Below are 144179 nucleotides of genomic sequence, written 5' to 3' on the forward strand. Positions count from 1 at the left end.
AGTTATTGCTATATTTGGAGTCGGTGTCAGCTAATAAAACCCTACAGAATATCTATCAAAAAACAATACGAGAATTATCAAAATCGGTCCACCCAGTGAAAAGTTACGAGGTAACAAACATAAAAAAAAAAATAAAAAAAAATAAAAAAAAAATACAGACGAATTGATAACCTCCTCCTTTTGGAAGTCGGTTGAAAAGATATTCATGTTTAAATTTAAAATCGAATCTGAGTTATTTTGATTTGCAGACGATTAGCTAAATCTAGCTTAAGGGAGGTTAAATACAAATATTTTCTCACCTTTAAATTTGCAGTGTTCTTTCTGTATATTTTAATCTTATAATATCAAAAAATGTTAATATTCATGAGCCATATTCTTAATAAGATGATCTTGGTTTGATTTAATCATTACAACATTAACGAATGTACTTATGGATATAAAAACTAAGATGAGGGTAGTTGCACAGACAGTAGTTTCCGACTTTCTTGTTGGGCCATCTTGATATAATCTACATTACCAATCGTTAAGGTTCGTTACCAGACGGTTCGTTCGAGTGAATATTCTTTTGAGTGAATGATTAATTTTTCTTTCATTCTATGTTCACACGGCTCAGCTGGTATGACGTAAAAAGAACACTCATCCGTAGTTTCTTTCAAATATGGCATTTGGTAATATTAAAACAGCTATGTATTTTGATCGTTCCACATGAACAACATTTTGCCGCGACGGTTGACGTAACGACCGTCTTCTGCAGCGTTTGAGACAAAATGGCCAAATCCGAGTGAACGTTCACTCTGTGTCCAGACTGTTCATTTTTCGTTTATTCTGAGATGGAATGAAAGATGCCGAATGAACCGATCAAACGTTTGATCAGTTCACTAATGAATTCATTCGGCACTTTTGTTTCACTTTGTGTTTAGGGTGTCACTTTGAGTGAAAGATGCAAAATGAAACACGAAAATGAACAAAAAATGAACCGTCTGATTCCACTTTTAGTCCTTGCTTCGAAAAATAAATTTGGTGTACATTGCATTCAAAACTGATTATAAGAAGTCCTAACAAAAAGTTTACTTTGCTTTGACACTTTTTATATTAAAGAAGGTCTAAGAATCAAACTACAATGTGGTACTTCAAGCCACTTGCTAGTAGCTAGTGAGGTTATTATCTGTCTCAAGATTTAAATAAAACGCAAGGTTTTTTTCAACAAAATTCAGTGTGTCCAGGAGATAGGACTTTCTAAGACTATATTTATTTTCATCAAAGTCAAGTAACTATAAGTCGATTTATTGGAATCAATAGACAAAATTATTTTTTTGCGAGTTGAGTTGACTTCTCCCATCTCTTTTGCATACACTGTACCATTATAACAAAGTAGGTAGTTATAAAGCTTATCGTCTGTAACAAACGATATGAAATTAGAAAACAATTATATATCAAAGTCCTTTACTGAGAAAGGGTTCACTCGGCTCAGACAAATCAATAATGAAATATGCCATTTATAATATTATCATAGGCTCCCGTTATTAATGCTTTAAATAAACAAGCAATTCCATTATAACAACCTTTGTGAGAAGTGATCTCTGAATGGTGACAAGGCCCAGCGGAGACATCGTCGGCTGGTTGAGAAGAAGCTGTTTGAACATCAGGTCCAGTTCTAACGGGATCGACATTCCAACTGGCGTCATATTCAATTTCAACTTAATCAAAAGTATTCGCATCGCTTTGACCTTCAAAAAAATACTTTTTAAGTTATGTGTAACATTCGTCTTTTGGTCATGCAGCCTTTCTGGGCAGGTATGACGAGAGTGCCGATGTAACTACAGGTACGAGGAATGACATCTAACTTTCTAAGATTGTTGGTGGCGAATTGGCAATGTAAGGTTGAACAGTTTACAGTTGCCAATTTCTATGGGCAGTGGTGACCACATACCATCAGGTGGCACATTTGCCCCTCCGTCTAAATACGCCATTAAAAAAATCTTCAAAGAAATTGAAGAAAGTCATTACTCGTACCTTTTGCACGATGTTTTAAAATTCAACGGGGATTATGGAAAATAAAACTTTTTAAAATCAATTTACCTCCGCACTTATTTTATGCCACGGTTCAATGAATATAACAGCCGTAGACAAATGCACAACACACCAGAACACCTGAACAAATACAGCCAAAGCGTGATACTTTGCTCCTGCTTCGGAAATGAGAGAACGAAAAAAAAAATTATTCCAAAAATTCTTAATGCCACTCTACAAATTAAGAGTAATAAAATGAGTCCCAGGTGTAATACATATAAGTATAATATGAGTAGTCAATTAAATTGAAGAAAGACATCGTCGTAAACAGAGAGTTCGCTGAAAATAAAATAAATATGATTCCCCCTCGGGTCTCGCTCAGTCCCTTCACTGCTTCGCAAACAGACACATAAGCCCTCGTTACGTCCCGGAAACGTGTCAGTGACAAACGGCACGCCGCCCCTGAAATATTATTTAAGACAGTATTACGATATTAATATTTATTTATTGAATTTATATCGGCTTTCAAAATTGAGAACGTATCGAAAAAATCAGTGGCAAACAGTTTGAAGAAACTAAGTATAATGAGGACATCATCGTTACATATTTACCAGAATTTGACTTGTCTACCCATTCCCTTAGCTTCAGACTCACCGTCTTCAGTATGCAATATACATCAAAATTTATAAGCATATTCTCCATAAAGAGTAGATATATTCTGCTGAACTCCAAATAAATCATAATGTCGAAACTTAGCACTAAAAAAAGTCTCGTATAAATTGTTGACCTGATAAAAAATCACTATAGGTATTAATTACGAGGCAAAGACGCAGAGACCGGTGAATGCGGAATGATTAGGATTTCCAAATCCATCCGAAATATTTCCACATGATAATTTAGTCCTTTTAGCTTGGCAGACAGTTGATAAACAGTTCCACAGTGCTATGATCTTGTTATATATTATGCTAGGTTGTCTATTTATAATGACTCATCGTACACCACCGCACTTCCTTCCAAACATAACACAACCACATTAAGTGTTGCTGCTTAACTGTAGAACCCCTAAGCACACAACTGATCATCAGTTTTGCTTGTCCGGATTTAAACCATGACACGTATATTAATTGCAGTCATATTACTGGGCAACGACTCTCCGGAAATTGAAAACACCAATTCAAAGAACTTACGTCCATTTTTTCCGAAGGCCATATAATTAGAAATTGCAGGTAACCCGATCATTAAAATTAAAAGTATTGCATTAATAAAAAGTAAAGCAAATAGACTTTTGTTTCGTTTTATGTCCGATTTGCCATTTAAATCGTAATTTATCTGAAATATAATGGTTACTAAAAAAATGTCATACTAATTTCAGCCACATAAAAATGCCTAACCATGTTAATTTAAAAACTATGGTTTAATTTCAAAATTACGAACATACAAAAAACTACATTCTGTACACTATAAAACAAATATATTGAATTTTATCATTGCGGAATATTATAATATTACTTTATAGAGTAAATTTAAATGCTTCGCTATATTTTTGATGCGGTAGACGCTCCCATAAGATCCCACTCCGGTTACAAACATTATTGCTGACACAGTGATAAAGTTTCCAACAGGAATTGATGAAAACCTCATGTTAAACTTAACAGTGCTTTGATACATCCATACTGCTCCACAAATATCTAAAATGAGGAAAAAATAAATTTCAGCGAAGTGGTAAGTTTATCGTAATTAAACTACGTTCCATGTAATGAGTAGAAAATCACTGGATAATAGCAGAAAGACTTATTTCTCGAATAATCTTACGCAATCCGCGTGTAAGAATGCAACTTACGAGTGCAGACCGATAGGATGTAACCGTATATAGCGACTCGTCGGGATACTGTAACTATGTAGCCTCCACGGTCGTGAGCGAAGCGTAGCGGAGCAAGCCCCAGGGCTCGCGACAGGCGCAACACGACTGCCAACGCACCCTGAACTTCACACGCTTCGTCCTGCATCTTCACCCTCGTTACAATGAATTGATGTTAGGTACAAATAATTATAATAAACTAAAGCCTTTATGACTATGATTACCTGATTGAAATTTAAATTACCCGATTGAAATTTGCTAATTTTATTTTTAATCTAGCTGAACCTGAAATTTAACCCGGCCGTAATTTATAAAACTCGACCTTTAGCTCACAAATCGTCACCACAAATTTTACCTTCTCGAGTGGTGATTTAAACGCCTTCAAACTAAGGCAGGTTTTTGATCAGCGTATGACTCGTGTGTTCCGTTGCTTACTGATGTCTGTTGTATTGTCATTACAAACTGACTCGCTTCCAAAAGGTGATAAGAATCAAAACGATTGTAGTAGAATTAATCTTTAGTTACAATATGTATACAAGTCATATTTAAGTTATATTTCAACAAAAGGGTTCTGCACATTTAAAAAATTACAATTATTAATTTTGATGTAGTAAGAATATGTAATTGTGCCAGGAGTACGGAATGCAACAGAGTTAGGTCCTTGGCCCGTAAACCACGAAATATTCTTATCTACGAAACAGTAACACCAAGCAACATTTGTACGTTTCCTATAGATATTTCAAGAGTCCATTTATAGATATGAGAAAACAATGATATTTAAGTATAGTAATAACATGAGGTAACTGCTAATTTTTGATTTCAAGTTTTTTTTACTATTATGTATCACATATCACATGAGCCGAGATGGCCCAGTGGTTAGAACGCGTGCATCTTAACCGATTATTGCGGGTTCAAACCCAGGAAAGCACCGCTGTTTCATGTGCTTAATTTGTCTTTATAATTCATCTCGTGCTCAGCGGTGAGGAAACCTGCATGTGACAAATTTCATAGCAATTCTGCCACATGTGCATTCCACCAACCCGCATTGGAACAGGGTGGTGGAATATGTTCTCAAAGGGAGAGGAAGCCTTTAGCCTAGCAGTGGGAAATTACAGGCTGTTGTTGTTGTTGTATGTATGTCGAAGATGACCCCGAACCAAACAAATAAACTAATAAATTATAGTTAGTACTAAGGTCTAATAGAGCCCCCACGTTGCATCTTAGACCAAATTAGTGGTTACAGTCAAGTTTGATTGTGATCAATCGAATACCTATTGACAATAAATAATATGGGTAGATCTACCATTTATATTTTTAGTAAATGTATTATTATAAAAGCAGTTACATTATTTTAATTAAAAGTTATTTGAAATAGTCACTGCTATTAAATACATACTACGTTAATAATATATTCAGATACCAATAATAATTTTAAAACAAGTTACTCTGAATATTAATGCTTTTAGCCGTGGCGCGATTAGATAAATATTATAAAGAGGTTACTTTTTGTTTGTATTCAACAGTCACACAAAACTACTAAAGCGATTCATATGAAAGTTTGATGTAATTTTAGTTTGTAAGTTTAAATTAACACAATACACACATATAACTATCTACACTAACGTTATAAATGCGAAAGTAAATATATCTGTCTGTCTGTTGACATAAAAACAATGTCCCTCGTTGCAGCTCAAACTTGCTTCATAACAAATTTCATCAAATTCAGTTCATTGGTTTGACCGTGAAAGCGCAACAGACAGACAGACAGAGTTACTTTCGCAATCATGGAGCATATATGTTGATGTATCATATATGTTAAATAAACAATGGATAGATTGTGTGAAAGATGATTTGGCTGGAAATAATGTGTTACTTGTGATATGAATAGGGAAGTATCGAAGAAGAAGACATGCTGCGCCGCCGAGGATGTTAATATTTGATCAATTATGTCAACGTAGTCAAAACTGTCTACCGGAAACTCTCAAAGCCACCGTTTTGCATATACAATGCTATTTTCGATCTTTTTCCTTATATTTCCAATTTATTTTATAAATAACATAGAAAATCTTAACAAGCAACAATCAAAAAAGATAATCGCTTGAAAGACAAAGAAAAAGTATTGAACTGTTTTGTCATTGTCTAGTCATACAAAGATATTCCATTAGTAATAAAATATTGAGTGTATGGAGTAATTATATTTGCCTATGAGTGATGTCATTAGGTATAACGCTGACGATATTTACTTTAGATAATGATGTACATCTCGTTTATTTTATTATGACTTTAAAGGAGAGAACTACATTAGTTTGTTGCGCGAAAGCTGTCCAGTACTGCAGCAATGGACCGCGGCGCGATGGGGTTGTTGCTGAAGATCTCGCGCCTGGTAGGCATCGCTCCCGTCAAGTATGCGCCGGAATTCCAAGTCTCGCGCCCTTTGGTAATATTTGGAAGAGTTATTATGATAATTAACGGTATTGGCCTTTCTTTTACAAAAAATAATTGGTTCAGAGTAATCGAGTCCTTAATTTTATTATGAATGTTTTTATTATTTTTATTAGGATTTTTGAGTTTGACATGTATTGCCGAATTTTTTATGAAGATTTATTCTAAGAGAGTAACAGATAACTTCGTTAAATCATGTGCGATAGCTGTACTAGCTGTACTGACTACAGTAGGAGTATTCACTGCTCCGGCGAGGTTGACTAGTGTGGATAATTACTTCAAAAGGCTCGAACAGGTAATTTCATATAATAATACTACCAGAGGAAGCCATTCCTCGCTGTGTTAACGTTTTACGTCAAACCAAAGTCAAATATGGACTATGAATATTTAGCCAAAAACTTTCTCTAAAGTATGCTTAATAGAATGCTACTAACGCCATGTCAAAAAATTTCAAGTGCTTTGCAGGATATGCATAAAACAGCTATATAATTATTCAATTTATATACTAGCGACCCGCTCTGGCTTCGCACGGGTGCAATACTGATACTAAATATAGGATCAGCATTGAAGGGCTGCGGCGTGTTGGCTGTCACGTGCGTTGTGTGGCTGCACTTACCTTGCCCTGAACCATTCCCATTTTGTCTTAATGGGAACCTTGGGGATGTCTTAGCCCAACAATATATAAAAATTAAAAGCGTTTTAATAGTATTTTATATTATTTGCAGATCGATGCAAAATTACAAAATATTTTGAAGAAGAAAATATTAATAAAATCGAATTACATAATTTTTATTTTAATACATGGCTATTTTTTCTTACGATTGATAGATGCCTTGAGCAGCTTGTCGCAATCACGGATGACCCTCAGCACAGGTATTGATCCACAATGTTTATAAAATGTATAAAACAGAAACATAATCCTTTTAATTAAAAAAATATATCTGTACTATATTTTTAAACACAGAACCATCACACTTATCATATTTTTTTAAATAATTATTACTTTATTCTAGCAATAATAACGAAGGAAACGATATACATGTTTCTGAATATTTATATTCTGATATTGCTACAACTGCAGATAAGTTTTTTGGCGCAACGAGTGAATATTACTCTGATCGCAATAAATGATAGTTTGAAGACTCTGCTTTTTGACGACGCCTGGACCGATAAAAGGAATCACGTAGAAAAAAGAAAAAATACTAATAGTACTATTAGCTTAATTTTCTGTTAATAATTTAACTGTTGGTTTTCATTAATAACAAGGCTCATTTGTAATTTTCGAAATTGCAACTTACTGCACAGGAAAGTAATACAATACAGTTGATATAAAAATTAGAGATGAAACGGATAGCAGTTTGACCGGATACCGGATATTCGCCAGACTATGTGGCTAGATAGCCATATATCTGACCGTCGGATATCTAGCTATCCGCTAAAAACGAAACGGAAATTATTTAAGTTAAGCGATACTATGACTAACTAAATATAGCAAATTATTGCTTAATATATAATAATTATTTTTCTTAAAATAGGCAAAGAAGAAAGTAAGCCACATATAATTCGCGAATTAGCAACATCTTATGTATTTATATGCGAAGTAGTTACACAGACCACAAGAGCTGATGGCGTTATCATGATGCTGGTAATCCTATTCATAGCAATTCATTTAGAAATACAACTTTATCAGATTATTACTACGCTAATTTCAAGTAAGCATACAACTACACTTATTTTATCTATCGTTTATGTGTTTTCCAAAACATATGCTCTGCATATTCATAACAGTAAACCCACTGAGACTGCATTACTTTGGATATCACGTTTCTCATTATTACTCTTCGTATTGGTTTCTTCTTTGCTTCCGTCGTCGTGGTTTCTCGTGTTTTTTTTATAATTCTTGATTTTTAACTTTAAATTATCTGAATAATATGACAGTGGCTTCAGTAACGCGTACAGCTTACGTTGCAATCCCATAGATTGCTCTCGGCGCTTACACTCTTGTTTTTCTTCTTAATTCCGAATATTCATTCGTTTTTTTTTGTTAGTGTGGTTTTATTCCACTATCAAATATCTAGCCAATCATACCTTTTCCTTTTGACTTCTTTTAGAAAAATTGTTTATTAAATTTATGTTAAAAATCTCAGTACGATAATATGTACTAAGTATCTTAAGAATAATATTTAATAAAAACACACGTTTAATTACAGCCTCCACAGAAAAACTTTTTTTTAAATTATACTACTGTTGTATTTAGTCTTTGGTGTATCTGTTGTATATCTTTTGTCATATACTATGTTGAACAATTTCATCGGACACATTATGAGGTAAGTAAATGTTTGTTTTAATAAATGATATTTTCAAATAATGAAATCTTAGTTAATATTAATATACATTAATACAATATCCATTATGTCTAATCCACACCGAATTATTTACTATTGTACAAATTCGTTTTATCACGAGATAAAAACTTTGCGGAGAAAAACATATAATAAAATATCATTTATAGGACGTGGATGATGATATTCTCAAACAAGCATATATCGCTTATCTGTATGTCGGTGTGGCTAAATAAAATACGATTCTTTTTCACAAGTGGAGTACAGACCCTAGATAAGCTGTGAGTTGTGACATGTTGACAGATGCAACTAACTAACAACTTGATCATCCGAGGAAAATCAGTGGAAAACGAAAGAGAGGTGGAACATGAGCTGGAGCTGTTCTCTCGGATCCTAATACTGAGCAACGTGAGCTACTCGCCGCTCAGCATGTTCACTATTGACAGACCGCTTATGGTGAAGGTAAATTCAACATCAAATACAACAATCAATTCATTTATAAATTACATCACACTTTAAATCATACCAACGCGTATGGCGACGTCTAGTTTATGACGGGTGTTATTTTTTTACAATATCTTATAAATGTATGAAAATAGTGTCGGGTTTGTATAAAATAAACAAAATTATTATCCGTATTTTTGGAAATCAGTCACCGCTTTCAAAATGAAAAAGGGAAATCGGAGAACAGTTCATAAATTTCGAAGTCAAAATTCTGGTAACTCTGTGTCTGTTTAGTCTATATTTATGTTTTAAATATAATTATATTATTGTTGTATAGTATCACCGCAAGCGAGAAAGAAGAGACAGAAAATTTACGTAATACCCTTACCCCGCCTTTACATACATAGAGATTTTTCAAAAAACTTATGACTTTTGAGAATAGCCAGATGGTTTCTATAATAATGTTGTTGGCATTTTTTTCTTTTTTCAGTTGTTTGGTGGTTTGATAACATACTTGGTTATAATTTTGGAGTATGGAGACCAAAACGAAAATTCATCTCAACTTTACAATAACGCGACGGGTCAAATGTGAAGCTTTAATAAAATGTTGTATTTTGAGTTTAATCACACACGAAACTTTTTAGAATACAGAAAATTTAAACAAATAATTATAAAACGATGTGCACAATTTACTTTTTTCGTTTTCTGTTTAGATTCCACGAGTGTGTGCGTTGCGGCGTACTTCGAGATAATCTACCATTTTCATCTATATTATTTACATTGGAGAAAGCTTGACTTACAGCTATACTGATGTGTTCTGGTTTCGTGAATGAGAAAGTTTAACTAGAAACAAGGCACAAGGGAAGTAACATCTGAGTTCGAAATTTCGGTGGTGGCCAGGCATTGTAAGAAATGGTTAATATTACACACAGCGACAGACCATCAGATGATCGATTGACCCGTCCACCAAAATAATATAATAATGAAAAAAACAAAAAGTGTTTCTTTGATTAGATAAATAAACAGTAAAACAAGATATTTGATTAATTAACCCTTATTTACTCGAAACTGACAAGACATTACCGTTAATACAATTGTATTCACTACACAGAATAACTCTTTGTACTGTTTTGTCAAGAGTTTGATTAATACTGAATTATTAATGATTGTAACAATGTTTATAAAAGCATTCACTTGATTATAGCCTTATGTGTTGCGCCTGACACATTTAGTATCGAAAGTGTACTCAGACTGGAGGATTTTCAATTTCAGAATGCTTGGTCGGAAATGTAATAAAATTAATAAGATCGATCATAATGTAATAACGTTCATTATGACGACTCGTCTAATTTTAGGATGTTACTCAAAACTTCACAACCGCTTAGCATTCGCTGTTGTTGCTAAGGTTTATTGTGTAGTGTTTTCAATAGTTATGATGTACTTCAGTATCATTGAATTAATGTTAGCGAAACAAAACGGAGCGTTCATTATAATTATCCTCAAGATAGTGAGTCTGATTTTATCGCTTGTCGTGTCCGTGGTGAGTGACGGAGAAAATTTCTTCAATTACTTGGAAGAATCGGACAAGGTCGATCCGTCGGGACTCGTTACGATAGAAAGATCTAAAGTACGATTCTGTGTTTCTATATTCATCGGTGTTGTTTCATTAAATTTATATCGAATTATGATAACATGGCCACTTGTTTTCAATCAGTTTAGAATAATACTATATGTAACAAATACCTTAACGTTGTTGTCATTACATTTAAACCCCATGAACAGAATACTGATGTTCGAAATAATAATATTTTCTGATTTCTGATTTCAAACGAACCCATAAGGGTTCGTTTGAAATCTCTTAGAATAGCGATGAATAACTTTGCTAGCACTTCAAATCCTGAAAGCGAAACACAGATCGAATGGTCAAGTAAGAAATTAGTTGAATATTTGATAATTTATAGCAGAATACTCCAAAGTATCAAGAATATTGGTAACGCGCCAAAGTTGATGGTAAGTATTTGCAAACAGATTTGAAAAGATAACATTTAACGACTTTCATGCAGAATATCAGTGAACTTATGTTCATAGACAATCTTGAATTTTCAAATGACTAATGACGTGTCAATAACGCTATTTCAGATGGTGACAGCCTTACCGACTTGTTTCATTGCTTTGCTAAGTACTGTTGACGTTGTATGTCGGAACATTAGATCTAAAGTAAGTGCAATCGATTCATTCTTTATTTATTTGCTGATACTTAATATACTACAGAATGTACAACATTCACAGTTGTTCAGTCGTTAAATCTGGAATATCTTCGCAAATATTCATTCAAATTACATTCTCCAAAGAGCCTTATTAATCTATTTTAAATGCACAATGCGTTTCAGATACTTAATCGAATAAGCATTAATACTGTTTAACTTAAAGTCGCTTCAAAAATAAGCCATTATTATGGATTATCCTTAAGAGATAAACATACCATTATTCACTTTTTGAAGACCTTTTTATGTAAAGTAAATGTAAAAATCCGTTGTGCAATTTGAAACATACATAGAGACTGACAACGGTAAGCCACTTTGTTTTATGCAAAACTAGCGTCCAGCCCCTGCTTCGCACGGCAATACTTTTCGATTTCGCGCGCTTTTGTTTTTCGTCATATTTGAATATTATAATCAACTAGCGACCCGCCCCGGCTTAGCTGGGGTGCAATACCGATACTAAATATACTACATAATTTGTTTATTTACGACATAATATTGCAAACTTCTAAAATTATCAGTGTTTCTTTACTATATTGTTCATGTATTAACAAACCTTCCCCTTGAATCACACTATCTATTAAAAAAAAACCAAGCTCCAAATATAACAATAACTATAACTACGTTATATAATCGTAAATCGACTTTTAACTAGTCTAATATTTTTCATTTCATTTCACCTAGGAGGACTCTAAAAAATTAGTTAAATATGCAAGTATTTTTATTACTTTTCAGTGCATTTTTATTTGTTTTAAAATAGTGTTTTGTTTGAAGTTGGTTTTTCTTTTTGTTAAAATTTTTATGTTTTTTTAATTGTTTCAGTTATATGGATAAAGGAATCGCCTAAAAAAACACATAGTAAAATTCAATTGAATATTTATATTAATAAATTTATGATTTTAAATTATTGTAAAATTGACATATGTGTAGAAATGTTATTTTTCTTTACAGTTCATTGGTACGTTTACTGTTGAAGTATTTCTCAATATCGTTCTGCCATGTGTTCCGGTTGTTTTTGGGGAATTGGGAAACACTGAAGCGGATAAGATTAAAGCTAATATGATCAAACGATATAGAGTTTGTAATAGTAAGACCAATGCTTTCATATTGAGTTAGTCACACATCCTTATTCCTGAACTTGCACAATGAACCCATCGATCTTAAAAAGTAGTCTAGCTTCTTTTCATTTTCTTACTTTTGCCATAACTTTTATGATTTTATGTAACGTACCCGATGAAAGTTTCACTGTTTTCGTATGTGTTCTCGGTTTAAGGCACATTAAATGTAGGCACAGTAAATTTTCGTTATTCTGTGGCGTAAACTTGATTTCCGCCACACTTTAGCGTTACCCTTCCTAATCAAAGTACACATTTCCTTCTCATATATTTTGTATGTTTGATATTAATAAATCTTTTTTTTTTGTATTCAACCTTTTTACCGGATAACCTAGCCGGGCTTAAGTTGAACTATCTGTTAGTTTGGTTTAAATACATAGATATCTAGACAAGCTGATTTTTATGTATTAATTATATGTATCGATTTGTGTAAGTGAAGTTCAAAGGTACATGAGAAAAAAAAGTGTTGTTTTACATTATGATATTCATTTCAAAATAGGTTCGTAGACTTGCAAATGGTTCATAAACACAGGTAAAATAAAAACTTTTCCTTACATTGTCAATAAGCTAATAATATCGGGTAAGATGTAGGTTTTTTGCCTTTAGATACACTTCGAACCGTCGCTCAATAATACTACACATTGCTGTTTCGCGGTAGAATGTGGTATCAACACGAGGGATTTGCACAAAGGCGTGTATGTGATTGTACATTATTTCCAGATGACGCGCTGCGCAATAAAATTTTGGACGGAATCAAATTCCTCGAAATCTGTCCGATGAACTTCACCGTCTGGCGCATCTTCGCCGTCAACTTGTCGCTGGTGCTGTCTCTCATCGGCGTGTACACCACGTACACGATTGTGTTGTTGCAATTTCATCATTTAAAAACTTAAACGAGGTGCAGAACACGCGTTCTCAGCCTTGTTGTGTGTACTATACAAGATATTTACCAGTGTAAGATTGATTTGAATCAAGTCATTACTTATTAGATGAGACAATAAAAAAGAAGTTTAGCAAAAAAATAATGACCTAGACTTTCGTTTTTTATTTACAACCTCCCCCCCCCCCCTGATATGATATGCTATAGAATATTGTTGTTCTTTAATGATGATTAAACATGACTAAATTACAGCAATATTAATATCATTTTCTTCAAGATAGTCACATATATACATACAGCCTTTACGGGCTGGAATAGGTGTGGTATATATACTTGGTTGGTTATTTAATTGGTGTCAGGTAGGCATGAAAAATACCACATTTTCTTTGTTCCATAGTTCTATAAGTGGTATTTCGAAGAGCAACCTCTTAATTAGTGCTAATTTGTTCTTAAATTCAATTATGAAAAGTTTATATTTAAAATCGAATCTAAGTTATTTTCATCAGGAGAATAACTAGCTGGATCCGTCATATAAATTTTCAAATTTAAATTTGCAGTGTTATTTCTGTATATCTTAATCTCATAATATCAAGAAGTGTTAATATTCATAAGTCATATTCTATATACGTGATACGATGTTGATTTGATTTAATTATTACAAAATCAAAGAATGTACTTATGGATATAGAATCGAAGATGAGGGTAGTTGCACAAACAGTAGTTTCCGACTTTCTTGTTGGGCCATCTTGATATCATCTATATTACTAATCGTTAGTCGTTGCTTCGAAAAATAAATTTGTTGTACATTGTGTTCAAACAGATTACAAAAAAACTCCCTAAATACAAAAACAACCGCTGAGTTTCTTTCGCCTGTCCTTCTCAGGTCAGGGTATTTTCTTATCCGAACCGGTGGTACTGTTTCAATTGACCATCAATAGGAAAGGGTAATACTTCTTTATTGAATATAGTAATTTGAGTTTGAGTTTACAGTTTACTTTGCTCAGACACTTTTCCTATTAAAAAAAATATCCAAGAATCACACTACAATGCGGTTTTTAAGTGTTTCAAGACTTAAATGAAACGCCAGGTTGTTTTTCAGATAGGACTTTCTAAGACTATATTTATTTTCATCAAAGTCTACAAGTCTATTTATCGGAATCAAAATACAATATTATTTTTTTGCGAGTGGTTTCACTTCTCCCATCTGTTTTGCACATACTGTACCATTATAACAAAGTATGTAGTTATGAAGCTTATCGTCTGTAACAAACGTTATCAAAATAGAAAACAATTATATATCATAGTCCTTCACTGAGAGTGGGTTCGCTCGGCTCAGACAAATCAAGAAAGCAACATTGCCATTTATAATATTATCTTAGGCTGCCGTTATTACAGCTGTAAATAAACAAGCTATTCAATTATAACAACCGCAGTGAGAAGTGATCTCTGAAAGGTGACCAGGCCCAGCGGAGACATCGTTGGCTGGTTGAGATGAAGTTGTTTGAACATCAGGTCAAGTTCTAACGGGATCGACATTCCAACTGGCGTCATATTAAAAGTCAGCTTAGTCAAAAGTATTCGGATCTCTTTGACCTACAAAAAATAATAATTTAAAATGATATCACTTAACAGTAATATACTGGCTCACTCATAGTGCTAGACTGTAACATATAATAAATAATTTATATCTTAACATTTTTTGTGTATTTTATTTTTAATAATATTATTTGTATTTAGTTTATTTATACACATCTAAAACACACAACACATACACGGAACAAAGTATAATATATTTATTTACATATTATAAAATTATTTGTCACACCGTTTTATCTATCATAATTAATATTTATTTATTATATTATATTCGACGCGACGGTGTGATCGGAGGTTTCGTGTTGTCACGACACACGCGCGCCTATTGTTCTCGGTGCCTGCGTCCGCGCCGAGGAACGCTTCGACTGTGCAATCAGTCGACTCGCATTGCTTAGACGTGACACCCGTATCGCTTGATCTCTGCCTCTAGCCTTTCGATATTACGCGTAGTTTATGCCTATCTGTTTTCCTGCTATAATATCATCTTTTCACTCCTTCTGTATCTCTTCTGTGCTTATACTATACTGTACTATCTTTATGTGTTATAGTGTTGTGAATGTCCACAACTTCGTGACTTAACTAATATATATACTTCGTGAATAAACTTTGCAAACTTTTTATTTCCCTGCAACACCCACTTATTCGCTAAACAAGCTCCCACTACCTCCCACTCATATATTCTATTGTCACGCTTTGTGTTGTTTAACCTGTTTAACCTGTTTAACCTTACCAATATAAATACGCCATTAAAAGTCTTCAAAGAAATTGACGAAAGTGAGTACTCATAACTTTTGTACAATGTTTTTAAAGTCATATAAAACTTTTAAAGTCATATTACCTCCGCACTTATTTGATGCCACGGTTCAATGAATAAAACAGCCGTAGACAAATGATAAACACACCAGAACACCTGAACGAATACAGCCAAAGCGTGATACTTTCCTCCAGCTTTAGAAATGAGAGAACAAAAAAAAAACGATTATACTAAAAACCCTCAATTCGACTGAAAAATTAAGAGTAGTAAAATGAGTTCCAGGTGTAATGCATACAAATCAAATTTGAGTAGTCTATGATATTGAAGAAAGCCATCGTCATAAGCAGAGAGTTTGCTGAAAATGAAATAAGCGTGATGCCCCCCCGGGTATCGCTCAGTCCCTTCACCGCTTCGCAAACAGACACATAAGCCCTCGTTAGGTCCCGGAAATGTGTCAGTGACAAATGGCGCGCCGCCCCTGAAATATTATTTAAAGCAGAATTAGATATTAACATTTATTCATCTAATTTAATTTTTGAAGTTACTTTTTTTCTTTGTATATTATATCTAGATCGAATATCATAATTGAGAACGCATCTAAAAATAATAGTGGCCAACACTTGGAAGACATTAAGTATAATAGATACATAATCGTTACATACCAAAATTTGACTTGTCTACCCATTCTCTGAGCTTCAGACTCACTGTCTGCAGTATATAATATACGTCAAAATTTATAAACATATCCTCCATTAACAGTAGATAAATTCTGCAGTACTCAATATAAATCATAATGTCGAAAGCTCGCACTAAAAAAGTCTCGTATGAATTATTAGACCTAACAAAAAAACAATATAATAATGAAGAATGTTACTAGGTATGCCAAATAGCTTGATTTCTCAGCAAAGCCTGTATGTATATTAATACACTAGTTTTTGTTGTAGTCAAAAATACTTAGTAGTTTTGATTTTATAGGCATTCAAATTTTCGAAAATATCGAGCCCCGCTAACAGCCGCGCGAGCGCTGTGACGTCATTACACAACGTTCCGCGCGGGAAGCGCACCGCTTAGTATCAAGTCACCAGCTCTTTTGATTATAACTCAGTTTCTTTTTTTATTTTTAATTTTCGAGAGAAGTACGACCTCTAGCGCGCCGCAAAGTAAGTAAGATTGCCCGGTTTCGATTTAGCCACCACGTTGCATCCACACGTAAAAATGGATGAATGGTTGTTCAGAGAATTATTGTTTTACAAAATAAATGAATAAACTAGCCAATTTATAGATCAAACACATAAAATGTATTAATCAAATAATTTCTATGCACCAAAATTAATAATCACACGTGGTCATTTTTGTCACACGTTTTTCGTTGTTTTTACGAATTATTGCAACACCTTCGCGTAAACTTCACTACTACACTTCGTTTTCGCCAACATTTATTTTCTCGGCCATATTCTACGACGAATGAAAAGCCGATCATAACTCTTTCCATAGCACGCTAAGCAACTTTAAACTGGTGGACCAGCCTTGTCGTGAATATCCATGTTTTGACTGCGTATGTCATGGTGGAAGGACGAGCTAGTTGAAGATTTTTATCTTAAAGCACTGCGAGATCGTCAATGTAAATATTCAACGTAACTTCCCAAACGCTGCCCCGCCTAGTCGAAATCTTCTATTCACCTCGTCTTCAAGGTTGTTTCTTCATAATCGCAAAGTCTGCCCGAGGTAGACATATTGTTGAACAACTTCGAGGACGGTACCGTGTATCGCTATCGGTTCCGGTAGAACATGTTCATTGAACATAGCCGGATTTTATCCCTAGGCCGATGGGCATAGAAAAATCAGCCACCACGTTCAACATTTGTTGCAGGTCCTGCAGCGTTTCTGCCATGATGATGATGTCGTCTGCGAATCTCAAGTGAGAGATGTATTTGCAGTTCAGCATCTTGAATATTTCCTGCATTGCATTAGTGAACAATTTAGGGGAAATAACGTTCTCTTGTGTCACTGCTCGATGCTAAGGGATTTATTTGCTACATTTGCATCGACGGACATGGTGACGGCTTCGTAGAGACATCTCATCACTTGGATCAAATCAAAATCAAAATAAACTTTATTCAAGTAGGCTTTTATAAGCACTTTTGAATCGTCATTTTACATGTATCCTGCTTGGAAGTCAACAGGTATTAACTCCACGGTTTTTATTATCTATAAAATCTTGTATCGAATAATATGCTTTTTCTATCAATGTATTTTTTACAAACGATTTGAATTTACTAAACGGCAAATTTAAAAATTTCTGCGGAATTTTAGTATAGAAACGGATACCTTGCCCCAAGAAGGATTTATTGACTTTGCGGAGTCGGAAAGTTGGCGTTATAAGCTTATCCTTACTCCTAGTGCACATACAATGATTATCACTGATTTTACCAAAGTAATCAATGTTACTGTGAAAAAACATAATATTGTTGTAAATATATTGCGACGCTACAGTGAGTATTCCCACTTTGTTAAAAACATCCCGAAGAGAGTCTCTAGCTCCAAGATTATAAATAAACCGGATGGCTCTCTTTTGTAAAATAAAGACAGATTCAATATCTGCAGCGTCACCTCAAAGTAATATGCCATGTATCGCTAACCAACTTGGCAACGCTGCAGAGACTCCAGAACAGTCCAGATTTCAACCGAGTCAAATGTCTTCTCATAGCCTACGAATGCAAGACACAGGTTCGATTATTCTCATGGAAATTCTGTATAATCTATCGCACCATTGATGCCATAGACCATATGGCACTGTATCAGATATATCGTATCTGATCGGAAACACAGCCTTTCCCCGGCATTCGTCGTCGAATCTTATCGCAAAACGGTTCGTGAACCCTCTTGAAAACAGCTTATAGACGTGGGTCAGTAATAATATGATACGATAGTTCTTCAGCAGGGTTTTGTCTCCCTATTAGAAGAACAGGATGACCACAGTCCTACTCTACGCCTCTGGAGTTCTTCCTTCGAAAAGGACAGAGTTAAAAAGCTTCTGAAATTGAACCGATAAATCGGTACTCAGGAAATTCCAGAAGTTATGAATGAAATGACTTTATTTACTCTGAAGTAACGCCGTCTTCTCCAGGGACTTTTCTATTTTTAAGCTATTTAAGAGTATGCTCGATTTCACCGACTGACTTCTGGCAGGTCTTCAGACAAATAGCATGTTAATTTAGCTCTAGAATTCTCATTTTCATTCATAACCGGCCGTAGAAGACCTATATTATTCTGAAAGTACAGCCGGGAACGGCTTGGAAGAAACTACTTCTCCTCTTGCTGTGGTCAACTTCGTCAGGTGGTTTCTTCCAAGAGGTTGTACGAACACCTTAGACCCACGATTCTGCTCGATTGATCTTTCAAGAGCGTGATGATCTCTTGCTAGCCTTTAGTTACAGTTTCTTTGATATCGTATTTTCATCGGCCCTAAAGTCTCTTCCGACTCTTTGGACTTCCTGCCCTTACGCTGCATGCCAAAACATATCGTGCCTTCTAGCCTGAGAAATCGAACTACATTTTTGAGATTCTCGTTTACGTCTGTTGTTGTTTGACTGGAACGTTTGAGATCCCACGAGTGCTTAGAGCTGCGCTAATAGGAGCGTGGACTTCATCAGAGAAACACACTCGGCTTTAAAATTGAAATTCAGAGAGACTTGGACAAATCGGTGATTACTACCGGTATTTAACCCGTTGAGCACTGAGACGTCTCTGAATATGTGCCTCATGTCCGTCATAATGAAGTCGATCTCCTTTTTGGTCATAGTGTCAGCGCTTTGCCACGTCCATTTTCTTTTTGAGGGAGGAGTTCATTCAACAAGACCCCTCCCGTTCGAGTAAGTTGACAAGGATTTGTTCCCTATGATCCCTTCCAAACTTCCATGGGGTCCTACTACATTTCCTCCACTTCAACGTCCGATTCGGTGCGTACTTTTGCAACAACTTGGAGCTGTACCTTTCAGTGAGCTTTATAATAAGGTACGCTACCCTTTTCGACACACTGGAGATTTCCACAACGTTGTTAGCTAGGTACTTATTAACCACAAAAACCCAATGCCACCTTGGGTCTGTATCTCGGAAGTACATTAGGTGGCCCGATTCGAGGGATACGGATGTCCTCTCCCTCTGTACGGACTAATTTTCCCAAGTTCCAACTCAAGTTTGGCTAGATGCGAGTCAAACCGTAGCGTGTGTCCGTTGTATTTCACCAGGGTCAGTCGGTTGTGACTTGCGTGCGTTGTTGTGGCTTGCGTGTATTATGCATAAGGAGGAATTTGCCGTAATCGCCACGCTGAGCAGGACGCAACTTCTCGCACCGGTGACGGTGCTGCTCGCCGGCCTGGGGTATTTCGCTACGCCTATTATCATTATTTATTGTTTTATGGTTACACCGCCATCAGTCGGTTACCAGCCTCGTTTGCTGATCGGCAGGATTCATCACGGGCAGGTGAAGTTGGCTTGGCTAACTTATAGATGGGCCTGGTGATATCATCAGTTTTGCTTGTCCGAATTTGAACCGTGACATATATTTTAAATGCAGTTACAATACCGGTAAAGAACTCACATTCATACTTTTCGAAGGCGATATATTTACAAATTGCAGGTAACCCGATGATTGAAATTAAAGTTATTGCATTTATTATAGCAAATACACTTTTGTTTCGTTTTATGTCCGATTGGCCATTTAAATCGTAATTAATCTGAAATATAATGGTTACTACAAAACTATTAATTTTAATATTACTAACATATAAAATACTACATTCACAGTTATTATACTAAAAAACAAATGTATTGAATTTTATCATTGCGGGAAATTATAATATTAAATACTTTATAGAGTAAATTTGAATGTTTCGCTATATTTTTCATGCGGTAGACGCTCCCATAAGATCCCACTCCGGTTACAAACATTATTGCTGACACAGTGATAAAGTTTCCAACAGGAAACGATGAAAACACCATGTAAAACTTAACAATGCTTTGATACATCCATACTGCTTCACAGATATCTAAAATGAGGAAAAAGGCAAAAATAAAAAAAAGTGTTAAAATAAATTTATAATAATTAAACTACGTCCCACGTAATTAGTAGAAAATCACTAGACAATTGCAGTATAACTAATTTCTTGAATAATCTTACGCAATCCGCATGTGGATACAACTTACGAGTGCAGACCGATAGGATGTAACCGTATATAGCGACTCGTCGGGATACAGTGACTATGTAGCCTCCACGGTCGTGAGCGAAGCGTAGCGGAGCAAGCCCCAGGGCTCGCGACAGGCGCAACACGACGGCCAACGCACCCTGAACTTTACATGCTTCATCCTGCATCTTCACACCTCTTACCAAGTGGTCAAGTTCTTTATTCTTCTTTATTGCAACTAAAATCTTTCAAATTACAATTCAAACATATTGACTTCTTCTGTTAACAAATTGTGTTTATAATTGGTCTAGTTAAATCTATTTTTTGTGTATATTTAGTTATAATTTTCACGACGAGGACGCGTTAGTGGACTGCGCATACTCTCTGAACAGATGTCGCTACTAATACAATGTTGACGTTAAATAAAAAAAAATAATGATGATGATGAAACGGAAGCTGGTAGATTATGATAACCTAACAGAGACTGTTACATAAGTCCATTAAGATGACACCTCAATTATTGAATTTCTATTAAAAAAACAGTGTGCTAAAATGTGCCCAGTGTGTGCTACGATGTGCCGCTTGAAAAAAAAAAAACTCAAAAAATATCATTTTATATGAGGAGGTCTTTTTTTCAAGTCCTGTTAGCACCGCTACTTTACTTTATCGAATTTATTAAAATTGTGCCGTTATGTGCTCGAAATGTGCTGTCATGTGCAGATGTAAATAAATAAAAAAATTATTTTCGAAAATCAAATTTTTTTTTAAAAAGAATAGATGTGCTGAAATGTGCGCAGCGTGTAGTAAGATGTACCGCTTGAAGAAGAAGAATTTACTTAAAAAAATACAAATTTTATGAGGAGGTCCTTTTCTATGTCCGGTTGGCTCCGCTACTTTACTTTATCGAACTTATTAAAACTGTGCCGTAATTGGCTCGCTATTTTTTACAATATCTCAAAGAAAAAACAAAATTGACTGTTATTTTTTTTAAGTCAACATTTTCGAAAGATAATAGCTGTGCCAAAATTTGCCAGGATGGGCTATTACGTGCAGATGGAAAAAATGAAATTGCTCGAAAATAGTATATTACACACCACGGGGCGCTAGCTCAGCTTTATCGTACCACGTATAAAATTTTAAACCGAACCGAAGGCGAGACTTTGGTTTTTACTTGTAAAATTGTATTTTTTTTATTTACTCTGCACATGACAGCACAGGTCGAGCACATTACGGCACAATTTTAATAAGTTCGATAAAGTAAAGTAGTGGAGCCAACCGGACATAAAAACGACCTCCTCATAAAAATAATTTTTTGACTAATTCTTTTTTTCAAGCGGCACATCATAGCACATATTGGGCACATTTCAGCACACTTCTTTTTTAATAGAAGTCCAAAAATTGCGGTGTCATCATAATGGACATCTGTTACATCCTATTTAGTTTTATAAACTAGCTGAACTGGTTTTACCTCGCTTAATTTATAAATTTTATCTATAACTTACAAGCCGTCTATCCACATTTTACCCCCTCGAGGAATGACTTAAAAAAAACTAAGCGATGTCCTTTCCTGGGACTCAAACTATTTCCACTTATAATTTACTACTACTTACTACTAGATACTTTCATATTTATAATTTTAGTATCGATAAAACATATATTCTTGTTCAGCGTATGACTCGTGTATTCCGTTGCTGACTGATGTCTGTTATTTTGTCATTATAAACTGACTCGCTTCGTAAAGGTGATAAGAATCGAAACGATTGTATCAGAGTTAATGTTTCATTAAAATCAATACACAAGTTATATTTTTACGTTATAATCAAACAAAAAAGTTTATAGTAACACCTATAAATTTCCCCTGCTGGGCTATGACCTCCGCTCCCTTAGAGGAGCAGGTAAGGAGCATATTCCACCACGCTACTCCAATGTAGGTTGGTAGATACTAATGCAGGATTCCTCACGATGTTTTCCTTCACCATCCAGCTCCACATGAATTATAAACACAAATTAAGCACATGAAAATTCAGTGGTTCAATACAAAGGACTCTGTGTTAATGAAAATTGCAATGACTAATTTCAAGATAATTCTAATTCTTCCTTCCGATTTCCTATTTTTTATTTTATTATAAACTATGTAAAAAATACTTACGTTTATTTTACTTCCTTCTCTCATCTACCTTAAAGTTGCCTGGACGATCTCTCATTATTTTAGCGATAAAGATGCCTCCATAGATAAGCCAGAACGAAGAGACAGACAGACCAACAGACAAAAATTGATAAAATATATTATATATTTTTGTTTAAATTTACAATATTCTGCTGCCCTTTTTCGTATTAAACATTCCAGTAAACGGACCACCTGATGGTCACCATCGCCAATAGACATCGCACCGTTAACAATTTTATCACTCCTTGCAAACCCAATGCGTCACCATCCTTGAAAACTAAGTTGTTATGTCGCTTGTGCCTTTATTAACGCTTACTCTTAAAACTGGAAAGCAATAAAATAAAGTAAAGCTTTACCACTCATCATATTATAATCAGTGGGTGGGTGGGTCATTTTGATACTTTTTGCACAAAATAGAACAAATATACCTAATACTCACGCTTTGTATCTGCTTATCATGATAGCTGCGTCAGTAGCTCTAGTTCTTTTCCGGATGACGTAACTTACTCCTCCTCCATACTTACCTTCGAGCTCAAGCCTGGGTTTGCGGTGGAGGCTTCTGCAATATTACACTTTCGCGGAATGAGCCAGCTCTTTATTGCAACACAATATCTTTGCATAATTGGAAAGAACCACTACACCAAATATTAACTAGACTTCGCTCTCAGCTTCACTCGCGTTTTAAAATCCGATGTCTATCCTTATTTTATATACTCTTATTCCAGCATATATAAGTAGCTAAAGCACTACAAAAACCAAGAGCCAAGACAACATAGAAAACTACTTAGCTTTTTCTTCATCGATTCACTTCACGTTAATGCTTGCGTGCGCCGTTGGTCTGGCATGATAGTGCCTTCTTCCCTGAAAATTCGAAATACATTTTCGAGGCTCTGGTTTACGTCAGTTGTGGTTTCCACAGCAGCGAATCGGTTCTCTATGATTGACTGGAATGTTTCAGATCCCGCAATAGTTTGGAGCAGCTTTGGTCGGAGCTTCGACTTCATCAGACAGACGCGCTTGGCCTTAAAATTGATATTCAGAGAGCCTCGGAGAAGTCGGTTATCACTACCGGTATTTAACCTGTTTTTCTCTGAGACGTCTCTGAATATGTGCCTCTTGTCCCTCATTATAAAGTCGATCTCATTTATTGTCATAGTGTCGGGGCTTTGCCACTTCCACTTCCATTGTGGCTGCTTCTTGAAGAAGGAATTCATCAAGAAGAGCCCTTCCCTTGAAGATGTACTGTCTCGGTGAGCTTTATTATGAGATACGCAACCCTGTTCGACACACTAGAGATTTCCACAACGTTGTCAGCTAGGGACTTATTTACTAGAAACCCAACGCCACCTTGGGATTGTTGGTCTCCCTCTCGGAAGTACATTAGGTGGCCCGATTCGAGGGTTACAGTGTCCTTTCCCTCCCTACGGACTTCACATAGCCCTAATATGTGCCACCTAATTTTCCCAAGTTCTACCTCAAGTTGCGCTAGATGCGAGTCAAGCCGTAGCATGCGTTCGTTATACGTCGCCAGGGCCAGTCGGTTGTGGTGGCCTCCCGTAGCCCGGTGATCCTTAGCACCCCTATACCGCCGTTAGCATCGTCGCCACCGTGACGAGGATTAACGGGGCTGCCGGGAACTGGGGGCCGTGGCTTGCGTGAGTGCTGCATATGGAGATATTGCCCATAATCGCTACGCTGGGCAGGCGGGTTGGCGATCGCAGGACGTAGCTTCTCGCACCGGTGACGCTGCTGCCCATCATCGGCCTGTGGTATTTAGCTACGCCTATTTTGTTGATGATTATATCGCCATTATGTTCAAATACTTACAAATTTATAAATTATAATACTTTACAAATGTGTAAATTATTTGACCTAGGTAATCTGGTCGGTACATTAAAAGTAAGCTTTTGTTATAGGTCTGAATTAATAATCGACCCAGTAACGATTTCACTTAGTAATTTTAAGTGAAACAGACGTCTACGTTTCGACAACGGAGTAAGTTTAAAATATTCATGTTCATCGTAAGATAAGATTTATAGATAGACTCAAGTACATATCGATGTGGTTCTTATATTTAGAAGACCAAACTACTGTATTCTAAATTACTCCTAACCAATGCATTGTACCTAACAGTTTTTGTAGCTGATTGCTTGAATTTATTAGATTATCTTATTAAAAAGCCTAGTATTTTTGATGCCTCCAGGACTAAGACTTTGATATGTTTATCGAATTTAAGTTTTTGGTCAAAATTTATACCCAAAACCGGCTTATTTTTTTACCTCTTTGAATACCCGTTTGTATTATATATTGTCGGTTTTTTATATTAGTTTTTGTGAATTTAATATGTTTACATTTTGTTACAGTCCAGGCAAGCACCGCTGATTCACGTGCTTAATTTGTCTTTATAATTCATCTCGTGCTCGGCGGTGAAGAAAAACATCGTGAGGAAACCTGCATGTGACAAATTTCTCAGAAATTCTGCCACATGTGTATTCCACCAACCCGCATTGGAACAGCGTAGTGGAATATGTTCCAAACCTTCTCCTCAAAGGGAGAGGAGGCCTTTAGCCCAGCAGTGGGAATTTACAGACCGTTATTGTTGTTACATTTAAAGTCATTCGTGCTACATGTTTTTTTTTTTGCACCACTCTGCTAATCTACCGAAATCATTTTGAAACAAAATAGAGGAGTATTCTTAATCCTAGCCGTAGCTTGTAAGTCATCTGCGAATAGACATTTGTGAGTTTTTAAAGCATTCACCAATATCGTTTATAAAAACTGGAAACAATTGTGGTCCTAGATGCGAACCCTGTGCGATACCAGACTAAACCTTAAAGGAATTGGAAGTATAACTATTTAAAACTACTTCGGCATTGCGATTGTTCAGATAAGAATCAAACAACTAAATAAAGGGTTCATTATCCCGTGAGATTGTCTAATAGAATAACTTGATTTATGGTATCGAAGGCCTCACTGAAGTTGGTGTGCACCGCCTCTACCGGAATTCGTCTATTGCAGCGCATTAATTACTTGCAGTTGATCGCTTCTTGTAAAAACGTGCAGGGCCTCAATTTTTAACCGAGGTACAGTTAGATTAATACTTATAGAAGAAATTAATCTAAAAAAGACGAGCTCCATTTCTTTCGGCGGTTCTTTTCAGGTCAGGGGATTTCTTTTTCGGAACCGGTGGTAGTGATTAATTTGACAAACAAGTAAGCGTCATGTATATTGAAGAAAATAATTTGATTTGGTTTTATTTAATTTGGAGGCACTTTGATATGAAGTCTCACAAACTTATTACTGAACCAAATAGAAAATATAATAAGTATACTCGTATGATATATGAATGATTGAAAAACAAATATTAAAACACATTTTTTTATTCAGAAAAAGCAATATTTCTTACTTCATAAAGAAATGACGTTTCTCCACCTTTTGAAGATCAAACTTATGGTTATTTAGTGTTAAGTCTAATTTTGTAATTTAACCCTGTCTATAACGTGGAACTGTAGAACAATTGCTAAAAAGGTTACAATGCCACCGATTATCTGAAAGGATTATTTATTTTCATTAATTGTTGTTTATATAGGAAGTATTTTATGTTAATAACTTTTCTTCATCATTCATATATACATTCATTGTTTGTCTTTTATCTGACTACCGGACTGTAAAACAATAAGAGAAATATATTTTTATTGAATGAATAATTTACCCCAACTAAGAGCTGCCTCGTTAAAACACATATCCCGAGTGGTGAGAATGCAGGCGTGTCATCAACAACTTGGTCGTAGAAGCGCGACAGTTCATGTTTAAATTCCCTGTCTGATGATGCGCACATCAAGTGACTTACGTGGTTTTGTGTTGTTTGAAACTGCATAAGAAAAAATGCATAAATATCACAAACGACATCAATGTGTCTTTCGGCTAAGAGAGGCTGGAATAGCAGAGCCGCATGTGATAACTCCATCGCCTCGATGCGAACTGTGCAAAATAATATTATTTACAATAAGTTTAGAAAGTATCTAAACTAATTTTATAAATATTATAGTAACTCGGTCTGTCTTTCGCTCTTTCACTACCAAATCACTAAACCGAATTTGAAAAAAAAATCGTATGAAGCAAATTTCATGGCATATTACATGGCAATCAAAACGCGAGCAAAGTCGAGGGCGAAAACTAGTATTTTGTTGATATGGTTGAGTATACAGATATTAAACTTTCTATGGATTGTTTGTTACACAAGTTTTCATTTATATATTATTAAAATCGTTAGCCTATTTTTTTATCTGTATGTGGTACTTAATTTAAATAAATATTAAAAACAATATTCATATATGTAGTGTGATGAATACTTCTTCTTGCGTCTTATGACAGTGTTCCACCATTAGAACTATCAAAACTCCCTTAATGGAGGCCCAAATTAAAGACACCCCTAAATTTACAAATTTTCTATTCGTCCAGTCACCTGCAACAAATAAAATGTGTTAATGGACTTGAAACTAGTTTAACTTCATATAAGTTCAGATAACATTTACATATTATACATTAAAATTTTATATTAATAATCGCCTACCTAGGAACGCATAAGATATTGACATGAAATTATAAAAATTGTCCGTGCATTCCAATATCTTGGAGAGCAGTAAGATCGCCACCAAGGTCCCCTCGCCCTCGTCGATACTCCTCACCACCTCGCATATGGACACGTGCGCGCGATACAGACGACGGATCGTTGTGTGGGCGTTTGCTATATTCTTTGTTTTCATCGCATCTGCTCAAAAGTAATTATATTTACAATTTCATAATTAATATTTACAATAGTACCTACATATGTATGTGTTTAGTATGTACAGTCAGGGTAAAAAAAGGTTCGTCACCTTAAGATCTATTTTCGTGTGCTCAGTTTGAGCGATAATCTGCTTTACCGGTTGAGAACGACATATTGCGTCGCAATGTCATTGTAAGTCACGTCTAGCAAAGAGTACTTACTGTAAGTTTAATTTTATATGCAGCTGTCTGTTTAGTGTTTTAGTTTCAAAAGGTACTAAGAGTTTATGACTTGACAAAGGAATGAATTTGAAAACTAACGAAGGTTTTCTTACTCTGGCTGTACAATGTTACACTTAATATATATATATTTAAATAAATCAATTATCCGATGTTACTGGAGGTTTGGGTCTCGATTTCGTCGGCACGTTTCAAATATTCGATTTACCTAAACTCAAGAAATAAAAATGCCGGAGACTTTTAATCTACACTACTTTCGACTTTTAATCTTCAATATTCCTTAAAAGAGTATTTTTTAGGAAAAACTCATGAAGTTAGGCTCGGGTTCCATCATAGGACACCAATTACTGTAAGTAATTGTAAATAAACAGCATTGTAAATTTGTTTATTTGAAAATAAAATTTTAACAAAAAGAAAAACCGACTTCAAACAAAACACTATTTTAAAACAAATGAATATGCACGAAAAAGTAATAAAAATAATTGCGTATTCAACATATTTTTTAGAGTCTTCCTAAGTTAAATGAAATGAAAAATATTAGACTACTTAAAAGTCGATTAACGATTATATCATGTAGTTATAGTTATTGGTATATTTGAAGCCGGTGTCAGCCACGGTGCCCTTGCCCCAACAATCAAAAGAAAGAAGCGATACGAGCCCCTTGATTGATTCAGTATATTATTGAGTAAAAGGTAATTTGTAAAAAACATTTTTTTTAAAGTATTCTCGTATTGTTTTTTGATAGATATACTGTAGTGTTTTATTGGCTGACACCGACTCCAAATATAACAATAATTATAACTACATGATATAATCGTTAATCGACTTTTAAGTAGTCTAATATTTTTCATTTCATTTAACTTAGGAAGACTCTAAAAAATATGTTGAATACGCAATTATTTTTATTACTTTTTCGTGCATATTCATTTGTTTTAAAATAGTGTTTTGTTTGAAGTCGGTTTTTCTTTTTGTTAAAATTTTATTTATTTTTTGATTTTAAGTGAAGCTGATGTTGACTAACTAATTTTTTTAATATGGATAGATTAAGCGTTCCGTTTATATGAGTCAGAAACTACTTCGAGGACAATTTCAAAGGAAACTTGCGAATAAAGCAAAAATAGACTTTCGAAAATGCGGATTTAATACGTCACGCGGCGTAAACTACAAGGATCCCTCGAAAGAGCTGTAATCGAACTCAGCAAAAAAACTTTGAAAAAGACCAACTATATTCCGTACATCATATGACATCACATCACATACACAAAATTTGATTAAAGATAGTAAGAAATTCTGCCCCATATCGCACCCTAACTGCGAGCCGTATAGGAGTTCCATCACTACATAGTATAAAACAAAGTCGCTTTCTCTGTCCCTATATCTTTAAATCTATGCAACGGATTTTGATGCAGTTTTTTTTAAAAGATAGTGTGATTCAAGGGGAAGGTTTGTGTATATAATACATGAACAATATAGTAAAGAAACACTGATAATTTTAGAAGTTTGCGATGTGATGTCGTATATAAACAAATTCTGTAGTATATTTAGTATCAGTATTGCACCCGTGCGAAGCCGGGGTGCGTAGCTAGTTGATTATAATATTCGACTATGATAATTACATAAACATAACCACATTACGGAAGGTGACTCAAATATCCAAATAACAAATAAATAAAAGATTCGACCGAGTATCGCTAACGTGCTCCTCAGAATTGTTCTGTTCCCTTCCGTTCCGTTACTTTGTCATGGATCCTGTGCTCAGAACCTTACCAAACTTTCACCAAATTACCCTTGAAGTATATATTTTATAATAAAAAAAGAATTATCAAAATTGGTTAACGTGATTTTCAGTTATTCACCTATTTGTCGCGCATATACGTAATGCAAATTTAAGACTTATGTCGTTTTCACATGGATACCATCATCGGAAAAAAAAATAAAAAAAATGGGACCCCACGGGAAGCACTACCTTTCAAACAAAAAAAAAATTATCAAAATCGGTCCACCCAGTGAAAAGTTATGAGGTAACAAACATAAAAAAAAAAAAAAAAAAAAAAAAAAAAAAAAAAAAAAAAAATACAGACGAATTGATAACCTCCTCCTTTTGGAAGTCGGTTGAAAAGAGAAACTATGAGAGTTTCTTGCCGTTTCTTCTGGCTAGAAGCTGCTTTCCGAAATGGTGGTAATAATAGTGATAATAGTGATAATAGTGGTTAACTATAGACGATTCAAAAACGCTTCATTTTGAAGTTTACTTGAATAAAATTGATTTGATTTAAAAATTAGTAAAAACTATTTACAAAAAATAAATAATTCTAAAAATACGACCGTAAAGTTTTAGTTTGAAGATCAGACTGCGTAGTCGCTTATTCAGCGCTCGAAGTGTATCGTTCACCGAGCACACGATGAATACAAATTGCAAACACAGCAGCACGTTGAAGAGGTGTTTGAAGAAAAATCCGAGCGAAATAGCTAATGATGTTACTAAAACAACGATCTGTATTCAATAAAAACCAAGCTCGGCTGTGCTATCTATTATATCCACACTAATAACAATAAACTGATTCCAAATATAACAATATTTGTACCTAAATTATATAATCATAAAGCGACTTTTAAGTAGTCTAATATTTTTCATTTCATTTTTGGCTGACACCAGCTCTATATAACAATAACTATAACTACGTTATATAATCACAAATCGACTTTTAAGTAGTCTAATATTTTTCATTTCATTTACAAGAAGTACAACTATAAAAATATATTGAATACGCAATCATTTTTATTACTTCTTAATGCATATTACATTTGTTTTAAAATAGTGTTTTGTTTTATGTCGGTTTTTCTTTTCTGTAGTATTTTCAATATCAACTAGACGTGGGTTTCTACGTCGTCTCGAAATGTCATTATTATTATAATTGTGGAATAAACAATGTTTACTTACACTTATGAATTGCATAATCATTATCTTTCAAATCAAAATCCATTTTAAAAAATACATGACAGCCAAAAAAGAACACAAATATTGACAAGTATCCCCACGTTATAATACCGGAGTACCTTATGTTAATATCTAAGTGGCTGCTCTCCAATTCTTGATTAATCTGGAAGGAAATAATGTTTAATATGTTATTTTCATTGAATCAATTTTTATACATGTTTACCTCAAGTTTTTTTTAATTATATATTGTAACGAAAAAGAGATGGTGTGTTGACTAGAGAGGGGAGTTGTTGTCGAGGAGAGGCGAGGACGGGAGGTGCGTTGTGGAGAGGAGAGGAGAGTTGTATAAAAGAGGCGGCAGTGTGTGATTCGGATTACTTTTTGTTACATACATTATCATATACAGTTGTGAAAGAGTGATTAAATAAGTTTAATATCAAAGGCAGTGTTTATTTTTATCTACCGGCGTTATATATCAGAAGAGGGATTACCGCAAAATGAAGAGAACCCGTGAGACCCCAGGATATTCTTTACGAATAAAAAGGCACCGCGACTCACAAGTAAGTGAATCCAGTAAGAAATCTATGCCTGTTAAAGAATTGATAAAAAAGAGGGTAGATAAAGCAGTAAATCAATGTTTCAATAGTGAGTTAAATATTAGATCTACAAAATTACAAAATACAGAAAAATTAGTTCCTGATTACGATCCTGATAATCGTGATTTAAATATAAAAAGTTGGATTAAGAAAATTGAGCAATTAGGCGTAATTTATCATTGGAATGACGAAACTAAATCATTTATTTTGCAATCAAAGCTACAAGGACAGGCTAGACAATGGTTTAATAGATTGGATTCGTATGATTATTCGTGGGAAGAATGGAAATCTATGATTATAAGGGCTTTTCCACGTCATCATGATTACGCATCTTTGTTAGATGAGCTTATGTCTAGAAAGAAACTCCCAACTGAATCTATGACTAAGTACTTTCAGGAAAAGTTAGCCATGTGCTACAGGTGCCAATTGAGCGATCAAGCCGCTGTATCCTGCATTGTGCGTGGGCTGCCTCAAGAACTTCGAGCAAATGCACAAGCATTTCAGTGTCATACTCCAGACGAGCTGTATGAAGGTTTTCTATGTGCCTTTGATTCTTATCAAAACAATTCACAGAGAACGCAAAACTTTCCTGTCAAAGCGGTTGGGCTTTCGAAAGCTTTGAACGCTGAAGGGTCTACCAGCCAGTTGGAAAATACCAATACGAGAAAAACACCGGTCTGCTATCGCTGCAATGAGATAGGACACGTTGCGACAACCTGTAAGTTGCCTGATAAACGTAGATGTTTTAGATGTGGTAAACTAGGTCATGTGGCGAGCACGTGCACTGCTGATGGTGAACAGGTAACTTATAAAAAGGTACAGCTATTATCAAATTTAAACGACGTATATAAGAAAAATGTTCGTGTAAATGATGTACACATGAAAGCTTACATCGATACAGGGAGCGAGCTAAATGTTATCAACAAGAAGGCATCAGACGCACTTAAACTGAAGGTAAAGCCAACAAACACTGTTTTAAAGGGTTTTAATAATTGCTCTGTTCGTGCTATTGGAGAAGTTGAGTTTGATCTTTTAGTAGACAACGAGATAATTAAAACTTCTGCCGTAGTCACCGATGTTGATTTGGGAAATTTTGTTTTAATAATTGGACAAACTATTATAAATAGGGAAGATGTTATGTTAAGCGTTTCCAAGTACGGGGTCACCTTATCTAAAGTTCCAAATATACCTAACGACTTAATGAATATCGATATGTGTGATGAAGCGAGCTGTTTCAGAGTTGAATTAATAGAAGATACAGTTGTACCCATTGGCGACAACCTGGTGAGGGTAAAAGTGAATGGAGCCGATTTAGGAAACTATTGCACGAAGCCGAGACGATATAGCATGGGCAAAGTTGTGTACGCCATAGCGAGCACAGTACTGAAGGACGGTGACGGCTATGTGAGGGTCTGCAATATTGGATCGGACTCCATTATTTGGAAAAAAGGGATGACGATTGCCAGAGCCGAGAAGTGTACAACGAATTTAGAGGTGAGTTCAAGTCATTTAATTTTGAGGAGAGGTGAGATGAGTATTAAATTTAATCAGGAATTGGCAAATATTGATGTGGGAGATGTTGACGAAAATTATAAAGTTGAGTTAATTGAACTATTAAAATCGTACAGAAATTGTTTTGCTAGTACAAATGAAGAGATAGGTTGTACAAATTTAGGTGAAATGAGGATTGAACTTAATACTAGTAAACCAATAGTTCGAAAACCCTATAGATTAGCTCATTCAGAGAGACAAGTAGTATCTAAATTAGTTGACGACTTAGTTAGTGGTGGTATAGTTAGGGAGTCAAATTCAGAGTATGCATCTCCAATTATACTTGTGCGTAAGAAAAACGGTGATTATAGACTATGTGTGGATTATAGGGATCTAAATGCAATTACAATAAAGGATCGGTTTCCTATGCCGCACATTGATGACCAATTGTCTAAATTATCGGGTAAAAATTGTTTTACGAGTTTAGACTTGTTTTCTGGCTATCATCATATAAAAGTTCATTCGGACTCTATCAATAAGACGGCTTTCGTTACACCAGACGGACTATATGAATATCTGAGAGTACCATTTGGATTAGCCAACGCACCGTCAGTATTTATGCGCGTTATTCAAAAATTAGTTAAACTTCTGGGTAGTCATGAAATTATTACTTTTATGGATGATATGTTGTTATCCACTTCTAATGTGTCAGACGGTCTAAAATTACTGGAAAGAGTTCTTATTCAATTAAAAAAAGCTGATTTAAAGCTAAATATAAAAAAGTGCGCATTTCTTAAATCTAGTGTATCATTTCTCGGTCATGAAATTAGTGCGGATGGTATAAGGCCGGGTAACCAAAAAATTAACGCGGTATTTAATTTTCCTAAACCTACCAATTTACATCAGTTGCGTCAGTTCTTAGGGTTATGTAGTTATTTTAGAAAATATATAAATAAATTCGCGATAATTGCAAAACCATTAACCGATTTGACAAAGAAGTCATCGGAATGGGTATGGGATGAAAGACAAAACGAATGTTTCAATGAATTAAAACAAAAACTATGTTTACGACCGGTTCTTGCCTTATATGATCCCTCCTTGCCTTGTGAAATTCATACTGACGCGAGTAAAAACGGTATAGCCGGTATTTTATTTCAGTACCAAAACGAAAAAGAATTAAAGCCTGTATTCTATTTTAGCAGAGTAACTTCGCGCGAAGAATCAATGTATCATAGTTACGAATTAGAGACTCTAGCGGTTGTGGATTCATTGAAACATTTTCGAGTTTATGTACTAGGACATTCAGTTAAAGTAGTTACAGATTGTTCCGCTGTGAGATACACTTTATTGAAAAAAGATTTAGTGCCTCGTATAGCACGTTGGTGGCTCACGATTCAGGAATTTGATATTTTAATTGAATATAGACCTGGAGATCGTATGAAGCATGTCGATGCCTTGAGCCGTAATCCATCAACTGAGGCAGCAATGCAAGATAATATTGATCAATTAAAATGCTTTGTGAATATTGTCAATGTTAATATGATATCCAGCGATGATTGGTATTTAACAATACAATTACAAGATGACAAGTTACAAAATATTATAAAGCAGTTATCTGAAGGAAATCCATGTAGTGATATCAAAAATAATTACAAAATTAAAAATGACCGATTATATAGAATAACTTTAAATGGGGATAGGTTAGTCGTTCCGACATTCGCTAGGTGGAAGTTCATGCAAAAGTTTCACGACCAAATAGGTCATGTAGGTTTTAAACGGTGCGAAGAATTAATTAAATCTGATTATTGGTTTCCCAAAATGACCCGTTTTATTAAAAAGTATATAAATCATTGTTTAGAGTGCGCTTATGCTAAAGGTAATTACGGAAAGCCAAGCGGTGAATTACACCCTATCCCTAAGCCTAGTGTTCCGATGGAACTCGTTCATATTGATCATCTTGGCCCCTTTTGTAAGACAAAAAAAGGCTATCAATACATTTTAATGATCGTTGACTCATTTTCAAAATTTCTATTAGCTCGTCCCACTAGAACGATTAATTCTGTAGAGACTGTTACAGTCCTCAAGGACATGTTTAGTTTATTTGGTTTTCCTAAGAAAGTAATATCCGATAGAAATTTAGCCTTTACTAGTAGAGTTTTTAAGGAGTTTTCAATGAAACATCAATTTCACCACACATTGAACGCAATAGCTTGTCCCAGGGCCAATGGCCAAGTCGAGCGGTACAATCGTACACTTTTAGATGCCTTACGTACTCGCAATGTCGATCCTAATATGTGGACAGAATGTCTGCCAGACATTGTATGGGGGATGAATAATACAATTAATGAAAGTCTGGGTTATCATCCGTACGAAATTATGTTTAGTCATAAAGGTAGACTTATGCCGAATTTAATTGGTAATGAAGAGTCAACATCTGTAGGAGTAAAACGTAAAAATGCATCAAAACGTTTAGAGCGTCAAGCTGAAAATATGAAGCGAAATTATGACAAATGCCATAAGCCTGAGAAAATTTTCAAAAAGGGGGGTTTAGTACTCTGGAAACAAGCACCTTCAGGGGGTGAAGTTAAGAACGTGAATAATAAATTGCAAGTGCTTTATTCTGGGCCTTACATTGTACAAAAAGTCTTGGATAATGCCCGTTACGAAATTAGAAGTGTAAAAGGCATGCGTGGTTACAAAAAGTTCTCTGGTATTGTGGCAGCCGATTCTCTTCGTACCTATCGAAGTGCCCCTGAGTGTAGTGAGACTAGTAGCGATGACGAAATAATTACTAGGGATGATTTAATTGATTTATTAGAGAGCTAAAATTTTGTGTTTGCACCAATTGCGGTGCAATTGTTTCAGGATGGCCGACTGTAACGAAAAAGAGATGGTGTGTTGACTAGAGAGGGGAGTTGTTGTCGAGGAGAGGCGAGGACGGGAGGTGCGTTGTGGAGAGGAGAGGAGAGTTGTATAAAAGAGGCGGCAGTGTGTGATTCGGATTACTTTTTGTTACATACATTATCATATACAGTTGTGAAAGAGTGATTAAATAAGTTTAATATCAAAGGCAGTGTTTATTTTTATCTACCGGCGTTATAATATTAATGAAACGTCATATGATTACGACACGATACTGTATACCGGATCGCATCTGCATTGTTCTGATAGCAGAGTAGGAAAACTTATTTGAGCTGATCATTTGTTATGTTACTTTTTGACTGTGGTGAAGTGACAATTTATTAAAAGATTTATTATAGTCCTGTTCACAATGAAATGTAAACAACGCGCTGTGCAATTTTGAAAAGTAATAATAAAGTCCCGCTGCCTTTCTCTCGCAGGTTCTTCTCAGGTCTGAGATATTAGTACCTGAACCAGTTTTCTACGATCAATAAGTAATTATAAAGCATCTATATTTATTTATTAATTTGACCTGTCAAGTTTAATTATGACTTATATCTTGACGACAACAAATTTAGTCTCGTCGCAAAGGAACATTTAATTTTTTAACACAACGTTTTTCCTTAAATATGTTCTCTTAAACGCTAACAATTGAAGAACGCTCTGGGCCTCGCGTACCTCTTCAAGTTTATTTACATATGACATATATCGGTTCATATTATTAACGCCATCGAAGCCCGTTACGAGTATTGATGTCAATAATAATATCATTATTAAGATGGCAAATACTGTTGACAATCCTGTGCGTATACGAGTTGCTGAATCTTTTTCAAATATGAATTGATTGAATATAGTAATCATTTGCAGTAGAACTGAAAAAAAATATATTTTATTGCAATTATACATACATACGTATATCGTCTGTGGACATCTGTAACAAAACGGTGGCTAAAGCGTTGCCGGCCTCGTAGGCACAGGTATCGTTGAGTTTTGAAAACTTCCATTTTTAATTCCTAGAAAACTTAAGGAGGAAGAACAAGTAAGAATGATTTCACTCGCATACATTATCGAGGTGACAAGCGTAGTGTAGATGAAATTAGATCTAGTGATGAAAGGAATAAAGATGAAAATGTATCGATATCACTGTCGAGCCCTCGGAACAGTCCCCGTACGGACGATACACCACAATAGACGACAGACCTTTGCAAGGCTTACACGGTCTACACCATTAACCCTTATGTGAGTGACGAGGTACCCGGGTACCTTTGGCATTTTCAAATTAAAAAAAAAAGTATGATTTACGCGCTTTACGCAACTGCGGCTTTGTGACAGCTTCTATTTGTAAATTAAAATTTTTTTAATGTTTTGGCAAAGTCTACTATTTACAATACTTTTTGGACAGCAAAACATATTTTACACTCACTATCGAGTGACGAGGTACCCGGATACCTCTTTGTGTTGTGAGGTAGATGTGAGATCTAATACAGTACATTCTCCAACATTAATTTGCCGTATGCCATCACTTGACTTGCCTGTATATATTTGTCCATTTAGGGGGTACGAATTAATTGAATTACAAGCCCAAGAAATATTTTTATGCCATACTTTTCAGGTTGATGGCATGTATTGAGTAAAGCGTATCCGCCCACGATATCCATATAGTTATTCGTCAATAGTAATACATTCACGATTCTTATAGATTTTTTCAAATTTGAAATGAACATGTCCAAATATCTTGTATAGCAGGTTTATCAAATAACAAATATTTAGGATGCGTTACGTCATAATGAAATCATACGAAACGTACCCTAAAGCTAAGCTGCATATTGAATCTATCATTGAACATCGCAGCCCGAAAAAATGGTAAGCTCTTTATTACAAATGCTCTTTATTAGATCTATGGAGCCGCCCTATTGACCAAATATATTTCTATTACCAGTTTGTATTTTTGGAAGTGGTTCAGAGTACCACCTCGAATCATCATTGAATCAGAATATTTTCAAGAGATTCCCCTTCAAAACTCGCATTGGAATTGTAGGAATCATTTTCGATTTCATTTTTTGGTTTCACGTCTGAAATTTCAAGTCTACCCACTTCAACCTAAGGTATATAATCATGTTTATTATCATACATATATACTCGTCACTAGAAGATTCTGCTAATAATGCTAGCAATTCATTGGAATTCTATCTTTGAACATGTGATCTTTATCGAGAGGTGATAACTTGTGAGTACCTATAAACTCAGCAAGAGCTCCATTATTTATAATGATATATTATAAACTCACAAATTATAAATACACTCGTACAATAGAAACAAAAGTATAGAGTCAAATTTCAAGTACGATGCATTGAATGGATTCAGTGTTTCTTGTTCGCCGATAACCATGAACCGCACTCCACCTCACCTCCGCTTTGATCGCCACAAATTGTCAATTGTTTAGATTAACTAAAATAATAATATTTAAAATTTGTGTGACACAAAAGCCGATCTTGATCATTTACATTACGTATAAACTGTATGTAGGTACCCGGGTACCTCGTCACTCTGTTAAAGGTGTTTTATTTGTCACTCACATAAGGGTTAACTCGAATCGACAGCGTTGACATTGAAATAAAGATGTCATTCCAGTGGCGACATCCTCTTCATCGTAGCTCATAAAACCGCTGATGTTTCTAGATCACATTGAGTATTTTGAATCAATTAGTTTAAACAAGAGAAATAGATTATGATCTAACGGTAATTACATTGCGTCTGAACTATGAGGTGAAGGTGTTAGATCTACCTTAAATAGTAGACTTGAACCTGCTTTTGGAATTTGCTAAGGACATTTAATATTTATTAAAGTTATTAATTTCGGGATATTTACCATGTTTTTTATTTTTGTTCGGTGGAGCTCGATATTTCGACATTGTCTACGAATGTCTTGTTCACGAGACTGAAGTGTGCGGGTAGATGCTGATAATGTTAGAGGTGTCTCAAATAAAAAAACATGGTAAATATCCCGAAATTAATAACTTTAATAATAAAAATAACCATGTTAGTTTAAAATCATTTAATATTTGTTTATTCCATTCAATTAACACTTACCTATTGCAAATATCACGAAATAGCCTCCAATTTGACGTTTGCGCGATATTGAGGCGATGTAGCTGAGGCGCGCTGATTTGACTTTCCGTGCGCCGCTAATTGAAACGCGTTGAGGCTCGTTGCGAAGCGGCGTCAACTGAAGCGGTACGACACAGAGCAGGCTGGAGATGCGAAGCACTCTTGCTAGTGGACCGCTGATCTGGCATCGCTCAGTATGGTCCATGTTTGAGCTGTTGTAATAAATATAATACAAGTTAAATATTCATAGATATTGTACTTGATGAAACGCACTCATTACATTTTCTACCTACAGCGGTTCGATGATGGGGAGTGAATCAGTGTAACTACAGAAACAAAAACATAACACCTAAGTAGCCAAGGTTGGTGGCGTTTCATTGTCGCCGTAAGGGAAGGTTGATTTTTCTTAAGGTTTCTATACCGTTATGCGGTAGTGATGAGCTTCAGATTTACAGTTGCTTAGTTAGACTTTTGATAAATATTTTTAATTTTTCTTTTTATTTAATATATTACAAATAAAAAGAAAAACCGAGTTCCAACCAAACACTATTTTAAAACAAGTGAATATGCATTAAAAAGGATTAAGAATAATTGTGTATTCAACATATTTTTTAGAGTCCTAAGTAAAATGAAATGAAAAATATTAGACTACTTAAAAGTCGATTTACGATATAGGCACATGTACCGCGTTTTACAAATTTCCTGAAGATATATTTGCATTTGCTTCTGGCAATCAGTATTTTGTGCTGCTGCACTGATGATGGAAGGTGTAAGTCCTCAATTACTAGGAGTTAGGAAATTCATTCTTTCAACATATGGATAATAACAATAATGTATGGATTTATACCCGTCTTCGCAGCTTTTATGAAAAGAAGTACAGGTTCACTAAATATTTACTTTGTATACTATGTAGTGAAGGAACTCCTAAACGGCTCACAGATAGGGTACGATATGAGGCAGAATTTCTTACTATATTTAAACAAATTTTGTGCATGTGCTCTTTTGCAAAGTTTTTTTACTGAGGTCGATTACAGCTCTTTCGATGGTGGTACCTTGTAGTTAATGCCGCATGTATTAAAGTCACATTTTCAACAGTCAATTTTTGCTTCATTCGCAAGTTTCTTTTGAAATCCTCGAAGTTTCTGACTCATATAAACGACACGCTTTATCTATCCATGTTTAGAAAAATTAGTTAGTCTACATCACCTTCACTCAAAATAAAAATTAAAAAAAAACTTTAACAAAAAGAAAAACCGACTTCAGACAAAACATTATATTGCAGCAAATAAATATGCACTAAAAAGTAATAAAATAATTGTGTATTTAACATTTTTTTATAGTCCTCTAAGTAAAATGAAATGAAAAATATTAGACTAGTCGGTGTCAGCCGAGAAAACCCTACAGTATATCTATTAAAAACAATACGAGAATACTTTAACAAATATGTTTTTTACAAATTACCTTTTATTAAAATAAAATACTAGGTCAATCATGGGGCTCGTATCGCTTGTTTCTTTTGTTTGTAGAGGCGCGTGTCCGCAGCTGACACCGGCTCCAAATATAACAATAACTATATCTACTCACTTACTTATGTAATCGTAAATCGACTTTTAAGTAGTATATTTTTAATTTCATTTTGTTTAGGAGGACTCTAAAAATATGTTGAATACGCAACTATTTTATTACTTTTCAGTGCATATTTATTTGTTTTAAAAATTTTAGTTTTGTTTGAAGTCGCTTTTTCATTTTGATAAAATTTTTATTTTTAATATTATAGTTGCAAACCTATAGCGTTCTCTCTCTTCAGTTGAGTCTGCTTTCTTGAATCGTGCAACATGCCACACTACGTGCGGCAAAAAACGAACAAACTCCTTCGAAAGGAGACGGATCTGAAGACCGAGGTTACAGAAAAATTACAGGTTATTAAAATCACTGAAAAACTATTTTTATTAACAACATTTATAAGAACACAATATATGTATAAACTACAACTAACCTTCATAAATATAATTTGAAGTAGTAGATATATTGAGTATTGCTATACTATTATCTCGTATCTGTAACGTAAGTAACAATAAGACTATGAAATAGTAATGCTCATTTCGGCCTCAAACAATGTCCAAATTTGTTTATTGAGTTATTACCGTTTGATTTATGATAAATACATTTTACGTTGAGCCAACATCGCCTACTAATCTTACTTATAAATGTATATATCAATCTTTTTATGTATATCCTGCCTGGAAGTCAACAAGTCAAATTAAAATAACATAAAGTCGGTACAAATAATAAAAAAGCGCTGATTTTACCTTTAAACAAGCAAAGTGACATGGAGTGCTAGTTCGAAAACCTTTAATTATTATATTTATCTTTATGTCTTTGAGTCCCCAATATTTTTTTCCAGGCTAAAGTTTGATGTATTCTTTCTTGTCTACATTATTTTTAAATAAAATTAACTGTTCTACATATACATATTCGTTGACATATTCAATATTTACATTTTCTATTGTAATTTTGCGTCTCAATTGGATAGAATTTTGGTTTACATCTTATTCATTGACAATCCTACTTTTTGACCTTCTATCGCAAGTTCACTGACTACCGTTGAGAATATCTTTGGAGAGAGTAGATCTCCTGTCTTACCTCTCAATGGGATATCGATATATGAATACATGGCTTCAGTTGAGTCTGTTGAATATTAGGCCTTACTCTAGACGGCACGGTTCCCGTATATTATGATATTAGACTGACGTCTGCGGCGTTTGCGGTCGAAAATAAATATTCACCGACGCCGATACCACTCGCTTAATACATTTCAGTTACTTTCATAGAATAATATCTTTCGTTGTTATACTTTTAGGTAACGCAGACGCCATCCATACGTCATTTTTACTGCAGAAAGGACTATTAGGGCTATTCGGGTAATATAGTATCGAAGCGTCAGGCATAAATTTAAACAAAGCTTGTAATTAACAATTGACTTATACCGGAAAATATTACTAATTTTACGTAAAAATGACATGATACTCGTAGCGTTGGTATAAAGAACAAACACAAACTTGTTACTCCTGTTACTAGACTACATAAGAGTCAGTAACTCTTTGTGGGCCAATGTACACGTTTTTACAACGGGATCCCAGAAAGCTTTCAATAATACTTCTGTTGCCATATTAAAAAAAAAAAATGTTAAAGAATGCTTGTGTGCGAAGGGTTATTATTTATTTATTTATTTATTTTTATATTATATATTACACAATTCTTAAGTTTATGGTTGGTAGCGCACCTTAGGAATGAAATAATCACTGCTAGGCTATATCTTATAAAAAAAAACTTAAGGCGTTTCTTTTCAGGTCAGGGCATTTCCTGTTCGGAACCGATGGTAATGATTAATTTGACAAACAAGAAGTGTAATGTGTATTAAATAAAATTATTTTATTTAATTTAGAGGCACTTTGATATGAAGACTCGCAAACTAATTACTGAACCAAAAAGGAAATATATTAAGAATATGACATAAGAAAAACAAATTTTTAAAACACATGTTTTTATTCACGAAAAGCAATATTCATTATTTCATAAAGAAATGACATTTCTCCGCCTTTTGAAGATTAAAGTAATTTAACTCTGTCTATAACGTGGAATTGTAGAACAATTGCTAAAAAGGTTGCAATGCCACCGATTATCTGAAAGGATTATTTATTTTAATTAATGCTTGTTTATAAATGAAGTATTTTATATAAATAATCTCTTCTTCAACATTCATAAATACATACATTCTTTATCTTTTATCTGACTACCGGACTATATTACAACAATAAGAGAAATATATTTTTATTGAATGAATCATTTACCCCAACTAAGAGCTGCCTCGTTAAAACACATATCCCCAGTGGTGAGAATGCAGGCGTGTCGTCAACAACTTGGTCGTAGAAGCGCGACAGTTCATGTTTAAATTCCCTGTCTGCTGATGCGCACATCAAGTGACTTACGTGGTTTTGTGTTTTTTGAAACTGCGTAAGAAAAAATGCATAAATATCACAAACGACATCAATGTGTCTTTCCGCTAAGCGAGACTGGGATAGCAGAGCCGCATGTGATAACTCCATCGCCTCGATGCGAACTGCGCAAAATAATGTTATTTACAATAAGTTTAGAAACAATCTAAATTAATTTTATAAATATGATAGTACCCTGTCTGTCTTTCGCTCTTTCACCACCAAACCACTGAACCGAATTTGAAAAAAAATTGTATGAAGCAAATTTCAACTCCAAGGAAGGCTGGGCTGGCTCCATAGGCTACATTTTTTGCCTAACACATGCCTATCAAAACGCGAGCAAAGCCGCGGGCGCGAAGTTAATTACATTCTATGGACTGTTTGTACACGAGGTTTCATTTATGTGTTATTAAAATCGTTAGGCTTTTTTTTTATCTGTATGTGGTACTTAATTTAAATAAATATTCATATATATAGTGAGATAAATACTTCTTCTTGTGTCTTATGACAGTGTTCCACCATTAGAACTATCAAAACTCCCTTAATAAAGGCCCAAATTAAAGTCACTCCTAAATTTTCAAATTTTCCGTACGTCCAGTCACCTGCAACAAATAAAATGTATTAATACACTTGAAACTAGTTTAACTTGATATAAGCTCGGATAACATTTACATATTATACATGAAAATTTTATTTACATAGTCGCCTACCTGAGAACGAATAAGACATTGACGTGAAATGATAAAAAGTGTCCGTGCATTCCAATATCTTGGAGAGCAGTAAGATCGCCACCAAGGCCCCCTCGCCCTCGTCGATACTCCTCACCAACTCGCATATGGACGCGTGCGCGCGATACAGACGACGGATCGTTGTGTGGGCGTTTGCTATATTCTTTGTTTTCATTGCATCTGTTCAAAAGTAATTATATTTACAATCTCATTATTAATATTTACAATAGTACCTATGCATGTATGTGTTTAGTATGGACAGTCAGGGTAAAAAAGGTTCGTCACCTTAAGATCTATTTTCGTGTGCTCAGTTTGAGCGATAATCTGCTTTACCGATTGAGAATGACATATTGCGTCGCAATGCCATTGTAAGTCACGTCTAGCAATGAGTACCTACTGTACCTACTGTTTAATTTTATAAGCAGCTGTCTGTTTAGTGTTTTAGTTTCAAAAGGTACTAGAAGTTTACGAAATGACAAAGGAATGAATTTGAAAACTGACGAAGGTTTTCGAACTCTAGCTGTACAATGTTACACCTAATTATATATATCTTTTTAATTAAATCTATTATCCGATGTTACTAGAGGTTTGGGTCTCGATTTCGTCGGCACATTTCAAAGATTCGATTTAACTAAACTCAAGAAATAATTTCTAAATAAAATGCTGGAGACTTTTAATCTACACTATTCATTATTCCTTAAAGAGTACTTTTTAGGAAGAAACGCCTGGAGTTAGGCTCGGGTTCCATCATAGGACACCAATTACTGTAAATACCAGCATTGTAAATTAGTTTATTTGAAAAGAGCAACTATGCGAGTTTCTTGCCGTTTCATCTAGCTAGAAGCTACTTTCCGAAACGGTGTTAGTATTTAATTATTGACGATTAAATAATGCTTCATTGTGAAGTTTGCTTGATTAAAATTGATTTGAAATTGATTTGATTTGAATATTAGTAAAAACTACATATTTACAAAAAATAATAATACTAAAAATACGACCGTAAAGCTGTAGTTTGAAGATCAAACTGCGTAGTCGCTTATTCAGCGTTCGAAGTGTATCGTTCACCGAGCACACGATGAATACAAATTGCAAACACAGCAGCACGTTGAAGAGGTGTTTGAAGAAAAATCCGAGCGCAATAGCTACTGATGTTACTAAAACAACGATCGGAATGCAATAAAAACCAAGCTCGGCTGAGCTATCTATTATGTCAAATATAACAATAATTGTAACTAAATTATATAATCGTTAATCGAATTTTAAGTAGTCTTCTATTTTTCATTTAATTTACAAGAAGTACAACTTAGAAGGACTCTAAAAATATATTGAATACGCAATCATTTTTATTACTTCTGAATGTATATTACATTTGTTTTAAAATAGTGTTTTTTTTGAAGTCGGTTTTTCTTTTTGTTATTTTTTTTACTTTTTAATTATGATATTAATTACGTGAGCTAGCGATAGAAACATTTAAAACAAGTGAATTTAACTGGCGATTATATTTATCATTGTGATTAATCTCATAAAGCAGTGGAAAATGAAATGGTTTTAAAAAGATTTATTTTGGGAGAAATTTTGTTTAATGTTCATTTTAAACGAGGAGTAGCTATTTTCAATATCAACTAGACGAGGGTTTCTACGTCGTCTCGAAATGTCATTATTATTATACTTGTAACATAAACAATGTTTACTTACGCTTATGAATTGCATAATAATTATCTCCCAAATCAAAATCCATTCTAAAAAATACATGACAGCCAAAAAAGAACACAAATATTACCAAGTATCCCCACGTTATAATACCGGAGTACCTTATGTTAATATCTAAGTGGCTGCTCTCCAATTCTTGATTAATCTGGAAGGAAATAATGTTTAGTATGTTATTTTCATTGAAACAATTTTTATACATCTTTACCTCAAAATTTTCTTATTTATATCTTAATGAAACGTCATATGATTATACACGACACGATATTTTATACCGGATCGCATCTGAATTGTTCTGATAGCAGATTAGGAAAACTGATTCGAGCTGATCATTTGCTATGTATTTGACTGCGGTGAAGTAACAATTTATTACTAGATTTATTAGTGTCCTCTTCACATTGAATAATAAACAATTGCGCACTGTACAATTCAAAAAACAAATACTAAAGGCCCGCCTTTCTCTCGCAGGTTCTTCTCGGGTCTGAGATATTAGTACCTGAATCAGTTTTCTACGATTAATAAGTAATTATAAAGCTTCTATATTTATTTAATATTTTGACCTGTCAACTTGAATAAGGACTCGTCGGCGCATTGGCCTCTCGTCACGTGATCTGCCAAATAGCAACATCCATAACGAACACCGAGAACTGAACGGGCGGCCATCGGGTGCAAAGAGACAGTCAGTTTTGTATCGTCGTAAAGTGCGCACGCGTTCACGTGCTCGGTGGACGTTGCGTTCTAGTTTTATTTTAGCTATAATTATCATATGATCGTAGAAATTAAACTATGTAAAAGACTATTGCCTGACATCCAAAAGCACTATTGTAAATCAATTGTGAATTATAAGGTGAAGTGAATATTGTAATAGACATTTTTATTGTACTACCGTCTCCTTACCCGATAATCTACGCCTACCCGAAAATGATTGATAAATAATTATGTCAATGGTGAAAAGCCTTAAGACTTATATTTTGACTTCAACAGATTTTGTCTTGTTGCAAAGGAATATTTAATTTATAAACACAACGTTTTTCCTTAAAAATGTTCTATTAAACGCTAACAATTGAAGAAAGCTCTACGCCTCGCTTACCTCTTCAAGTTTATTTACATGTGACATATATCGGTTCATATTATTAACGCCATCGAACCCTGCTACGAGTATTGATGACAATAATAATATCATGATTACGATGGCAAATACTGTTGACAGTCCTGTGCGTATACGAGGTGACGAATCTATTTGAAATATGAATTCATTGAGAAGTGTAATTATTTGCATTACAACTGAAACAAAAAGTATATTTTTATTGCAATTATACATACATACGTATAATGTCTGTGGACATCTGTAACAAATCGGTTGCTAAAGCGTTGCCAGCCTCGTAGTTTTGTAAACTTCCATTTTTAATTAACTATGAGGTGAACATGTTAGATCTACCTTAAATATTAGACTTGAACCTTTGTTTGGAATTTGCTAAGGAAGTTCAATATTTGTTCATTCCATTCAATTAATACTTACGTATTAGAAATATCACGACATATCCACCAATTTGACGTTTGCGCGATATTGAGGCGATGTAGCTGAGGCGCGCTGATTTGACTTTCCGTGCGCCGCTAATTGAAACGCGTTGAGGCTCGTTGCGAAGCGGCGTCAACTGAAGCGGTACGACACAGAGCAGGCTGGAGATGCGAAGCACTCTTGCTAGTGGACCGCTGATCTGGCATCGCTCAGTACGATCCATGTTTTAGCTAATGTAATACAGGTTACACGGTCTTAGATTTTGTACTTGATGAAAAGCACTCATCGCATTTTCTACCTACAACAGTTCGATGGGTGAGTGAATCAGTTTAACTACAGAAACAAGAACATAACATCTTAAAAAACGGAGAATTGCAAGTCGAATTTCCGCACTGAACTTTCCGGATTACCGCACAATACTGTCAGTTACACTGATGTAACAAAAATTTTACGGTTTTCGTATTTTTTCCTTCATTCTTTTCGTCCGTCAATATAGGCAGATAGGCAAAGAGGCGGACTGACGACCAGGCAAAAAATGAATTGGTCTTATATGTGTTCCTTGTTTCCCTTCGAGCTACGGAACTCTAACGACAAGCTTCAAACTCTTTTTATTTCAAGAGACGCGTTCATTTTTATATGATAGTTGCAAACCTACAGGGTCTGGTTTTTGCAACTGCTATAGTGGAGGTTTCGTTCGCGCTTTTGAATCGTGCCTCGAGCCACACAACAATCGGCAGTTGTGTTGAACACAGTGTATTTGATAACGTGTGTATATATTTAATATACGCACGTCATATAGAATATTTCCGACGATTTATCTATAATCTACTCAATGGACGGATCGGATATGCTTAATTCACCATTAATTCCGATGTTTTTAAATACAGCGATGGGATATCCGTATGGGAATCATACAACACTAGTATATATTAAGATCAATATAGATTCGAGCGAATTATTAGATATTAAAATGAATTAGGCTCCATAACCCGATATCTTCAAATGATTAGGCGTCAACCTGAACCGATGATAGCATATTCATATCATCATAAGCATCACTAAATTTTTATGTGCTTAATTTGTTCTACAACACTTCATCTCCTGAAACACAGGGAAAGTAAACCACATGCTAGAGATCAAAATCTCCCATACGTGCATCCATGAACCCTTATTGAATGGCAGAACAAACTCTTTCAATAGGGATCCGAAGCCCAAGGTTTCAGTAAAATCACTGTTTACTTTATATATAGTCCTTATTATAATCAGCAAGTTCAAAATGCAAAAACTATTTTTTACAAATTTATCAGAACACAATATCAATGGGAGCCAAAGGCTATCCATACTACACAACTAACCCTACATAAATAGAAAAGAGGGTTAAAGTCGTAGATACATGTGTTATATCTCATATCTGTACCTTAAGTAACAATAAGACCTAAAATGGTAACGCTCATATCTACTTCAAACAATATCTAATTATGTTTATTGAGTTATTACCGTTTGATTTATGACAACTACATTTTACGTTGAGCTAACATCGCCTACTAATTTTACTTATAATGATTTCTTATGTCGCCTGTATTATATATGTCATTGCTTAACTTGCGCAATAAAACATTATAAATTTATTTAAAAATATAGAACCTTAAAATTATAATTTCAATTGAATGAGTTTTTTCTACTATCATGTGGTACTAGAATGTGTTGAAAATGTAAAACGTCACATTTTCAGAGCGGTGCTCATGGTCATTGAATTGTATCAGTATGAACAAAGCACGTGGCCAGGAATGCTTCTTACGGTTGACTTTAAAGGCGTGAGCCTGGCTCACTTCGCGAAAACCGATTTGTTCAGCTTACAATATTTTCTGTACAACCTTCAGGGAAGAAAATTATAAAGATTATATTCGGAGAATGTTTTTGTATCAATATATAAAAAAGTAGGCTTTTAAACACTGAACATAAAAAAATGTGCTGTATATTATGATAATACTTAAAAGATACTCAGGTTTTCCATCTAGATTACACCCTTTGCTAGACAATTTTTGGCCAAGATTCACTCCTTCGAATTCCTGTGCTATACTAACTCCTTGGTATATAATATGAATAAAAGATGTTCATAAATTTATTTCTATTTTCCATGATTAGGAAACAATACTTCTGAGGCTTAAAGGAATGCATTTTTTCAACGCACCGCCTTTTATCGACAAGTTGCTGGTGAAGATGAAACCATTTATGAAGAAAGAGCTGATGGACATGTTACACGTCCATACAGCTGATTCTAAGAACCTAAAAGATTACCTTCCTGTCGAGGCACTGCCAAACGATTCTGGTGGCAACGCCGAAAGTAATGATAAACTATTGAACTAATTAAAATCAAATCAGCATTTGTATTTTTATATTTAGATACGCGAAGGAGCAAATGGACTACATGGTGGTAAGCGTTCACCTTATAGACAATGGCGCTGAAAGAAACTTTAACCATCCCTTACGACGCCGCCAACTTTGAAAATTATGATGTCATATCTCATGTGCCTTTGGTTACATTGGCTCACTCATCATATTGTATTTAATTTCCTTATAGGGTGTAAATACCTTACAAAATTCTACCCTTCTGCCAGTGAAGCCTATTAACTAGTATTCAACTAGTAATACTATAATTCCAAATATTCCTAATTTACTAATTACAGATATGGTTTTGGCGAAATTAAGAAATTACAAGCCATATTTTGAGGAAGAGAGTCACAAGAGGGTAACGGAATCTCTAAGGCCGGGAAAACAGAAGACAATATCAGATATATTTGGAGGGGTCGAAGGGTCTTTCAAAAAGTTAGAAATTAATTAACATTTACGAAAGATTTCTGGAAGTGAGACCAACCAATTAAATTTCTATATTCGAATTTTTTTTGACTGTGTTTTTTTTTTTTTGTTACTACAAATTAGTAGAAAAAAAGTCCCATTACAGCACAAGATCTCCTCTTCTACTTACGGAAAGGTCTGAATCGCAAAATTATTATGGATATTATATCTGGATTAGTGGATATAGCGTGGCAAATATTCACTTGACACGCAAATGTTTGGTTGCGATGATGATGATATTATATTGAGGATATTTACTTCATCGTGAAGAATAAAACGAATCTTAGAAAGACCTCGCGAGCCTTCGCTTCTGATTAAGGTTTACCTACTGGACCATTTTGATAGTTTTAATGGAAATATAAAAATCATAGCTGTTTTTTTACAATTAAGTTGATCGCGTCTAGATTAACGGGCAATATTGTTCTGCTATTCCATTATGTACATTAAATACAAAACGACTCTTATCTAACGCAATCTATACAAACATCACTTAAGTTATACTCAACTATATTCAAATTACAACTGTGTTGATATAATTTTATATATTATTGTGGTTAGTTTTCGTACGCGTCTATCGTAGACCTGCATGAAATTATTAATGAAGGTAAAATAATAAAAGCAAAGAGGTTAAATATCGCTAGATATACCTACATTATGCTATATGCTTGATGTATTATAAATGTGCTTTACTAGAAGACTATTTATTTAGATTGTATCTACAAAATTGATGGACATTTTATTTAAAAAAATAAAGTAATTGTGTATTGCCACGAGCCATTACCTATGTGAGCTTAATAAAAATATCAGGTCTGAAATAAAAAATGACTTCAATATGGAATAGAATAAATCGAATAGAACAAGAAAACGTTCACGGACTCATTCGCCTGTTATAAATGCACTAGACTAGAGTAGTGATAAGTCAGCGATCTATACTTTCCACAATATATTTCTCATCGAAATTTCACATTTAAGAATTCTCGTAACACCTTACTCGAACATTCTGCTGAATACAACACAAAGACCACCAAAGCGATTGCCGTGAACTCAATAATTTTTCTTAACTTGTAACGTGGGAATCGTACGATTTGCAAGACCACCAATGAATTGTCGCCAACCATCGGTACTGATTACGAAGGTGTTCTCACTTCTGGCTCACGCTTAGAGCAGTAGACAAGGCTTGTTGATAGGATGAAAGTAATTCCTTTAATTCTTGTTCTTAAGAAATAGGTACAAAAATAGATCGTTTTGTTTGCGCCTCTCGGGTTCGCGCATTATACCTCGCAAAACAACAATGCTTTATATTTTTGTGTTCCGAATTGACGTGTGAGCCAACGTAACGTTGTGGACAATGGAGGATGTAACATCTTAGACGGGCAGCGATGAAAGGTGGTGACGATTTACTATCAAATGAATCATTTTACCTGCCGCTTTCACATAAAAATAAAAATATAATTTAAGTGTAACAGCATGGATTCAATCGTTTCTGAATATTTTTAGAGCTCCATGACACTGAATCCCTGTGTTGTAAAGTAAGCGGTCCGCTAGCAGCTGTTCTGCAAATATCAAGATTAGTTGGTGTAGCTGCTTTACGCTTCACGCCATATCGAAATGCCTACCGAATTTGCTCATGGCCCTATTTCAGAATTTACTCTTATATATTTTACGCTGTATTAAGTAAGTTCTCAATATTACTCTGCGAAGTACATTATTGTATCATTAAAATTTTATTTTAAGAGTTCTCTAATATTTGCACAGTCTATATATGTTTCACTTTTTGGCTAAGGCAACTTCTCTCTTTGAGGAGAATGTGTTTTTAGAGTTTATACGACTATACTGCTCCAATGCGGATTGGTGTTTGCAAAAACAGGTTTACTCATGATGTTAGCATTCATCACCTTCAGTACGATATGAATTTAAAATTCAAATTAAATACATAAAGGAACTCGAAATCATTGGTTAAGAATTAACTCTTTATTTCTGATACTTGCCATTATTTTCAGTACTGGTATCAGTATTAGGATACAGACATGAATATTATATAGCTGAACCATCACGGAAGATCCGCATACTAGTGGGCTTGTCCGATTTATTCTTCATATTCGAATTTTTTATGTCAAATTTGATAGTGATAACTGCAGCCTTCGATTTGTTGAATAGAATGAAGAGGCTAATAAAATGGATAAACAACATAGAAATGGTGATTTTTAATCATATATTTTTTATGATGTCCGAGGTAAACATTCTCAAGGGAGACTAGACTACGCAAGGTTATCCTGCCTAGTCTAGTCTCCCTATTAAAGTGCCCAAGTGTGAACACAGACACAAATGCTGTCTCTGTTCCCTCACTCTGACAATCTGGTGGGACGGCAAATCCAACACGACCGAAAAGAGTTTAGGCGCGGGACTTGGAAGTGTGCACTCTTCTAAATTCCAGCCTTTGGGTTGCTATTTAGACGTTTTCAACAGAAAAAGCCGATATGTTTTATCTTAAATCCAATCCAATCCAATTACAGCTTAAATCCAAGGGCTCAGGATCTGTAGCTTTTATATCTAGTCACTAGAACAACGCGGTAGACAACGAAGCAAAAAGTCTTCCAAGTGTGTAAATACACTTATTGAATATAGCAAGAAGTAACCTATGAAAATTCTATAGCTAACATAATGCTACATTGAAGAAAAGCCAGTTTTTTAACATACTCCACCACGTAGCTCCAATTGCCCTCATGAGGCAGATTTATCTGAGACGAGCATGACATGACATTCCTCACAATGTTTATGTTCACCACCGATCATGAGCCATACAAACAAAAACTTATTAGAAAAAGTACAATAACATACAAGTCATATCAATATGGAAACGACTGGTGTAATCCTCGAGTGATCTTTTCTCCATTTATCGACAATATAACAGACAAATAAGGCTTATACATATAATTTATTTTAAAGATTGTCTAACTTCAAGGCTATTAATTTTGCAGGTAAACAAGGATTTGTCAAACAACTATCCAAATTTTAATGTAAGGAAAAATAAAATAATTATGTGGACTTACTTTGCGGTATTAGCAGTATTTGCTGTTATTGATATTGGAATCGTTGCCCATCGTTATTTAAACGAAAATCTGTATCGTAAGTATTTAATATTAAGTGTAAAAATGTTATGGAGCTCTTTACAAAGCTGCATACAAGAGAACGTAGTAAAATGTTTCAAAAGTATTTATTATCTTGAAACTGAATACGAAGTCATTATTTTGATGGCTTATTAAGTCTTATTTGAATGTCTGGTTATACTAAACTGTATATAGTTCTATCGGTACATCAATAAATGGAGATCCATCATATAATTGATAAGCCTTATCTGTGTCTAAAATGTCTTATCATATGTTCTTTCATTCATCGGTAACTAGTATTTATTAATTAATATTTAAGTATTTGCGAAATCATTTGTAAAGATTATGATGCAATCAGCGATGACTACTATTCAACTGATACGAAACTGAATCTTATCAATGTCGTCATGATGTGTCATTTTTATTAATCTATATTTCCTCTGCAAGAATTTCTTTTCTCAATGATTTTTGCAGAAGAAATTTCCGTCTTTCTGGTGTTTCCTCGTCATTACAAAACGAAGTTACTTAAGGCAGAACGTTAACAAGAATTACGATATTAGCTTTCAAATAATGTTTATTATGTAGATTTTTCTTTAATTGTAGCAGCGATAGTTCTAGGATTTATTGTATGCTACTACTTAAAGTGTACCATTCGACTCGTGATACAAATGCAATTTATTTTAATCATCAGCTTATTGAACGACTCGCTTGGACTGATTAATGAACATTTGACTGATTTGAATTTGCAGCTTAATATATTCAGTAAGTACATTCAGATTAATTACCTCTATTAACATCTACATATTAATTACTAATTGATAGAACGCCATCAGTAGGTGTTTGATTAAAGCCAGTTTTTTCACGCTCTGGCACAATTTGTAACTAGTTTTCACCAGCGGCTTCGCTCGTGATTTAGAGGTTGCTTATCATGTGTTAGGTTAATAAATAAAATTTTAACAAAAAGAAAAACCGACTTCAAACAAATCACTATTTTAAAACAAATATAAATGCACTAAAAAGTAATAAAAATAATAGCATATTTAACATATTTTTTAGAGTCCTCCTAGGTAAAATGAAATGAAAAATATTAGACTACTTAGAAGTCGATTTACGATGATATAACGTAGTTATAGTTATTGTTATATTTGGAGCCGGTGCCAGTGAAAAGGTATGAGGTAACAAACATAAAAAAAAAATACAGACGAATTGATAACCTCCTCCTTTTTGAAGTCGGTTGAAAAGTAGCCTTCCTTCCTGGGAGTTCAAGATTGCTTCACATCTCATTTCGTCAAATTCGGTTCATAGATTTATGAACCGAAGCAGTGTTATGACTTATTAACAATCTGCTATAATTTCGTGCCAGATATAGCTGAACCAATGACTACCACATCAGCACAAGCTTTGACTCACCGTCTCTTTAACGTATACCTCTCGATATGTACTACTATAGTAGAGTTTAACAAAGAAGAAGGGATGATCGTGCTGCTCATGTATACTTACACCGTTTTTGATATCATGAATTCATTATTTATTATGGCATCAGCTTTACCAGGTACGCTGTAAAAATCTGAACTAAATCAAACAAGAAGTTATGAATCGTCATTTAACAAACTATTTTGAGTGAAGCTACCAACGATTCGGAATGCAGATTCCACCGAGAAGAAAGCGCAAACTTAGTAGTTACTACAACATTTAAAAATAAAGAGTTATGTTCGTTAAATTTAACTAAACATAATGCATCCTGCCTGGAAGTCAAGTATTTTAGCACGAAGCTTTTTTATCATCTATATAATATTGTATTGAGTAATATATGCTTAATTTGTGTTTTAATTCATCTCGTGCTCGGTGGAGTAGGAAAACATCGTGAGGAAACCTGCATGTGGAATTTATGAATAGGTAAAGTTAAAAGTCCCGTCCCGTCAAGTAAACTCAAGTAATAATAGATTTTTTACTTTTTTGAAGAAAAATGTATATTATTATCAATGTAGCTACATTTATATGTATATACATAGCTTTACTGAAGATAATATGTTTTTGTTATGTGATCTTTAATGTCTTCGTGGGCTGATGTCCTCAGCTGATCTGGATGTCATTCGGCCAGTGTATTCATAATCGGTTTATTTATATGGATCTCCATTTTTAAATTCAAATACGGAATCTTAAGAATATTTAAAACACGTTCGATTTTCTAATATTTGTTAATTGATAATAATCGTTATTATTACAGTTCAATCCATTTATATGTTTTTACGTAGTGAGTATATAACAATGATATGGCTTATATATCAAATAGCTGTTGTTATTCTTTGGGTGGAATCTTGTCATCGCACGCAAGAAGAGGTACAGAATAATGTTATCCATATACATTTAGCTTATGATGATGTCAATATTTACTGGGTTATAGAGTTTTGTACGAGCTCGTTTGGGTAGGTTACCAAAGCCCCCCACCTCTCATCATATATTTTACCCTAAAGCAGCATCCGTGTACATGGTGTTATGTTCCGGTTTATAGGGTGACTGAGCTAGTATAACTACATGCACAGGGGACATAACAAATTAGTTCCCAAGATTTGATATTGTTAAAATTTCTGACGACGTCCAGTGTGTATAGATGACCCATTTGCTGGCAATCAAAGTATATAATATAAAGTTAAACTTTTATATAATATTAATAATGTATTCAAACATTTTTAGTATATGAGGGCTTTATTAGTTTCAGACAATTTTGAATACCGTAAGCAGACTAATGTGCACGCCGACTCGGATGAAACTGCCCGCGCTGTTTGATTTCTATGAATTCCAAATGCCAAAGTTTTGTCCTCTCGGTGTGTTCGACTTCACGAGATCGATTACAATTGCGGTTGCTTTAGTTTATAATGGAGTCACTGGGTCGGACTATTCCAAGTGTGTTATTGTATAAGGTAAGGAGGAGCTCCTAAAACTTTACTTCAATACAAAAAGACATTGTCAAAGTAGTTATCTGTGCACCGCACGAGCTATGGGGTGACCGTGTGAGCCGGAATCTGGAATGCGTACGACGACGCATTCAAAATTTATTCAATTTTTAAGTCCGTGTCGTCGTTTCGTCGAAGATTGGTAATCTAGGGTTAAAGGTAATTAATCTTTTAGTTATAACCAGGGTAAGGTGACCTCCGTGATTTGTTTTAATCGTCGATGTAATTTAAGGATTCATACACTTAAATGGGATCCAGTGCTCTTGTAAAAAAGGGGTCTTTTTCAGGCATTTGGTGTCATGACAACTTTTTTGGTCATCATTAAACAATTTAACATAAAAGATAAAATATATTCAAAAGATTACAAAGATTAAGAGATGATTTTGGAAACAAAAATTCCGCTGAGTTTATTTCGCCGGTTCTCCTCAGTAGTGAAGTGTGTTATCCCGAACCACTACTATACCATACTACTGTGGAAGAGCTTAACGGAGAAGAAGGAACTATCGTGTTGATCATGTATATATATATATATATATATATATATATATATATATATATATATATATATATATATATATATATATATAATTATTTCTCTACTGTAATATTGCTTTTGTCAGATATTTTTTTGAATTTTGAATTTTATGAAGAATATATTTTTGGCTTTTATATTGTTATCATTATACCTTTTTACATAAATACTGTGCGTGCTATTGTTTCGTTTCATTAGTGATTTTATTTGTGTTATTTATTAAAATAATAGCCAGGCATTAACTTTATTAAAGTTGTTGGATGTTTTTTTTTGATAGTTTAATTGTTACATTTACTTTCAGACGTACACACAAAAATTTTAAAAGGGTTTTTTAAAAATCAAATTCCGAATAGTACTGTTGCTATTTTACTTATTCATCATTATATCATACTCATTATCACATTTACGCATTATCAACAATCCAACTAGTATAAGAAGGTACGTTAACATAGACACCGGGATGCTTCGGATGGGCACATTGATGTCCCCAAGAGGTAACTCCAATTATGACGCCTTGGTGGAGAAGAGGCCCTCCTGAGTCACCTTGGCAGGCGTCTTTGCCACCAACGCCCAAAATGCCAGCGCATACCATTTCTGATGTTACATTGGGAACTTCAAGTTCGCCAAGCAAAGACTGCAGTTCGGCGTAATTTTCTCTGCAGATATCATGGTTCACTTTTTTTATATCGACTTGTTGAAGGATGTCTGATGGTTCACCACCGTACTGCGAAAGAAATATTGTGTGGTGTATTAATATATTTTAGGATCCAATAAATGTTCAGACCGAATAAATCTGCCATCGATTTAATATTACGAGTATATCATCATTAAATAGCTTTAAAATTATATAAAAACATAGTACGTTTATATTGTTCAAACTGATGACGAATACGCTGTAAGAAATTACTTAACAATTCTATAATAGTATAATCGTATAAGGTATAAGTATGCGGTGATCTAACTTGGCCAGTGTATATGAGTGATAGTGACTTTTACGATCGTACTACCATTTATTTGAATTATTTCCGCCAATTTTAAGGGTATGTTACAATGAACACAACTTAGTGGTCTGTACACATAAAAAAATAATAGGAATTTTATGTTTTAAAAACTACTTGTGTATAAAAATAAATAGGTTACGTGTATACCTCAAGTACCCCCCATCCGGTAGCGGTGACGGTAGAGTTATCTGGGACGATGTAGTTGGGTCCAGCAATTGGGGCAAGAGCAACGCGGTTGGAATACAGCGGGGGTGGCGAGTTTCAGTATAGCAATGTCGTGGTATAGATCAGGCCACGCGTAACCAGGATGCTTAACCCAATTTTCGACTCTGTATCGTTGACCGCCAAACCGACTGAGTGATGAGCCAAGTCGCACTCGGAAATGATTTGTAGAAAGAACGTTGTTGCTGTAAAATAAAAGATTTGTTGTAACAAAATCTTATAACATTTGACTACCCACTCGATTAAATATTTTTGGATTTCAATCATATCAATATATTTAGGACAACCAAACCGTTATTTTTTATGACGATCGTTACCACAGCTACAATATACGCCAATTTTGTCAGTCGCGTTTAAAAGTTTTCCAACGAGAGTTTATAGTTAGCAAGGATTTTTAATTGGAGAAATAAGTCTGAATGTTATGTTGTCTTAAATTTTCGCGATTAATATATGCGATTCAAATCCGTTATAACTAGTTTTATTATTACACCTTATTACGTTATAACGTAGAGTAGGAAATAATGGGATTCAAGAAGGACTATCTTAATCAAACAAGACTAATCTTTTGCTCATAAGGTACTTTTCATAATAAATTAATGAAATGTATGTATATTCCCAGCATAATTGTTCATAATTGCGTTTACTAGTTAATTAAAACAGCTATATGTCATACGACTTACAGGAAACAGTGGGCTGCGGTAAGGACAGCTCTGGTAGTTATTAAAGATCCACCGCAGAAGGGTTGAAAACGAATTTGAATGTAGTCTTCGTTAGATACTAAAATAACAGCCATAAAAGGGTAATCTTCTATGTTAGCATCAGATCCTCCAACAATGCGCGGTTCGAGTGTGCCTGTTGCTGATTCATCGACGATACTTGGAGCTAGTGCGTTTGGTGCCGCTGTAAAACAAAACATGAGTAGATGGTGATAGTAATGTGATATCAATAATTTACTAAAATAGTATTCCACTAGTTAGATTTTCTGATTGTACTGATATCATAAAGCACTTTTATGAAATATATTCTATTACAATTATTATTTTAATAATATTAATATAGACGATTGTTGAAGAATTTTAAGCAGCCAATAATGTTTTTAATTTTACCTTACCTTTTTGTAAATTACCTTAAACATCCTTACGGGAAAAACGAAAGAAAATATTAATAATACGAACGTTTTAATCTATTAAAATTACTAGTAATTAATATTCATTTCCTACTAGTATATAGGGTAAGATCTTATGCTTTTAACTGTACATAAGCTTTTATATGCTTAACATTTGGAGTAATAATTTTATACATTTATAGATCTTATGTTCTACTATTGAAAATCAATTTGAAAAGAAAACAATGATTAGGGTAACAATACTTACCGATGGCGGCTGTAACGAGAGCTAACAGTGTTATTACGTACATTGTTTAATACTTAATTGTTGAATTTTTATTCGGCGACTTTTTATATCGTCTATAATCTTCGTCATTATCATTGTCTGCGAACGATAATCTTATTATTGAATTAAATTTTATTTTTATTTAGCTTCCTTTCTTTTTCAAACTCTTCCGTGCTGTGGAAACCTTTAAAAAGGTTCCTGGGCTCTTAGAGGCCATGTCGGGTTATATAGGATCCCTTGCCTGCCTCTATGAGTCAAATAGAGGTAACTACGTAACTGACCGATTGGTTGAATACATTAAACTTATTGCAAATTCTGTACTGCAGATGATCCAATTCGTAGGTATTACATTTCATGGCGATTTTAATGTCCACCATGATGAGTGGCTTGACCGCTAACCATGATAGTCACAGAAATACCCCTATCTTGATCACTTTAGGCTAAAGGGTACATCTTACTTAAGGAGTCCTCTCGCCAACGCGAGTCCTGAAAGTTGAAAATCATACCTTTTTCTGTTGGAACTTCCACTGACTCTCATCCAGACGTTTACTAGGATGTGATCCTATCTTGGGCTCGTTGGTTATTTCTGTCGTGTCGGGATTATGGTGCCAGTCGTGTGTTCCATATGGCTACGGATTAGGATGGAATGCAGCTCTTCTTTGCATCTAATGAATATACACTAAAAAGTAAAAAAATAACTGCGTTTTCTTCTACAACTTAATAATCAATTTACTTTTTCTACTCATGAATACATTCGGTACGATCTATGAATTAACCACGCAAGAAGATACATAGGCATCTACCTACTTCAAATCTATCTCTACACATACCGATGAAATAACAATGATCAAAATATTTTTTAGAGTTCTCCTAAGTAAAATGAAATGAGAAACATTAGACTACTTAAAAGTCGATTTACAATTTTATACTGCAGTTACAAATGATAATTAAATTTTAAACGAATCTTATATAATACAAGTAAAGCAACAGCACTCTTCGGATAATTTATATTTGAAAACCATTTTAAAATGTTTTAAGAGTGGTTTAAAGGAAGAACATCTGATATTAAATATAATGCTAATAAATCTTCGGACATCTTCTAAAATCTTGGGAAACTTTAAGACAATTAATGTTTTACATAACAATTAGTCATCGACTGTTGTTGGTTGGCTCTCCCGGTAATAATCTTAAATAACGTTAGTAGTTTGTAAAAAATGATCTCATGATATCATGAGGTATTACAATCATAATTATTGTCTGTAGTTATCTTTAATCTTCTTGTAGTTATCTTAACGATAAAGCATTTGATGAAAAAACATTGATGATAATTAAACATTGATATGTAATTAATTTTGATTATACATTAATTTAAAAAAAAACACAGTTTTTAAGTATAATCTGGGCTTTTATATCGGATGTAATGTCTCGAAGAAATTTTGATGTGTGAAGATCTCTGATTTGAAATCATTTTTAATGTCACTTTGAGAGTTAGTTAGTTGTATGCTGAGACGGTGAAGGGCATCTTATGTTGTATTGTTTCCTCTCTGACACCGCTTTCGATTAAAAAACAAAAGTAAACATTAATGTATGTACAGAGAAGAAGGAACTATCTAATTATATAGTAGGGGTTTTTAATTACTAATACATGTTCAATGACAACATAATTATTTTAGTAGAAGATTAATTGATAATAAAGATATAAACAATATATCAAATGATGCGCATGATATCTTGTAGTTCGTTTTAAAACAAGATAAACAAAATGTACCTTAATTATAATCGATGTTTAATTTTTCCTATTTACTGAGCTGATATGGCCCAATGGTTAGAACGCGTGCCTTTTAACCGATGATTTCGGGTTCAAGCCCAGGCAAGCGCCACTATGTATATGTGCTTAATTTGTGTTTATAATTCATCTCGTGCTCGGCGGTGAAGCAAAACATCGTGAGGAAACCTTCATGTGTCTAATTTCATCGAAATTCTGCCCCAAATCAACTTTTAAGTCGTCCAATATTTTTCATTTCACTTTATTTAGGAGGACTCTAAAAAAATGTTGAATACGCAATTATTTTTATTACTTTTTAGTGCATATTTTTTTAAGTCGATTTTTTTTGTTATATATATATATATATTTTTTTTTGATTTTAAGTGAAGCTTATGTAGACCAACTATTTTTTCTTAATATGGATAGATTAAGCGTGCCATTTATATGAGTCAGAAACTACTTCGAAGGCAATTTCAAAAGAAACTTGCGAATAAAGCAAAAATATACTTTCGTAAATGCGGCTTTAGTACATGCGGTATAAACTACAAGGTACCACCCTCGAAAGAGCTGTATCGACCTCATTAAAAAAACTTCGCCAAAGAACTAGTATATGTCGTACGTCATATGACATAACACCATATACACAAAATTTGATTAAAGACAGTACGAAATTCTGCCCCATATCGCTTCTAACTGTGAGCCTTTCAGGAGTTCCATCACTACGTAGTATAAAACAAAGTCGCTTTCTCCGTCCCTATATCTTTAAAACTACGCAACGGATTTTGATGCGGTTTTTAGAAGTTTTCAATGTGATGTCGTTAATAAACAAATTCTGTACTTGCAGCCGTGCGAAGCCGGTTCGGGTCGCTAGTTTATTGTATTATTCGAATATGACAATTACAGTAACATAAACACGTTATGGAAGGTGACTCAAATATCTATGTAACCTATAAATAAAAGATTCGGCCGAGTATCGCTAACGTGCTACTCAGAATTGTTCCGTTCCCTTCCGTTCCGTTACTTTGTACTAGATCCTATGATCAGAAGCTTACCAAACTTTCACCAAACTACCTTTGAAGTATATTCTTTATAATAAAAACAGAATCAACAAAATTGGTTGGCGCAATTTTGAGTTTTTCACCTATTTTTTTATCGCGCACATACATAATGTAAATTTAAGACTTATATCGTTTTCATAGGAATATCATCATCGAAACAGGATAAAATTAAAATAGGACCTCACGGGAAGCACTACCTATTAAACAAAAAAAAAAAAACAAAATTGGTCCTCCCAGTAAAAAGTTATGAAGTAAACATAAAAAAAAATACAGACGAATTGTTACCTCCTTTTTGAAGTCGGTTGAAAATAAAGCAATTGTGTTTTCATAAACAATAAGATTTTTATAATTGAAGTAATTCGATTTTTTGGTGTATCATTTGATGACATACAAAGATAAAATATGAAATTATATATTGTTATCAACATAGTTTGAATAAAATCCAAAATCTTAAGGATTATACTGACTCAATCATAATCGATATAAATATGATACTATGTCCGAAGATAAAGATAATATTTACTTTACTGACAGGATTTTGATGAGACAGTTCTAAGATTCTCATAAGTCTATAATTACAACTCGCAGAGGTATTTATTAATATTAACGTATTGACAATTTTTAGATTCATTTCTATTTTCGGAGGCATTATTTTTATTGTTCGGTTCGTATATGGTTTACTCATCGTACAATTACATCACAGAATTGTTTGGTGTAGTGTTTTTGTACAATTAATAAATGGCCATTAAATTTTAAGCGAGAGTTTTGACTTTCAAATATAAAAAGAAGTCTTAATTCTCGAAAAAAAAAAATCGTCATTTTTTGGCAAACATTGAAATTGTAACGATCGATATCAATAGTCGAACAAATAAAAAATTTATATAAAAAAAAATCATAGACGTCACATAATAATTTGTTACAATAATAAAATCAATCAATTTCGAATACATTGTTAAGTAACTGTGATTAAAATCTCGACACGGCCTTACTTGTAGTCGTTGTTTAAGTAAACAATGATTTCTCTCTGTCTTTTATCATTGATTTGACATTTAAACGAACAGGACGCAGCAGAACAGGTGTAGTGATAAAATCGTAAAATAAATAATAATAATTTATTAATGAACATTACGAATTTCAGTTTGTTATAATTGGTTTTAATATTTTGTAATAAATTTATTTTGAAGATTTGGTGTATTTTTGTTTTGTTTAGAGGAGCTTTTCTAAAATATTATATACTAATTTCCGCTAGACAACTTCGTTGCTTTGTAAGTAGGGGTTTTTGGATGGTACCCTATATCGTTTTATGTAGTCTAGGCACCGTGTATGCAAAGTTTCAAGATAGTCGGTTAAATAGAACGTGATAGTTAAAAAGTAAGAATAAAACCACTCACGTCAACATATACATACGTAATTAGTTCGTGTATTACGTTATGTCGTTTAACAGTAATACGAGTATGACGCATGTTATAAATGTGTTCAGCTCGAAATACATAGAAATTAAATAACTTAGGTATACATTAGTCGATCGCCCTCTGCTAGTCGGCCATGTTGATAATATTGAACCTTTAGTGAATTTAACATTTAAGTCACTCAGAACTATGGCACGGGGATACACACCTGTTATTAATTCTTAAACTTTAAATCTGAATCTAAAATCTTAAATTTGAAATCTAGAATCTTAAAAGTAAGTGAGCAAATTTCAAAATGTTTGAACTTAATATTAATCATAGACGTATATTTATATCTGCTATATTATAAAGTTGGAATTATGTTGCTTTACCTTTAGCTGCTTTGCTTGTGGTAACACCCAGGACACAATGAGGATAAAGCTCGATATTTACGGCTGTGACATCTAATGTCATTAAAAGAAGATATTTGATTACTGGGAACTAGTGAGGGACATATTTTGCAGAGATAACTAATCACAAACTAGTCAAGTTTGCGAAAAGTCTCAAGTATTGCCTATCAGAAGCCAGACGAAGAAGGATTCATAAAAAGTGGAAAACATGATTTATATAAGAAATAAGAGGAACCGAATAGGAGAAGAGAAGGGTATGCATATATGTTTTAATATGAAATTCACTGTTGTTTTTAAGTTCAATTAATAACATTTAAGACTATTATGGAGTAACAACAAATAACTATATCCCATCAAAAACAATACTTGTCAAAAAAACCAAGTCTCGCAACTCAGTTGTCCTGCGGTAAAAAGTTGTGAGATCCATCGGACATCGCATGAAAACACGTGTTAATTAAATTATTTAGTGCGATGACCAAGTCAATATATGGACCACGATCATGGTCTTAGGGAGTGGACGTATTAAGACAGGAAGTCGCTTAAGTATTACATGGATAAGACTTGGTATTACATGGATCTCACAACTTTTTACCGCAGGACAACTGAGTTGCGAGACTTGGTTTTTTTGACAAGTATTGTTTTTGATGGGATCTCATTTCTTTTTGTATTTTGTAGACAGTTCTACTTTTTTTCTTTTCGGTACCTTCTACTTATATCTACCAGCAACGAATTTTCTTAAAGCCCTCTCTCTGACTTATTAACTTTTGTTATTTTTGTAGGTAGCCTTCCGTTTTCTCTTTTCCGGTACTACTTCTTGAGCTTCAGCTAGAGTTTTTCTAAGAGCCCACTCCCTGTCTCTATGTGTTTTTCTGGGAGGCATTGATGTTAAAATTTTTGAAAAATCTGGACGGTAAATGCTTCTTAGTCTGTTGTATTCACAAATTGAGGATTCCTGCGCTTTAACACTTCCAAAGTCGATGTTGATTAGATGTAAACCGCCCAGACTTGTAACTCTCGAAAGTGCCACGTAAGCTTGACCGGATGTGAATACTGCAGAACCGATATCCTTATTTTATGTAATTAATACACTAAAATATTAATATGTATATTATTATTAATAATATATACTATTATTAATAATATTAATTTTATTATTAAAAATAATAATATATTATATCCAAATATTTAATAATATTATAAAATAATAAATAAATACAGGAAAAGCGGTCTTTGGAAATGTAAAGAAACATGGTCATAGTTTAGTCTGGTCTTGTAATGATATGTGTGCAGTAGTTGAGAACGTAGTTACACAATTAACAAACATTTTCGAAAGCTTATTGATATATTAAATTTATTATATTGTTATTATAATAATATAATAAATAATCTTCCTTTGTATTTGTAACTTTTTTTTTTAATTTTATCATTTTGTTAATTATTTTAGTTTTTCCTTGGTTCATTCACCAAACACTACTTATATTCTAAATTTGAAGCTTGTTGGTCTGCTAGAAGTGCCTTAGAATTTTGATGATCGGTGAGTCAGTCAGTGAGTGAGTGACAAAATTAAGAAACTTTGACCCGTTATAATTCTTAAACTACTGGTTCAAATTGAATGAAATTTGAAATATACCGTGTCTTTACAATGCTTGCATGGCTACTGAAAATTCAGTCTTCTAGTTTTATCCACAACGAAGTTACAGGGGGTCGAAAATGGCCTGAATTGCTTCGAGAAAAGGATGGTACGGCCGTGCTGCTTTTTTGCTCGACTTGGTGGGGGCACTGCCGTGCCCCCAGATTTGTTTAAAATTTTCACATATCACAAAAAACAAAAGAACATCATTGATAGTTTAAGTATCGAAGACAAAAATATTTTATCTGATTTAAAAATGGAATACAAAAAGAATAAGACCATTAACAATATCACGAATCGTAATTTTTTTATAATTTTAGAGCTGTTTGGTACTGAATCAGTGTCGTGTACAGTATATGGCCCACTAGCGTTAGTGCTGCGCATTTCAAGAATAATCGGTGTTGCTCATTTACGCTTCGTACCACTCAACAAGAAGAACAGAGTGTCTGTGTGCCCCTGTTGCGTGTTTCACCTGTACATATATCTCGTTTGCATACGTAAGTTTTACCTTCTATAGCTTATGATATCCTGTGATTTTGCACAATAGTAATTACAAAAGTTATAATTTTGCACAATTTAAATGTTAAAAATTTATTTAAAATATTATTTTGGGTTAAAGTTTGATTAACTGACTTAAATCTTAATTATCGTTGGTCGAAGGCAATATGAATTCGTTCAGTATTTTATCAGATTAGTAATATTGTTGTTGAGTGCTCTGATGTTTTACGTTAAAATCTGTAATTCTGTAAAAAAAATATTGCCTAGTTAGGGTGACGGACATGCAAAGATATCTGATGGGATGTTGTTAACACTGCCGATAACATCGACTATGTAAGAAGTATGAACCATCGTTATCATCATCATCCTGCCCTTATCGAAATTTACTTGGGGTCGGTGCAACACATCTTCTTCTTCCATTCTTCCCTATCTGACGTGATCTGACATTCAATATTCTTACCAGCTTTATCGTCTTTCAATCAATCCATCTATCGTTTCATGTGTCGTCCGCTCCCTCTATCTCCATACACGTTTCCACTTTCATGCTCAAGACAGAGAAATATAAGCCATTAGTAGCAAAACCACATAAGTACTTTGGGAGCTGATATGATATATCCCTTGTAGTTATGCTGGCTCAGTCAAATTGCTGCTTGTCAGTAGAATACCTAATCATTGGTTATAAACTTAGGCGGGCTTAACACCAGCAGCCCTACAAAAACAACAACAATAACCTGTAAATTTCCCACTGCTGGGCTAAAGCCTCCTCTGCCTTTGAGGAGAAAGTTTGGAACATATTACACTACGTTGTTCCAATGCAATCCGCATGTAATACCCGTGTGTAATACACATGTGGCAGTATTTATATGAAATTAGACACATGCAGGTATCCTCACGAAGTTTTCTTTTACCGCCGAGCACGAGATGAATTATAAACAAATTGAGCACATCTACAATCAGTGGTGCTTGCCTGGGTTTGAAGTCGTAATCATCGGTTAAGATGCACGCTTTCTAACTACTGGGATATCTCGGCTCATGCCGCCCCAACGTTATCGACAAAAAGTGAAGTGTGCCTTTGTTTTCAGTACTAGTATCAGTAATTTCTTATGCACACGATTACTACCTTGACGATACAAAACGAAGTATTCGCACGCTACTGGGTTTATCAGATTTATTCTTCAAAGTTGATTTAATACTATCGAACGCATTAGTGATAGTCGCAGTATTCAATATGAGGAATAGGATGAAAAGATTTATAAAGTATATACATAACATCGAGATGGTAAGTTTTTTATAACTGTGATTTAATCATTGTAAGTTTGCCATATCAAAAAAAAAAAAAAAACAAAACAATAATAAACAAGAAGAATTACTGAATTTGAAAAATTGAAGCTGGTTTTTTATATTTTTTATATTTTACTGGAGATACACCAACCAAAAGTATTATACAATTACCTTAGAATCTACTGCGTCATATTATAAAAACAAAAGTTTGCATTTGGTTGTGTTAGAACAAAGTCGAAAGCTTATGGCTGTTACCCCCATATCTCCGTAGACGGAATATTTAAAAGGTTAAACTATATCCAAAGACGCTAGTGCAATTTCCTTAAAATAAGTCAGCTAGACCCTTTAAAGCGACCACCAGCTTGGAAACTACATTCTGTACAGAAGTACTGACACAAGAGGCGTAACATCGTAGCTCGCATCGGCGCTTTAGGAATGAGTGGTATCTCTTGCAGCCCTATGGACAGACCACTTACCATCAGCCTTTACTCATTAATCTATCTGAACTATAAACTACATTCTGTACAGAAGTACTGACACAAGAGGCGTAACATCGTAGCTCGCATCGGCGCTTTAGGAATGAGTGGTATCTCTTGCAGCCCTATGGACAGACCACTTACCATCAGCCTTTACTCATTAATCTATCTGAACTATAAAAAAACGTTTTAAAGTATTTTATTTTCTTTCAGGTCAATAAAAACATTTCGCACGACTTTCTTAATTTAAATTTAAAGAAGTGCAAAATAATTATGTACTGTTTCTTCACAGTATTAACATCATTCGCTATATACGACATGAGCGATTGCGTCATTAAAATTTTGAAAGATGAACTAGATTGTAAGTATACACGTCATCAAATCTGATCAATGGCTACGTGCACTGGTATATTTAGATACCATGTGGATTCCACAAACTCGCTCTTGGTTCGAATGGTCAGTAATCAGTCACGTCTCAAACAGGCAACAAAATGTTTGTTAATTTATTGTAAATGAAAGTACAAATAATGTTAATGTGTTCTCGGGTATGGATGGGTAAGGATGTAGTATATTAAGACAATGTTTATGGTGACGACGATGATGGTGACATCTCGACTGATTTCAATTATAGCCAATCAAGAGGAGACAGGCCTCAACAGCCGACATATTGTAATACTCAAGTGTGTGCATTAACACAGATGCACTGGCAAAATTACCGCAATTCTGACACGACCGTAAAGAGGTCAGATACAGGACTAAATGCTTGCGAGCCATAATAGAAGAAGAGTCAGATAAAAAATTGAGAGCTTGATCTGTCCATGATATTCACTATGGATTTGTGAAAAAAATACGTTTTGACGTCGACGCAACTTTTCTCGGAATTTCGGAAATAAAATTAAAGTAGAAATAAATAGTTAACTGTAACAGTGTTGTATTATAAATAAAGATATATCAATCATAACCTCTTAATAGTGCACGATATAGCTGAATTAATACGTAAATCTAGTATTTGTTCATATTTATTCCTACTTCAATTCAAATAGCAGAAACTGTCTGATGAAAAAAACAAACAAGAAAGACCAAAGAAGTCCCGTCGACTCGAATTGAATGCAATTGTCTCAGCCGAAGTTTTTCTTAGAATCGCCACAACCGATAAACTTAATTCGCAAGAGGAACCGCGACCCACACTACTCGTACTAAATCAGCTTGGCTTCATACATCTAAACATATAATAAAATTGGAGTATCTGTATGTATGTATACACGGTTTATATACCTAAATAACATCCTTTACATTTTTTGTCTGTCTGTTTGTTGCGGCTAATCTCTGGAACGGCTGGACGATTATGACGGGACTTTCACTGGCAGATAATTGATATAACAAGGAATATACTAAGGCTACAATAATATTTTTTTTGTTAAATTCAATCGCGTTTGGTCGCGGGCACAGCTTGTTACTAATAAAATTATTTGTTACAGTAATAACACTACCATTTACATTATGCTTTTATATAAAGTGTACAATCCGACTATTAATACATATGTATTTCTTTTTGATCATATCTTTGCTGAACGAATCACTGGAGCTCATCAATAACCAATTGATCGATTTGAATTTGAAGCTGAAATTATTGAGTTAGTATAATCATAATTATGCAATTAAGTTATATTATTGGTATACATTAACGTACACATGTTCAAAAATATAAATTCTTTACATTTATAATATTATAATAATATTTGCCTACTAATTATAGTATAGTATACTACTGGTATAGCTTTGTGTCAGCCTGTTTGAGTACTTATTGTTGCTGCTTTGCAATTTGGAAGGTATGTGAGCCAGTCTAGCTTTGAGTACAAGAGAAATAACATCATAGCTCCTTAAGTTGGCGTATTGGCTATTTAAGAAACGTCGAAAATTTCTTATACGATCAATTTCAATGGGCGCTGGTGACCAATTGTTATAAGTTGGCCCATTTGTTCGTCTACCTAAAAATAGTGTATAAAATTTAATTTTTGTATGTTTTCGAAAACAGTAGTTGCACTTTCATGTCCTAATAAATACATTAAAGGTTTAAGAGCCGCATCGTGAAGTATGTAAAATTTAATATTCATTTTATTAATTTTTTGTCTGCTTCGACATACTCCGTATCTAACTCTTCTCTATTTTTTTAAGATGGATCGAAGCCCATTAATGCGACACCCGCACATACAAAGACTCGCCGTCTCTTTCACGCATACCTGTTGATATGCAATACAATTATAGAGATAAACAAAGAAGAAGGGACTATCGTGTTGCTCATACTTGCTTACACCATTTGTGACATGATGAACGGCCTTTATGTTGTGGCATCGGCGGTCACTTTATCAGGTATACTTATAAGATGTGCTCGTTATGCTGGACACTACTGAAATAAGGATGTAGTATATTAAGACAATGTGTATGATGATGACGATGATGGTGACATCTCGACTAATTTCATTCACATCCTATCAAGAGGAGCCTCAACAGTCGACATATTGTAATACTCAAGCGTGTGCTTTAACACAGATGCACTTTCCATTCCTTGGCAATAGTTCTGACACGACCGTAAAGAAGTCAGATACAGGAGCAAATGGATGCGAGTGTTTTCTAACTTCGATACTCCTGGACGTTCCTTAGAATTTATTTACATAAATAGCCAATAACCATTTGTGTGCCTTTTGGCCATATATCTAGGCACTAGGCAAATGAGATAGATAAGTACTGAATATATTTGGCATAGAAATAACTCTGCGGCCTCTCTGGAGCCTAGGTCAATCTTAATTTGACATATTTACTAATCGAAAAAAGTATTAACTTAATTTTTTTATTAATCGGTACTAATCGTCATGATTACAGTTGACTCTCTATATAAATTTGTACAAAGTGAAACGTTGACAGTTTTGTGGTTTATATACCAAATTGGCAATCTCTTACTTTGGACGGAACCCAGTCATCGGACACAAGATAAGGTAAAATGTATCCAACATTATTTTTCATTCAAGTTGAAATTTCATAGTGAATTAAAAGTCTTCTATGTATTTAAATTGCACCTATATTGATAAATAACATACATTGGTTCAATCATAGTGCATAAGGGTATCGCACTTGTTCACTATGTTGTGATACACACATCATTCCCTCATTATGATGAGCCGAGATGACCCAGAGGTTAGAACGCGGGCATCATAACCGATGATTGCGGATTCAAACCCCCAAGCACCGCTGAATATTCATGTTCTTAATTTGTGTTTATAATTCATCTCGAGCTCAGCGGTGAAGGAAATCTGTATGTTTTTAATTTTATAGAAATGCTGCCTGTGTATTCCACCAAACCACGCATTGGTCATGCAGCAGAGTTTTTGGCCAACGGGTGTGGTGTTTCGTAGATTTCGTGGCAAGATACCCTGCACCACGCGCAACAGCACATGATAGTGTAGTGTAGTGTAGTGTAGTTATAAGTTTAAGAAAATATGTATTAGTATATTTTCAACCGACTTCCAAAAGGAGGAGGTTATCAATTCGTCTGTATTTTTTTTTTTTTTTATGTTTGTTACCTCATATCTTTTTACTGGGTGGACCGATTTTGATAAATTTTTTTTTGTTTGAAAGGTAGTGCTTCCCGTGGGGTCCTATTTTTTTTTTATTTTTTTCCGAAGATGGTATTCATATGAAAACGACATAAGTCTTAAATTTGCATTATGTATATGCGCGACAAATAGGTGAATAACTGAAAATCACGTTAACCAATTTTGATAATTCTTTTTTTATTATGAAATATATACTTCAAGGGTATTTTGGTGAAAGTTTGGTAAGGTTCTGAGCACAGGATCCATGACAAAGTAATGGAACGGAAGGGAACGGAACAATTCTGAGGAGCACGTTGGCGATACTCGGTAGAATCTTTTATTTATAGGTTATTTGGATATTTGAGTCACCTTCCGTAATGTGGTTATGTTTATGTAATTATCATAGTCGAATATTATAATCAACAAGCTGCCCACCCCGGCTTCGCACGGCTGCAATACTGATACTAAATATACTACAGAATTTGTTTATTTACGACATCACATCGCAAACTTCAAAAATTATCAGTGTTTCTTTACTATATTGTTCATTTATTATATACACAAACGTTCCTCTTGAATCACACTATCTTTTAAAAAAAAACCGCATCAAAATCCGTTGCGTAGATTTAAAGATATAGGGACAGAGAAAGCGACTTTGTTTTATACTATGTAGTGATGGAACTCCTATACGGCTCGCAGTTAGGGTGCGATATGGGGCAGAATTTCTTACTATCTTTAATCAAATTTTGTGTATGTGATGTTATGTCATATGATGTACGAAATATAGTTGGTCTTTTTCAAAGTTTTTTTTGCTGAGTTCGATTACAGCTCTTTCGAGGGATCCTTGTAGTTTACGCCGCGTGACGTATTAAATCCGCATTTTCGAAAGTCTATTTTTGCTTTATTCGCAAGTTTTCTTTGAAATTGTCCTCGAAGTAGTTTCTGACTCATGTAAACGGAACGCTTAATCTATCCATATTAAAAAAAAATACTTAGTCAACATCAGCTTCACTTAAAATCAAAAAATAAATAAAAATTTTAACAAAAAGAAAAACCGACTTCAAACAAAACACTATTTTAAAACAAATGAATTTGCACGAAAAAGTAATAAAAATAATTGCGTATTCAACATATTTTTTAGAGTCATCCTAAGTTAAGTGAAATGAAAAATATTAGACTACTTAAAAGTCGATTTACGATTATATAATGTAGTTATAGTTATTGGTATATTTGGAGTCGGTGTGAAAGTAAAAGCGTATTTGTAATATTACTATTTTTTATTTATATCTGCGAAATAGAATAATATATTTTAAATAAAAATAAAAATCTTGGACCAATATCTTCGAAGGTTCGAACAACTTCGTAAATACGAATAACTTCATCAGCTATGTATAAGAATACACCGTGCACATGGTTTCCTATGAGTGGATTAACGCGTTTGTTAAGAATGTCTACCTTCACCGAAATCAGAGTTGTTGCCCAACTACGAGTCTCATCTATTTTAGTTTCATTCCAGTTTAGCGTCATGAAGATATTCTCCATTACATTAGTGAACAATTTGGGGAAAATAACGTCCCCTTGTCTCACTCCTCGGTGCAATGGTATGGTATTTGTTTGCTGATTCTGTACTCGGACGGACATGATGGCAGCTTCGTAGAGACATCTCATCACTTGGATGTATCGCCAATCAACTTGGCAACGCTGCAGGGACACCAGAACAGCCCAGATTTCAACCGAGTCAAAGGCCTTCTCGTAGTCCACGAATGCAAGACACAGGGTCCGATTATACTCATGGGACTTCTGTATAATCTGCCGTACTGTATGGATGTGGTCTATGGTGCCGTATCCGGTCCGAAACCCGGCGTGTTACGGGGGTTGGAGTTCGTAGAATCATCGCGCAAGACGGTTCGTGATCACTCTTGAAAACAGCTTATAGACGTGGCTCAGTAGGGATATGGGAAGATAGTTCTTCAGCAGGGTTTTGGCTCCCTTTTTGAAGAACAGGACGACCACACTCCTATCCCATGCCTCCGGAGTTCTCCCTTCGAAGACAGAGTTAAAAAGCGTCCGAAATTTCCTAAGTACCGGTTTACCTCCCGCTTTTAATAACTCTGTGGTAACGCCGTCCTCTCCAGGGACTTTTCCATTTTTAAGCTTTCCAAGAGCAGTCTCTATTTCGCTAATACTGACATCAGGCAGATTTTTAAAGAAATGGCGTGTTAATGTAGCTATAGGATCTTCATTTTTCACACAAAACAAAATTATTATTAATAACTTCAGTTCAGATCATTGTGGACAACAAGCGTTATTTAATTTTCATGTTAAAAAAATAAGTACTTCTGAAAAGATAATGTTTGTTCCTTTGACAACAAGTCTTATTGAGAAGTTTAGAAGTAATATTATGGCTAATCTCCCTCACCTATCTTTTAGTGACAATCCCAATGTCTTGTATAACAATTCATTCAAATTAATTAGAAACAATTTTAAATCCATATTCACTTCTAAAACAGTTAATACAAAAACTTTTTAAAATTCAATGATTGGGCGACTATTGGAGTTCATAAAAGTAGGCAACGAATGTATGACTTTTACAATGAAAGGGCGTATAATCATAGTGCCACTTTTGCCAATTATGTAAAATATTCAAAAGTATTTAAAAAGTGTGCTTTTTGGCGAAATCTTTAACTATAAAAAATAAAATTAAGAATGCACATGACAAGATAAAAATGACCTGGAAAATTATTAATTGTGAAACTGATAGAGTTAGCAGTTGCAATTCCGAATTGAGCCTGAATTATAATAGTAAAGTAGTAAATAGTCAAAAGGAAGTTGCTACAGTTTTTGAAAAAAAAATTTTTTTTTAAAATTGATATTCAGAGAGCCTCGGAGAAGTCGGTGATAACTACCGGTGTTGAACCTGTTAATCACTGAGACGTCTCTGAATATATGCCTCTTGTCCGTCATTATGAAGTCGATCTCATTTCTTGTCATAGTGTCAGGGCCACGTCCACTTCCTTAGAAGGAGTTCATCAAGAAAAGCCTCTCCCGTTCGAGGAAGTTGACAAGCATTTGCCCCCTACGATTCCTGCTTCCAAATCCATGAGGTTCTACTACCGATTCGCTGCAATTCTGTACTTCCACTTTAGCGTTAAAGTCACCCATGACAACGTTGTAGTAGGTTTTCTTGGTGAAGTGGAGGACCCTAGATATGTTATCGAATAATTCTTCCACTTCATCGTCCGAGTGTGTCGAGGTCGGTGCGTACGCTTGCACCACCCTGAGGATGTACCTCTCGGTGAGCTTTATAATGAGATACGCTACCCTGTTCGACTCACTTGAGATTTCCACAACGTTTTCAGCTAGAGACTTATTTACCAGAAACCAAACGCCACCTTGGGACTGTTGGTTTCCCTCTCGGAAGTACATTAGGTGGCCCGATTCGAGGGTTACGGTGTCCTCTCCCTCTCTCCGGACTTCACATAGCCCTAATACGTATCACCAAATTTTTCCAAGTTCTACCTCAAGTTGCGCTAGATGCGAGGGAAGCCGTAGCGTGCGTTCGTTGTACGTCGCAAGGGTCAGTCGGTTGTGGTGGCCTCCCGTAGCCCGGTGATTCTTAGTACTCCCGTCCCGCCGTTAGAATTGTCGCCATGACGAGGAATAGCGGGGCTGCCGGGAACTGGGGGCCGTGGCTTGCGTGTGTGCTGCAGATGAAGGAATTGCCCATAATGGCCACGCTGGGCAGGCGGGTTGGCGATCGCAGAACGTAGCTTGTCGCACCGGTGAAGCTGCTGCCTGTCACCGGCCTGTGGTATTTAGCTATGCCTATTTTGTTGACGGTAATACCGCCATCAGTCAGTCGCCAGAGCCTCGTTTGCTGGTCGGCAGGATGCGCCACGGGCAAGTGAGGTTGGCTTGGGGCACTGAGGTGTAGTTTGCGCCCCCTTACATCCCCAGAAATTTATATTGCGTAAAAATATGAAATTTTACTTTCGGGATACTGATTAAAAATGAGTAACTGTAATAAACTAAAAATTTGGGGTACTGGTTAGAAATTAGTGGATATTTAAGCATTTTTGGATATTCTACCACCAAGGGTTGAAATAGAAGTTGAAATTTCGGATATAAGTTAGTCTTGAGGTCATTTTTTAAGTTATAAGATTGTCTTGTCAATAATATTACTGAGGAATTTAAGACCTCCAAAATTATGCAACATTACCAGAATAAAAGTTACGGCACTCCATCGTGTCACAGAGTTATCACTGGTTAATAGATGGATGGATGAGAAACAGTGTAAATCCAACAAATATCTTTGATACCTTCAGAATATATTTTAAATTCAAAAGAGTACAGTTTACGCCTTTCGTCAATTAATAAAGCACAAAATATAGCCATAATGGGGGAAATAAGAGTTTCGTATATAGGTTAATCTGGAAGTCCGCCATTTTTGAAGTCAGAAACATCTAACTATAGTTTTGGGAAGTTGGTAAGAAATGAATAGATACTCATTTAAGCGTTTTTGGATATACCACCACGAAGGGTTGAAATAGAGGTCGAAATTTCGTATATTAGTATGCTTGAGGTTCGATTTTTTTTAAGTTAGAAAATTGTCGTGTCAGTAATGACACAGGGGCTACAGATATCATTTGGTGATGGAGGGATATATGAGAAACAGTGTACTGTGTCACTTTTAATTTCAAAAGAGTACAGTTTGTGCTTGAAGTCAAATAACAAAGCACGAGGTCAAATTTTTAAAATGGAAATGAATAAACCACCAGCGTTCATTACAAATAGGTCTTAAATTAATATATTTATAACCATATTTTACATGAGCAACAGCCAAGACCTAATTACTTAATAAATAACAAATAATATCTCATATTCATAGGAGCTGGATGCGAGTAGCCGGAGAAAGACCACAGTGGCGTGCGCTTGGAGAGGCCTATATCCAGCAGTGAACAAAAACGGGCTGATGATGTGATGTGATGTGATGTGAATATCTCATATACTTACTGTTGCATATTCTGAGTTGTTTCGCCAAATTATATTTTATCTTTTCTGCTTCTGCGCTGGCCAACTCTCCAAACAAAGCCGGAAGTAAAGACAGAAATATATTAACAAAAAATTCCGACATCATATTAATGTTTCCCTGTAAAAAAATACTTCATGTTGTTTTTAATAAATATTTACATTTTTATGTATTATTCTGGCTATGAATAACGTGTCTCAAGCCAAAATATCTTTTATTTAGCCATGTAATGTATAAAATATAGTTACTGTCATACTTACATGCAATTCTGATGTATTATGACTTATAAAATCGATAAAAAGTAGCAAAACTGAAAAATAAAACGGCAAGTTGAACACCATCTGAAACACGAAAATAACTTTAAACAATTAATTACTATAAATATACCTATTACATAGAGAAATTAAGAGCAGAACACCATACACATGCCTGCAAGAGTTATCGCAATATCCTTACCAAGAGCTTCGTCGCGTGGCCAATTTTCTTGTTGTTATCTAATATGTTTTTATAAGCGCTCAAATGATCAGTTAGAGTCGTGGCAAGCATCGTATCGTGTTCTTCATTGCCGCTGTGTGATACACGAGAAAAACTATCCATTGTTCTCCTTGATAATCTCAGACGAATTCACAATATTTCGAACATTAAGATCTCGGTGATATTACCTAAATTTACTGACGTCAACATCAGTACATAGAACACAAACAATTTGCTGACAAAAGGTATTGCAAAAGTCAGTGATACTAATGCTATTCGTAGAACACGAAATAAAGTAACAAATATGAATATGGCAAAAGAAAAGAGAACTTTAAAACCTTCTTCTTCAACAAACGCTGAGTTATGTATTTTTTCTATAACGTCCAAATAATCGAAGAAATATTCGCCGTCGGTTACAACTGATACTAAAATCGTAACAATGAAAGGTAAAAGTTTTACGGTAATGAGCATATTTACATGTTTTTCGTCAAATATTAAATAAATTTGCACACAGAAATACGTTACAATTATTGCAAAAGTAAGACAATATATCTTAGCTAGAACAGTAAAGGCTAAACACTTGTGGACTTTCGAATATAATCCAAAAAGCAGACGCGTGTACATGATTATATTTATCGTAGTGTAATGTTGCTCCGGCAACGTGTCAGAGACTTGAATATCCATTGTGGGAAAACCTCTCGGACCAGTAGTTCCGATACGACAATATTAATAATGATAAACCGGCTCTTTTATTGTCATAAATATCTTCAATACAATTTATTGATCATTTCAACTATCAATATCACACAACCAACTCACAGTCCCGACATCATCAGATCGGTTAATATATCATTTTACATTGATTTCATGTATAGTTTTATTAAAATTAGCTATTCCGACCGCGTGGAATGGTGGAAAGAATGCTAGTAGTGTCAAACTTCAGAGTTCCCCTTCAATAATAAAATAACTCAATTTGATTCGATCTTTCAGTCGATGATTTATATTATAAATTTTATATACAAGTGACATTTAAACATACACTTACTTAAATTAATAGTAGTTTCGTATAAAAAGTAACCGAATCGAATCGATGGATGAATGCTATAGATAGATAGGTACTCAATAATTAGTAAATGTAATTTTAACACAAAAAGCGTGATTGGGAGCGATGGAATAATAGATCTTGAAAATAATGTTTCTGTCATAAATATTTTTCATATACTTTTAGAATTACTGCTCGTCAAAATTAGTTTGTAATGTCAAACTGTAAATACTGGAATCTTTTTTTTATGCTAAAGTTGGCAAACGGCCAGGAAGCTCAACTGATGAAAAGTGACTACCACCCCCCGGACATCTGCAAACCCCCGGTTTACAGATTCGTTGCCAGTCTTTAAGAAAGGTGTTTAAGTCTACGCAGCAGAGGAGACTGCTACAAACATTATTTAATTTCTATTTATATTTATTTATATACAAAAACGAATATACATATATTATTATTATTTATTAATCAATATTATATTCTTAAATTGAAAAAAATCACAAAAGATTTTTGCACATTTTGCTCATACTCGTGAGATTTGTGCTGTTCTGGATAAGCCTCGTTGTGGACTCCGCTTTTCTTTCCTACCAGGGATACAAATTGGAACATTCCTTTGTACCACCGGCCGGCCTTTACCTTGAAAGGCAGCACCTATCCATGCGTTTAAACCGCGATGATTATGTATCCGCGAATGGGATTTTCGGGTGACTCTTCCAAAGTACAGTGCCGGTCGCCGGCCTCTCATGGTCTAGCTTTGTAAGCTACTGTCTTTTTCAGCTTCTTACCCGTGGGGGCAGATCTGTTTCTCACCAGATGACCCGAACTCTGTTCCTGACTCTATCACTAAAGTGGTGCTTTAAGTGGTGGTATGTTCCAGCCTTGGTTTGTTCGCTTCTGTTAAACGGCGTCTCGCCGAAAGCAGGAACGTTACCAAACCAAATACCAGCGCATTAAAAAGGCGAAGGCAGATTATAATGACAAAATTGGCGTGAGACTGGTACTGATCTTTCTTGAGGAACACAAATTTATGCACTGTGATGGTAATTAATGGGTCCAAAAGGCAAGACTAAGGAAAGGAGGAGAGCTGTAAGTAAAACTTCTTGGCTCTCTCTTAACGTCCTAGCAGACTCGGGATGACTAAAGAAAATATAAACGATACCATCCCTCCAACCGTGCTACAGTCAACTGTTCCTAAGTTGACCCTCGTTATACTGTCTCTTATTTACATGGCTCCCTGTTCTCAAAATAATATAATCAACAACATTATAAACTTCCAGCTTCTGCAGACCATAGACGAGAACCAGCTGATTAGACGCCAGACCGCCGATACGGTTTACAATGGGCTCGCATAGCTGGTGATTTTCTATTTTACCTGACATATGTATGGACGGACTCAGTTGAATTCACTGAGATGAAAGTAGCAGCCACTTTGGGCATAGCGAAGGCTTTCGACAAGTACCTTTTTCAATGGTTCCTTCCAAGAAAATTATCGGTCATTATTTGCCATTGAAGAAAAACATAAGGGACTTATAATCAAGATTAAATTAAAATAGATGAAAGATAAAGGAAGATACGTTTTAAAGGATTTTCACTTGATGAAATTGAAATACCACAATCGTGTATACTACCCGGCACGAAACTTGACCTAACATGGCGTCCTCTGCGCAGGTACAGTCGTTGCGAAAATCACCTACTATCTAAAATGCTTAAAATAAATATTTAATATACGAAGGGGTAGGTACGTAATAAAACACAACGGGTTAATTATTGTATATTTAGTAATCATTGTATCAATAAATAAAAAAATAAAAAATTAGAAAAAATATTAGAAAATATATTAATCACTATCACTCAACGGTGTGATACCCTCAAAATCAGCAAATGAAGTCGAAGCCCTTGGACTGGTACTGGGGTTGGTACTGGTGCTCGGACCGGGTTCTTCATCATTAAAGACTTCCCAATCGCTACTACTGCTGTTATCTGAATCTCCCACTTGAATAACAAGTTGGTCTGTCAACTGGTCCACTACATGGTCGCTTTTGCGATAGTCGTCTTCAATAGACCTTACTTTTGCACATAACTTTTGCCATTCACTTGATCCCATCGCATCTACCTTCTGTTTCACCAGTTCCATAACGCGTGTCACGCTCCACGCTACGTTTTTGGTGCTAACGTAACCTTTGATTGCGGCCCACGCCATTTCAATGGGGTTCAAATCCGGATGATAGGGCGGCAAGCGAAGGACACTATGATTGTGTTGTGCTAATAATCTATCGATATTATAATTTTTTAAATTTTCTTTGTTCGTTTTTATTAGTTCGTACAACTGTGGCTTGTACATTGTTGGATCAAACGAAATTCCTTTTTCAGTCAGCCAGGCTTGCATGTCGCATTTCTTGGAATTTGAATTTGGGGCCAAATTATATTGTGTATTATGGTAGGAAGCATTGTCTACTACCACGACGGATCTCGGTGGTAGGTTTGGTATTCATTGTGAAGTTAACCATTTGGAATAATTTTCATAATTCATGTCGTCGTGATAGTCACCCGTTTTGGCTCCGGATTTAAACATTAATAAACCATTTGGTATAAAACCGGCTTCAGACCCTGCATGTACGATAACTACCCGTTGACCTTTGGATATCGGTTTTTTCAAACCTTTTTTTGAACCGTCCGTCCATGCCTTGGAACTTGTGTGCGAAGCGTGGACATATGATTCGTCAGTATAAATTATGGGCCTTCCTTCATGTCTGTACTTTTGTATTGCCTCTAAATATTTGATTCGCTGTAATCTTATACAGGTTTTCTCAATAAGTACTTTTCTATTATTTTCTGTTGCTTTCCATTTAAAGCCTAGATCCTTTAAGATGCGTCGAAGACTCCGTTCAGATCCTTGATAATTTATATCCGATCGCAGTTTTGTCAGAAGTTTCGTAACTGTTGGCATTTCATTATTTGTTAAATGAAAATTATGAATGCATCTTTTGATAACTCCTTGATCGAAATTGTCTATACCAGTTACAGGTTTCGATCTATCATGCTTTTTTCCAGGCGTCCGGAATACTGTGAGAAATTCTGACTGTTCAGCTTCTTTTACGATTCTCCGAACAGTGCATAGAGAGGTTTTTGTTGCTTCAGCTGTTCTCTCTTTAATTTGAGTATCACTTCTGCCATTAGCTTCGTTTTTTAAAAAACAGTAAACATCGTAAATCATTTTCCGAGCTTGTCTTTTTAGAACGATATTATTTTTTCTTGGCATTTTAGTATACTTCGTTAAAATCTTACTATAATAACAATAGAAACAACTCACAAAATCAATAATACAAAAAAAAGTTAATAAATAAACAATTTAACACAATAAAACCGTTATATAATAATATCACATATGTTAATGAGCGTACACTAAGACAACACAGGAACATGCGCGGGCGACGGGAGACGCGGGGGCACTGCGCGGGGCCACGCATCCACCCGTTGCTATGGTTCCTAGTAATGGCGGCCTTGTTTGCTATGGTAACGCGCTCCTCCCCTCAGACCGCACCTCAAACGACACCTATTTTTTGTTACTGCGCAGAGTCAAGATTCGTGCCGGGTATTATATGTAATAAAGACGCTGAGGATAGTCAGCGGCAGCGACGAGTTGACGGCGAACAGGCGCCAGACGGTGAACTTCACTGGACGAAGTTCCAGGAATTTTATTCCATCCAAAATCGTATTCCGCAGTTCATAGTCTGCAAAATAGATATATTTATAATATCATGGTCTTCAAAGAATTTATAACCTTTATCTTTTCCACATTGACGTTGGATTCAGGTAAAAGTTATCTCGTTGTGAATCGTTTTTCAAGACCTCGATGCTTTTTGTATTTATAAACTTGAAGGTTAAAATATTTTTTGCACCTGAATAAACTTACTGTTGCATATCCTAGATTGATTGGCCAATATAGTTTTTATCTTTTCCGCTTCAGCGCTGGCTAACTCTCCAAATATAGCGGGAAAACAAAACAGAAAGACATCGAATACTAATTCAGCTGTCATATTAATGGTTTGCTGTAAATAAAACATGTTTTAAATAGCCAAAAACCTAAACCAAAAAATTAAAATTAAATTAAATAATTTTAGCAGCAATTGAGGATTTTGGCACGTCGAGTATAAATGTACTATAACAGGAGGCGGCAAATACTTACTTGAAATTTTGTCATACCCTTACTAATAAAGTCTGTGAAAATTAGCAAAACTATGAAACAAATCAGCAAATGTAACAACATCTGAAAAGTATAAATTTTACTCAAATAAATTGGCAAATATTAAAACATACGAAACGCAAATATTTAGCACAAGATTTATATATTAGTTCATGTAGAACTCGTAGATTTCAATGTGCAAGTATATCTTATGTTTAAGTATTAAAACGGATACAAGTAACTTGTGAATATGACCTACAAATTATTATCAAGTTATATATTAATTAACTTCATAACTGTTAATATTCGACTAACTGCCGTCATATAATTACCAATAATTTCGCTGCGTGGCCGATATTTCTGTTATTATCTAATATATTTTTATAAATTTTCAAATGTTCCTTCAAGATCGTGATGACCACAGAAGTTTGTTCACCACATAATACGCTGGGAAAACTTTCCATTCTTTTTCTCAGAGATTTTAGACGAATCCACATTATTTCAAAAATTAGGATCCGGGTCATGTGACTTAGATGTACTGACAGTAATATTAGGAAATTGACCTCAATCATTTTATAATATAAATCGTATCTCACAATCAATATAATGCGGCTACACGTGAAATGCGATACAAAAGAATGAAAATGAATAAAACACAAGAAAATTGTACGTCAAATTGTTCTTCTATAACAAATCCCAAATGATCAACTTTGTCAGTCCCTCCTTAAGTATTCGAAGAAATACTCGCCGTCGGTCAGAACTGATACAAAGATCGAGAAATTAAAAGTTAAAATTTTTATGATAAATGGAAAGTGTGTGTCGTGCTGCTTTAAATAATAATATCGATCCTTACAGAAAAATGTTGCAATTATTGCAAAAGTGACGCAATAGATCTTGGCAACAACAGTAAAAGCTAGACAGTTGTGGACTTTCGAATACAATCCAAAAAGCAGACGAGTGTACATGTTTATATACATCATAGCATTATGTTTCTTGGGCAACTTATGAGAGACTTGAATATCCATTATGGAAAAAGCTATTCAGACTAGTAGTTCCGACGCGACAATTTTAATAATGATAAAAACAGGTGCTTTTGATTGACTTTAACATTTTCAATACAATTTATTGTTCATTTCAACTATCTACATTATTCAAAACAATCGTACCAGCTTTTTTTAACCGACTTCAAAAAAGGGGGAGGTTATCAATTCGTCGAAATCTTTTTTTACGTATGTTCCCCAATTTATCGAAGACGCGTGGACCGATCATAAAAATTCTTTTTTGTCTGAAGGGACCTTCTAGTTGGTCCCATAATAATTAGAACAGGTTACGCTGGTTACGGCTAAATGATTTGATTTAAACACGTATTATTGAAGTCGGACGATTTTGAGTGAAAAACAAAATGTAGAAATATTTACATACGATCGGCCGATTTCAATAATACGTGTTTAAATCAAATTACTTTATTACTTTTTTAGTGATTACTTTGAAGTCTGTGTTATTTTTTTTTTAAATATTTTATTAATATTTGTTTTTTTTTTCTGAAGAATACGATAACTTTTTAGGAACACCAGCTAATTCCTTCCAAAATACAATCCCGAAAGATTGTGAGGAAGATTGATTGATTTTTTTTACTCTTTAAGTCGAGATGGCCCAGTGGTTAGAACGCGTGCATCTTAACCGATGATTGCGGGTTCAAACCCAGGCAAGCACCGCTGATTCATGTGCTTAATTTGTCTTTATAATTCATCTCGTACTCGGCGGTGAAGGAAAACATCGTGAGGAAACCTGCATGAGACAAATTTCATAGAAATTCTGCCACATGTGTATTCCACCAACCCGCATTGGAACAGCGTGGTGGATTATGTTCCAAACCTTCTCCTCTAAGGGAGAGGAGGCCTTTAGCCCAGCAGTGGGAATTTACAGGCTGTTGTTGTTGTTTGTAATGTCACATACATGTTGTCCAATATCTATTATATTATTGCGTAAATTTTGTTTCAGAACCTGTTTCAGCGTCTACATGTCGCTCAGTGTGTCAACGTGTCAGCGATCTAACGAAGGGATGTGTCTATTTGCGGTTTAGTCAAGCAACTGAACGCGTCACACAGCGCTGTCCTTTTTGTAATATTATCAGCGAATACTCTGTTGTTAATGTTCAACTTCATCAATTTAATTGACGTTTTTATTCTATTCAGTATGTTATTTTATTACTACGGTATTTATTGATTCACCTTTAACGTTGATCATTAAAAAAATATAAATCCTTTTTTGATTAAAGAAATGATTTTATTTCTTATATAATAATAGTTGTCGCCAGCGGCTTTGTTCACGTTAGATTGGTCGTCGTGTGTCAGGCAAAAAAGTAGTCAATTGCTTCATACCAAATTTCAACCAATTCGGTTCAGCGGTTTGCTCGTGAACATACAGACAGAAAGAGTTACTTTCACATTCACAATATTAATGTAGATTATGAAAAATTGGATAATCTGTTTTGTGTTTCGTAGCAGGGGAAACTCATCAACGAATAAACATTATTCTTCAGTTGATTTGGTGTACAAATTTTCTGGTTACAATTTTGCTATTTATCGAGCCTTAGCACCAAATACAGGCGGAGGTAATATTAAATGAACTATATCGTCTGAGAACGACTTGTCTTTTCTCGTCTTTGCCCTTTTTTAATAATGACGGAATTTTCTTTTCAGGTGACTGAGATACAAATAGTTCTGACCAAGCTCATACATAACTTGACACCTGCTGGGAAGTCCATCCCTCTGAAACTGGACCTTTTGTTCAAACAACTCCTTCTGAACCAGCCAAGTATATCGCCACTGGTAATGTTCACAGTACAGCGAATACTTTTTATTAAGGTACTTTTAAAATTGCTTTTATAGACTTAACTAATGTAAGTCAAGAAACAACACCAAGTGATTAAATCTTTATATGATCTGTATTTAGATAAATATTATGCTTTATAACTTAAAAGGTTTGGATCTATTTAACCTTTCCAAGATTTCGAATAGGAAGTTTGTAGTTCTAAGATCCGACCCGACCCGACATCACACGGGTGCCATGCTGATACTAAATATAGTAGAGAATGTCTAAATTATCAGTGTTTCTTTACTATATTGTCCACGTATACAAAAACCTTCCTCTCGAATCACTCCATCAATTTAAAAAAACCGCATCAAATATATGATATAGATAACAAATGTTGAATTCCAAAAAAATCATTAAAAATGTTTTTAACTTAATCATTAACGGTCTTATTCATAATCAAACACTTATCGAAGGTATAAACCTATATTAGTTAAAACGTCATTTAAGCCTATCAGACGTTCGATAAAAATCTTTATTCATAATCGTTCGATAAACCTCCTATAACTATAATGCTGTTATTGTACATAATATTGCCATTCGGTAAAAAAAATGGTAAAATATGAATGGTAGAAAATAGTTACAACAATTTTTTTACCTGTGGACAGATTCAAATTGAAAAAAATTATCTTTTGACAAACATCGCGTCATTAAATTTAAATGCAACATTGTGAACATTGAAAAAAGTAAAAATGAGCAAAATTAATAAAAGGCAGAGGAGTGAAAATTGGGTAGAAGAAGATAAGGTTAGTGTAACAGTTTTATTATATTCGCAAGTCTGCAATTTTGCACTGTCATTTTCACGCATGCATTTGTAACATTTACTGTTTTTGCTTTTTAAGATCATCTTAATAGATTTGGTGAAGGAGAGAGTGCGTGAAATAGAAAACAAAAACACCGACACTAACTCCAACGCTAAGAAAGTGGTGGCATGGAATGATTTAAAAGAGAGGTGCTTTTTAATCTAATTTTGCTATTATTGTTTTTCTCTATCTCAAACAATATTCATTACTATTAACAGATTTGTTAATTGTTGTATTTTTTAAGAATTACTCTTAAGCATATCCAATGTCTAATTTCAGTTTTAACTGTATGTGCCAAGGAGCTCCACGCACTGTAAACCAATTGAAAGCACAGTGGGGCTTAATGAAAATTAAAGAGAAAAAACGGAAGGCTGAGCAGAGGAAGGAACTTTTTAAAACTGGTGGTGGTCCGCCTCCAGTTAAGGAAGTTCCAACAGAAGACATTGGTAGTTGGCTTCCTAATGAGTTTGTAGTCGACTCCAATGAATTCGACTCTGATAATGTAAATCAGGTAATTTATATTGCATCTTTTCATAGTCTACTATGACAACTATAATCACTCTTTTGCAATTACTTAATTAAGAAATATTATCATGTACTGCAAAATTAAAAATTTATCTTTACAGCACATGTTACTTCCCACTCCCTCCAGTGCAAATTCAAATGATATGGATATGGTAAGTGTAATTAAAAAATGCTTAATATGAATGTAGTGTAATACTGGAATCAATTTTGTTAATTAATTGAATTGATTTAATCATCTTTGTTTTAGAATGACTTTGGAAAAGAAAACAAAACAATTAATAAAATTATTTATTCTAGTAAGCTTGTTCAAGGATTTTTGTTACAGTAATTTTAAAAACTATATTAAGTGAAGCTACCACCGGTTCGGAATGTAGATTCAACTGAGAAGAACCGGCAAGAAACTCAGTAGTTACTCTTTTTCAACATTTATAGTACAAAGTTATAATTATACATAATATATTCTCCCTGCAAAACAAAAAGTGATTATACACACAGAAAGTATAATTTATTAAAACATTTACATATTTTCAGATAATTATGAATGTAAACAATGCAGAAGCACCACCTCCTGCAATACCTTCAACAAGCTCTTCAATATTGGATCCACCATCTCCAGAAAAGTCTTCAACATCTCAAATGCTGGGTCCAAAACCTGGAAAAATTAAAAAAAAGGTATATAAAAGTAATTTCATATAAAGAAAAACATGTTGTAATATTTAACTTAGCTTTCAATGTTTGTTTTCTTATTGTAGTGCTTCAGTAAAGGCTGTTCACCGGCAGATGAAGTTGCTGCTTGTGAAATAGAATGCAGGAGGGAACTGCACAGAAAACAAATGCTGAACCAAGACATTGAGACATCTAATTTACAGTTGCAGGGAGAGTTGTTAAAATTAAAAATAGAATACTATAAAAAAAAAATGAATAAATAAATTTTAAACATAAATCTTACTTTGTTTTTTAATCATTTACCTGCAACTAAGAATAAATCTATTCATTAAAGTGCCTTGCAATAAAAGCTTGCAAGATTGCAGCAGTTCTACCTCGCCTATGGTTTGAGTCCATGTTACTCAGCTGTTCAGGTAGCTCTTCAGTACTGAGCTCATAATTGTCCTCCACCACATTTGTATCTTTGTGTGCAATTGCAATATTGTGCAAAACTGCAAGTGCCACAATAGTAGTTTTAACATTGCCAAATTTCATTGGCATGCCATGGAGTAGGCATTGAAAGCGCTGTTTCCAAACACCAAAACAGCGTTCTACAACATTTCTTGTTGCAATGTGTGCCTCATTATAATTCTGTTCAGCATGGTTATGTGGATTTAATATTGGTGTAAACAAATATGGCTCTAGTCTGTATCCAGAGTCACCTAGCAATCTCCCTCTAAACTCCCCTGCTTCAAAGCGTTCCCTTAGGGTGGATTCATTAAATATTCTTGCATCATGAGTGCTTCCTCGCCACCTTGCAACTACATCTCTGATGCGCAGACTAGCATCACAGGTCACCTACAACAATCTTGAATTTAGATTTTATAATATAAAAGAAAAACTTCCTCAATAATAATCATTAACATACATACCTGAACGTTGAGAGAGTAAAATCCTTTCCTGTTTACATAATATTGGGCTAAATCACCACCATGCTTCTTTATTTTTATATGGGTACAATCAATGCAGCCAATTACCGATGGGAAGTTCCTTATTTGGCGGAATTCCATCATCAGCCTCTGCTCTTCTGCAAGAGATGTAGGCATCTTTATATACTCTGATGAATGTTTTGCTAGCGCCCGCGCCACCCTGTTGCATATACGGCTAGTAGTAGCTTGAGATAATCCATGAAGGTCTCCCGCATCTTCTTGAATCTAAAAAACACATTTTGAAACGGGTAAAGAAACATTAATGATGAAAAAGATGAAAAATATTTATTTATAAATTCGCATACCTCACGACGTCCCCAACATCTTATTGCCGTCAATACTTGCAACTCTGGTGAGGTACCACAACCTTTAGCGCTCAGCTTCAAGTCTTCCCGGACTAAATTTATAATAAAAGTAGCCGTTTCTTTTGAAAACCGATATCGTTTTCGAAATTCTTCATCGTCCAAAGAGAATGGATTTCCTCTTGGCCGATACACTTTTCTGCGCCGATTAATGACATAATTTTCAATGATCGCAATAGCTTGTAAGGCTTGCATATTTAAAAAAATACGTAAGAATTACTTTCACAAAAATTGCAATGTTGAATATGATTAGAAATCAAATGTCATTGCAAACGTCAGCTGATCAAAGTCGGCCATTTTCTTGCTAATATACGTTTATCGAAGGTTTGTAGTAGGGTCTTAGCTTGTATAAATCTAAGACACTTTATCGAAGGTTTATCGAACGTTTTAGTGTTATAGAACGATTATGAATAACACTTTTTGACAATCCACTTTTAGCGAGGTTTTAAACCTCCGATAACTTATTATGAATAAGACCGTAAATGTTTTGAAATATTTATTTTCTAGATATATATTAACAATATTTTTTATATATTTTAGACCATTAGTTTTGTAACTACGTACAGCCTGTTACTAATACAGTTTACAAAAAATTGATGGAAGAAATATGCACACAGTCATTGACTTGAATTTTCATTATTGAACTCTATACGAAGATGTTCATATGTTTGGATTGAACAATGTGACCAGAGCTATTATAAATTTGGATGAATGTTAATGTTTAAAAAAAAATTAAATAATTATTGAAAGGTAATGTTATTCAGAGAAAATAAAAAATAAAATGTATTTTTTTTTATATTCTACGTTGTTTTATTACCGTTTTTTAATTCATAAAAATCTATAACATCGTTAAGATATGTATTAGTGTCTAAGGTTTTTCTAAAAATTCTACTCAAATTTTACAAAAGAGAGCAATCCGGTCTATTTATAATCTTGGAGCTAGAGACTCTCTTCGGGATGTTTTTAACAAAGTAGGAATACTCACTGTTGCGTCGCAATATATTTACAATATCATGTATATTCACAGTGACATTGATCACTTTGATAACATCAGCGATAATCATTGTATATGCACTAAAAGTAAGGATAAGCTTATAACGCCAAGTTTCCGACTCACAAAGTCAATAAATCTTTCTTGTGGCAAGGTATCCGTTTTTATAATAAAATTCCGCAGAATTTTTTAACTTTTTAACGTTTTTTAACGTTTCGTTAATTCAAATCGTTTGTAAAAATGCATTGGTAAAAAAGGCATATTTTGTTCTATCCATTAGGGTTTTGTATGTAATGTAAGCACAAAAAAAAAATTATAAATTTACGACATTACATTAGAAACTTTTTAAATTATCAGTGTTACTTTTTTTTGTATAAAGTTTGGCGGACGAGCATATGGGCCACCTAATGGTAAGTGGTCACCATCACCCATAGACAATGACACTGTAAGAAATATTACAATTCCTTACATCGTCAATATGCCACCAAACTTGGGAACTAAGATGTCATGTCCCTTGTGATCGTAGTTACACTGGCTCACTCACCCTTCAGACCGCAACACAACAATACTGAGTACTGTTATTTGACGGTAGAAAAACTGATGAGTGGGTGGTACCTACCCAGACGGGCTTGCACTAAGCCCTACCACCAAGTAACTATATTGTCTATGTATTATATACAAAAACCTTCATCTCGAATCACTCTATCTATTAAAAAAAACCGCAACAAAATCAGTTGCGTAGTTTTAAAGATTTAAGCGTACAAAGGGAAATAGGGACAGAAAAAGTGAGTTTGATTTATACTATGTAAAGAAGTCGTAGATATTAGGTATTAGTGAAATTTACTAATTAGAAGTGAAAGAAAGTAAATAGTTAAAACATTACTTACTTGATTTAAGTGGTAATTACACTGTCAAACATTAACCCTGAGTTTTGAACATCCACGGTAGCACGTGAAAGCGATCCTGGTTTTTTTAATAAGTATCCGGTGTACCAGAGTTCGTTCTAGGGAAACGCGTACCGCGGTTTTACATTACATTTATTACATTAACAGCCTGAAATTTTCCCATTGCTGGGCTAGAGCATCCTCTCCTTTTAAGGAGATGGTTTGGAACTTTCCAGCGAGGAAGGCTTTCCAACAAGATAAAAAAATTACTTATTGAATAGAAATATACAAGCATTGTTTCTTGGCATGAAACAATCGTCTGTATGTTGAATTCGTATCACTAAGTGTTCAGTCGGTGTATAAAGTAAAAGTGAAGTAACGGCCCGTAAATTTCCTACTGCTGGGTTAAGGCCTCCTCTTCCATTAAGGAGCCCTCTCCTTTGGAACATATTCCAAATCGCTGCTACATTGCGGGTTTGTGGAATGCACATGTGGCAGAATTTCGATGAAATTAGACACATGCACGTTTCTTCACGATGTTTTCCTTCGCCGCCAAGCACGAGATAGATTATAAACACAAATTAAGCACATATATATAGTTGCTATAGGTGATTGCCTGGGTTTGACCGAAATAATCGGTTAAGATGCACACGCTCTAACTACTGGGCCATCTCAGTCGGTAAAATTATAGCAATTAAAAAATTCATAGATTCAACGGAAACACACTATCTAACCAAGCACGCAGAATTTTGAAACAAAATCTCATTTCTCACGAACTATTGAACCGAATCAAACAGCGAGCTGATAGCCAGATACTACATTCTGATCGAACCGATTCAAATACACAACCAAATGCGCGATTTCTGCGCGAAATTATTGAAGATACGGTTCATGTTGATAATAGAAACGAACAAGAGTCTCCAACAGGCCAATTTCAAATCGAAGATGAAAATCCCATTATACTCGAATTCCTTCAATTTTTTGCGGAAGTAAAAGAAATACCTATCGAAGAGCGCACTTACTTACCAAAAGCCAAAATAAATAAGCAATTTATAGATAATCTAGCAATAATTAATAATTATCTACCCAATATTTTGGCAAGTAATTGTACTCTCCGAGACATGAATGATTTAATCTATGCAACAGCAAAAACACTTATTAATAATAACAAACAATCTCCTTACTTACCTAAAGAAGTTTTAAAGCCTCACACAGATCCCCCATGGAAGAAGAGAATAAAAATAAAAATTGAACGCTTAAGGAAAGAATTAGGACAAATGGTGGAAATTTCGAAAGGAGTTTCATCACGAAAAATGATAAAAGTCAAAGAAAAAATTTACACGAAATACAAAATACAGAATGAAACAGACCACAAAAGTACAGAAGAAATATTGAAACAAAAAATAAAAGCACTAGCAGGTAGAATAAAAAGATACGATATCATAAATAATAAGAAACAACAGAATAAAATATTCGTTGAAGACGAACATAGGTTATACAGAAGTTTAAATACAAAACAAGAGCATGTAGATATAAAAATACCAAACAAGCAATGTACCGAGGAATTTTGGAGTAATATTTTATCAAAACCCATTACATACAACCATGAAGCAGAATGGATTACTAGTATAGAAAAAGACAATAATAACTTAAATACGAGCAAGTTTGAAGAAATTACTGTTGGACATATTAAACAATCTGTAGGTAAATTACTTAATTGGAAAGCGCCAGGGCAAGACAAAATTCAAAATTACTATCTAAAATATCTCACAAATATACATGGCCACTTAGCACTATTATTCACCAAACTTCTAAAAGACGAAGAACCGTTAGAAGATTGGCTTACAACTGGTAAGGTATTTTTAATACCGAAAAATCAAGATACCGAAGATCCGAAAAATTGGCGTCCCATCGCATATTTACCTAGCATGTATAAACTTCTCACATCGATACTATCCGAACAACTGTACACTCATTGTCAAGTCAACAATATTATGGCCCCAGAACAAAGAGGCTGTCGACGTGCTGCCCGTGGATGTAAAGATCATTTAATGGTAAATAAAGCTATCCTGGAAGATGCGCATAAATCTCAAAGGAATTTAAGCATGAGCTGGATCGACTATAAAAAAGCATTCGATAGTATATCTCATGAGTGGCTATTGCGTGTACTTGATATTTATAAATGTCCACCTATCATTAAGTCTTTTCTTGAAAGAGCTATGCTTAAATGGAAAGTTATAATGACGGCTAAAGGCTCTACAGAATCTTATACTACTGAACCGATTCATATTCGACGGGGCATATCAAGGAGATTCCTTATCTCCGTTGCTATTTTGCTTAGCTCTTAACCCGATCTCCACATTGCTAGGTAAGTATGAAACTAAGGGATATAAACTGCACGATAAAATATGGATAAATCATCTAATATATATGGACGATATAAAAGTTTATGCAAATAATAGAAATAATCTAAAAATTTTACTCGACAGTATTGAAATATTTACGGCAGATATAGGCATGACCTTTGGTTTAGATAAATGTAACATACTTCACTTAACAGCTGGACATAGGAATTACACTGATGGTAACGAGCACGTACTCCTTAATGGAGTTTCATTTAAACAGTTAGAAATAGACCAAAATTATAAGTATCTAGGTATTAATGAATTTGGAAAAATTATTCATAGTGATATAAGAGATCAATTAACTAAAGAATATTTCAGACGAATAAAACAAATAACAAACTCTTTCTTAAATGGACGTAATTTAATAAAGGGGATAAAAACATATGCCGTTCCAGTTTTGTTGTATTCTTTTGGCGTCATCAACTACAAAAACAGCGACCTTAAGCGGATTGATACTAGAACACGAAAATTATTCATCATCATCATCATCATCATCATCATCATCAACAGCCTATTTTTGTCCACTGCTGAACATAGGCCTCTCCCAGTGCACGCCACTGTGGTCTTTCTCCGGCTACTCGCATCCAGCTCCTGCCTGCCGCCTTGCGTATATCATCACTCCACCGTGCCTGAGGACGTCCTACACTACGTTTTCCGAGACGCGGTCTCCACTCTAGAACACGTTTTCCCCAACGGTTGTCGGTTCTACGACAAATATGACCAGCCCACTGCCATTTCAGCTTACTAATCCGGTGGGCTATGTCGATGACTTTGGTTCTTTGACGGATCACCTCATTTCTGATGCGATCCCTCAAAGAAACGCCGAGCATAGCCCTTTCCATAGCACGCTGAGCGACTTTAAGCTGGTAGACCAGCCTTGTCGTGAATGTCCACGTTTCGGCTCCGTATGTCATGTCGGGTAGGGCGCACTGATTGAAGACTTTCGTCTTAAGGCACTGTGGGATCGACGATGTTAAGATTCGACGTAACTTCCCAAACGCTGCCCAACCCAGCTGAATTCTTCTATTCACCTCGTCCTCAAGGTTGTTTCTACCTAATCGCAGAGTCTGCCCGAGGTAGACATATTTTTGAACAACTTCGAGGACGGTACCATGTATCGTAGTCGGTTCCGGTAGAACATGTTCATTGAACATGACCTTGGTTTTATCCAAGTTCATCCGTAGGCCGATACGCATAGAAGAATCAGCCAGCTCGTTCAGCATTTGTTGTAGGTCCTGCAGCGTTTCTGCCACGATGACGATGTCGTCTGCGAATCTCAAGTGAGAGATGTATTCGCCATTGATGTTAATGCCACGTCCTTTCCAGTTCAGCGTCTTGAACATATCCTCCATTGCATTAGTGAACAATTTGGGGGAAATAACGTCCCCTTGTCTCACTCCTCGATGCAATGGTATGGGATTTGTTTGCTGATTCTGTACTCGGACGGACATGGTGGCAGCTTCATAGAGACATCTCATCACTTGGATGTATCGCCAATCAACTTGGCAACGCTGCAGGGACTCCAGAACAGCCCAGATTTCAACCGAGTCAAAGGCCTTCTCATAGTCCACGAATGCAAGACACAGGGGCCGATTATACTCATGGGACTTCTGTATAATCTGCCGCACTGTATGGATGTGGTCTATGGTGCCGTATCCGGTCCGAAACCCGGCCTGCTCCGGGGGTTGGAATTCGTCGAATCTTCGCGCAAGACGGTTCGTGATCACTCTTGAAAACAGCTTATAGACGTGGCTCAGTAGGGATATGGGACGATAGTTCTTCAGCAGGGTTTTGTCTCCCTTTTTGAAGAACAGGACGACCACACTCCTACTCCACGCCTCCGGAGTTCTCCCTTCGAAGAGGACAGAGTTAAAAAGCTTTTGGAGTTCCTTGAGTACCGGATTACCTCCTGCTTTTAATAACTCTATAGTAATACCGTCCTCTCCAGGGGCTTTACCATTTTTAAGCTGTTTAAGAGCAATCTCGATTTCGCCAACACTGACTTCCGGCAGGTCTTCTGAGAAATGGCGTGTTAATGTAGCTCTAGAATCCTCATTTTCGGGATCAGGTCGAGGTGCATGCGATGCGTATAATTGGCCGTAGAAGTCCTCTACTTCCGAAAGTACTGCCGGCTTAGAAGAAACGACTTCTCCACTTGCTGTGGTCAACTTCGTCAGGTGGCTTCTTCCAAGAGATTGTACGAACACCTTAGACCCCCGATTCTGCTCAATAGCTCTTTCTATTGCACGAGTATTGGAGCACCGGAGGTCGTGTCGTACGCGCCTGCTGATCTCTTGGTTTAATTGCCGTTTCTCTGACGAAGTGACAGGTGGGTTTTCACGTCGTTTCTTCATGAGCCCCAAAGTCTCTTCCGAAAGGTTCGACTTCCTGCCCTTACGCTGCATGCCACAATATCTCGTGCCTTCTTCCCTGAGAATTCGAACTACATTTTCGAGGTTCTGGTTTACGTCAGTTGTGGTTTCCACGGCAGCGAATCGGTTCTCCAGGATTGACTGGAACGTTTCAGATCCCGCAATGGTTTGGAGCAGCTTTGGTCGGAGCGTGGACTTCATGAGACGGGCGCGCTCGGCCTTAAAATTGATATTCAGAGAGCCTCGGAGGAGTCGGTGATCACTACCGGTATTGAACCTGTTAATCACTGAGACGTCTCTGAATATATGCCTCTTGTCCGTCATTATGAAGTCGATCTCGTTTTTTGTCATAGTGTCGGGGCTTTGCCACGTCCACTTCCTTTGCGGCTGCTTCTCGAAGAAGGAGTTCATCAAGAAGAGCCCCTCCCGTTCGAGGAAGTTGACAAGCATTTGCCCCTTATGATTCCTGCTTCCAAATCCATGGGGTCCTACTACCGATTCGCTGCAGTTCTGTACTCCCACTTTAGCGTTGAAGTCCCCCATGACAACGTTGTAGTGGGTTTTCGTGGTGAAGTGGAGGGCCCTCGATATGTCATCGAATAATTCTTCCACTTCATCGTCCGAGTGTGTCGAGGTCGATGCGTACGCTTGCACCACCTTGAGGCTGTACCTCTCGGTGAGCTTTATAATGAGGTACGCTACCCTATTCGACACACTGGAGATTTCCACCACGTTGTCAACTAGGGACTTATTTACCAGAAACCCAACGCCACCTTGGGATTGTTGGTCACCCTCTCGGAAGTACATTAGGTGGCCTGATTCGAGGGTTACGGTGTCCTCTCCCTCTCTACGGACTTCACATAGCCCTAATATGTGCCACCTAATTTTCCCAAGTTCTACCTCAAGTTGCGCTAGATGCGAGTCAAGCCGTAGCGTGCGTCCGTTGTACGTCGCAAGGGTCAGTCGGTTGTGGTGGCCTCCCGTAGCCCGGTGATTCTTAGCACCCCCCGTCCCGCCGTTACCATCGTCGCCACCATGACGAGGAATAGCGGGGCTGCCGGGAACTGGGGGCCGTGGCTTGCGTGTGTGCTGCATGTGGAGGTTGTGCCCATACATGATCGCAAATAAAGATGATTCCAGTGAAGCTGAAATAGGTCGTTTCTTCAGCCACCTAAATGTCTGTTCAGTGCATACGCTCCGCTCCGCTCCGCAGCATACACGTTTAGAAAAGTTATACAACTTACTGATATTGATACCGCTCGTTTAGTTTATTTTGGCTATTTTCACAGTATTATGTAATATGGCATATTACATTGGTAAAAAAGGCGTATTATTCGATACAAGGTGTAGATGACAAAAAGGCGTGGAGTTATCAACCGTTGACTTCCAAGCAGGATATATTAATTTAAATAATTGTATTAACTAACATGACTTTGTATTTTTGAAATGTTGAAAAAGAGTAACTACTGAGTTTCTTGCCGGTTCTTCTCGGTGAAATCTACTTTCCGAACCGGTAGTAGCTTCACTTAATTGTGAAATGACAAATTCAAAAGTGCTTGTAAAAGCCCACTTGAATAAAGTTTATATTGATTTTGATTTTGTTGAGCTACCTCCAGTGTGTGGAATAAATCTAATAAGTGTAAAATCCAATATAAATCACTATATAATCACAAAAAAACACTTATTTCTTAAAAATATCTTAGATAGATCAAGTTTGAGAACAAAGCTTACGAATGCAAAACGCAAGGATGTAACAGTATATAGCGACTTGTCGGGAAACTATCGCTATGTAGCCTCCGCGACTGCGAGCGAAGCGTAGTGGGGCAAGCCCCAGGGCTCGCGACAGGCGCAACACGACCGCCAACGAGCCCTGCACTTCACAGGCCTCGTCCTGCATCTGCCCACTCGTCGCCGCGCCGGGACGGCGTTTGGCATTCGACCTCAAGTTCTTTATTCTTCTTTATTCCAACTGAAATCTTTCAAATTACAATACAAATATATTGACTGCGTCTGTTAACAAAGTCCATCTGCCTATTTTATGTGTTTATAATTGGATTGGTCATGCAAACGAATGGAAAACACATTAACGGTGGCCGATTTGTCCGCGCGTTACATACGACTTCGCATCGCTAGCGCCATATTTGTTTCTCAGTTTGTTATTACGTCACTCGTTTTGACTCGTTACGAATTGTGGCATACAGAAGCAGGACCCTTTGAAAGAATGAGACTTTTTGAATTCGGTTGATAAACTAACGCCCACTGACTATGATTACCCGATGGCAACTGTTATATTCCGCTGAAATACATTTTTAATCTAGCTGAACCTTACAAGCGGGTGATTCATAAAACTTTACCGAGACCTCACAAAACGTCACCCCACTTTCTCATTTATATTATTAGTAAAGACAAAAACAATGTTTCACTCGTATGTTCTGTTACTTATTAATGTTTGTGATTTTATCATCAAAATTGACATGAAGGTGAAATTATAAGAGTCGATTGTAGAACAATTGTTTTGTTACAATCCATATAAAAGTTAATATAAATCTATCAATGTTGCTTTTTATATTTGATGTGATTGTTATTATATTAATAAAAATAAAATCCAACAGTAGTCGAATTTTTGTTTGGATTTTATTTTTATTACTTTTCCATACAAACTGGCGAAATATGAAGCTTTTAAAATGAAAGACTACAATGATGAGCTTGATCACATTACTCTGTTTTAGAACACCGAAAATGTTTAGTTTAAATTATGAGATAATGTACACATTTTCATATTTACAGTTTTGATAACCAGTGTATAACAGGTTTGTGCAAGCTTGTGATATGTCTCACTCACTCATCGCAAATTCTAACGCCAAACAGCAAATTTTAGTTTTATAAACCGACTTCAAAACGGATCAGGTTATCAATTCGTCTGAACCATATGTCTTAAATTTGCATTGTAACTCCATTATACAATCGTAAATCGACTTTTAAGTAGCCTAAAATTTTTCATTTCATTTTACTTAGAACTCCAAAAAATGTTTTAAATGTGTCATTATTTTTATTAATTTTTAGTTTGTTTTGAAATTGTGTTTTGCTTCAAGTCGGTTTTTCTTTTCGTTAAAATTTTTATTTATGTCCGGTTTAAAAGGTGAACGAGCAGAAACTACAGGTAAGAACTTCTGAGTTCTCGATGTTGGTGGCGTGTAGGCAATGTAAAGTTAATATTTCTTACAACGGTGACTGCCTACCTAGTTACCTCCTATCTAGTTAAATCATTAAAAAAACGAATACTGTTTGTTGGATTCGTTTAAACTTAATAAATATTTGTTAAATACTAAATTGAATGCATGCAACCTTATAATATGAATATATACAAAATTTAATAATGATGACGAGCTGAAATGGCTCAGTGGTTAGAACGCGTACATCCTAACCGAAACCTGTATGTGTTTAATTTCATAGAAATGCTGCCACATGTGTATTCCACCAAACCGCATTGGAACAGCGTGGTGGAATATGTTCCAAACCCTAAATATACCCTCAAGAAATATTAACGTCAATGTCAATGCGCCACCAACCTTGGGAACTAAGACGCTATGTTCCTTGTGCCTGTAGTTACACAGGCCCACTCATCATTCAAACCGGAACAACAATACTGCGTACTGTTGTTTAGCGGTAGAATGTCCGACTAGTGGGTGGTACCTACCCATGCGGTCTTGAACAAAGCCCTACACCTACCAAGAATCAGTTAGTGAGTTATCAGTAACCATAATAATACTACCATAAAATACTTGACCGTTTTTATCAAAATGGATCAATCATAAATTTCATTACTTGCAACTGAAATCAAAAATGTCATTAATACAATTGTATTCACTAAAAATTAATTTATTATAACTTTGATGAAAAGTTTACTTATATTAAGAATGATTGCAGCGGTGTTAGTAAAAGCACTTACATTGAGTAATTGTTTTCGAGTCAGATTTGTTTTAGTGTCAGTCAGAACAGAACTCACTCGAGACTATTTTTAATTCCACAATGCCTAGTCAGGAATGTAAAAAACGTAATAAAATCAATCATAATATAATAATGTTAATTATGATGACTCATCTAATTTTAGGATATTACTCAAAACTTCACAACAGCTTAGCGTACGCTGTTGTTGCTAAAGTTTATTGTGTAGTATACGCAATAGTTTTGATTTACTTCTGCAGTTATGATTAATTCATATGTAGCAAAACAAGGTGGAGTGATAATTATAATTATCCTCAAAATAGTGACTTTGATTTTTTCGCTTGTCGTGTCCGTGATGAGTGACGGAAAACATTTCTTCAATTACTTGGAAGAATCTGACAGGATTGATCCCTTAGGGCTTGTTGAAATAAAAGAAAGTAAAGTACGATTCTGTTTCTCTATATTCATTGCTGTTTTTCTATTGAATTCATATCGATTCAAGATAACATGGCCATATACTGGCAACTGGTTTGGAGCTATACTTCTTGTAACAAATACGTTAATGTTGTTGTCATTACATTTAAACCAAATGACCAGATTGTTGATGTTCGAAATATTGTGGGTTCGCTTGAAGTATCTTAGAATAGCAATATACAACTTTGCAAACACTTCAAATCCTGAAAATGAAACACAAGTCAATTTTTTAAGCATGAATTTAGTCGAATATTTGCTGATTTATAAAAGATTATTCCTAAATATCAAGAATATTGGCAACGCGCCGAAGTTGTTAGGAAGTATACGAAAACAGATTTCAACAAATAATATTTAGTGTTGAATAATATTGAAATTATTTTTATTTTCATACACGCTTCAGATGATGATGGCCCTGCCGAGTTGTTTGATTGTTTTACTAAGTAGTGTTGACGCCATTAATCGCAATTTTATTCCTCAAGTAAGTGCTATTTATTTTATTGATATATTCCTCAAAAGTAACGTATGACAAGATTTTGTGGAATAATAACAAATTGATTTTTACTTACATTCTTTTATTTATAGATATATTCTAAATTGAACTGTTAAATACATATTTTTTTTTTTTTAGAATTGTCATATGCGGTTTCTTCACACTAGTCAATTTTAGAATTTATTTTAAGAGTTTTAAAAGTTATTTTTCTTTACAGCTCTTTTGTATGTTTACTATTGAAGGATTTCTAAATATCGTCCTGCCATGTGTTCCGGCTGTTTTTGGTGAATTAGGAAGCGCTGAAGCGGATAAGATTAAATCTAACATGATCAAACGACACAGAGTTTGTAATAGTAAGATCAATGCTTTCATACAAAGTTAGTCACCCATTTTTAATTTGCGCAATGAAGTCATTAATCCTAGTCAAGCTAGCGTGTTCATAACGTGACGTATTTTCCATTTTCTTACTTTTGTTTTCATGTGTCCTACTCGATAAAAGACTCGCCATATTTTGATGTGTACTGTCTTCATGAGGCACATGATTGTCAGAATACGCTATGAATTTTTTGTTATTACATATATAGAATAACATATTTATCGTACATACATACATATTTATCGAACCCTTCCTATCAAGTTAAAATAACATTTTTTTTCCCCTTCCTTCCGACCCTTTCGGCGAAGGCTTCATTACGCCATATCATCCATCATAGGATAACGAAGCCGGCTTGAATCATCTTTAGAATATGATGAATGATCCACTTATCATCATCAACACAAAAGGATTTGCATAAAGGCCTGTATGTAACTGTACATTATTTCCAGATGACGCGCTGCGCAATAAAATTATGGACGGAATCAAATTCCTCGAAATCTGTCCGATGAACTTCACCGTCTGGCGCATCTTCGCCGTCAACTTGTCGCTGGTGCTTTCTCTCATCGGCGTGTACACCACGTACACGATTGTGTTGTTGCAATTTAATAGTTTAACAACTTAAGCAAGGAGCAGAGCACGCGTTCTCAGCTTAAGAACGTCAGACACGTAATTTATAAATTACTTATTATGTGTATTATACAATGCATTTAAGAGTGTACGATTGATTTTCATTAAAATGTCATTTCTTATTCCCTGAGACAATAGAAAATGAATTTAGCAAAATAAAAAACTAATGACCTTGACTTCTGTTGAATAATGTCACATGTTCTTTGTTTCAAGGTCCTATTATATTCTATAGATAGGTTTTCGAAGAACGATTTCTCAATTCGTGTTAATTTGATCTAAAATTGTATTATAAAAATATCTTCTTGTTTCTATTTAAAATCGAATCTATGTATATTAGTAGAAGAACAGCTGAACCTATCTTAAGGATGGTTAAAAACTTTTCGTTAAAAAAATTTTCACCTTAACAATCGCTGTGCTATTTCTCTATATTTATTATTATTATTATATTAAGAAGTGTTAATTATCACAAGTCATTAAAACATTAATAATTATACTTAAAGATATAAAACCTAATATGAGGGTAGTTTTACAAACAGTAGTTTGCGGCTTTCTTGTTGAGCCATCTCGATATTATCTACATTTCAAACCGTTAGTCACTATTTCGGATAAAAATGTTGATGTGCATTGCATTCTAAAATTATAAAAGACTTCTTAAATAGGCTTTCCTTGTCACTTTTAAATTTAAATAGTTCTCAGAATCAAACCGCACGGTCGCACTTCAAGCAACTTGGTTTTTAGCTGATTAGTGAGTATTTCAATGTTCAAATAAGAAATTCTCTTCTTTACGTTCAGTGTACCCAGGAGATGGGACTTTCTTGAGGTTTGTTAATTTATAAAAATCTCCAAGTTTCAATAGATAATTTATTTTTCTTGTTATTCAACGTGAGCGCTCTATTTTCAATCATAATTGATCACTTCTCCCATCTGTTTTGCATATACTGTACCATTATAACAAAGTATGTAGTTATGGATCATAATTGATCACTTCTTATCATAATTGATCACTTCTCCCATCTGTTTTGCACATACTGTACCATTATAACAAAGTATGTAGTTATGGAACTTATCGTCTGTAACAAACGTTATCAAAATAGAGAACAATTAAATATCATAGTCCTTTACTGAAAGCTGGCTCACTCGGTTGAGACAAATAATCTTTGGCATTTATAAGAATTAATTAGGTTACCGTTATTAGGGTTTTAGTAAACAAAATATTCAATTATAACAACCGTAGAAAGAAGTGATCTCTGAATGGTGACCAGGCCCAGTGGAGACATCGTCGGCTGGTTAAGAAGAAGTTGTTTGAACATCAGGTCCAGTTCTAAATGTATCAACTTTCCAACTGGCGTCACATTAAAATTTAGCTTAGTCAAATGTACTCGTATCTCATTGACCTACAAAAAATATTTATTGGAAATTATATCACAATTTTTTAACCCTATACTGTAGTCTGCGTCATTCTGCTCACAGCGCTTTGTCCACAAACGTTTGGTTGGGTACCGCCAAGTCATCATATATTCCACCGCCAAGCAGCAATACTTGTAGTGTTGTATTCCGGTTGGAATGACGAGTGCGCCAAAGTAACTACATGGACGAGGGATTTGACATCGAAGTTCCTAAAGTTGGTGGCGTACGGGCAATGTAAGGAAGGGTTAAATATTTTGACGGTGCCAATGTCTACGGGCAATGTGCGGTCAGTGGTGAGCATTTACCATCGGATGGTCCATTTGCCCGGCCTAATTATGGCACAAGAAATTTTATGAAAGAAATTTAAAACTCGTAATTTTAACACGATATTTGTAAAACTTTTGGGCAATTTTGGAAAATACATTGTTTTTAATTTAACATCAATTTACCTCCGAACTTATATGATGCCACGGTTCAATGAATAAAACAGCAATAGACAAATGGTAAACACACCAGAACACCTGAACCCATACGACTGTCGTGTGAAAACCACGTTCCGCTTTAGAAATAAGAGATAAATTAATGATTCAATAATTACTTATAACAAAAATTAAATTTTAACGGAATAAAAATTAATTGCAATGAAAACTTATAAAAGTCGTTGAAACGAATTGTTATATTATAATACATACAAGTCAAGAATAAAACATCAATGAAATTGAAAAAAGCCATCGCCAAAAAGAGAGAGTTCGCTGAAAATAAAATAAACATGATGCCGCCCCGAGTCGCACTCAGCCCCTTCACCGCAACGCAAACGGACACATAAGCCTTCGTTAGGTCCCGGAAACGCTTCAATGACAAACGGCATGCAGGAATATTGTCTAAAAATTACAATGTCAATATTTATTTGTCTAAATCATATTTGAAATCGAACAGTCGAAACATCGAAAATCAGTCAACAGTTTGGTCAATTACAAAGCGCCCTTTGTAAGCGTGACTTTAAATGCTGACGTTATAGTAAAATTTTGTAGTTTGGTTAAGTTCTATTGTTCTATCTAAATAATAATTTTTATTTTTTCGACATTTCGACGGCTTTCGGCTTTTATGTATTACCAAACACTATAAATAAATGATACTAGATTTTAGTATGATTTGTAAGATTTCTGGCTGCCTACAATAATTGTCGTTATAAATTAAAACAAAGTTGTTACAAAATTGGAACAAAAATCACATACAATATTTACTTTAAAGAGCATTTCATACATTATTTCACACACAAAGTTACACGTGGCGAAATTGACTGGGATCTATCAGAAACATATTCTCGCCGCAGCCGGAGATTTAGTTAAAGTACTGTTTGTTAAAGCTCAGAAGGATCACCAAAAATTGTAATTTTTTTAAATAATAAATTAACATCATATTAAAGTACGTTTCAAATAAATCTAACACTATTTAAATTTTAGAAAAGTAAGGATAGATTTCCAAAAATAAGGATGAAAAAAATGGATAAATATATTTTAGAATAGGTCTATTTTAAAATTAGGGATAAAAAAGACTTCGAAAAAAAAAAACAATGGAAATAACATTTACCAATATTCATTATTGGTTTGACGTTTTTTTTATTAAAATTATTTAAGATGAAGCTCAAAGAATTCGAAGCAGTGTGAAGTGGTTTGACGTAAGTTAGTTAGCTAATCTAGAGTAAAGAAAGTGAAGAAAGAGTAAAATGTAATTATTTTACTCTTTCTTATGTTTTCGAGATAGAAAAAACATAGTTTATCTATCAATAAATTCTCAGGAGCTGTTCGTTCGTTAAGTTGTTCGGTTGTTTTTACAACTGTACCAACTCTATTATTATTATTATTCCTGTACCAACTCTATTCGTCATATTAGATTAAGAGAGTGAAAAGAAAACAAAGTTTTCTTGTGTGTGCGTGTGTATCTGTGTAAATCTTTGAGAATAAAATTATCCTCAGTTCTGGCAAGTTTCCATAGAGGAAGGACATCATCATTGATACTTACCAGCATTCAACTTGTCTACCCATTCTCTGAGCTTCTGGCTCATTGTCTACAGTAAATAATATACATCAAAATTTAAAAACAAATTTTCCATATACAGTAGATGTATTTTATAATATCCAATATAAATCAGAATTTCGAAAACTTCGTATGCCACTAAAAAAAAAATTCGTTAATCAGTAAGCCTGAAAAAAAAATTAATACTAACAGTCATTGCGAGCAAAGGCGACTAGCTGATCAATACTCATGTGGAATGATGATGATTCCCAAATTAATTCGTCATATTTCCTCAATTTATCAAGTAGGTGAGGTAAACTTATAAATGGCCACCTGATCGTAAATGGTCAAAAGCATGTACATTTATTGGCATTGTAAGAAATAACAACCATCACTTACAACGTCGCCGTCCTTGGCAAATTTGATGTTAGGTTACTTACGCTTGTAACTACTTACTCACCCGTCTAACCGTAACACAAGAACACATGTATGACTTTCGTGGTCGGGTAGTGTGTAGGCCGGTTTTCATGGGTACGCCACTCCGAGGTCCCGGGTTAGATTCCCGGCCGATGTAGAAAAACTTTGTTAGTTGTCTATGTTGTCTTGGGTCTAAGTGTATATGGTCGTTGATTCTGATTTTCCATAACACAAGTGCTTTGGCTACTTAAATTGGGATCAGAGAAATATATTTGATGTTGTCCAATATTAATTATTATTATTTATATGCTTGTGTTACGGTTAGTGTTAGCGTTGAATGGTAGAAGCACATCATATTAGCATATAGTACATCCTCGGTTTTCGCTTGCCCTGATTTTAAAAACGTGTTTTGTTTTAAATGCTATGATTCCCATTCAAATAACTCACATTTTGTTTTATCAAATATGATGTATTTAAGAGTTACAGTTAATGCGATGAATAAAATTGTAAGTGTCGCATTAATTGCAGCAAGTAGATTTTTGTTTCGTTTTATTTACGATTCGCCGTTTAGATCGTAATTTATCTGAAATATACAATGATTAGTACAAAATTAATTAAGGCTATAGTTATTTAGTCCTACTACATACTACTTAGAGTACAAGTCTTGCTACAAAAGAAGTTTTTAGTGGAATCCGCTTTACTTTTGCACGAAAGTCTAGTATATAAAAAACTAAATAATTTCACAGTTTTTATACAATAAAAAATATATAGCTTATTGTCGTGGCGTAAAATTATAATATTATATACTTTGTTGAGAAAATTTGAATGTTTCGTTATATTTTTCATGCGGTTGATGCTCCCACAGGATCCCACTCCGGTCACAAATATTGTTGCTACCACAGTGAAAAAGCTTCCAACAGGAAACGATGCATACGCCTCGTAAAACTCAAGGGTATATAAATACAATCGTGCTAATTCACAAGAATCTAAAATAACGAAAAAAACCCTTTAATAAATTTATGTCTCAAATCAAAAATAATCTTGATAATATTTTATAAAATTTACGAGTACAGAATGATAGGATGTAAGTGTATATAGCGACTGGTCGGGATACTGTACCTATGTAGCCTCCACGGTCGTGAGCGAAGCGTAGCGGAGCAAGCCCCAGGGCTCGCGACAGGCGCAACACGACGGCCAACGCACCCTGAACTTTACACGCTTCGTCCTGCATCTTCACACCTCGTTACCTCGCCGAGGACGTTTGTTATCAAATTCTCTATTTGTACTTATTTCAACTTAAATTATTCAAATAACAAATAGATATTAAATATATATACACACAGGCTGTTTTGCCCTTCCCCGAGATTCAATTTTCTCCCAAACCAAATTTTATCAAAATCGGCTTTGTGATTTATGCATAAAGAGCTCTCAGTGAGAGTCATATTATATATATAAATATATTGTTACTTCTGTTGATCTATATATTTTATGTGTTTATTATGTCTTGCAAATGAAAGGATACATGTAATGCAAAAAGTCCAGTTAGTAGCGTGTAAAATTTTTCATTACATTTCAACTGATGTAACTTAAAATGATTATGATAAACTAAAGCCCACTGAACAAAATACAGAAGGATACAACAGTTTCCATCAGGTAATCTAACCTGACGGAAACTGCTGTATCCTTCTGAATTTTATTTTTAATCTAGCGGAATCTGCTGCTTTACTCGCCCATAATTTATAAAACTTAACCTGTAGCACACAAACCCCTAATTTTACCTTTTAAGGGATGATTTAAGGAAACTAACCTATGTGTTTTCCTGAGATTCAAACTAATTCCATACAAAATTTTATCAAAATCGGTTTTACGGTTAAGCGTGAAGAGCTAAGAGACAGAGTCACCTTTGCATTTATACTATTAGTAGATCGACAAAACGCAGATTCTCGTTCAGCGTATGACTCGTGTGTTCCGATGCGTACTGATGTCTGTTGTTTTGTCATTATAAACTGACACGCTTCCAAAGGGTGATAAGAATCGAATCGATTGTAGTAGAATCAATAAATATTGGAGTAGAATAGAAATTCAGAAAGAATATATATTATGATGAAAAAACTGGTTTTAAACCTTCTTCTGCAAAAGAGTTTGTAAGGTCTAAATTAATGGTTGTGTAATAATTTATTGTAAATAATTTCATCGCTGCATTTTATGTAAGCTGATTAAGCCAGACTTCATGGACATAATTAGCATACACTACCTTTAATGATTGTAGTTAATATACATAGCATCATGTACATTAGATACAAAATGATTCTTATCTAGAACAATCTATACAAACAATACTTAAGTTATATTACCTTTTAACTAAAGCTCCATATCTTACGATAAGCGTTCTTTTGTAATAATGTCATTTGAATCGATACTCGTAAATTCAACAATTGTAAATCAGCTTTTACATTTTTGACATTCCAATTATTTTATTCTTACTTTTATTTTGATTTTATAACAAAAATTTATTACCTACCTTCTAGAAAATCGTGTAAATCATACTTACTTTATGTAAGCCCGTCGGGATAGGTTCTATCCACTCGTCAGATAGCCAACCACCAAATAGCAATACTTAATATTTGTGCACCGATTTGAAGGGTGAGTGAGCTGGTGTAACAACAGGCACCGGGGACGTAACATCTTAGTTCCCAAAGTTGGTGGTACATTGGCGATATATGGAATGATTATTATTCCTTACAGTACCATTGTCTATGGTCAGGAGTGATCACTCACACAATCAGGTCACCTATTTGCTTGTATGCCAACCTACATGATATATGGGGAAATGTAAACCAAGAAGTTAATCTTGAGGGACCCCTTAAACTGAATTATATTGTTCATTCAAGATGCCTTACGGTCGAGTCCAAGTGCTTTATTTGAACAGTGGTATAATTTCCAGCTTTTTTTAATGCCAATTCTATGATTTAATCTAGATTTATCAGTTATATTAACACGAACTTGCTTATACTGTCTTGGCTAGGTAGAAAAGGACTGTCATCTGACAGCCAGAAACATCTGTCGGCTACATTAAGTATGATGACTATTATATATCGGCGACTACTAAAATCATTATTAGATCTAATGATGATTTAAAATGATGAAAGGTATTTTCTCTAAATCATTGTTATAAACACTAACTTGAGATATCATTACCTTAGATTCAGTGACTTACCCGTCAAAGCGTAGTAAGCATATAAAAACGTTTGATATATATATATATATATATATATATATATATATATATATATATATAATATGAGTATAGATTTTTAATGGTGAATATAAAATCTATACATATTATTTCATTTGTTCAATATTTACATTAATCCAAAACCATAAAAGTGATTTCTCATTCTTATACTCGTATTTATTGCTGAATATGAGAAAAATTAATTTATTTTAATAACAACAGCACTTATTTAAATATTATTTAAAGCATTCTATTGTCCTAGATAGTTTTTTGAATAAATGTTATCTTTGATGTTGAACTGCCTTATGATGATCAAAAAAGTAGTCATGACGCCAAATACCTGAAAATTAGAATTGCTTTATACCGACATCCATACACACTTTTCCTATTTGAGCGAAGTTTCCTAGAGAAATTATAATTGGTATTGTAAATCCGGCTATAGTAATCAAGTATAGCTTGATAATAAGTAGGGCAATATTTAGCCTTTGTACGGGGCGCTATATGCGTTAAGACGGAGCTACCGTCTCATATCCGGGAATCAATGTTAAGAGTTCATGCCGCTGTCGCAAAACCTGAAGCGAAAAAACGAACAAAATACTCGTGTCGCATGTCAAATTACTTTTTATCCTGTTGACTTGATCCTTAGAGTAATGCTGCAAAAAAAGCTTCTATAAATCTTACTGCCTCCACTGGTTGTTGTTCGTTTTTTGCCCAGAGGATCGGAGTTGCGATACGCTACGCTATATATATAGACCGCGTGGAATGTCGGCAAGAATACAAGCGCGTAGCGAATCGCAACTCCGATCCTCTGCTATATGCTCGTAAAAAAAAATGTTTTTTTCATCAGACAGTTTCTGCTATCTCAATTGAAGTAGGAATAAATATGCATATATATATACACATATATACAGTATATAGTATACATTTAAGAACTGATTGTTAATAATTCTTATGTAGATTATCTCGAAATTGTTCGTATAATAATCTAAAAACTGTAAAATAAACAAATGTGAAAAACGACGATTCAGAAAATGTGATCCTTATTTCTAATCTTACCGCAGCCGTAAACGATCTCGTGAAATCGCATACACCGTGAGGTCGGAACTTAGGCATTTGGAACTCATAGAAATTAAACAGAACTGGCAGTTTCACTCGAGACGGCGTGCACATTAGTTTGCTAACTGTGTTCAAAATAGCCTGGAACTAAAGTAGTAAATGAGATCAAGAATCCTACTGAGGGAGAACAATATTCTTTACTGTAGACCTGCTGCTATTGCTGCTATTTGTTACTTTGTGTATTCTCTTTCCGGTCAAGTTGGATTTGCCATCTTACCGGATTATCAACAACAACAACAACAGCCTGTAAATTTCCCACTTTTTAACTAAGGCCTCCTCTTCCTCTGAGGAGAAGGTTTAAAACATGTTCCACCACGCTGTTCCAATGCGGTTTGGTGGAATACGAATGTGGCAGCATTTCTATGAAATTAAACACATACAAGTTTCCTTCACCGCTGAGCTCGAGATGAATTATAAACACAAATTAAGCACATGAATATTCAGCGGTGCTTGCCTGGGTTTGAAACTGCAATCATCGGTTCAGATGCACGCGTTCTAACCACTGGGTCATCTCGGCTTGTCATAATGAGGGAATGAAGATGTGTGTATCACAACATAGTGCACAAGTGCGTTACACTTATGCACTATGATCAAAAACCAATGTATGTTTGTTATCAATATAGGTGCAATTTAAATTCATAGAAGAGTTTGAATTCACTATGAAATTTCAACTTGAATGAAAAGTAATGTATCCATTACCTTATCTTGTGTCCGATGACTGGGTTCCATCCAAAGTAAGAAATTACCCATTTGGTATATAAACCACAAAATCATCAACGTTTCACTTTGTACAAATTTATATAGAGAGTCAACTGTAATCATGACGATTAGTACCGATTAATAAAAATTTAAAGTCAATACTTTTTTCGATTAGTAAATATGTCAAATCAAGAGTGACCTAGGCTCTCGCAGAGTTATTTCTATGCCAAATACATTTAGTACTTATCTGACTCTTTGCCTAGTGCCTAGATATATGGCTAAAAATAATTGGGACAGGTTCAGTACCTAAGTAAGGCCGTTAAATTGTTATTGGTGGTTGGTTCGTGTAAATAAATGCTAAATAACGTCCAGGAGTATGGTAGTTAGAAAACACTCGCAAGCATTTAGTCCTGTATCTGACCTCTTTACGGTCATGTCAGAATTGCGGTAATTTTGCCATGGAATGTAAAGTGCATCTGTGTTAATGCACACACTTGAGTATTACAATATGTCGGCTGTTGAGGCCTGTCTCCTCTTGATTGGCTATAATTGAAATCAGTCGAGATGTCACCATCATCGTCGTCACCATAAACATTGTCTTAATATACTACATCCTTATCTCAGTAGTATCCAGTATAAAGAGCACATCTTATAAGTATACCTGATAAAGTGACCGCCGATGCCACAACATAAAGGCCGTTCATCATGTCAGAAATGGTGTAAGCAAGTATGAGCAACACGATAGTCCCTTCTTCTTTGTTTATCTCTATAATTGTATTGCATATCAACAGGTATGCGTGAAAGAGACGGCGAGTCTTTGTATGTGCGGATGTCGCATAAGTGGGTTCAGATCCTCCTTAAATTTTACACACTTCACGATGCGGCTCTTGAAGCTTTAATGTACTTATTAGGACATGAAAGTGCAACTACTGTTTTGGAAAACAGGCAAAAATGACATTTTATACACTATTTTTAGGTGGACGAACAAATGGGCCAACTTATAACAATTGGTCACCAGCGCCCATTGAAATTGATTGTATAAGAAATTTTCGATTTTTCTTAAATAGCCAATACGCCACCTTTAGGAACTATGATGTTATTTCTCTTGTATCCAAAGCTAGACTGGCTCACATACCTTCCAAATTGCAAAGCAGCAACAATAAGTACTCAAACAGGCTGACACAAAGCTATACCAGTTGCATACTGTACTATAATTAGTAGGCAAATATTATTATAATATTATAAATGTAAAGAATTTATATTTTTGAACATGTGTACGTTAATGTATACCGATGATATAACTTAATTACACAATTATGATTATACTAACTGAATAATTTCAGCTTCAAATTCAAATCGATCAATTGGTTATTGATGAGCTCCAGTGATTCGTTCAGCAAAGATATGATCAAAAAGAAATACATGTGTATTAATAGTCGGATTGTACACTTTATATAAAAGCATAATGTAAATGGTAGTGTTATTACTGTAACAAATAATTTTATTAGTAACAAGCTGTGCCCGCGACCATACGCGATTGAATTTAACAAAAAAATATATTATTGTAGCCTTAGTATATTCCTTATTATATCAATTATCTGCCAGTAAAAGTCCCGTCATAATCGTCCAGCCGTTCCAGATATTAGATGCAACAAACAGACAGACAAAAAATGTAAAGGATGTTATTTAGGTATATAAGCCGTGTATATATATACATACATACATACATATGCTTTGAGTAAAAAAGTGCTATTTTAATATTACAAACAGATACTCCAATTTTATTATATGTTTAGATGTATGAAGCCAAGCTTATTTAGTACGAGTAGTGTGGGTCGCGGTTCCTCTTGCGAATTAAGTTTATCGGTTGTGGCGATTCTAAGAAAAACTTCGGCTGAGACAATTGCATTCAATTCGAGTCGACGGAACTTCTTTGGTCTTTTTTGTTTGATTTTTTCATCAGACAGTTTCTGCTATTTCAATTGAAATAGGAATAAATATGAACAAACCCTAGATTTACGTATTAATTCAGCTATATCGTGCACTATTTCCTAATAACCTCCAAGTTATGAGTGATATATCTTTATTTATAATATAACTCTGTTACAGTTAACTATTTATTTCTTCTTTAATTTTATTTCCGAAATTCCGAGAAAAGTTGCGTCGACGTCAAAACGTAATTTTTTCACAAATCCATAGTTCTCAATTTTTTATCTGACACTTTTTCTATTATGGCTGGAGTAGAGTATACATATGTGACTCGAGAACACAGTAACATTATTTGTACTTTCATTTACAATAAATTAACAAACATTTTGTTGCCTGTTTGAGACGTGACTGATTACTGACCATTCGAACCAAGAGCGAGTTTGTGGAATCTACATGGTATCTAAATGTACCACTAAATGTACCAGTGCACGTGGCCATTGATCAGATTTGATGACGTGTATATACTTACAATCTAGTTCATCTTTCAAAATTTTAATGACACAATCGCTCATGTCGTATATAGCGAATGATGTTAATACTGTGAAGAAACAGTACATCATTATTTTGCACTTTTTTAAATTTAAATTAAGAAAGTCGTGCGAAATGTTTTTATTGACCTGAAAGAAAATAAAATACTTAAAACGTTTTTTTATAGTTCAGATAGATTAATGAGTAAAGGCTGATGGTAAGTGGTCTGTCCAAAGGGCTGCAAGAGTCACTCATTCCTAAAGCGCCGATGCGGCTGCGATGTTACGCCTCTTGTGTCAGTACTTCTGTACAGAATCTAGTTTCCAAGCTGGTGGTCGCTTTAAAGGGTCTAGCTGACTTATTTTAAGGAAATTGCACTAGTGTCTTTGGATATAGTTTAACCTTTTAAATATTCCGTCTACGGAGATATGGGGGTAACAGCCATAAGCTTTCGACTTTGTTCTAACACAACCAAATGCAAACTTTTGTTTTTATAATATGACAGTTTTTATAATAGGCAGTAGATTCTAAGGTAATTGTATAATATTTTTGGTTGGTGTATCTCCAGTAATTCATATAAAAAACCAGCCTCAAATTTTCAAATTCAGAAATTATTCTTGTTTATTATTGTTTTGTTTTTTTTTTTTGATATGGCAAACTTACAATTATTAAATCACAGTTATAAAAAACTTACCACCTCGATGTTATGTATATACTTTATAAATCTTTTCATCCTATTCCTCATATTGAATACTGCGACTATCACTAATGCGTTCGATAGTATTAAATCAACTTTAAAGAATAAATCTGATAAACCCAGTAGCGTGCGAATACTTCGTTTTGTATCGTCAAGGTAGTAATCGTGTGCATAAGAAATTACTGATACTAGTACTGAAAACAAAGGCACACTTCACTTTTTGTTCATAACGTTGGGGCGGCATGAGCCGAGATACCCCAGTAGTTAGAAAGCGTGCATCTTAACCGATGATTACGACTTCAAACCCAGGCAAGTACCACTGATTGTAGATGTGCTCAATTTGTTTATAATTCATCTCGGCGGTGAAAGAAAACATCGTGAGGATACCTGCATGTGTCTAATTTCATATAAATACTGCCACATGTGTATTTCACACGGGTATTACATGCGGGTTGCATTGGAACAACGTAGTGTAATATGTTCCGAACCTTTTCCTCAAAGGCAGAGGAGGCTTTAGCCCAGCAGTGGGAAATTTACAGGTTATTGTTGTTGTTTTTGTAGGGCTGCTGGTGTTAAGCCCGCCTATGTTTATAACCAATGATCAGATTATTATCTTACTTTTTAACTATCACGTTCTATTTAACCGACTATCTTGAAACTTTGCATACACGGTGCCTAGACTACATAAAACGATATAGGGTACCATCCAAAAACCCCTACTTACAAAGCAACGAAGTTGCCTAGCGGAAATTTGTATAAAATATTTTATATACAAATTATAAATCTTCGAAATAAATTTATTACAAAATATTAAAACCAATTATACCAAACTGAAATTCGTAATGTTCATTAATAATAATCGTATTATTTCTTTTACGATTTTATCACTACACCTGGAAATGCTGCGTCCTGTTCATTTAAATGTCAAATCAATGATGAAAGACAAAGAGAAATCATTGTTTACTTAAACAACGACTACAAGTAACGCAATTTGCTGTCGAGATTTTAATCACACTGACTTAACAATGTATTTGACATTGATTGATTTTATTATTGAACAAATTATTATTTGACGTCTATAATTTTTTTTATATATTTTTTATTTGTTCGACTATTGGTATCGATCGTTACAATTTCAATGTTTGCCGAAAAATTATGATTTTTTTTCGAGAATTAAGACTTCTTTTCAACCGACTTCAAAAAGGAGGAGGTTATCAATTCGTCTGTATTTTTTTCTTTTTTTTTTATGTTTGTTTCCTCATAACTTTTTACTGGGTGGACCGATTTTGATATTTTTTTTTGTTTGAAAGGTAGTGCTTCCCGTGGGGTCCCATTTTAATTTTATTTTTTTCCGACGATGGTATCCGCATGAAAACGACATAAGTCTTAAATTTGCATTACGTATGTGCGCGATAAATAGGTGAATAACTCAAAATTGGTTGGCACAATTTTGATGATTCTTTTAAAATTATAAAGGACATACTTTAAGGGTAGTTTGGTGAAAGTTTGGTAAGGTTCTGAGCATAGGATCCATGACAAATTAAGGGAACGGGAGGGAACGGAACAATTCTGAAGAGCACGTTAGCAATACTCGGTCGAATCGTTTATTTATGGATTACTTGGATATTTAAATCACCTTCCGGAACGTGTTTATGTTCATGTGATTGTCATAATCGAATATTATAATCAACTAGCTACCCACCCCGGCTTCGCACGAGTGCAATACTGATACTAAATATACTACAGAATTTGTTTATTTACGACATCACATCGCAAAATTCTAAAATTATCAGTGTTTCTTTACTATATTGTTCATGTATTATATACACAAACCTTCCCCTTGAATCACACTATCTTTTAAAAAAAACCGCAACAAAATCCGTTGCGTAGATTTAAAGATATAGGGACAGAGAAAGCGACTTTGTTTTATACTATGTAGTGATGGAACTCCTATACGGCTCGCAGTTAGGGGGCGATATGGGGCAGAATTTCTTACTATCTTTAATCAAATTTTGTGTATGTGATGTGATGTCATAAGATGTACGAAATATAGTTGGTCTTTTTCAAAGTTATTTTGCTGAGTTCGATTACAGCTCTTTCGAGGGATCCTTGTAGTTTACGCCGCGTGACGTATTAAATCCGCATTTTCGAAAGTCTATTTTTGCTTTATTCGCAAGTTTCCTTTGAAATTGTCCTCGAAGTAGTTTCTGACTCATATAAACGGAACGCTTAATCTATCCATATTAAAAAAAATTAGTTAGTCAACATCAGCTTCACTTAAAATCAAAAAATAAATAAAAATTTTAACAAAAAGAAAAACCGACTTCAAACAAAACACTATTTTAAAACAAATGAATATGCACGAAAAAGTAATAGAAATAATTGCGTATTCAACATATTTTTTAGAGTCTTCCTAATTTAAATGAAATGAAAAATATTAGACTACTTAAAAGTCGATTAACGATTATATCATGTAGTTATAATTATTGTTATATTTGGAGTCGATTCGAATATACCAATAATTCTAACTACATGATATAATCGTTAATCGACTTTTAAGTAGTCTAATACTTTTCATTTCATTTAGCTTAGGAAGACTCTAAAAAATATGTTGAATACGCAATTATTTCTATTACTTTTTCGTGCATATTCATTTGTTTTAAAATAGTGTTTTGTTTGAAGTCGGTTTTCTTTTTGTTAAAATTTTTATTTATATCTGTATTATCAATTAATCTTCTACTAAAATAATTATGTTGTCATTGAACATGTATTAGTTATTAAAAACCCCTACAATATATTTAGATAGTTCCTTCTCTGTACATACATTAATGTTTACTTTCGTTTTATAAACGTTAGCGGTGTCAGAGAGGAAACAATACGGCATAAGATGCCCTTCACCGTCGCAGGATACAACTAAGTAACTCGCAAAGTGACATTAAAAATGATTTCAAATCAGAGATCTTCACACTTAGAGACAAGACTACCAAGAAGAGATCCTGTTTCTCATTTAAAACCAAAATTTCTTCGAGACATTAAATCCGATATTAAAGCCCAGATTATATTTAAAAACTGTGGTTTTTTTTAAATTAATGTATAATCAAAATTAATTACATAGATAATTATCATCAATGTTTTTTCATCAAATGCTTTATCGTTAAGATAACTACAAGAAGATTAAAGATAACTACAGACAATAATTATGATTGTCAGAACATCATGACATCAGTTACAGCAATACCTCATGATATCATGAGATTTTTACAAACTACTAACGTAATTTAAGGTTCTTACCGGGAGAGAAAAGCCAACGAACAACAGTCGATGACTAATTGTTATGTAAAACATTAATTGTCTTAAAGTTTCCCAAGATTTTAGAAGATATCCGAAGATTTATTAGCATTATATTTAATATCAGATGTTCTTCCTTTAAACCACTCTTAAAACCTTTCAAAATGGTTTTCAAATATAAATTATCCGAAGAGTGCTGTTGCTTTACTTGTATTATATAAGATTCGTTTAAAATTTAATTATCATTTGTAACTGCAGTATAAAATTGTAAATCGACTTTTAAGTAGTCTAATGTTTCTCATTTCATTTTACTTAGGAGAACTCTAAAAAATATTTTGATCATTGTTATTTCATCGGTATGTGTAGAGATAAATTTGAAGTAGGTAGATGCTTATGCATATTCTTGCGTGGTTAATTCATAGATCGTACCGAATGTATTCATGAGTAGAAAAAGTAAATTGATTATTAAGTTGCAGAAGAAAACGCAGTTATTTTTTTACTTTTTAGTGTATATTCATTAGATGCAAAGAAGAGCTGCATTCCATCCTAATCCGTAGCCATATGGAACACACGACTGGCACCATAATCCCGACACGACAGAAATAACCAACGAGCTCAAGATAGGATCACATCCTAGTAAACGTCTGGATGAGAGTCAGTGGAAGTTCCAACAGAAAAAGGTATGATTTTCAACTTTCAGGACTCGCGTTGGCGAGAGGACTACTTAAGTAAGATGTACCCTTTAGCCTAAAGTGATATCAAGATAGGGGTATTTCTGTGACTATCATGGTTCGTGGTGCGCGGTCAAGCCATTCATCATGGTGGATATTAAAATCGCCATGAAATGTAAAACGGATGGGATCAGCTCCAGTATAGAATTTGTAGTAAGTTGAATGTATTTAACCAGTCGGTTAGTTACGTAGTTACCTCTATTTGACTCATAGAGGCAGGCAGGGGATCCTGTATAACCCAACATGCCCTCTAAGAGCCCAGGAACCTTTTTAAAGGTTTCCACCGCATGGAAGAGTTTGAAAAAGAAAGGAAGCTAAATAAAAGATAAAATGTAATTCAATAATAAGATTATCGTTCGCAGACAATAAGAATGACGAAGATTATAGACGATATAAAAAGTCGCCGAATAAAAATTCAACAATTAAGTATTAAACAATGTACGTAATAACACTGTTAGCTCTCGTTGCAGCCGCCATCGGTAAGAATTGTTACTCTAATCATTGTTTTCTTTTCAAATTGACTTTTCAATAGTAGAACATAAGATCTATAAATGTATAAAATTATTACTCAAAATGTTAAGCATGTAAAAGCTTATGTACAGTTAAAAGCATAAGATCTTACTCTATATACTAGTAGGAAATGAATATTAATTACTAGTAATTTTAATAGATTAAAACGATCGTATTATTAATATTTTCTTTCGTTTTTCCGGTAAGCATGTTTAAGGTAATTTAAAAAAAGGTAAGGTAAATTAAAAACATTATTGGCTGCTTAAAATTCTTCAACAATCGTCTATAATAATATTATTAAAATAATAATTGTAATAGAATACATTTCATAAAAGTGCTTTATGATCTCAGTACAATCAGAAAATCTAACTAGTGGAATATTATTTTAGTAAATTATTGATATCACATTACTAACACCATCTACTCATGTTTCTGCCTGCCAAGGTGACTCAGGAGGACCTCTTCTCCACCAAGGCGTCATAATTGGAGTTACCTTTTGGGGACATCAATGTGCCCATCCGAAGTATCCCGGTGTCTATGTTAACGAACCTTCTTACACTAGTTGGATTGTTGACAATGCGTAAATATGATAATGAGTACAAAAGAAGGTCAATGGCATGTAATAAAATATAAGTAAAAAAGCAACAGTACTAGTCGGAATTTTATTTTTAAAAAACTTTTTAAAATTTTCGTATGTATGTCTGAAAGTAAATGTAACAATTAAACTATCGATAATGATGGTTAGTGGTCAGTACAGACCGTAGTCGCAGTCTTTTGTAATCATTGTTTTCTTTTGTAATAGAGAAAAAAACATCCAAACTTTAATAAAGTTAGTGCCTGGCTATATATAAAACAGAGGAGATCTATTAAAATAACACAAATAAAGTCCCTAATGAAATGAAACAATAGCACGCACAGTATTTATCTGAAAAGGTATAATGATAACAATATAAAAGCTACAAATATGTTCTTCATAAAATTCAAAACGCACAGTCACTAATGTTATTGAAAGGAATATCTGACAAACACAATATTATAGTAGATACGTCAACATCAACACGATAGTTCCTTCTTCTCCGTTAAGCTCTTCCATATAGTAGTATACCATACCGTAATAGACCATAGGTATAGTAGTGGTTCGGGATAACACCTCACCACTGAGGAGAACCGGCGAAATAAACTCAGCGGAATTTTTGTTTCTAAAATCATCTCTTAATCTTTGTAATCTTTTGAATATATTTTATCTTTTATGTTAAATTGTTTAATGATGACCAAAAAAGTTGTCATGACACCAAATGCCTGAAAAAGACCCCTTTTTTACAAGAGCACTGGATCCCATTTAAGCAAATGGGGCATCGATACACACTGGACGTCGTCAGAAATTTTAACAATATCAAATCTTGGGAACTAATTTGTTATGTCCCCTGTGCATGTAGTTACACTAGCTCAGTCACCCTATAAACAACAAATACGGTTTTAATCGAAGCTCGCTTCAAGATGTTGCCAATCCTGTCTGTAACTCCCTTCACATATGGTAGAAATGCAGGTTGTCGCTCAACTGTGGGTGGCTTGATACGGCTTCTGCGATGCTGGCGAGGCACGGGCAGCTTGTTCTGGTGGAGTGCAAGTTTGACCTGATGTAGCTCGTCCTCTAGGTCACACTCGTGCCTACATGTGCAAAGCCTCCAAAACTGTATGGGTTACCTAAGATCCATAAAACTGGTGCTCCGCTGCGTCCTATTGTAAGCCACCGATTAAAACCGTTTACAAGCCTCATAAGAAAGTGAGCCAGTTCTTGAGACCTATCAAGAGTAACATTCATTTACAAACTGCGGGAGTATATAAACTCGAATGTGAGTGTGGTTTATCTTACATAGGCCAAACAAAGAGGAGTATCGGTACCAGGGTCAAGGAACATATAGGAGATGTCAAAATTAGGCGTTCTTCAAAGTCTGCAGTCTGTGAACATGCTCTGGATAAACCCAACCATTTTATCCGATTTGATAAACCACAGATCCTCGCTAAAGAACACAGATTCATTCCTAGAATGATACGCGAGGCTATTGAAATTCAAAAACATCCGAACTTCAATAGAGAAGATGGTTGGAGACTTTCTAACACCTGGGATCCACTTATTAAAAATTTAAAATCCCAAATCCAACAGACTGCAAGACCTAAAGATACAGTCAGTGCCTTCTGCGTGCAACCGGAACGTTACTCAAGATACCAATTGAGAAATCGTTGGCGGTAGTTGTAAATAATATTTCTCTGTTCCTCAAATAGACAAATGCCACCTTAGTCTACCCGTGACCACGAACGCTGTAAAGTGCTCGAAACGTCGGGATGCCAAAAATAATTAATATACGCGATTCAAATCCGGTATAACGAGTTTTATTTAAATGTGTAATAATCGCGAAAATTTATAAGATAACACTATATGGCTTGTAATTTCTTAATTTCGCCAAAACCATATCCGTAATCAGTAAATTAGGAATATTTGGAATTATAGTATTACTAGTTGAATACTAGTTAATAGGCTTCAATGGCAGAAGGGTAGAATTTTGTAAGGTATTTTCACCCTATAAGGAAATTAAATATAATATGATGAGTGAGCCAATGTAACCAAAGGCACGTGAGATATGACATCATAATTTTCAAGGTTGGCGGCGTCGTAAGAGATGGTTAAAGTTTCTTTCAGCGCCATTGTCTATAAGGTGAACGCTTACCACCATGTAGCCCATTTGCTCGTTGGCGTATCTAAATATAAAAATACAAATGCTGATTTTATTTTAATTAGTTCAACCAACCTTTATGTTTATCATTACTTTCGGCGTTGCCACCAGAATCGTTTGGCAGTGCCTCGACAGGAAGGTAATCTTTTAGGTTCTTAGAATCAGCTGTATGGACGTGTAACATGGCCATCAGCTCTTTCTTCATAAATGGTTTCATCTTCACCAGCAACTTGTCGATAAAAGGCGGTGCGTTCAAAAAATGCATTCCTTTAAGCCTCAGAAGTATTGCTTCCTAATCATGGAAAAGAGAAATAAATTTAAGAACATCTTTTATTCATATTATATACCAAGGAGTTAGTATAGCACAGGAATTCGAAGGAGTGAATCTTGGCCAAAAATTGTCTAGCAAAGGGTGTAATCTAGATGGAAAAACTGAGTGTCTTTTAAGTATTATCATAATATACAGCAGATTTTTTTTATGTTCAGTGTTTAAAAGCATACTTTTTTTATATATTGATACAGAAACATTCTCCGAATATAATCTTTATAATTTTCTTACCTGAAGGTAGTACAGAAAATATTGTAAGCTGAACAAATCAATTTTCGCGAAGTGAGCCAGCCACGCCTTTAAAGTCAGCCGTAAGAAGCATTCCTGGCCACGTGCCTTGTTCATACTGATACAATTCTGTGACCATGAGCACCGCTCTGAAAATGTCATGTTTTACATTTTCAACACATTCTAGTATAAAAAACTCATTCAATTGAAATTTTAATTTTAAGGTTCTATATTTTTAAATAAGTTTATAATGTTTTATTGCGCAAGTTAAGAAACGACATATATAATACAGGCGACATAAGAAATCATTATAAGTAAAATTAGTAGGCGATGTTTGCACAACGTAAAATGTAGTTGTCATAAAACAAACGGTAATAACTCAATAAACATAATTAGATATTGTTTGAAGTAGATATGAGCAGTACCATTTTAGGTCTTATTGTTACTTAAGGTACAGATATGAGATATAACACAGGTATCTACGACTTTAACCCTCTTTTATATTTATGTAGGGTTAGTTGTGTAGTGTGGATAGCCTTGGGCTCCCATTGATATTGTGTTCTGATAAATTTGTAAAAAATAGTTTTTGCATTTTGAACTTGCTGATTATAAAAAGGACTATATATAAAGTAAACAGTGACTTTACTGAAACCTTGGGCTTCGGATCCCTCACGTATTGAAAGAGTTTGTTCTGCCATTCAATAAGGGTTTATGGATGCACGTATGGGAGATTTTGATCTCTAGCATGTGGTTTACTTTCCCCGTGTATCAGGAGATGAAGTGTTGTAAACACAAATTGAGCACATCAAAATTTAGTGATGCTTATCTGATATGAATATGCTATCATCGGTTCAGATTGACGCCTAATCATTTGAACATCTCGGGTTATGGAGCCTAATTCATTTTTATATCTAATAATTCGCTCTTATCTATATTGATCTTAATGTATACCGGTGTTTATGATTCCCATACAGTAATACTGTATTTAAAAACATCGGAAATAATGGTGAATTAAGCATATCCCCGATCCATCCATTGAGTAGATTATAGATAAATTGTCGGAAATATTCTATATGACGTGCGTATATTAAATATATACACACGTTATCAAATACACTGTGTTCAACACAACTGCCGCTTGTTGTGTGGCTCGTGGCACGATTCATGAGCGCGAACGAAACCCCCACTATAGCAGTTGCAAAAACCAGACGCTGTAGGTTTGCAACTATTATATAAAAATGAACGCGTCTCTTGAATAAATAGAAGAGTTTGAAGCTTGTTGTTACAGTTCCTTAGCTCGAAAGGAAACAAGGAACACATATAAGAACAATTCATTTTTTGTCTGGTCGTCAGTCCGTCTCTTTGCCTGTCTGTCTATATTGATGGACGAAAAGAATGAAAATTGAAATGTAAATTCTTTGTTACATCAGTGTATTGTGCGGTAATCCGGAAAGTTCAGTGCGGAAATTCGACTTGCAATTCTCCGTTTTTTAAGATGTTATGTTCTTGTTTCTGTAGTTACACTTATTCACTCACCCGTCGAACTGTAGGTAGAAAATGTGATGAGTGCGTTTCATCAATTACAATATCTAAGACCGTATAACTTGTATTACATTAGCTAAAACATGGATCGTACTGAGCGATGCCAGATCAGCGGTCCACTAGCAAGAGTGCTTCGCATCTCCAGCCTGCTCTGTGTCGTACCGCTTCAGTTGACGCCGCTTCGCAACGAGCCTCAACGCGTTTCAATGAGCGGCGCACAGAAAGTCAAATCAGCGCGCCTCAGCTACTTCGCCTCAATATCGCGCAAACGTCAAATTGGTGGCTATGTCGTGATATCTCTAATACGTAAGTATTAATTGAATGCAATGAACAAATATTGAATGTCCTTAGCAAATTCTAAACGCAGTTTCAAGTCAAATATTTAAGGTAGATCTAACACGTTCACCTCATAGTTCAGACGTAATGTGATTACCATTAGATCATAATCTATTTCTCTTTTTTAAACTATTGGATTCAAAATTCAGAATTTTATCTAAAAAAATCCGCGTCTTCGTGATCTATGATGAAGAGGATGTCGCCACTAGAATGACATCTTTATTTCAATGTCAACGCTGGCGATTCGAGTTGATGGTCTAGACAGTGTAAGCCTTGCAAAGGTCTGTCGCCTATTGTGGTGTATCGTCCACACGGGGACTGTTCCGAGGGCTCCACAGTGATACGGATACATTTTCATCTTTATTCCTTTCAACACTAGATCTAATTTCATCTACACTGCGCTTGTCACCTCGATAATGTATGCGAGTGAAATCATTCTTACTTGTTCTTCCTCCTTACGTTTTCTAGGAATTAAAAATGGAAGTTTTCAAAACTGAACTACACCTGTTCCTTGCCGGCAACGCTTTAACTAACGTTTTGTTCCAGGTTTCCATAGACGATATACGTATATATGTATAATTGCAATAAAAATATACTTTTTGTTTCAGTTGTAATGCAAATAATTACACTTCTCAATGAATTCATATTTAAAATAGATTCATCACCTCGTATACGCACAGGACTGTCAAAAGTATTCGTTATCGTAATCACGATATTATTATTGACATCAATACTCGTAACGGGGTTCGATGGCGTTAATAATATGAACCGATATATGTCATATGTAAATAAACTTGAAGAGGTAAGCGAGGCCCAGAGGTTTCTTCAATTGTTAGCGTTTAAGAGAATATTTTTAAGGAAAAAGTTGTGTATATAAATTAAATGTTCCTTTGCGACGAGACAAAATCTGTTGTCGTCTAGATATAAGTCATAATTAAAGTTGACAGGTCAAAGTATTAAATAAATATTAAATTACTTATTGATCGTTGAAAACTGGTTCAGATATAAATATCTCAGACCTGAGAAGAACCTGAGAAAGAGAGGCAGCGGGACTTTATTATTACTTTTTAAATTGCACAGTGCGCTGTTTATATTTAATTGTGAAGAGGATAATAATTATTTTGATAAATTGTCACTTCACCGCAGTCAAATTAAAACATAACAAATGATCAGCTCAAATCAGTTTTCCTACTCTGCTATCAGAACAATGTAGATGCGATCCGGTATAAAATATCGTGTCGTAATCAACCGTTGAAGTCGGTTGATAAAAGGAGGAGGTTATCAATTCGTCTGTATTTTTTTTTATGTTTGTTACCTCATAACTTTTCACTGGGTGGACCGATTTTGATAACTTTTTTTTGTTTGAAAGGTAGTGCTTCCCGTGGGGTCCCATTTTAATTTTATTTTTTCCCGATGATGGTATCCGTATGAAAACGACATAAGTCTTAAATTTGCATTATGTATATGCGCGACAAATACGTGAATAACTCAAAATTGTGTCAACCAATTTTGATGATTCTTTTTTTATTATAAAGGCTATACTTCAAGGGTACTTTGGTGAAAATTTGGTAAGGTTTTGAGTATAGGATCCATGACAAATAACGGAACGGAACCATTCTGAGGAGCACGTTAGCGATACTCGGCCGAATCTTTTATTTATATGTCGGAGATGTCAATAATACGGATGGTGATTTGACGAATCGCAAGCGTTGTCAGCATTGCATAACGCTTCGACGGAGTCTAGATGGGTCGGTGCGAGTCGGCGACACACCACTTCAGTGCTAGCCACCGTACAGGCAACTCGTCTAGAAACTGTCTTACGACTCGTCGTTATTGTTGTGATTTTAAAAGTGTGTAAAAGTAAATCATTTGAGTGATTACGGGACTTTTATTAATTAACCGTACCCGGATAACGCCCACACAATGTCCGATTGTGAGAACAACCACACAAATCAACCACCTCTGCCGTTATCAGGAGTGGGATTCGAGCGGGCAAGCGGACACCCTGGTACTGCATCGCATTCCGGAGAAAATGGCGCGAGTGAGACACAATGGCGGACGTTGTTTGAAATGCAAAATTCGACAATGAAGGCATTAATTGAAGCACTTAATAAACCACTACGATCTACCCACACCGTGAATCTACCGGAGTTTGATCCTGATAAAAACGACGCAGATGCACGTTCGTGGTGTTCAACTTCAGACCTAGTTTTCGCTGAAAACCCTATGGAAGGAGGCCAGTTGATCATCACCATTAGCAAGGCTCTGAAAGGATCAGCATCGACTTGGTTGTCTCAAATATCATATGCTGGCATGACATGGAAGGATTTTAAGGAGTTATTCACTGCACGATTCGTGAGCACGGAAACCACCGCTGCTACCCTCATAAATTTGCATACGGACAAGCCAAAAGAAGGTGAAAGTTTAGCTGCGTACGGGAGCCGTGTTATGTCACTATTGTCTAACAGCTGGAAAAATCTGACCGTTGAACAGATTATAGTGGCAACAACAGTTGCACATATTTCTCAGTTTAATACAAAATTGCAGAGATTCGCATTTACTTCAGAAATTACCAGTCGTCAGCAACTACAACAAGAGTTACAAGCCTTTACTCACCTCAAGCGTAAGATAACTGCACCAGAGCCACCAACATTAGGAAACAAACGGATGAAGATGACTCAAAACTCTGCTATAAAATGTTTCCACTGTGGAAAGATTGGACACAGAAGAGCGGATTGCTTACACAGGCTTAAGGATGTAAATGGAAAACCTGCAAGCTTAAACCCGAAACCTCAGCCATCAACTGCCATCAGCTCTGTTGTTTGCTACAACTGTGGCAAGCAGGGGCATATCTCCACCCGTTGCCCAACTGGTGGGCGCGCAGAGGCATCTAGCAGCGAGCGACGTGTCGACTTTTGCGTGGTCGACCCTCCCGAAGGAATTTTAAAACATAAAGGTCAGTCTTTCACATTCCATTTCGATTCAGGTGCTGAGTGCTCTCTTATTAAAGAAAGTGTTTCCGGTAAATTTTGTGGAAAACGTGAACAAAATATAGTTACATTAAGAGGTATAAGTCAGTCAAGTGTTCTCAGCACCGTTCAAATCATTTGTATTGTTGAGATCGATAGTATTGTAATCGAAATTTTATTGCACGTTTTGCCTGATGTCTTTCTACGTAGTGATATCATGATAGGGCGCGAAATATTGTCCCAAGGATTTTGTGTTAATATGACCGCGAAACAATTTAAAATTTCTAAAGTTCATGAAATAAACAACTTTTATTCACAAGTACCGTCAACTAATTTAGAAAATAATGTTTTGACTCGTAAAGACCGGTTGTTGATAAATAATAATTTTACCGATATTGATACCGACGTATCTCCTGTTCATAAAGCGGAAATTGTTGCTTTGTTGATTCGTTACTCGAAATATTTTATTACGGGTATGCCGCAAACTCGCGTAACAACGGGTGAACTTGTGATTCGGTTAATTGATCCTAGTAAAACAGTACAAAGGCGTCCCTATAGACTTAGTGCGGAAGAGAGAAAAATAATGCGTGAACGTGTTGATGAGTTAATGCGTGCTAATATAATACGACCAAGTAGTTCACCGTTTGCAAGCCCAGCTCTTTTAGTTAAGAAACGTGACGGGTCGGATAGGATGTGCATCGACTATCGCGAACTTAATAGTAACACAGTACCTGATCGATACCCATTGCCACTTATCTCTGACCAAATATCCCGATTACATGGAGCGCGGTATTTCACCAAGTTAGATTGTGCCTCAGGTTTTCATTTAATTCCTGTCAAAGCCGATGATCAATCAATAGAACGAACTGCGTTCATAACACCTGATGGCCAATACATAATGAGTATTATATAATGAGTATTTGACCATGCCATTCGGGCTCCGCAATGCAATATCGGTTTTTCAACGCGCAATAGTTAAAGCTCTCGGTAATTTAGCTAATACTTGTGTCATTGTTTATGTTGATGATATTTTAATTATTTCTGAAACTATCGAGGAAGGTATAGAGAGACTTGATATAGTTTTACAAGCATTAACTAAGTCTGGTTTTTCATTAAATTTAAAAAAGTGTTCATTTTTAAAGACGCAACTTGAGTTTTTAGGTTTTGAAGTAAGATCGGGAGAAATAAGGCCTAATCGTAGAAAGGTGGAGGCATTGTCCACTCTACCTCCACCATCCACGGTAACTCAGTTAAGGCAGTTCATAGGCTTAGCAACTTATTTTAGGCAATTTGTACCTAAATTTTCTCGTTTGATGGGTCCCCTCTATAAATTGACACGTGATAAAGTTCCTTTTAACTGGCAAAACCGACACGAAGACATTCGAAAAGAAATAATTTCCATTCTCACTAAGGAACCTGTTTTAATAATCTTTGACCCGCGATACACAATCGAATTACATACGGACGCTAGCTCTGATGGTTACGGTGCTATTTTATTTCAAGTCGTGGAAGGCAAACGTAGAGTAGTCGCGTATTTCAGTAAAAGGACTACATCGGCGGAATCACGGTACCATAGTTATGAATTAGAGACTTTGGCTGTTGTTAACGCAATAAAACATTTTCGGCAATATTTACACGGTAGAAAATTTACAGTAGTAACTGATTGTAATTCATTAAAGTTATCCCGTAAAAAGATTGACTTGACACCGCGAGTTCACAGATGGTGGGCTTACTTACAATGTTTTGATTTCGATATAGTTTATAATAAAGGCAAAGATTTGGCACACGCAGATTTTTTATCGCGTAATCACCCAACATCTGTTTATTCTAAATCGAATGTGAAATCTAAAATTAATTCCACGTTAGGTCAAAACAAAATTGTTAATTTTACTGAACTTTCTGGTAATTGGCTTCTAGCTGAACAAAAACGCGACTCTGAAATATCCAAGCTAGTTTCTGATCTAAATAACGGACGGCTAACCGAAGATATCGCGAAAACATATGAAATTCGTAAAGGTATTCTCAATCGTAAAATCCAGCGTAACGGCCGAACTAAATGTTTACCCATACTACCCAAAGCATTAAGGTGGTCAGTTGTCAATAACGTTCATGAATCTCTAATTCACCTCGGGTACGATAAAACCTTAGAGAAACTTTATGATGTTTATTGGTTCGAAGGTATGTCACGATATGTTAAAAAATTAATTGATAATTGTGTAACTTGTAAGGTGTCTAAGTCACACTCGGGTAGAATACAAGCAGAGTTACATCCTATACCGAAAGTAAACGTACCATGGCATACCATACACATAGACGCTACGGGAAAATTAAGCGGCAAGAATGATTCAAAAGAATATGTTTTTGTTCTTATCGATGCGTTCACGAAGTTCGTCTTATTGTATCACACTATTCATATTGATACGAACAGTAGTATTAAAGCTGTAAAAGATAGTGTTGCGTTATTTGGTACGCCAAAGCGTATAATCGCGGATCAAGGACGATGCTTTGCGAGTAAGGATTTTAAAGAGTTCTGTGATAACGGTAATATTAACTTACATTTGATAGCTACAGGATCATCGCGTGCGAATGGACAGGTAGAGCGCGTAATGTCGGTATTAAAGTCTATGTTAACCGCTGTAGAGTCAAACGATCGGTCTTGGCAGGACGCATTAGGCGAAATACAGCTTGCAATTAACTGTACAGTCAATCGTACAACAAAAGCTAGTCCTTTAGAACTTTTAATTGGCAAAATTGCACGGCCGCTTTCATTAATGGCAACTAATGATGTAGAATCCGAGGTCGATTTAGATACCGCGAGAGATAGCGCGCTGCATAATATAGAAAATGCGGCATCCTATGAAAAACGTAGGTTCGATCAGACGAAGGCAAAACTCAATAAATTTTCGGTTGGAGACTTTGTTTTGATTATGAACGAGGTACGTAATCAAACAAAGTTGGATCCCAAATTTAAAGGTCCTTTTGAGGTCATAGAAGTTCTTGAGGGTGATCGTTATAATTTAAAAGCACTGAATTCTAGGCGTACATACAAATACGCACATGATAGACTTCGAAAAATGCCAGAAACTCAAAGCATATCTGACGAAATTGATGTAGAAGCAGGTAGTTGTGATGATAAGGAAACTTAAGTTTACATGATGATCGGACCGTACCAGAGGTTGTTGTGTAGCCGTAGCTCGGTAGAAATCGGTATCTACTATTAGTAGTCCGTGAGTACGCGGTAGGCAGGCAACTCTGGCGGAGGTCGGGTTTCAGTAGAAACCGTAGAGTCAACCCATGGGGGTTGTGTAAGAAAGATAAGTAACTGGAGGTTACTGGGCTATGCGTAGCCATAGATCACATGTAGAACTTAACGTGCTTAGATGTTGCGATTAGAGATTGTGTAGAAACACAGTAAAGAAGTCAGTTCTGCTTTGAGTTGATATGTTATTATTTAAGATGTTAAATTAATAAAGATGTTTAGTTATGTATTATTTTCTTTTATTTCTATTTTTTTAGTTTAATAATCAATTTTGTTTTTGATTTTAAACCGAGGTCACGAGCTATGTGATACTGTGTAATGAATATTGTTTCAGAGTAACACACGAGGACGTGTGTGTGTCTTGTAGGATGGCCGTGTCGGAGATGTCAATAATACGGATGGTGATTTGACGAATCGCAAGCGTTGTCAGTATTGCATAACGCTTCGACGGAGTCTAGATGGGTCGGTGCGAGTCGGCGACACACCACTTCAGTGCTAGCCACCGTACAGGCAACTCGTCTAGAAACTGTCTTACGACTCGTCGTTATTGTTGTGATTTTAAAAGTGTGTAAAATTAAATCATTTGAGTGATTACGGAACTTTTATTAATTAACCGTACCCGCATAACGCCCACACAATGTCCGATTGTGAGAACAACCACACAAATCAACCACCTCTGCCGTTATATATGTTATTTGGATATTTGAGTCACCTTCCGTAATGTGGTTATGTTTATGTAATTATCATAGTCGAATATTATAATCAACTAGCTACCCAACCCGGCTTCGCACGGTGGCAATACTGATACTAAATATACTACAGATTTGTTTATTTACGACATTACATTGCAAACTTCTAAAATTATCAGTGTTTCTTTACTGTATTGTTCATGTATTATTTATACAAACCTTCCCCTGAAATCACAATATCTATTAAAAAAAACCGCATCAAAATCCGTTGCGTAAATTTGAAGATATAGGGACAGAGAAAGCGAATTTGTTTTATACTATGTAGTGATGGAACTCCTATACGGCTCACAGTTAGGGCGCGATATGGGGCAGAATTTCTTACTATCTATAATCAAATTTTGTGTATGTGTTGTGATTTCATATGATGTACGACATATATTAGTTCTTTTTCAAAGTTTTTTTTGCTGAGGTCGATTATAGCTCTTTCGAGGGATCCTTGTATGCCACATGACGTATTAAAGCCGCATTTTCGAATGTCTATTTTTGCTTTATTCGCAAGTTTCCTTTGAAATTATCCTCGAAGTAGTTTCTGACTCATATTAACGGAACGCTTAATCTAGCCATAATAAGAAAAATTATTTAGTCAACACCTGCTTCACGTAAAATCAAAAATTAATAAAAATTTTTAACAAAAATAAAAACCGACTTCAAACAAAACACAATTTTAAAACAAATGAATATGCACTAAAAAGTGATACAAATAATCGCGTATTCAACATATTTTTTAGAGTCCTCCTAAGTAAAATGAAATGAAAAATATTAGACTACTTAAAAGTTGATTTACGAATATATAATGTGGTTATAATTATTGCTATATTTGGAGTCGGTGTCAGCCAAGAAAACCCTACAGGATATCTATCTAAAAACAATACGAGAATACATTAAGAAATATGTTTAATACAAATTACCTTTTATACGATAATGTACTGGGTCAATCAAGGGGCTCGTATCGCTTGGTGCCTGCTGACACCGGCTCTAAATATAGCAATAACTATAACTACGTTATATAATCGTAAATCGACTTTTAAGTAGTCTAATATTTTTAATTTCATTTTACTTAGGAGGTCTCTAAAAAATATGTTGAATACGCAATTATTTTTGTTTCTTTTTAGTGCATATTCAGTTGCTTTAAAATAGAGTTTTGTTTGAAGTCGGTTTTTCTTTTTGTTAAAATTTTTATTTATTAAGATATAAATAAAAAAAAAACTTCAAGTAAAAATGTATAAAAAGTTGATACAATGAAAATAACATATTAAACATTACTTCCTTCCAGATAAATCAAGAATTGGACAGCAGCCACTTAGATATTAACATAAGGTACTCCGGTATTATAACGTGGGGATACTTGTCAATAATTGTGTTCTTTTTTGGCTGTCATGTATTTTTTAAAATGGATTTTGATTTGAAAGATAATGAGTATGCAATTCATAAGTGTAAGTAAGCATTGTTTATGTCACAAGTATAATAATAATGACATTTCGAGACGACGTAGAAACCCACGTCTAGTTGATATCGAAAGCTACTCCACGTTTAAAATGAACATTAAACAAAATTTTCCCCAAAATAAATCATTCTAAAACAATCTCTTTTTTGAGACGTTCTGGACTTTAGTCAACTACCGCTGACCCAATGCGAGTTTGTGGTCAATTTTCCACTGCTTTATGAGATTGATCATAATGACAACGCTAGCTGACGTAATTAATATCATAATTAATAAATAAAAAAATAACAAAAAGAAAAACTGACTTCAAACAAAACACTATTTTAAAACAAATGTAATATACATTAAGAAGTAATAAAAATGATTGCATATTCAATATATTTGTAGAGTCCTTCGAAGTTGTACTTCTTGTAAATGAAATGAAAAATATTAAACTACTTAAAATTCGATTAACGATTATATAATTTAGTTACAATTATTGTTATATTTGGAATCAGTTTATTTTTATTGATATAGACATAATAGATAGCTCAGCCGAGCTTGGTTTTTATTGAATACCGATCGTTGTTTTAGTAACATCATTAGCTATTGCGCTCGGATTTTTCTTCAAACACCTCTTCAACGTGCTGCTGTGTTTGCAATTTGTATTCATCGTGTGCTCGGTGAACGATACACTGCGAACGCTGAATAAGCGACTACGCAGTCTGATCTTCAAACTAAAGCTTTACGGTCGTATTTTTAGTATAATTTTTTTTTTGTAAATAGTTTTTACTAATATTCAAATCAAATCAATTTCAAATCAATTTTATTCAAGTAAACTTCACAATGAAGCGTTTTTAAATCGTCAATAATTAAATACTAACACCGTTTTGGAAAGTAGCTTCTAGCGAGAAGAAATAAATCTTAAGGTGACGAACCTCTTTTACCCTGACTGTACATACTAAACACATGCATGCATAGGTACTATTGTAAATATTAATAATGAGATTGTAAATATAATTACTTTTGAACAGATGCAATGAAAACAAAGAATATAGCAAACGCCAAAACAATGATCCGTCGTCTGTATCGCGCGCACGTGTCCATATGCGAGTTGGTGAGGAGTATCGACGAGGGCGAGGGGGCCTTGGTGGCGATCTTACTGCTCTCCAAGATAATGGAATGCACGGACACTCTTTATCATTTCACGTCAATATCTTATACGTTCTTAGGTAGGCGACTATGTAAATAAAATTTTCATGTATAATATGTAAATGTTATCTGAACTTATATTAAGTTAAACTAGTTTCAAGTCTATTAATACATTTTATTTGTTGCAGGTGACTGGACGTACGGAAAATTTGAAAATTTAGGAGTGACTTTAATTTGGTCTTTATTAAGGGAGCTTTAATAGTTCTAATGGTGGAACACTGTCATAAGACACAAGAAGAAGTATTTATCTCACTATATATATGAATATTTATTTAAATTAAGTACCACATACAGATAAAAAAATAGCCTAACGATTTTAATAATACATAAATGAAACCTTGTGTAACAATCAGTCCATAGAATGTAATTAACTGTATACTCAACCATATCAAGAAAATACTAGTTTTAGTCCGCAACTTTGCTCGCGTTTTGATTGTCATTTGTTAGGCAAAATAGTAGCCTATGTACAAGTCTTTTTCAAATTCGGTTCAGTGGTTTGGTATTGAAGGAGCGACAGACAGACAGAGTTACTATCATATTTATAAAATTAGTTTAGATTATTTCTAAATTTATTGTAAATAACATTATTTTGCGCAGTTCGCATCGAGGCGATGGAGTTATCACAAGCGGCTCTGCTATCCCAGCCTCTCTTAGCGGAAAGACACATTGATGTCGTTTATGATGTTTATGCATTTTTTCTTACGCAGTTTCAAACAACACAAAACCACGTAAGTCACTTGATGTGCGCATCAGCAGACAGGGAATTTAAACATGAACTGTCGCGCTTCTACGAGCAAGTTGTTGATGACACGCCTGCATTCTCACCACTGGGGATATGTGTTTTAACGAGGCAGCTCTTAGTTGGGGTAAATTATTCATTCAATAAAAATATATTTCTCTTATTGTTGTAATATAGTCCGGTACTCAGATAAAAGATAAAGAATGTACGTATTTATGAATGTTGAAGAAGAGATTATTTATATAAAATACTTCATTTATAAACAAGCATTAATTAAAATAAATAATCCTTTCAGATAATCGGTGGCATTGCAACCTTTTTAGCAATTGTTCTACAATTCCACGTTATAGACAGGGTTAAATTACTTTAATCTTCAAAAGGTGGAGAAATGTCATTTCTTTATGAAATAATGAATATTGCTTTTGGTGAATAAAAACATGTGTTTTAATATTTGTTTTTGTTATGTCATATTCTTAATATATTTCCTTTTTGGTTCAGTAATTAGTTTGCGAGTCTTCATATCAAAGTGCCTCTAAATTAAATAAAATGTATGACTCATCAGTTATTTCTTTTGACAAATTAAGCAAATAAATAGCCTCCCTACATGCCTCAGCAATCCCCATATATTCTGCTTCGGCGCTCGAGAGAGCAACAGTCTTCTGCTTCCTTGCCTCCCAAGAAACAACACCACCAGCCAACATAAAACACATACCAGTATAGGACCGTCTATCTATTACATTGTTCCCCCAATCTGCATCGACAAACCCTTCTAGTTTGGCATTACCATTTCTAGAATATTATAAACCATAATGCCTGTTTTTTTTAAGATATTTTAAAATTCTCTTAGCGTAAGCCCAAGTTTCATGATTCTAACAGTTATTAAATTGACTGAGAAAATTGACTGAATATGCAATGTCAGGTCTTGTCAATACTGCCAAGTACATAAGTCCACCTAGTAATTGCTGATAAGGTATATCACTATTACAATGTTTATTTTCTAGGTTTACATTAAATTTAGGCTCTAAAGGGGTATCCATTTCTTTACAATCTGCCATGTTGAATCTATTTAACAACTGATCATTATAATTTTCTTGGCTTAAAGTTACTGTACCAACTTTTTTATCAATATTAACATTCATTCCCAAACAATTTTTAACCTGTCCAAGATCCTTAATTTTGAACTTAGAACTCAATACCAATTTTAAATTATTACATTCTGTATTATCATTTGAAAATATGAACAAGTCGTCTACATACAATGCAACAATTGTTTTTTTATCAGAATTATTTTTAGTATACAAACATGGTTCCAACTTAGAACGTTTATAACCAATATCAAGAAGACAATCATCAACCTTCCTGTACCAGGCCCTTGAAGATTGTTTAAGACCGTATATTGCTTTATTCAATTTAAGCACTTTATTATTATTCTCAGAACCCAACAAGCATTCTGGTGTCTGCATATAAATGGTCTCTTCAAGGTCCCCATTCAGGAAAGCTGTAGTGACATCAAGATGTGTCACATCTAAGTCTAGTTTTACAGACAATGCAAACAGCAATCTTAGTGTTGAATGCCTAACCACTGGTGAAAAAGTCTCTGAATAGTCTATATTATGTTTCTGCATAAATCCCTTGGCCACTAAGCGTGCACGATACCGCACTTTATCATTACTGTCAAGCTTTTTACGCAACACCCACTTACACTTCACTATTGTTTCACCACTTTTTGGCATGTCCACTAATTCCCATGCATTGCTATCTTCGAAACACTGAAGTACTTCTTTTACAGCTGACAACCACTGATTCTTCTCCGCACCTTGTAGTGCCTCCTCTATAGACAAGCTGCTAGCATCATCGAATACTTCCTCAGGAATACACATATTCGTCATGATATACCGTTCAGGTTTCTTCTTTATCCTAGTTGACTTAGGTCGAGTGGGCAAACCTGAAGCATCTTCATAATCGCTCGGTATATAATCTTCATCTGAAGTTCCTGTTCTGTCTTCCGTTAGCGTCTCATCTATATTCTCTAAAGTAGATGTTTCTTTATTAGTGTCATCATCCCCCACTGAACATGACTTCTCTCTTCCTTCACTCTCCACAACTGGTATAGTGATTTCTGGATTCTTCTCATCTTCCATTACTACTACAACATCTCTACTTGTTGTTATTCGTTTTGTCCTAGCATCATATATTCGATAACCTTTGATATCTTCAGGATATCCCACAAGGATCTGTTTCTGTGCTTTTCTGTCCCACTTCAGACGTTTAGCCTTTGCCACATGCACCATGACGCTGCTACTGAATATCCTAAGGTAACTGATATCTGGTTTGTGTCCAAACCAAACCTCATATGGGGTCTTATCATTCAGTGAAGGAAGTGCTGTTCTATTGTGAAGATACACAGCAGTGTGAGTCGCTTCAGCCCAAAACTCTTTTCCAAGCTTAGAGTCGAATAATAAGCACCTAGCTTTTTCAACTACCGTCCGGTTATTACGCTCCGATAAGCCATTTTGCTCGGGCGTGTATGGATTACTTCTTTGGTGAGTGATACCTTCCTTACTTAGAAATGAGTCAAATTCTTTGTTACAATACTCACATCCATTATCGCTTCTATTTATTTTTATCTTCTTGCCTGTTTGATTTTCAGCTTTAGCTTTAAATTCTATGAAACTTCGAAGTGCCTCACTTTTATGTTTGATGAAGGATACAAAAATCATACGGCTGAAGTCATCAATAAAAAGGATAAAATATTTGGAACCACCAAGTGATGTTACCTCCATTGGTCCACAAATATCTGTATGCACTACACCAAGCAATTCAGTGCTTCTCGTACCTTATTTGGGAAATGGCAAACGACATTGCTTGCCCTCGCAGCATAAAATACAAGATGATTTATTGATATCAAGTTTTTCTTCCAGCTTCATTCCTTCAACAGCACTGGACATCTTATTTAAGTAGTTACTATTGACATGACCTAATCTTCTATGCCATGTTTCACCTGACACAGCCAAACCTGCTGCTACACTCTCAGCTACTCTCAATTTGTACACTCCATTGTTAAGTACAGCCATAGTCATTAGTTCTTGGTTCCGATTAAAAACGTTACAGCCTTCTGACGTAAATATAACGCTATTTCCAGAGTCGATCAACTGGCTCACTGACAATAGGTTCGTGGAGCACACAATACATCTTTGACTGGTATCTCGTATTCACATTGATCGGTTTTAGTCACAATATTTACGTCGCCTGAACACAGAACTTTTAGCTTTTCACTATAAGCAACACAAATCTCTCGGCTTTTGTGATATGTTGCGTTTTTCATCCAATTTTCATTGGCCGTCAAATGTCTACTCGCGCCGGAGTCAATATACCAATCATATTTATTGAATTGGCCATTTAAAAACACTGCACTGAATGCATTACTTTGTTTACGTTGCATCTCTTTCGAATTATAACTTGAATTATCATTATTTGGACATTGATTCTTGTAGTGACCCAACTGTTTGCATCTGTAGCACTTGACATGACTTTTAGCGCCGCCACTGACATTGACATTTTGTTTCGCTTGACTTTGCGCGCTGGCCATAGACATTTTGTTTTTTCTATGTTGCCATTTCTGCTCGCCACTTGCGAATGCACCGCTAACTTCACTAGATTGATCACCGACTTCCGTTTCCATGTCCATGAGCTTTGTTCTAATGGCGTCCGTTGTAATTTTCATCCCCGAATGCTCAATAGGCTCTAATCATCGGCATGAATTTTTCTGTCAATCCAGCTAATAAAAGACATCCGATCCACTCATCACTGATGTTAAATCCTGTCCCGCTTAACTTTTGTCCCGTCTCGACAATCTGCGTTACGTATGACTGCATCGAAGTACAATTATCCAGGCGCACTGAAATCAGGCTTCGCAAAAGAGAAATCCTTCGCGAAAATCCAGCATCGTCGAATAACGCCTTCAGCTTGCTCCACAGTTCTGACGAAGTTCTCACGTCTTTTATGTGAACGTACAACGCACTATCAATTGTCATAATGAGCTTGGCTTTAGTTTTCGCGTCTTCTGCATCTTCTATTATCTTCCCGGGTACTGGCCTGACGCAATGCACCATATCCTCCAGGACTAGAAAATTCTCCGCGGCAAAAACCCATTCCGTGTAATTTTCTCTGCCTTTCAGTTTTGGAACGTTAACTAAGTAATTCGATGTCATCCTCGTTAGTTAACTCACTGGATAACACGACGCTAATTCCTCAACTTACTTCTTGACGAAAAACTTGTAATTTTTTAGAAAATACTGGAAAATGCTGGGCCCATAACCTCTTAATAAAAACACACGACTGCGGTGACACAGAGCGAATTAATTATTTATTGGAGAGAACTTCAAACATGACATTTACAATTTTACATGAAATGCCAAGAGGTGGCGCTAGGCGCTATGCACTTATTTTCTATTTTGATATAATATCAATTCAACAGTCGGAAACTTGGCGTTATAAGCTTATCCTTACTCCTAGTGAACATACAATGATTATCACTGATTTTATCAAAGTGATCAATGTTACTGTGAATATACATAATATTGTTGTAAATATATTGCGACGCAACAGTGAGTATTCCCACTTTTTAAAAACATCCCAAAGGGAGTCTCTAGCTCCAAGATTATAAATAAACCGAATTGGTCTCTTATATAAAATAAAAACAGATTCAATATCTGCAGCGTTACCCCAAAGTAACATGCCATATGACATAATACTGTGAAAATAACCAAAATAAACTAAACGAGCGGTATCAATATCAGTTAGATGTCTAACTTTTCTAACCGCGTATGTTCCTGTTAGGGATGATAAATGAGAAGTCCACTGAAGTTTGGAATCCAATTCTATTCCTAAAAACACCGTAGTATCAGCTACTTCAAGACGGTCACCATTTAGAGATATATTATAATTTTGCTAACATTGGGTAGGGTAAAAACTACACATTTTATTTTTTGAGCATTCAAAACTAAATTATTTACTGTAAACCAATAGTGTATCTGTGATAATGCACCGTTCACATCGTCATAGTCACTTTTTTTCCTGTCAACCTTAAAAATCAGCGAAGTATCGTCAGCAAACAACACTATAACACAAATACCCTTAACATAGAAAGGAAGATTATTTATATATACTAGGAATAGAAAGGGACCCAAAATTGAACCTTGTGGAACTCCAATTTTTAACGTACTTTAGATAAATCACAGAATACTCCAATAGCGTTCTGTGATTTCTCCCAAGCATCGTAAATATGTTTGAGAAGCGCAATCTCCGCATCAGTTGTCGCGCGACCTCTTCTAAAACCGAATTAGCTTAGCATTTGTACCGAAATGGACGAGAAGTTGATTTAAAATATTTTTTTCGAAAATTTTACTTAAGGGTGGGAGTATTGATATAGGCCTGTAATTACCGGGATCGCTTCTGTTTCCAGTCTTAAAAAGTGGTAAAACTTTACTACATTTTAACAAGTTAGGAAATGAACCCATGTCCAAACTCTTGTTAAAAATTCCTGCTTTATACGGAGCAATATCGTATATGTTGTTATTAATAAATTTTACCGAAATGCCCCATATGTCGTTAGTTTTTTTAATATTTTTATGACATCTATTGCAGAAACCGTTTCAAATGAGAAATCAATAACGCATTTAGAAACACTATTATTTAATAACCTAGCTGCATTTGATGTAGATGATTTTAAATGAAATGTTATTTTATGGGGTACTTTATCAAAAAATGTTTCAAATAAATTAGCAACCTCTAATTCAGAACTCGTGTATCTACTACCTGTGTTCAATTCTATTGGTATCATTTCCTTTTTGGGCTCTCCATTAACACTACTAAAAACATCCCATGTGGCTTTAATTCTATTATCAGAATTCAGGATTTTTTTCTTTAAATATAAGGAAATAGCAAAAATTCATACTGTTTTAAAAAATTTGGAATATTTATTGACGTATTCTAAAAAGGCTACGCTTCGATTCCACCGCCTCATATCATATAAGTCGTATAATTTATTTCTACGTTTATAAATACCAACAGTAGCCCAGTCACTAAACTTTAATTTTGTGTTACTATAACATGATTTCATTTTAAATATATTGTTAAATTATTTTAATATTACTTCAAAAAATGAATTATAAAGCTCATTTGGATGCTGTGTCGGAAGATCTAGATTAGACAATTTATACGCCACAATATCTTTAAAACAATGTAATTTGTTAGCCGTTATTGGCCTGTATGGTATATTTTTTAAATGATTTATTTCTTTGTGTTTTAATGAAATCTTCTGACCAGAATGGTCTGAAGTTAAATTATTTATAATTGATACTTCATATATTTCACAGTCACAAAAAACATTATCAATACACGTAGAAGTATCATCGGTTATTCGCGTCAGTTCTTTAACTCTATGGGTTAAATTAAAGTAGTTTCAATTATATATTTATTAGTTTTACATAGCTTTTTAAGAATGTGTTCCATAGTATTTTCAAACAAATAAAAATCTCCCGATGGGGGCCGGTACACGCAGACTATAATGTACTGTGGAAATTCCACGCAGGATAGTTCGATAGTACGTTCGATAGACGTTTTATTATTTGTGCCGACGATATATTATTTTAATTTCACTTGTTGACTTCCAGGCAGGATATACATAAAACAGATTGACATATATATTTATAAGTAAGATTAGTAGGCGATGTTGGCTCAACGTAAAATGTATTTATCATAAATCAAACGGTAATAACTCAATAAACAAATTTGGTCATTTAAATAAAACTATTTATAACGGATGAATCGCGTATATTAATTATTTTTAAACATCCCGACGTTTCGAGCACTTTGCAGTGTTCGTGGTCACGGGCAGACTAAGATGACATGTCTATTTGAAGAACAAAGGAAATATTATTAACAACTACCGCCAACGATTTCTCAATTGATATCTTGAGTAACGTTCCGGTTGCGGTTAAAAATAATTAATATACGCGATTCATCCGTTATAAATAGTTTTATTTAAATGTGTAATCATCGCGAAAATTTAAGACAACATTAAATTTGGACATTGTTTGAGGCCGAAATGAGCATAACTATTACATAGTCTTATTGTTACTTACGTTACAGATACGAGATATAGTATAGTAACACTCAATATATCTACGACTTCGAATTATATTTATGACGGTTGGTTGCAGTTTATACGTATATTGTGCTCTTATAAATTTTGTTAAAATATATAGTTTTTCAGTTTTTTCAGATTTTAATAACCTGAAATATTTCTGCAACCTCGGGCTCATCGAAGGAGTTTGTTCTGCCATTCAGTGAGGGTTGGTGAATACATATATGGGAGATTTTCGTCCCTAGCTTGCGGTTTACTTTCGGTTTTCTTGTGTATCATAAGATGGAGTATTGTAAACGCACATAAAAATTTGGAGATGCTATTCTGATATGAGGATGCTATCATCGGTTCAGATTGACGCCTAATCATGTGAACATCTCGGATTATGGGCCCTAATTCGTTTTAATTCTAATAATTCGCTCTTATCTATATTGATCTTAATGTGTACCAGTGTTTTATGATTCCCAAATAGATATACCAACGCTATATTTAAAAAAATCAGAATTAATAGTTAAAAAAGCATATCCCCGACCCATCCATCGAGTAGAGTCTATATGACGTGCGTATATTAAATAAATACACGCTTTAACAAAAACACTGTGTTCAACATAACTGCCGCACGTAGTGTGGCATGTTGCACGATTCAAGAGAGCAGACTCAACTAAAGAGAGAGAACGCTGTAGGTTTGCAACTATAATATTAAACATACTGACGACCTCCATGGTCGAGTGGTGTGTACACCGGTTTTCATGGGTACGCCACTCCGAGGTCCCGGGTTCGATTCCTGGCCGAGTCGATGTAGATTACCATTAGTTTTCTATGTTGTCTTGGGTCTGGGTGTTTGTGGTACCGTCGTTACTTCTGATTTCCATAACACAAGTGCTTCAGCTACTTACATTGGGATCAGAGTAATGTATGTGATGTTGTCTCATATTTATTATTTATTAATTTTTTTTCTAAAAAGAAAAAGCGACTACAAACAAAATTAATTTTTTTAAAACAAATAAATATGCACTGAAAAGTAATAAAATAGTTGCGTATTCAACATATTTTTAGAGTCCTCCTAAACAAAATGAAATTAAAAATATTAGACTACTTAAAAGTTGAGTTACGATTACATAAGTAAGTAAGTAGATATAGTTATTGTGATATTTGGAGCCGGTGTCAGCCACGGACACCTTCCATCATCAGTGCAGCAGCACCAAATACTGATTGCCAGAAGCAAATGCAAATAGGTATTGTATCTTCAGGAAATTTGTAAAACGCGGTACATGTGCCTATATCGTAAATCGACTTTTAAGTAGTCTAATATTTTTCATTTCATTTTACTTAGGACTCTTAAAAATATGTTGAATACACAATTATTCTTAATCCTTAATTCTTGGTGGTAGGGCTTTGTGCAAGCCCGTCTGGGTAGGTACCACCCACTCATCAGTTATTCTACCGCCAAATAACAGTACTCAGTATTGTTGTGTTCCGGTTTGAAGGGTGAGTGAGCCAGTGTAACTACAGGCACAAGGGACATAACATCTTAGTTCCCAAGGTTGGTGGCACATTGACGATGTAAGGAATAGTTAATATTTCTTACAGCGTCATTGTCTATGGGTGATGGTGACCACTTACCATCAGGTGGCCCATATGCTCGTCCGCCAATCTATACCATAAAGAAAAAAAATATCCTTTTTAATGCATATTCGCTTGTTTTAAAATAGTGTTTTGTTGGAAGTCGGTTTTTCTTTTTATTTGTAATATATTAAATAAAAAGAAAAAATAAAAATATTTATCAATAGTCTAACCAAGCAACTGTACATCTGAAGGTCAGTGGTTACTACCGCATAACGGTATAGAAACCGTCATAAAAATCAACCTTCCCTTACGTCGACAATGAAAAGCATCCAACCTTGGCTACTTAGGTGTTATGTTTTTGTTTCTGTAGTTACACTGATTCAATCCCTCGTCGAACTGCTGTAGGTAGAAAATGTGATGAGTGCGTTTCATCAAGTACAATATCTATGAATATTTAACTTGTATTATATTTGTATTTATTACCACAGTTAAAACATGGATCGTACTGCGCGATGCCAGATCAGTGGTCCACTAGCAAGAGTGCTTCGCATCTCCAGCCTGCTCTGCGTCGTACCGCTTCAGTTGACGCCGCTTCGCAACGAGCCTCAACGCGTTTCAATTAGCGTTGCGCGGAAAGTCAAATCAGCGCGCCTCAGTTACATCGCCTCAATATCGCGCAAACGTCAGATTGGTGGCTATTTCGTGATATTTGCAATAGGTAAGTGTTAATTGAATGGAATAAACAAATATTAAATGTCTTTAGCAAATTCCAAACGCAGGTTCAAGTCTACTATTTAAGGTAGATCTAACACCTTCACCTCATAGTTAGATTTCTCTTGTTTAAACTAATTGATTCAAAATACTCAATGTGATCTAGAAAAATCAGCGTTTTCGTGAGCTATGATGAAGAAGATGTCGCCACTGGAATGACATCTTTATTTCAATGTCTGGCGATTCGAGTTGATGGTCCGACTAGTTACATGTCCTGTCGCCTATTGTGGTGTATCGTCCGTACGGGGACTGTTCCGAGGGCTTGACAGTGATACCGATACAGTTTCGTCTTTATTCCTTTCAACACTAGAGCTAATTTCATCTACACTGCGCTTGTCATCCCGCTAATGAATGCGAGTGAAATAATTCTTACATGTTCTTCCTCCTTAAGTTTTCTAGGAATTAAAAATGGAAGTTTTCAAAACTGAACTACACCTGTTCCTACGAGGCCGGCAACGCTTTAGCCACCGTTTTGTTCCAGGTGTCCATAGACGATATACGTATGAATGTATAATTGCAATAAAAATATACTTTTTGTTTCAGTTGTAATGCAAATAATTACACTTCTCAATGAATTCACATTTCAAATAGATTCATCACCTCGTATACGCACAGGATTGTCAACAGTATTCGCCATCGTAACGACGATATTATTATTGACATCAATACTCGTGACGGGGTTCGATGGCGTTAATAATATGAACCGATATATGTCATATGTAAATAAACTTGAAGTGGTAAGCGAGGCGTAGAGCTTTCTTCAATTGTTAGCGTTTAAGAGAACATTTTTGAGGAAAAACGTTGTGTTTATAAATTAAATATTCCTTTGCGACAAGACAAAATCTGTTGAAGTCAAAATATAAGTCTAAATGCTTTTTAGCATTAACTTAATTATCAGTCATTTTCGGGTAGGCGTAGATTATCGGGTTAGGAGACGGTAGTACAATAAAAATGTCTATTACAATAATCACTTCACCTTATAATTCACAATTTATTAACAATAGTGCTTTTGGATTTCATGCAATAGTCTTTAACATAGTTTAATTTCTACGATCATATGATAATTAAAGCTAACATAAAATTAGAACGTAACGTCCACTACGACTATACAAAACTGACTGTCCCTTTGCACCCGATGGCCGTCCGTTCAGTTCTCGTTGTTCGTTATGGCCGATGCGCCGAAAAGTCCTTATTCAATTTGACAGGTCAAAATATTAAATAAATATAGAAGCTTTATAATTACTTATTGATCGTAGAAAACTGGTTTAGGTACTAATATCTCAAACCTGAGAAGAACCTACGAGAAAAAGGCAGCGGGCCTTTAGTATTTTGTTTTTTAATTGTTCAGTGCGCAATTGTTTACTTTTCAATGTGACGAGGACACTAATAAATCTAGTAATAAATTGTCACTTCACCGCAGTGAAATAGAAACATAACAAAAGATCAGCTCGAATCAGTTTTCCTAATCTGCTGTCAGAACAATGCAGATGCGATCCGGAATACAGTATCGTGTCGTAATTATATGACGTTTCATTAAGATATAAATAAGAAAAATTTGAGGTAAAGATGTATAAAAATTGATTCAATGAAAGTAACATACTAAACATTATTTCCTTCCAGATTAATCAAGAATTGGAGAGAAGCCACTTAGATATTAACATAAGGTACTCCGGTATTATAACGTGGGGATACTTGTCAATATTTGTGTTCTTTTTTGGCAGTCATGTATTTTTTAAAATGGATTTTAGTTTGAAAGATAATGATTATGCAATTCATAAGTGTAAGTAAACATTGTTTATTCCACAATTATAATAATAATGACATTTTGAGACGACGTAGAAACCCACGTCTAGTTGATATTGAAAATACTACAGAAAAGAAAAACCGACATAAAACAAAACGCTATTTTAAAACAAATGT

General features: G+C 34.8%; 4 protein-coding genes and 3 pseudogenes across 7 annotated transcripts; 2 read left to right on the forward strand and 5 right to left on the reverse strand.

The window, feature by feature from the left end:
* Positions 1 to 1244: 1244 nt before the first annotated feature.
* Positions 1245 to 17097, reverse strand: LOC124533039. Of its 2 annotated transcripts, none has more exons than XM_047108207.1 (5): positions 16365 to 17097; positions 15998 to 16180; positions 15787 to 15896; positions 1563 to 1727; positions 1245 to 1395 (listed from the first exon to the last, which is right to left on the reverse strand). In XM_047108207.1, exons 1-5 carry the CDS (start codon positions 16492 to 16494, stop codon positions 1306 to 1308), a joined length of 678 nt encoding a protein of 225 aa, XP_046964163.1. In that variant the 5' UTR covers positions 16495 to 17097; the 3' UTR covers positions 1245 to 1305. The 2 variants fall into 2 exon arrangements, with proteins under 2 accessions (XP_046964163.1, XP_046964164.1); XM_047108208.1 differs by lacking the exons at positions 1245 to 1395; positions 1563 to 1727 and adding exons at positions 14503 to 14612; positions 14781 to 14945.
* Positions 17098 to 18336: 1239 nt separating this feature from the next.
* On the reverse strand, positions 18337 to 24266 carry LOC124533049 (annotated as a pseudogene).
* A 24518-nt stretch (positions 24267 to 48784) lies between these two features.
* LOC124532680 lies at positions 48785 to 49884 on the forward strand (annotated as a pseudogene).
* A 7010-nt stretch (positions 49885 to 56894) lies between these two features.
* Positions 56895 to 59130, reverse strand: LOC124533050 (trypsin, alkaline C-like). Its single transcript, XM_047108220.1, has 4 exons — positions 59088 to 59130; positions 58395 to 58614; positions 57640 to 57751; positions 56895 to 57215 (listed from the first exon to the last, which is right to left on the reverse strand). The coding sequence occupies exons 1-4, from the start codon at positions 59128 to 59130 to the stop codon at positions 56895 to 56897; spliced, it is 696 nt and encodes a 231-aa protein (XP_046964176.1).
* Positions 59131 to 59605: 475 nt separating this feature from the next.
* On the reverse strand, positions 59606 to 76827 carry LOC124533051 (annotated as a pseudogene).
* An 8584-nt stretch (positions 76828 to 85411) lies between these two features.
* LOC124532952 lies at positions 85412 to 87076 on the forward strand. The gene is made up of 6 exons (XM_047108090.1): positions 85412 to 85546; positions 85643 to 85752; positions 85883 to 86114; positions 86230 to 86280; positions 86660 to 86800; positions 86881 to 87076. Exons 1-6 carry the CDS (start codon positions 85493 to 85495, stop codon positions 87055 to 87057), a joined length of 765 nt encoding a protein of 254 aa, XP_046964046.1. The 5' UTR covers positions 85412 to 85492; the 3' UTR covers positions 87058 to 87076.
* On the reverse strand, positions 86403 to 88598 carry LOC124532951 (putative nuclease HARBI1). Of its 3 annotated transcripts, XM_047108089.1 has the most exons (5): positions 88068 to 88597; positions 87706 to 87987; positions 87169 to 87631; positions 87078 to 87103; positions 86403 to 86946 (listed from the first exon to the last, which is right to left on the reverse strand). In XM_047108089.1, the coding sequence occupies exons 1-4, from the start codon at positions 88317 to 88319 to the stop codon at positions 87090 to 87092; spliced, it is 1011 nt and encodes a 336-aa protein (XP_046964045.1). In that variant the 5' UTR covers positions 88320 to 88597; the 3' UTR covers positions 86403 to 86946; positions 87078 to 87089. The 3 variants fall into 3 exon arrangements, with proteins under 3 accessions (XP_046964045.1, XP_046964044.1, XP_046964043.1); XM_047108088.1 differs by having other exon boundaries at positions 87078 to 87631; positions 88068 to 88598; XM_047108087.1 differs by having other exon boundaries at positions 87098 to 87631; positions 88068 to 88596.
* Between the last annotated feature and the right edge of the window lie 55581 nt (positions 88599 to 144179).

Source organism: Vanessa cardui, chromosome 10, assembly GCF_905220365.1.
Source record: "Vanessa cardui chromosome 10, ilVanCard2.1, whole genome shotgun sequence".
Taxonomy (NCBI): domain Eukaryota; kingdom Metazoa; phylum Arthropoda; class Insecta; order Lepidoptera; family Nymphalidae; genus Vanessa; species Vanessa cardui.

Bases quoted from the DNA above. Each gene is read 5' to 3' on its own strand.
- LOC124533039 (XM_047108207.1), bottom strand. From the start codon at position 16,494: ATGATTTATATTGAGTACTGCAGAATTTATCTACTGTTAATGGAGGAT. The intron at 16,181-16,364 runs GTATGTAACGAT...ATAATATTTCAG, and splicing joins GGTAGACAAGTCAAATTTTG to GGGCGGCGCGCCATTTGTCA. The intron at 1,396-1,562 runs GTTGTTATAATG...CGTTTGTTACAG, and splicing joins AGAGATCACTTCTCACAAAG to ACGATAAGCTTTATAACTAC.
- LOC124532952 (XM_047108090.1), top strand. From the start codon at position 85,493: ATGAGCAAAATTAATAAAAGGCAGAGGAGTGAAAATTGGGTAGAAGAA. The intron at 85,547-85,642 runs GTTAGTGTAACA...TTGCTTTTTAAG, and splicing joins ATTGGGTAGAAGAAGATAAG to ATCATCTTAATAGATTTGGT. The intron at 85,753-85,882 runs GTGCTTTTTAAT...GTCTAATTTCAG, and splicing joins TGGAATGATTTAAAAGAGAG to TTTTAACTGTATGTGCCAAG.
- LOC124533050 (XM_047108220.1), bottom strand. From the start codon at position 59,130: ATGTACGTAATAACACTGTTAGCTCTCGTTACAGCCGCCATCG. The intron at 58,615-59,087 runs GTAAGTATTGTT...TTTGTTTTACAG, and splicing joins TCTCGTTACAGCCGCCATCG to CGGCACCAAACGCACTAGCT. The intron at 57,752-58,394 runs GTAAGTCGTATG...GCTATACTGAAA, and splicing joins ACCGCAGCCCACTGTTTCCT to CTCGCCACCCCCGCTGTATT.
- LOC124532951 (XM_047108088.1), bottom strand. From the start codon at position 88,319: ATGCAAGCCTTACAAGCTATTGCGATCATTGAAAATTATGTCATTAAT. The intron at 87,988-88,067 runs GTATGCGAATTT...TGTGTTTTTTAG, and splicing joins GATGTTGGGGACGTCGTGAG to ATTCAAGAAGATGCGGGAGA. The intron at 87,632-87,705 runs GTATGTATGTTA...AGATTGTTGTAG, and splicing joins TTTACTCTCTCAACGTTCAG to GTGACCTGTGATGCTAGTCT.